General features: G+C 39.0%; 1 protein-coding gene and 1 pseudogene across 1 annotated transcript; one reads left to right on the forward strand and one right to left on the reverse strand.

Annotated features, from left to right (window-relative positions):
• Positions 1–22,673: 22,673 nt before the first annotated feature.
• LOC127655372 (SCAN domain-containing protein 3-like) lies at positions 22,674–24,520 on the reverse strand (annotated as a pseudogene).
• Positions 24,521–26,223: 1,703 nt separating this feature from the next.
• Positions 26,224–118,132, forward strand: adamts18 (ADAM metallopeptidase with thrombospondin type 1 motif, 18). The gene is made up of 25 exons (XM_052143170.1): positions 26,224–26,274; positions 26,781–26,865; positions 33,571–33,688; positions 49,916–50,001; positions 51,521–51,840; positions 67,918–68,197; positions 68,797–68,996; positions 69,990–70,073; positions 70,299–70,458; positions 71,783–71,888; positions 72,607–72,744; positions 73,504–73,657; positions 75,013–75,108; positions 75,802–75,950; positions 83,092–83,264; positions 86,168–86,298; positions 86,475–86,598; positions 96,411–96,658; positions 99,124–99,244; positions 99,863–99,989; positions 106,335–106,539; positions 112,844–113,038; positions 114,151–114,396; positions 114,580–114,751; positions 115,337–118,132. Exons 1-25 carry the CDS (start codon positions 26,224–26,226, stop codon positions 115,453–115,455), a joined length of 3,888 nt encoding a protein of 1,295 aa, XP_051999130.1. The 3' UTR covers positions 115,456–118,132.
• The last annotated feature ends 26,047 nt before the right edge of the window (positions 118,133–144,179 follow it).

The following is a 144,179-nucleotide window of genomic DNA, read 5'->3' on the forward strand; positions in this document are numbered from 1 at the left end:
AGCGGCATTACAAAAAAAGAAATAAGATGTGAAGCAAAGTGAAGCAAAACAGCAGCGTCCTAAAGACAGGGAGTTCCCCCGTAACCCCGGCAATGGGACCCTCTTTGACAGAGAATGTACTCAGTTCGCCAGGAGTGCGAGGAAGCGTCAAACACAGATCAACACAGAGCAAATCGGAAATATGCAATGTGAATGGGCAACGATCAAACCTGCCAATGGCCAGAAAACAAAGGCTATCCAAACTCCACTACAAACAAGCAGGCTAGCGTTAGACAGCGTACACCATACACAAGCGTTCATAAGCCAAGTAGCCGTTAGCTATACCTCTCTGACAATGATGTCTAACACCGGAAAAGCGGCGATTACTCATTGACACAATTCTTGGTGGAAGAACGTGATCTATATATACTCTTTCCCCACCACTATTAAGCCATTGGAAGATCAGACAATGCTGCCCGACTGACTAATCATCAGGAAGGGGAGGTGGAGTTACCACCTACCCTGCCACATATACATCTGCTCCTCAACGGCATCAAAAAAGAATCCCCAAAGGCATTGATCAACGTCTTCCTCACACTCTCTCTTATTCAAAACATTGTGCTTAAATTAAGACAAGGGTGTTTCAATTCCTATGTGGACTCACTTTTGGAGGCTGTTTTTCTCTGTGCCTTTTATGGTTTTCTAAGAGTTGGGAAATCCACAACAAGTAATTATAACTTTGATCCTTCATATGACTTCACTGTTTCTGATATCTCTTTTAATAAAGAATATTTTACTATTCTCCTTAAAACATTCCAAATGTGACAGGGAACGTAAAGCCATTTCTGTCATCCTTGCACAAACAAATTCTGTTTTCTGTCCTTTTGATTCCATGTCCCGTTACCTGAAATTACGCCTTCATGCACGCACTGACGAGCCTCTATTCATCACTGAGGAGAGGAAAACCATGTCCAGATCCTGGTTTGCTGCCCATCTTCGCTTGGCCTGTCAATACTGTGGCCTCTCCCCTGAGTCGTATACTGCTCACTCTTTTTGAATCGGGGTGGCAATGACAGCAGCTTCCATCACAATGACCCCAACCTTAAAAGCTATGGGACGGTATTCTGCCATCGCCTACAAACGTTACGGTCATCCAGGAGTCAAGGTAAATCTCATCAAACAAAAAGCTATGGGATCTCTCTAAATATGAAATATCCACAAAGATAACATCTCATTGTATAGTTTTGTTGCTTTGTGGTGTTTTTCATTGTTTTTTTTTTCTATTTTAATATTATTGTCATTTGTTAATTTCCTTTCAGTTATTAATGATTCAACCTTGTATGACTACATCATAGCTGTATCCGTTAAGATTATAATCATGTCCTCTTGCTCCCAACTTTAGTCACTTTGCTACTCTCCTTAGGCACTACTGGTATGCTCAATCCCTTCTAGCTTAGAGTCTCTCCGCTTATCTGGCAATGGCAACACGCTTGTTGCTTAATGCTCACCCGAGTCTGGCAACATGCTTGTTGCTTTCATGCTCCCAGCAACATACAGCTTCAACACTCATCACTGCGAATCGGAATTTGATTTCCTTGTCTTTATTGACTTGGCAACTCTGCATTCATTTGATGTTGGGGGAGAACTGGCATGTGGTTTTGTTTTTGGGGGTTATAGTCATTGCTCTCTGCAGCTGAGAATGAATGAATGAATGAATGAATGAATGAATTAATGAGCGACCTTTAAATGGAATTGCCTGATGTCTGATCAGCTGAGCATCTGTTGACTACAAACTGACTAATGTAATCTGACTGAACTGACACTGCATTTGATTCTTAAGCTGAACTGAAGTGATGATTTTTATAAAATCTCTGCAAGGCTGCATGGATGGGTGGGGAGTATTTTTCCCAGAAAAGAACCATACCGCCAACATAAACAGATTTGCTCAAATTGTCAATAAAATATATAATTAACGGAAGTGGTCCTGAATGAAATCAAATGCAGTGTCAGTTCAGTCAGGTCACATTAGTCAGCGCGCAGTCAGCTGATGCTCAGCTGATCACTACGTCTACCAATGTGATTCAGTTACGCATCAGGCATTTTCATTTAAATGTCGCCCATTCATTCATTCAATCTCAGCTACTTTTGTTGCATCGCCACATTAGCGTAACACCCTCCATCCCCAGCTCCACTTCTTGTATGCCAGTCACCTCTCCCTCTCACTCTCTCTCTCTATCGCTCTCTCTCTCTCTCTCTCTCTGTACCCTGTTTATTTACACTCATATTCAACATCTAATGTTCAGCTATTTACTGTACAGTGTTACTATGTTATAATTTAATTCTGCTGGATCTGTTCTGTTACCATGGGGGGATATATTCGCTGCTCTATCCATGCAAGGATGCATGGATGGGTGGGGAGTATTTTTTCCCAGAACAGAACCATACCGCCAACATATACAGATTTGCTCAAATTGTCAATAAATCATATATGTGATGGAAGTGGTCCTGATTGAAAGGAAAGTTATACACATCTGGGATGGCTTAAAGGTAAGTAAATCATGAGAGAATTTTCATTTTTGGGTGAACTCACTCTTTAAGAATGAATTGCACCCGGTAAAAGTGCTGTGTATTTGCACACAATTTGCTGTAATCCCTGACCCTGTGGATGATTCTGAGCATTTCATATTGAAGGATTCAGCAGACCACCACGATCTGGCTCACTCTGCCAGGACTGTACAACATCACCCCTTCACTTTGATTCAGACACCTGCATCATTTCTTGAACATGCAGAAAGCACGCTTGACTACACCACGCATCTAGATATGTGCCAGGTTATAGCACTTTTCTCCATCATTTGATCATTATTTGATGAAATCCTATTGCATGATCATTGGAAAATGTACACAAACATCACATTTATACAAAATTAAGGTTACCACCTGCTTTCCTTAGGCAGTAATTGTGAGACGTTTATTGTGCCTGGCAAACAGCTCTGAGTTTTGTGAATTAAGTGCAATCAATGATGAGCAGAATTTACATAGATAAGAGGTATGTTTGCGGAAGAAAATGACCTAATTTAAGTACTCAAGACCCAGTGCTATTTTAGTGATTACTGTGCCTGCTTAAACTGGCTTGAAAATGGTAAGTGAATAAGAAGAATGTTTTACAATGAGCAAAAGTAGTGCAACTGTTTAGTGAATTTGCCCCTACATATATTATAAAATTAATATTATCCCATTGTCTTGTCATTGTTAAGCCAACAAATGCTTAATGCAGGAGAGATAATGGAATGCGATTATATGATCTTTTAAAGTTCTCTAACACACAAGCAGTGCCTGCATTTGTTGTCTTTGGTTTAGATGCTTACTTACATTACAATGGTGTCTCACTGAGGCCAATAACCTGCTTTAATATTGGAATCAGATGTCTGGCGCATTCTCCCAAAAGCTCGAAAAGTATTGTAAAAAAATAAAAAATCCCAACAACTGTAAAATCCATCTTTCCCTACTTTCTCAAAACATAATTCAGAGTGTGCTGTCTAGAAAACAAATGCTTGATTAGCTCAGCTGTGGTTTTGCTTAGTTTCAGACAGAAAATGGGTATTTATTTACTGTAGACAAACATGTCCGGGAGTGCGGCTATACAGTATTATGCCCCTGCAGTGGACATGTTTTAACGAGGAACAAGTTGTCTGTGGATTTCTTAATTGATGACTCACATGTACTTCAATGTATATTTCCACTGCTCTTTTATCTCAGGGTAACTTGATTTATATGTGTAAATGCCATCTGAGATGTAAAAAGTAAGGTTAGGGTTTAAGATCTTTTGAGGGTGGAGAGTTTTCACAACACAGAAGTGCATTTTCAAAGGTCCGCTTCAACTCTTCTGTTTAGACAAGAGTGATAAAGGCTTTCAGCGAGAGAAATTAAGCTGATGACAGAGTAATTTACAGTGTGTGAGCCAGGGACCTTAATCCGCAATGAGAAGGTGGTTTTATCGTTGATCTCTTTTGCAATTGCGTTCGAAACACCCGGAACACTACAAGACAAAAAAATATACCAGGTGAGGCACCTTTATACCAAAAGCCCCAGCAAAAACTAAATAAACATGCTTGATTTATCGCCCGAGTGTAAAGATCTCAGAAACTCCACACCGTAGAACAAAGCTGCACACGACAAAGCCAAATTGCTCTTGATGTTTATCACCCTGGTGCTTTCGTGAGTGTTTTGATCTGTTTAAATCATTACGTGAATCCCAGAAGCAACACACCCTGTAGATCAAAAGATTGTAGCGTGAATCGACTATTGTGCGAAACTGTGCTATTGTACTGTTTACAGTTGGGTCCAACAATCCACATTGAGTCCAAAATTGAATTTTAAACTGGAAATAAACAAAAGATTTTAATAAACTTTATGACATGAAATATTTCTACATTATTTCTAAGTCACTAATAAGCAAATTAAACAAGTTTGTTACCATTTTAACTTCTTTGTACAAAAGGTCCTTGCTTCCATTGTAACAGACAAGATGCTCTTTGGAACATTCTTATATCATGCTGGCATAACATGGATCACCAGGCTTTGCACAGATTTGTGGAGTCAGTGCTAGTTTGAGTGAATGCTAACATTCAAGCAGTCGATGGACATATTGTAACAAATACTACAAAATGTAAATTTTTACTCAAATTGTAATGCTGATAATATGATTTGTAATGTAAAAACTTTGATTAAAGGAATGTTCTGGGTTCAAAACTAGTTAAGCTCAATCAACAGCATTTGTGGCATAAAGTTTATTACCACTAAAAATTATTTTTACAATTTGTGGATAATTTTGTTTATTTAAAAATTATTTTTTTAAATTTAAAAATAAAATCTGTGTATATATTTGTATGTTTTACTTTTTATATATCAAAGAGAAAATGCAACAAATCAAGACAAATCTAGAACAGGATTCACTACTTCCACACGTAATGTGGAAGATTTAGTAAGCACTTACAACCGAGGATAAAATGGCAATATACTGTATCACATCATCCTATTAAGTCCCTCTTCATTTCATATCCTTGAGATAATTACAAAATATCCTTCCATTTACTCTTTCAAATTTCACACGGAAAACAGGCTCAAATTGGGTCTCATATTCAGCAATTGAACCTGTTGTAGATTTAAAGACACCAGCAAAGTGTATCCGTGCATTGTGCAATGAAGACCCACAATGAATTGTTCTGTCAGACCTAAAGGTTTTTGTTCTCCTTGAAAGAGTGCAGAGAGGATGTTCACACCTCAAATCAAGGCCTCCTTCACACCAGTTTTGGCAAACTAAATCCCAGCCTTATGGGAAGTGAACAAACGACCTTTGTTTCCAATACATGGTTGAGTGTTAACAGGGAGAAGGAAGACTGTGTGTGTGTGTGTGTGTTTGTGTGTAGTTGGGAGGAGGTTGGCAGGGACCATCAGAAACATGAGGAAAATTCGAGAGGAGAAAAAAAAACTGACAAAAAGACAGCTCAGACAGAGCAAAGTAGGTATGCAGGTGCTGTAGTCTTCTGAAACATTATCTCTTCAAAAGACTGCACCTGAAATCTCTAGCTCTCTTCGAGTAATCATCGAGTAATCACGTAGCGCCCTCTCTCCAGTGAGTATTGTGGTCAGAAACACTTCATCCTCCAACCTGTAGATGTTAGACAATAATGTTTCCTGTTTCAACATGGAGCGCTGGCCCATAACAGAACAAATTCCCCCATTTTCAAAGAGCTAAATTCGAAGTAAGAGACAAAGGCTACAAATGAATCTAAATTCAACAGAACACCTGAAAATAAAGGGGAAAAAAAACAGACTATTATTAGATGTCAGGATTCCTATCCTCCTATTGTGCTCAATTCACTGGACCTCAGCCCAATAACACTCTTAATTAATAATATAATTAAGCACGTTTCTTAAAGTAAATAATTATAACTTATATCCCAAATATCATGTTTTCTCTGTGTATTGGGACAGATAATGTGCGTTGTACTGATTTTTTTGTCCATTATACCACGTCTGTCGTGTGTATGGGTTGTCCAATCACCGTCCCCCTGGGGAGTGTATAAAATAGGGCTTTGGGGTAACGTCTGGTGTGCACCATTGCCTGAGGATCCCCTATTCCGGTTTCACTCCCTTCCACTTCCCGGAACGTATGTGTTTTTATGGCTATCCGGGCGATGGTAAGAATCAGAATCAACTTTATAGCCAAGTATGCTTGCATACACATACAAGGAATTTGTCTTGGTGACAGGAGTTTCCCGTGTACAAACAATACATCAACAAGACAGAGATAATAATAAATAATAGAATCAAAATAAAAAGTTAATAGAAAATAATGTATATATAGAAATACGCAATAGGACAATATAAAGAAATATATATGTATATGCAATATACAAATACAATCAGAAGCAAGGGAATGTAATGGCAGAAGAGGTATGGTATTTTGGATAAATATAAACAGACTAAGCTGTGTATTGCACATTAATTACTGCTCAATGTGGCAATTTGAACTCTTCATGAGATGGATTGCCTGAGGGAAAAAAAACTGTTCCTCAGTGCTCTGTAGCACCTGCCAGAAGGCAACAGTTCAAAAAGGTGGGGATGGTGAGTGGGGTCCAGAGGGATTTTTCCAGCCTTTTTCCTAACTCCGGAAGTGTACCATCCAGGAGGATGACAGAGCTGTTCTTGGCGGTGCAGTCATTTGTATACATGGAGAAGAGCAGTGGGGAGAGCACACATCCCTGGGGGCCACCAGTGCTGATTGTACAGGTGCTGGAAGTGAATTTCCCCTGTATCACTAGCTGCTGCCTGTCCATCAGAAAGCTGGTGATCCACCGACAGATAGACATGGGAGCAGAGAATTGGTGTAATTTAGTCTGGAGAATAGCTAGGATGATGGTGTTGAAAGCCGAACTGAAGTCCACAAAGAGGATCCTTGTATATGTCCCTGGTCTGTCCAGATATTGCAGGATATGATGCAATACCATGTTGACTGCATTCTCCACAGACCTGTTTGCACGATAAGCAAATTGAAGGGGATCTAGAAAGGGCCCAGTGATGTCCTTCAGGTGGGCCAACACCAGTCTTTCAAATTATTCCATGACCACTGACGTCAGAGTGATGGGTCTGTAGTCATTAAGTCCTGTGGTTTTGGGTTTCATTGGACAGGAATGATGATTGAGCGTTTGAAGCAGCATGTGACTTCACATTGCTCCAGTGATCTATTGAAGATCAGTGTGAAGATAGGGGACAGCTGGTTAGTACAAAATTGTATACAAGTAGTTGAAACACCATCTGGGCCCTGTGCTTTCCTTGGCTTTTGTTTTTGGAAGACACGGCACACCTCTTCTTCACAGATCTTAAATGCCGGTTGAGTAGCTGGAGGGGGTAGGAGGGGGATTGTGTTGATGTTTGTGTGAAGTGAAGGTTAGAGTGGGTGTGGGGAGTGAGATTGGGCCTTTCAAATCCACAGTAGAACATATTCAAGTTGTCAGCCAGTTGTTGGTTCCCTACAATGTTGGGGGAAGGTCTCTTGAAGTTATACTCAAAAAAAATATTTCAGCCTATTTTCAAGATGTATCCATTTCAATTGAATAACACATGTCCATCTAATTGAATTGCCTAATCTTTAACTAAATACAATGTACAAATCTTACAAAATGCAAGTTTTATTAATGACATTTTCTTCAAGACTATTCAATTCAATTAGATTGAAATGTGTCATTCAATTGAAATGGATACATCTTAAAAATAGGCTAAAATATGTTTGGGATTGTAGTAATGTCTCTCAGGCCACTCCACACTGATTCAGGGTCATTAGCTGAAAATGTTCTTTTAGCCACTCTAATATCTTTATTATGTGTGTTTCTAGCCTGATTGTACAAGACTTTATCCCCAGCTCTGCAAGCATCCTCTTTGGCCTGACGAGTTCTGCAGTAAACCACGGTTCATTGTTGTATGTTAAATAAGTCCTAGTAGGAATGCACATATCCTTACAGAATCTGATATATGATGGTAGAATATCTGTGAGCTCATCCAGATTGGTGTCTGCAGCCTAAAAAAACACTCAATTTACAGTCTTTTCTACAGGTTTAGCTGATTTTAGTTTCTGCCTTTAGGTTGGAAGAAGATGAATGAGACAGAGAGTCCCAAAGCTGTTCTAGGGACAGAGTGATATGCACCCTTTATTGTTTTGTAACAATGATCCAGTATATTTCTGTCTCTGGTTGGGCATGTGATGTGCTGTTTGTAATTGGGCAGTTCACGTGTGAGGGTATTGTTGTTGATCATATCTGTGATATGATCAGCCAGCTGTTGCAGCACTGCATTCACGCACACATGTGGCAGGTAGGGCTGAAACGATTAGTCGACATTATCGACAACGCCAACAATAAAACATTGTTGACAAAATTTTCATTGTCGAATAGTCATTTGATCTAATTTAATTTAACATGAGATCACTTTAAACTCTAATTATGAGAGCAGCACTGCAGCTCACACTTGATTGAGGAGAGGAAGAATTGCACAGCTCACAGTCCAGATGCACTCTAAACCTTCCAAACAGCTTAAGGTGATGTAAATCGCAAAGTATGAGGGAATTATAATGCAAAAATACAAAGTAAGTAAATACAGAAATGGTCTTGTTGTGGAATAAGTGGAGCCGCTCCACTGAAGCAAAACTTGCGCATCTTGTGACTTTAAAGGAAACATCCAGATGTTACATCTTAAATGCAGTTATATTTAATGCGTTATAGCTTTATTAAAGTTCAAATAATATGGAAGCAGATCATGTAAATAACTAAAAACTCAGAAACTGGCATTTTTCTGTGCAGTCAGTGAGTAGCGTGAATGTCCCTATCTAAGGGCTGATGCACACTCTGTCACGGTACGCTCATCCCTCTAGCGTGCAAGCTTAATGCAGCTAGATTATAATGTATTGGCTTGCGACTTATTGAATCATAATATATGTCACTGTGCATTTCTTATTGTGAAGAAAATTGGCAATACACAGCTTTATTAATACAAGAGAGTTTGTTTTTTTGTGAGTTAAAGATGGATTGAATTAAACAGAAAGGTGAGAGAGGGTAGTCTTCACCCCATTATACACTACAACAAAATATGTTTTTGATTTGTTTTGGCTTGTTTTCCAATATAAATATGTAAAAATAAGCATGTGGGGCTAATTCTTGTTTTTTTATTTTTCATTATTATTATTATTCATCCTTATTCTGAGTATTGCTGTTATACTATTTATTTGTCAATGGTATTTGTAGTTATGAACTGTCTTGTCTTGTATTGTTTGTTTATTTTCTTTTGTATTTGTAGAGTGGAGGAGGGCGGGGCCAGGCTGGATAGAGGGATAAAGGTGGCCGGTGACGAGAGAGAATTATAGGCAGCTGCCCTGTATGTGTTTATGTTTTTGTTTAAGTTTATCATTAAACGCCTCCTCCTTGCCAATGTTAACCCCTTTACATTTACATTTATGCATTTGGCAGATGCTTTTATCCAAAGCGACTGACAGTGCACTTATTACAGGGTCAACCCCCGGAGCAGCCTGTAGTTAGGTGCCTTGCTCAAAGACAAAATGGTGGTAGATGTGGGGATCAAACTGGCAACCTTCTGATTACCAGTTATGTGCTTTAGCCCACTGCGCCACCACCACTCCACACCTTTACATTGGTGCCGAAACCCGGGAAGGAGGAGGGATGCCTGTCGCAAAGCCCTGGATACTGCCTTCCACCCAGGGGAGCGCAGCTGCCATCCGCCGGGGATGGAGGGAAGATACTCCCCGACTGCCTGGAGCGGAGGAGTGCGCCCCCCCCCAACATCGCCGTAAATGCGGAGGGACGTTCTGTCCACTGGGGGTCGGAGGTTTGATACCGGTCCGCCCGGGGAGGAGCGGCTGCCGTCCGACTGAGAGGGTAGAGGAGTGATCAAGGACCATGCGATGGTACATCAGAGAACTGGTGAGTGAGTATCTTTTTCTCTCTCTTTTTCCACCCCCCTGGAGAGGAGGGCGGGATGTAGGTCATGCCGGGGGTCTGAGGCAATGCCGGTCTGAGGCAATGCCAGAAGGAGTGTATAGGAGGGTGTGGCTGGGCTGGAACGACGCACACCCTGTCCCTAATCAGCCTGATGGGGCGCGAGAGGGATAAAGGTGGACGGTGACGATTGTTCACAAGAAAGAGAGAATTACTGGCAGCTGCCCTGTATATGTTTATGTTTTTGTTTAAGTTTATCATTAAACTTTATTTATATTGTCAAGCCGGTTCTCGCCTCATCCTTGCCCATATTAACCCCTTTACAGTATTATTTTTTAAACTTTGTTGCTCAACATTACAGCTGTCAACCCAAGTGCATTTGAAACTCCTCTGTGAACATTACTGCTTGGAGTTGGTGTACAGGACGGGTTTGTGACTCGATTCTTTTTGTGGTTTTATTTTAATCTGTTTTCTGTGAATTTATTTAATTTTGTGTCTGGAGGGGGGATGAAAACATTTTGCTAGGGCATATTGTTTAGTCTCCCTGCCTATTGACGACTATTTCTGTGTACCATCAAATTATTAACTATATATTTGTCATCAAATGGTGTCTTTCTGTGTATGTGATTGTGCCTGTTCATTGTTTTGTTGTTAATTTTTAATTGTCTGTTGTTCTAAGAGTTGAGGACCCAGGGCAGGCGGCTAGCCCCTTTTCTCCTTCTGAGATGGTGTTGCCTTGGTTATGAAGTGTGGTGCATCTATGCTTAACTTCACTTGTGTGCGTGAGACTGATTCGTGCATGTGGCGGTGAAAGATTATTATAAAGGAGATTGTGACCCTTTATCTAGCCGGCCTGCCACTGGTAAGCCTCGTATAGTGTCTGTTCTTCTTTTTTTGTGCCTCTTATTCCTGTGTTTTGATCTGAGGGTTATGTGGGGTCATATAAATTCATATTAAATGATTTTTAAGTATTGCTTGTGATCATGTAATGTTTAATAAAGATTATTATTTTATTGTTTTTATCCACGTCGCCGTGCTTCATCTATTACTCCACTAATTCTGAATGATTGGGACAATTTTCCCTGAGTTTTCCCTTTTAACAGGGTGGCGTAGTTAGCTGCTCGCCACATCTTTTTTGTGGTCTATTTAAAAAACATGAATAATCAAAACGTTTAAAAAAACTTTAAAAGCAATTACTCCACCCATGGACAAGGCACACCACAAAGTAGAATAATTAGCCATCTCGCCATAATCAGGGATGAAAAGTTTCCTAAGGAAAGATTCTAAAAATACCTCATGTCATCTCCTTTTTCATTTTACCTCTCCATCTGCTTCTAGAAGTTCTTCCCTGCAGTTTATTTTCTTCATAAGTGTGTTTAACGTCTAACTTTGGAAATACTGACATTTTGAGCCTAGACGTTGGCCAGCAACTTAACCCAGAGGGAGAGAGAGATTATATGAGTATGTCTTGTCATGGCTGTGTATGGAAGAGTTTGTTTCTGAGACTTCTGAGGAACCCAGGGGTTTGTCACATCTTCCTGGGTGCCCAGAGTGGCACAGTGGCCTCACTGGTTTGTTCGCCAACAGCCTCTCATTAACCCATTTACTCTGAAGTGACTTAAACAAAAATAAAGACATGTCTAACAAGCTTGTGAGTGAGTATGTTCATCACTGCCACATGTGGTTTTGCTTATATTGTAAAATTATATAGTCAAATAATCTTTTGTGGCTGAATCTGCCAATTACAATTCAAGAAAGCTTGACTAATTAGATTTGTTGTAGATGAGCATTAAGATTTGGCAAATGCACCTAAGGTTTTACTATAACTGTAATATTCATAATCTAAAGTCTGTATAGTCTATATACTTTTTCAGTATAATGAATAATTGACATTATTACATTGTACTGTGTAATGCTTAAATCTAAAGTGTGTCATTTCTGTGCCACTAATGCCACCAAAATTTTAAAAACCATTGTTTTCAAACAGATTCCAGAAACGAAACCCTGATTGTCCCACCCCAAAGTCACACCATAAGTCGATCTAATGTTGCTGTGTCGGGGCTTAAACAAACAGAGGAATATTTTGATCGCTCCACAGATCAGTGTTAAAATTATATGTGACATCAACCTATCATTTTTATTCCAAAATTCCTACAGTAGTTCAATTTCAGTTGTAAAATCGAAATGATGCTGATTAAATAAACACAAGAAATTTTGCAAGCTAAGACTGTGCAGGATTTATTCTATTCTTTCAACAATTTCTGCACACCAACCTGTATGCAAAGATGGTGAAATCTTAAGATATCATAAAATTTCAAATCAATACAATATCAAATTTTAGCTAGCCTCCTATCCAACACTTTATTATAAGAAAGGAAACATCAATGAACAAGTTTGATTGCTCATTTCATATTTATTTATGCAATACAAATGACAGTCACATTTTATTTTAAAGTGTCTTAGTTACTGTGTATTTACATACTTGTATGTAAGTACTAAGTAATATTTAAGCAATATTTGAGCAAGAGTGCGAAATGGCCCTACATCAGCACTGCTGTGATTCGGCCATAGGCTGAGTGCCGTAGGTAATCACAGCAGTGCTGATTTAGGGCCATATAGCACGATTACAGGTGTACGGTCATAAAAAGAGCATTTGTGCATGGAACTACTTTCTTATGTGACCGATCAGAATCTGCCATTGCTGGTTCAAAACAAATGATCCGTCCAAACCTCCATTAGTAATTAAAAAATGTCATTTCAGAAATAGTATCATGGCTTGTGCTGTCGAACAAGTTATTGGATAAACAAGGATGAACAAGGATGGATGTGAGTGAGTGAGTGTGTGTGTGTGTGAGGGAGAGAGAGACAGAGAGATGGAGCATGTGTGATTATCTGTTGCCACACCCAAGCAGAGATGCTGTCAGCTTTCTGGAGATCAGCTTTCTCAGTGGAAAAATAGCCGTCCAAGCGGGGGTAATTCTCCCTATTTCGCGGTAGCCGGTGAAAGAGAATTTCACTATAGAAACCACAATGTCCTCCGCCATTTTGAACAATACTTTTTCTCCTATGTGGAAACTCCAATGAGAGGTAAGTAATGAGTTGTGTAATTAATCTGTCAGTTGTGTCTCTCAACTCTGATGAGCCATAATGCTGAAGTTGTTTGTTTAAAGCTGTTTAAAGCTATTTTCTAGCTGTAGTTGTGTAGTAGTAGTAATACAAGCGATCACAGAGTGCTGTTGTATGTAAACAATGACTGAGGGATTCACTTCACGTCACCAACCGCTCATATTACACACAAAAGTTATCTTTTGCCACCACCTGCTGGCTAACATATGTGATGTCAAAAAATTTAATAAAACATACATGTAAGAGACCCTTATAAAGTAACTCTTAACAGATCTGCACAGCTCTTACACTTTAGTTTAGAATGGCAGGAACACAAGCGGAGTGGTACACACACAGTGAAGCTTCCGGGTACTGATGGTGTCAGACCATTAGTGCTCATGGAACATCTCTCGTCCAATCAGATTCGAGGACCGGAACGAACGGTTGAATATTAATTATTAACATGTACATACAGTGTAATTGTTTTGAGCAACGGCATGTAAATACATGTTGTTATATTTATTACTATAGTATATTAGTGACATGTACTAGAGTATGTGTTTCATAGGTACTAAAATAAAGTGTAACCCTAAAGTGTAACCCTAATGACTGATGTATTTCAATAACCTGTAACACATTCCCCTAATCTTGTTACAAAACCTGGTGTTTTCTTTCTTCCCTGGTACATAAAAGTTTATTTCTTATTAAAATCATGGTTAGGTTTAAGGTTTGAGTAAGGTCACCCCACCACCTGCTCCCTTGACCCCATTCCTTCCCACCTTCTCCAGGCCATCTCTCCATCCATCCTACCCACAATCATGCATAATTAACACATCTCTACTTTGTCACTTTTGCCACTACATTTAAGCAAGCTTGAGTAACCCCGCTGTTGAAAAAACCTGCATTTAACCCCACATGTAGAACACTACAGACCAGTCTCTCTCATCCCATTCATGGCAAAAACATTTGAAAGTGCAGTTTTCAATCATATCTCTGCCTATTTCTCACAGAACAAGCTGATGGATGACAATCAGTCAGGCTTCAAAAGTAGACACTCCACCAAGACTGCCCTGCTGTCTGTTACTGAGTTGCTGAGACAGGTGAAAGCATCCTGATACTGCTGGATCTTTCTGCAACCTTTGACACAGACAACCATCAGATCCTACACTCCACCCTCCCTGGGCATCACAGGAACTGTGCTTGACTGGTTTAATTCCTATCTCTCAGGTAGGTCCTTCAAGGTAGCCTGGAGAGGTGAGGTGTCCAAGTCACATCAACTACTTTCTGGGGTACCTCAGGGCTCAGTGCTTGGGCCACTTCACTTTTCTATATACACCACATCACTGGGACCCATCATTCAGGCACATGTTTTCTCTTACCACTGCTACGCTGATGACGCACAGCTCTACTTGTCTTTCAAGCCCAAGGTCTCTACAGTGACTGCTCGAATCTCTGCTATTTTGGCAGATATCTCGGCCTGAATGAAGGAACACCACCTACAACTTTACCCAGCCAAGACCGAACTCCTTGACTGTCCAGCCAATCCTGCTGTTGAACACAACATCGCCATGCAACTGGGTTCAACAACAGTAATGCCTTCCAAAACGGTCAGAAATCTAGTGGAAACCATCGATAACCATCTAAATTTCACAGACCACATCTCAAAGACAGCACAATCATGTAGATTTACACTCTACAATATTAGTAAGATAAGAGCCTTCCTCTCTGAACATGCCACACAACTTCTTGTTCAGTCACTTGTCATAACTAGAGTGGACAACTGTAATGATCTCATTGCAGGCCTCGCTTCATGCACAATTATACACCTGCAAATGATCCAGAATGCAGCAGCACGTCTGGTCTTCAATGAACCAAATAGAGCGCATGTTACACCACTCCTTGTCTCTCTTAACTTGCTGTCGGTTGCTGCACATATCAAATTAAAGGCTCTGATGCTGGCATACAGAACAGTCACTGGGTCTGCTCCAGCATACCTCAAATCATTTGTGCAGAGCTACGTTTCTACCAGAAGCCTGTGGTTGGCTATGGAATGTCGCCTTGTTGTACCAGCACAAAGAGACACCAAAGCACTTTCCTGCAATTTTGGCTTCATCATACCACGTTGGTGGAATGACCTTCCCAACTCCATCCGTGAAGCTGACTCACATCTTTTCCATGAGCATATAACCAGTTACTAAAAAAATTTAAACTTTAACTTTAATCTGTCTTGAATACTATTCTGATGCTAGTGAAACCTGTCATGTGGCAATTTTCGCACCACTATCTCCTTAAGATGATTTGCTTATAATGTTTTAATTTGCTCTTTTGTAAGTTGATTTTAATAAAAGCATCTGCCAAATGAATAAATGTAAATGTATGGTTAAGGTTTGGGTAAGGGGTCAAACTGAAGACTAATCATAATAACATGTTCGTTGACTCATTTTTAACCACTTGCGCATGTGCATACACCATTCTATGTTATATGCCCTATTTGTTTTAGTTTTTGTTTTCTTACCTTGTATTATATTCTGTGTATCACTGTAATATTCTGGGTGCACTTGCTTGTTTCTGCTATCACCAAAAAAATACAAAAATAAAAATAATTCCTTGTGTAAGTGAGCACATTTGGCAATAAAGCTCATTCTGATTCTGATTTATTTTTCTGAGAGGTAGTTGTATGTCATGGAACAAATTATTTGCATTATTTCATATTCATTTTAAATGTATATGAAGTACGGTGCTTATCTGTTAAACATTATATAATGTTTGTTAATGACTTGAAACTTATATTTATTATAAAATGTTATTCACAATTTAAACCTCCAGCTACTCATGCACATGTTTCTCATTTATATTGTTGATTTGAAAGTTTGCATGTGTCTTACACACTGTGGTTATTGCCAAACACACAAGTAAGTATGTATTATTGGGTAAAGCTGATTTGGGTGTGTGCATATTAATCAAATCTATCTGGGAGGTGAGGCTGAGCTCTGCTTATCCTCTTTAATACATAAATCCGAATTCATTTGAGTAATCCCTGGCAAATTTTCCCCACAGACCTCATGATATTCATCAAAGCTTCCGTGTTGATTTTTGAGAGAAAGCTGGCGCTTTTGATCTACTGATAGACAAAATTCTCCCCAGGGGGAAAAGGTAATACATCAAATGTATTTACACAATCAAACACAGGGTGAAAGTGAGCTCATTCTATTGCCAATTTCAATGGGAAGACTTTCTCCACACGCACCTTTGTTGTGTGTGTGTGTTTATACAGAGGTGTGGGATGTAAATTATCCTGTCTCCTGTTGTCATCTGTAGTGTGTGTGTTTGCTTTGCTTTGTTAAGCTTTACAGCCCATAAACCTACAATTCCTTAGGAGTGCTGGGCTTTGATGATGTGTTGTTGATTTTCCCTGCTCTCCCTCACAGTCTGAGCAGGACTGTGAAAAATGGCTATGATGACTGGGTTAGGACCTCTCCAATAAAAGCCATTAAGTGCCTTGTGAGAACCAGCACCTTGATTTACTCTCGGGTCACTTATTTGTTTGCATCCCCCATTTCGCCCCATTCCCGTATGCATGGCTGTCTGTTCAGGGTGCAAATATTCTGTTATGTGACATGTACCATAGTTATTTCAGGCGAAGATCAGAAGAAATAAAAACACAACAAACTAAAGTGAGTCTGTTTGGATTGCAGGGTGGTAATTTATGGCTTCATAAATATAGCAGCAGATCGTGATGTGGTCCAAAGGGCACTGTGGAGTCGAGCTGTTGACAGTAAGCAATTGGACATTTTCTACCCTCCCATTATTCAAAAATGTAGTCTCACACAGTGGCTGCTCTATCCGATTGGACTGTAACCACTGATGTGGTATGACTTTGTTATCCACTAAAAGTTGCACTTTTTGCTGGTGCATATAAGAGAGGGCTACTAGAGAGATTAGGGTGTTTATTTGTGTTCCATTTGAAATGGAGTGTTCTCATTTAAGTCTTAAGAGGTGTTTTATTGAACAGAACAGCAAAGGCTGTGTCAAGCTTGCAATAGAATGCAACTTAATGCAGTCCTACAGTATTTGTATAAGATTTAAAAAACATGATAAATAAATGTAATTAAAGAAATAAAAGCTTTATCACCTCTGACCTTTTAAAGAAATAGTTCTGTCTTGAAAATTCTGTCATTATTTACTCACCTTCATGCCGTTGTTTCTTCTGTGGAACACAAACGACATACAGTATATTCTTCAACATATTGTAAATATAATACAAGCTCCAAAAAAGACATACAGGTGGTTTTATCCTTCTGGTTTAATTTCAGAAGATCAGGTTAGGTGAGAAACCCAAAACATTTTGTTTTATTATTTATTTTTTATTTTGGCTTCAGAAGACATGGATTAAACCACCAAGTTCATATGGATTACCTTTATGCTGGCTTAATGTCCTTTTTGGAGCTTGACATTTTTGAACACCATTGATTTTCATTGCATGCAGTACAACAACAGCTGAGATATACTTCAAATTATCGTCTTTTTTGTTCTTGTTCTTGGAAATGGCAAGCTCTGCATCTTTATGATTAGAGTAAGCTCAACAACTCTGAAGTTGGATAATGTGCACCTATCACATAAAGACCCTGATGTCATTGAGAGGCTTTATGAGTTTTATGACAGTCAGTAACCGTTGGCAGAGACTATAGAAATGAATATGTAGTGCTGTCACAAAATGTTCTTTTACAAAACAACTCATGTTTCTTAGCAGACTCCAAATATAGCTTACTCCAAAGTAAATAGGCCCACGTCATGGCAAACATATTGAAGACCAGGCATTCTATTAAGTGATTGTTTGCATACAAAAGAATGTCTTAAAAAAGTAGCATGCTGACGAAAAATAATCACTGGATTTGCCATGTCCAGTCTTCAAATCTTTGAAAGATATTCACAGTTTTGTTTAAGGCACTTAGTAGCAACCAATTGATAAGCAGAACTGTATATTTTGCATAGATTTCTGTCTGAACTTATTACTTTTGGATGAACAGATATTCTAATCACCAAGTCTACAAACTTTTCAGGTAATGTCTTCAGTGTTTCCTCCACAACCATTCACGGTGACTGCCACCCCATATTTTGAGTATTTTTCCATGTCAGTCTATTATTGTGCTATAATTTATTAAAGTTTTATTCACCCCCTTAATTGATAATAAAATGAACTGTGGTTGGTAGTTTTAGACATTGGTCAATCAGTGTCTTCCTGTATAATCCAGTAGCACTTGGCCACACAAAGCTGCAATGTGGACTAGGCTTTCTGCCAGAAAGTCAAACGTCTGGCTAAATAACATAAGTACAATAGTATAATGTGTTCTGTGCAATCATAGAAATGTTCAGAGTATATACAGTATTGCATACTACAGTTCCATGTTTGTGTATGTAAGTGAATTGTTTTAATATATAATTTTAATTAATCTAACTAATAACTGTGCCCATGCTATTTACCAAGTAGAATTTCTCTCGTTCAGTTTGTACATGCTTATTAATATTCTGTATGTTTGAATTTCAGAACCACAAACATGTATAGTAAATAAATGCAAATTAATTGGAACTTTGTGAGACATTGATACAGTTCTGAGACCCTGTAGCTGTTTAGCAACCCCAAATCAGCTGTAAAATAAATATCCCAAATAATTTACAATTAATATATAATTGATGTATTCATTTCTGATTAAATCCACCTCAACCTGGATCAGCTGACAGCCCAACACAGCTGACTGGTTCAGCACTTTTTCTGACCCCAAAATATATGATCAAGTGATAGTCACTGAGGAGCATGAGTCACTCTTGTCCACCTAGGGCAAGAATGAGCTAATACTCATTTATTCACTAATAAACAGGCACTCAAAATGAAGAAAAAGGAAGAGGAAAAATAGGTCATAAACTCTCATTGTAGGATTGGTAATTGGAGCTCTTTACAAAGTCACTGCCAACTTCTCTTTTCACCAAAAAAGAAAAGAAAAAATATTGAATGGCTTATTGTGGTTAGCAGTGGTAGCTTTGCTATTGATGGAGCCCAGCAAGCTGTCTCCCGTTCACAAGTAAGACCATGTCACAGCGTGTCCCGTCACACCTGTCTAGCACCTCCGAACATCAATGTAAAAGTTGAATATTTATCTGCCAAGTCTCTGCTTAAAAGAGCCAGAATAACTTATAACTTTTGCTTCTCATCCGCATAAAAGCACAGAGTGGTGGTTTTAGTCTCTGTATTGTGATGGGCATGGTTATTTCTTTGTGATACAGATAAAATTGCATTCATCCTTTGTGGTGGTAAGCATTGTGTCAAAGCAGACCCTGCATGACAAGTGGAAGCTTGAAAGAGAGGTTAGGTGTCTTCACAAGGGAGGATGTTCTACAATGGATCTTATCCTCTGTGTTTACCCTACTGAAGAAGAAGAAAATCTTTAACCAACATAAGCTGGTTTGCTGGTTTTAACTGATTTAAGCTGCTCTAGCTGGTCTTCAGCATTGCTAAGATGGATTTTAGCTGGTTGGCCAGTTGATTTTCCAGCCTGACCAGCAGATAAAGCAAACATATATACACTGAATCAACTTTGAACCCCATTATTCCCTTTCTGCCTCCAAACCCCCAACTCCATCCTGACCCTCAACAAATATCCCTGTTGTCCAACTTGAGAATACACACAACACAAAACAACAACATAAAAAAAAATTATATATACAGTGTGTGTGTGTGTATATATATATATATATATATAGTTATCTTTAACATAGTTATCTTTAAATATTGAAAAAATTATATATATATATAACAGATATTCAGATAATTAAAATGCATTACATTCTTGTGGCAGAAGAGTCAATCATTGATTAGACAATACAAAAGCTGCTTTAGAATACAATGTATTGTTTACTAACATATTATTGGACATACGCCAATCATTGGAATACAGTTCACAGCAATCCATTTCACAAGTCAATTTGTCAATCAGTTGGAGATTTATTATGAGGGCTTGTTTAAGGACCCATCAATGTACACCTGCGTCAGACATGCTTGTGTAGCCTGTTGTTCTGTCTGCTGGATGGTTGTTTTCTTCACTGTATAAACTGCTACACTGTTGAAAGTTCAATTACTGCCCTCTGGAGTAAACAGGTGGTACTACAAGTTTGAATTTCTCAGTAATCTTTCTTATTATGGTCCGGGGGCATTGCGATTAATTACGTAATTTTTTTTAACGCGTTATTTTTTATAAAATGAATCACACTGAATTAAAGTATTAAATTGACAGCCCTAATATATATATATAATAAAATAAAATAAAAATCACACATTTAAAACCACACATCTCTCTCCACTTCCCCTCTCCGAGAGCCTTCCAAAAATGATCAAATAAATCCAAGTTTCTATGCCTTTTCTATGACATTTCTAAGAATGCCGCCACCCTACCCATCTCTATTCGCCACCCCTGAAATGAGGGTGCTTCAGCTGACTTCTATCCCCCAAGGAAGACCTGTCTGCTGATCGTAACACTGTTTGTGTACATCACTGTGATGATCAAATGTGAGATAACGGGGTGTAACTTAACTTCTCTGTTTAGTTTGATAGAAAGGTTTCGCAATGGCGAAATAGGGGCAAAAGATTCCTGTTCAATACAAAACCAGGGAGGGGCTCTCTCAGGTGGAAGCGACGAATGAGCCAAATGTCTGAGACCAAATGCATAATAATAACACAAAATCTTGGGAAGGCCTAGCCTATCTTTGTCAATCGGCCTATGCAATTTATTGAAATGTAATCTGGGATGTTTACCATTCCAAATGAAGGAATCACTATGCTATCAAATTGCTTGAAATAAGAGAGAGGGACATCTACAGGGAGAGATTGTAGCATGTTTTTGAATTTTGGAATTCATTTGAATTACATTAACCTTCCCAATCATAGATAAATGTAATGAATTCCACCTGCCCACATCACTCTCAATGAACTCTAACTAAATCACACAAATTTGCTGGGAATAAAATACCCAAATACTTAATGCCCTGTTTGAGCCACTGGAAGGTGCCCGGCTGAAAAGCTGTTACTGGGCAGTATGCTGCCAGAGACAAAGCTTCAGATTTAGACCAATTTACTCTGTGTCCTAAGAACTTAGAAAAGGAATTAACAATTCTGTGGAGGCAAGGCATAGATCTAGTAGAGTCGAAGACAAATAATAAAATACCATCTGCGTAAAGCAAATGCTTATGCACCACACCTCCCGCCACCACCCCTGGAAAATCCTCCTCCTTTCTTATCATGGCTGCTAATGGTTCCAGGGCAAGACAGAACAATAATGGAGAAAGAGGGCAACCCTGCCCCTATCCAGAGTAAAATAATCAGAAATTAATACATTTGTTTGTACTGCCACTACCGGGTGTCTATAAAGTAACTTCATCCATCCAATAATCGCTTGGAAAGATTGCTTGGATCTTTGTCGTTTTTAAGAATCAGACTGATCCGGACTTGTGTCATGGTTGGTGGAAGCTTTCCATTCTTTAATAGTTCCAAATAATCTTCTGGAAAATTTTGGAGCCAGTTCTGTACATAAGATCAAAAATGTTCTGTGGCAAAGCCATCTGGCCCTGGAGCCTTGCCTGTAGGCAAGGCCTTAATTACCTCGCCAAGCTCTTCCAAGTTTATCTCAGAATCAAGAGAATTTTTTTGCTCAGTCATCAGTTTAGGAAGTTCTAATGGTTTCACAAATTAGAAAATACTTCCATCAGTAGATGAAGACATGGAACTATAGAGATGCATTGTCAATGCAATATCAATGGCTGAGTTAAATATTTCACCACCAGCAGATTTCACTGAAGGAATGGTAGAAAAAGACTCTCTCTGTTTAAATATCTAGCCAGAAGTTTCCCTGCCTTGTCCCCTGACTCAAAGTATGACAATTTGCCCTGAATAACCAAAACCCCACCTTCCGCAACAAAATAGTATTATATCTGTATTCCAATTGTGTCAATTCTCTGAGGCTATTAGACGACATTTAGCACTTGAGCTCTGCTTCGGCACTTTTAGTCTTCCCTTCCAATTCCACAAGTTCTTTTGCTTTGGATTATTTAGTAAATGAGTCTTAAATACTATCTAAACACTCCCACAGATGATAATGAGGACCAGTTAGTCTCCATATAGACACTGATTTCAGCATTTAGCATTTGTTGGAATTCAGGATTTTGCAAAAGGGATACATTAAAGCAGCGGTCCCCAACCTTTTTTGCGCCGCGGACCGGTTTAATATCAGACAATTTTTTCACGGACCGGCCTTTAAGGTGTGGTGGATAAATACAACAAAATAAAATGATACGATCGGCATAAAAACTGGGGTATTAATATAAATATAATAATAAACGTGAATCCAATGTGTAGATACTCGCAACTTTATTAGCAGCGTCTTCGTAACATCGCGCCAACAACATAACATGAATAACATCCTCTCTGCCCCCTAACGCACTCTGGTCGCTATGGTAACATTTAAACATGCCTTCAAAATAAGATACACAAAAACAAATATAAAGGGCATGAAAAATACAACTCACCATAACGCTCAATCAGTGGGAGCCCTGAGCCTGTTTCTCTGTAACGAGACGGTCCCATCTAGGGCTAATAGGAAACAAGGACACCCGAAGTGTGTTGCTTATGTCCAGTCTACTCCGTAGTTTTGTTTTGGTTGCTGTCACTGCCGAAAACCCCGCTTCACACAGATAGGATGTCGGAAATGGCAACAGTGTTTTCAGTGCTGTTGTGGCGATCTCAGGGTATTCTGCCATGACTTTTATCCAGAAATCCGGCAGAGTTGTTGTCTCGAACACACTTTAAGGCCGCCATCACTTGCAATCTCCAGCAGTTGATCTTCATCTTGCACAGACATGCTGGATTCACCTGGTTTGTTGACATATGGGTCGCGAATCCATTCCTTGGCAGTTCGTGGGTCTTTTGTGGTTGGGAAGTAGCGCTCAAACTCTTTTAAAAGCAAAGACAGGTGATCGTGCACCAGCTGGGAGAATGAAGGCTCGGGCTCAGTCTCTTTTAAAATCCCCACCAATGTTGGAAACATGTCAAATATACCTCTGTTCACGCGCCGTCCCCACAAATCCAGTTTGGCTTTAAATGCAGCTACTTTATCTGCCAACTTGAAGACTGTTGTCATTTTCGAGTTCATTGAGCAGGTTGAATATGTCGCATAAGTAAGCGAGTTTTACGACCCATTCCTCGTCACTGAAATGTGCTGCCAGCGGTGACATTTTTCTGAGAGAAATCTCTGCAGCTGCTCTCGTAATTCAAACACTCTGGCCAGCGATCTCCCTTGGGATAACCATCTTATTTCTGTGTATAAGAGAAGGCGCCTGTGCTCCGCGTCCATCTCCTCACAAAGCTGCTCGAACAGACGCGAGTTAAGGGCGTGTGCTTTGATGTGGTTAATAACTTTAACAACATCATTCAATACACTGTTAAGTTCCGGTGGCATTTTTCGGCTAGCCAGCATTTCCCTGTGAATGACACAATGCATAGACTCACATTCAGGTGCAACCTCTTTAATCCGAGCAGTTAAACCAGACAGCCGTCCAGTCATGGCAGCAGCTCCGTCTGTGCATATGCCAACACAAAAGGACCATTTCAGTTTTCCTGATATATAGTCATCCAGCGACTTGAATAGTTCTGCGGCTGTGGTTTTGGTTGGCAACGATAGTGCACATAACATATCCTCATGCACATCCTCCTGATAAAGATATCGCACATAAACAAGTAGTATTGCCTTGTTGTCAATATCTGTAGACTCGTCAACCTGGAGTGCGTACCACGGTGATGTATTTATCCTCTCCAACAATTGTGTTTCAATGTCCTCTGCTATTTCGTCAATGCGCCGAGTGACGTTGCTAGCCGAAAGAGGCACCTGTGCTATCTTTTTAACCGCAGCGTCTCCTAGAAGTTCACGGCAAATGTCTTTTGTGGCGGGAAGGATCAATTCTTCACCAATAGTGAATGGTTTCTTAGCCTTAGCAATACGGTAAGCCACCAAGTATGATGCTCTCAGTGCACTCGCATTTATTGATGTGGTGGCCCTCAGCAATTGCTTCTGGCATTCTTGTTAAAACTTTTTTCTTTCAAAATACTCAAAAGGCTTGTCTTTTAATGCGGGGTGCTTGGTCTCCAAGTGGCGAAGCAGTTTTGAAGGCTTCATTGCCTCAGAGAGCTGGTTGCCACATATTATGCAGAGCGGGCTTGGTGCGTGTAAATCACCTGTTGCGATAAATCCATATTTCAAGTAGGACTCCTGGTATTGTCTGTTAAATGCAGCTTTCTTTTTCTTGGAAGTCATAGGCTCTTCTTCAGTCTCCTCACTGAGCCGTTTACCCTTCGCAAAGAAACTTTCCAGAGACGTTTGTTTTTTACTCATTTTGCTAGATTGTGGGTTTATTTTTAGCGGTACCGTATCACGTGACCGAGACAAGCGTTGCTATGCGACAAGAGTGAGTCATAGACGGATGTAACGGAGAGATTTTATTATTTTAAAATGTATTATTTTTCAAAATAAAACATCGTTCAGACTCAGATAATAAATAAAATAAATTAAAAATAATTAAAAAAAAATTTTTTTTTGGAAATAATGTGAGTTATTTATTCTTTCTGTGCGGCCCGGTACCAAATGACCCACTGAACGGTACCGGTCCACGGCCCGAGGGTTGGGGGCCGTTGCATTAAAGTACAAACTATATGATTTATTTTTCTCTGTATGTGGCAACACCTCTAAACACACCAGGGCATGATCTGAGACTAATATATTTATATACATATATATGTATATGTAACAAAGAAAGACAACTGCAGCTGGATTCTTCTAACACAGGTAGATTTTAATTGACCACTTTCCTGGTTAACAGTTTCACAGGCACGTAGTCACTAAAACACGTTAGTTTCACATTAACATCTCAGCTTCACAGTAAGGCTCTTGACCCAGTCTCTCTCTCTTGCTGCTGGTGGCGTGGCTGCTTACATATCACTCTCCCGTGCTCACTGGAATTATAAACAGGTGTTAAACATAATTTAGCTCAGGTGCAAGCACCCTTACCAATTTCTCTCTATCCGGATGGACGCTTGACCATGCCCCCGCAGCCAAATACCTCCACCGCCTGACTCAGGCCAGGGTGGCATCCGGCCTGTCTACCACTCCCCCTCCATTTCTGGAAAGGAAGTCGGTGGCAGCCATCTGTGGTCCCGGTCTGTGGACCACCTTGAACTTAAACGGCTGAAGCGCCAGATACCAACGGGCAATCTGCGTGTTGATATCCTTTATGTGGTGGAGCCACTGGAGTGGAGCGTGATCTGAGCAGAGGGTGAAGGCCCGCCTAAGCAGATAGTACCGGAGTGTGAGGACCGCCCATTTGATGGTGAGACAATCCTTTTCCATGGTGCTGTACTTAGTATTCCCTCAGGGAGAGCTTGCGGTCTTGGGCAGGACACAACCACCACAGTGTTGTCAATTTGGGGACGCACCTGCCCGAGGCCCAAGTGGAACCCCAGATACCGTACCTCCACCCGCCCAATCGCGCACTTCTTGGGGTTAGCTGTGAGCCCTGCCCGCCGCAGCGATCTCAGGACCGCCCTCAGAGGCTGCATGTGCTGCTGCCAATGATTGCTGTAAATTATTATGTCATCTAAATAGGCAGCGGTGTAAGCTGAATATGGTCTGAAGATTTGGTCCATGAGATGCTGAAATGTAGCCGGGGCCCCAAACAAACCTAACGGAGGAGTCACAAATTGGTGTAATCCAAACGTTGTGGAGAACACTGTTTTTTCACGGGAAATTGGTGTCAAGGGGATCTGCCAATAACCCTTTGTCAAATCCAATGTCGAATAAAATAGAGCAGTGCCCAACCGATTGAGCAACTCATCAACGCGAGGCATTGGGTATGCGTCAAATTTACACAACGTTTTGACTTTTCTATAATCCACACAGAACCGTACAGACCTGTTGCTCTTAGGAACCAGAACAACTGGGCTGGACCAATCACTGTGGGATTCCTCTATTACCCCCATATCGAGCATTGCATCTAATTGTTCCCAGACAATTTTCTTTTTGTGCTCGGGCAATCGGTAGGGATGGCTATGTACCACTACCCCCGGCTTGGTCTCGATGTGGTGCTGGATGAGGTTTGAACGACCCACTAGATGGGAAAACACATCTGAAAATACCTGTTGCAACCTGGCAACCTCTGCGAGTTGAAACAGTGAGAAGTGGTCTCTGCAAGTGAAATGATTGAGTTTTGTATTCACCTCATGCCCGAGCTCCATCCTCTCCGGAACTACCATAGCCAACATCACAGGGACCGCCTCCCTCCACAACTTCAGGAGGTTGAGGTCATATATTTGATGTGCGCCCCCTCTATCGGTTCGCTTTACCTCATAATCGAGATCCCCCACTCGTCGTGTGACCTCAAAGGGTCCTTGCCTCTTGGAGAGTAATTTGAAGCTCGATGTGGGGAGTAATACGAGTACCTTATCTCATGGTACAAATTCCCTTTGCTGAATTCCCCTGTTATACAGTCGGCTCAGTCGTTCTTGAACCTGGAACAAATTCTCCTGTGTTAGTCATCCCAGGGTGTGGAGTTTTGCTCTAAGATCAAGAACTTATTGAATCTCATTCTTACTGTTTGAAGGACCCTCCTCCCAAGCTCCTCACGGATGACGTGAAGCACCCAATGCAGGCGCCACCCATGCAGCAGCTCGAATGGAGAAAAGCCGGTAGAGGCTTGCAGGACCTCTCGTACTGCCAATAACATGGGATCGAGCCATTTGTCCCAATTTCTAGCATCCTCATGCTCAAACTTATGAATCATGTTCTTAAGGGTTTTATTAAATCGCTCCACCAGGCCATCTGTTTGGTGATGGTAAACGCTGGTGCGGATTTATTTAATGGCCAATAAATTGCAAAGCTCCTGTAGTGTCCGTGACATTAAGGTTGTGCCCTTTCGAATCCCCACCCGGGAGATTATTTTGAAGAGTGCCTCAGCAACACTACGTGCTGAGATGTTCACAGGCACTGCTTCCGGATATCGCGTTGCATAATCCACTAGGACTAATACAAAGTGATGTTCATGTGCTGACTGCTCTAATGGCCCGAAGAGGTCCATGCCAATTCTCTCAAAGGGGACCTTGATGACCAGGAGTTAGAAAAACTGCCATAAAATTAATTAAACGAGATTGTAGGTGTCATGTAAGCAGTTCTATAAGGAAGAATGTTACAAAATTCCTTCTGAATGTTGTGCAGGTCTAATCTGCAGCTAACGGAAACACTTGGTTGAGGTTACTGCAGCCAAAGGAGGATCGACAAGTTATTAAATCTAAGGGTTCATTTACTTTTTCCACAACACATTCAATAAAGACATGAAAGATTATAATTGTTTGTGTTTTGTAAGCTTAAGCACATTGTGTTGATACTGTGAAAAAGTATTCTGTTTTATTCGTTTTATTTGCTTGAGTTTGATTTAATTTATTATTAATGTTTCACCAGTTCTAAAGAGGGTGAAGGAAAAGTGTTCTCTGCATGAAAGGAAAAACTTAGTGGCTGTTTGAGCTGGGTTTCTTTGAGTAGAGGTTAGGCAGTCACTACTGTGAATGGGTCAGAGTGAATTGGCCTCCTGTTGGTGCCCGGAGACATCTCTTTAGCCTTTCTACAGGAGAAGAAAGCCAAACTGCCACTCAGCCCAGAGCTAATACTGCTGGCAGCTATGTGCAGGACCCTGTGTGAATGTAAGAAAGCCAGAGGTGGAGGGGGGCTAATTTGACAAAGTGAAAGCAAATCATCTTAGAGAGTGAAAGGAGCGAGTAAGAGAACAATGTGTGTGTTTTCATGTATTTTTTAACCTTTGTCTGACTGGCCTGAAGGGGGTTACATTGGGAATTTTTTAAGCATGCTAAAACGTATCCCTTATGCATGCTCTCCTCACATTCCACAGCATTTCACCAGTTCTAAAGAAAGATTTTCTCTGCATAAAGGGAAAAACGTCATGTTTGCGTTGATCATGGTATAAGCAGGGTTGGAGAGTAACGAAATACATGTAAAGGGATTACGTTTGTAAAATACAAAATATAAGTAACTGTATTCCACTACAGTTACAATTTAAAGAATTGGTATTTAGAATACAGTCACATTCAACTATTTTGATTACTTTGTATTTTATTGTCATTTGTTTCATTTAATACTTAGTCCTTTCAGATGGAAAACTTTATACATATAAATGATGCAATCCAAAGTGCATTTGAACAGTGGTGAAATACTTTCTTTACGAGCAGACAGATTATGTGTGGAGTAGCAGAAACAGAAATAAACCTTGTGTAAATTGTCAGCTTTATGCTAAGCTAAAATGCTATTTCACGTTGGATCATAATTCCTTTTTTTTCTAGTAAGACCTTAGAAATGAGGGCAAAAATCGTATTCTTGATAATAATTGTTTTATTGTTTTCATGTAAAAGTATCTAAAAATCCTTAAAACAAGATCAGTTTGATTTATCTAGTTTTAGAAACAACACTGCGTAATATATTTAGGTTTTACAGAGAATGTATTTTTAACGTGTATTTTGTCTTACTGTACTGTTTTTATATTCAAAACAAGTGAAAAAAATCTAAAAGCATGAATTCTGTTATCTGTAGTGGAATACATTTCAAAAGTAACCCTCCCAACCCTGGGGGTTGTTGTACTTGCATCCTCCCTGGTGTGTATGCCCCTGCACTAACCCATGCTTTGCTTGTAAAATTACATTGTCAGACTTTATTGGTTTCCGTTTAGCCTCATCTAATGAAAAGAATAAAAAAATAAATATAATGTCATCACTTCCTAAATCTAAGATATTCACTGTCAAACATGGATACTTTGTTTTTACAGGTTTTACACAGTTTAACCTTGTACATAGAGCACAGATCTGTTAATAAGCTAAAGTATATGAGGCCTCTCTGGCCTAATCTAAAAATAACAGAAAAGAATGCCTTTCAGAAAACGTGTGTTGTGATTTGTGTGACCACTGCAGGACATTACACCCACACCACTCTCATAAAAAGGCAGAGAAGATTAAATTTGGCATTAAGAGACGAGATCAGTCACTGACCCTGTTTACATGCACTTAAGAATACTTTTTATTTCAGGGTTTTTGCAGAAAGCGACATTCTGAAATGCCATGTGAATGAGAACATGGGTTTCCTTATGTCATATAAGGGATTAAGAGAAAGTGGTTTAACACACCTTGGTTTCTCCCAGAGAACGCGGCTTATCTGGCCATGAAAATAAATAAGTGGCAAATAAGAAGAGTGCACATGTGCGTGAACAGTCCGGGGTAACACACGTCATTGAGTTGTAAAGGTGGTAGCGCCTGTACTAAATTTAAATTAATAATTTAAAGTAAGATTCGGGTGCCAGACAGGTTTAAGCCTGTCAAAATGAATACCTTTAACCCAGATAGCTCTTAAAAGCCACCAATTACATGCAATAAAATTTCACAAAAATAAGAGTGTATCAAATTTCGAAGCATAAGTGTATTATTCAAATAGCATAAAGAAAACAGTAAACAAAGGGCAAGGAGTCCAAGACTCACAAACAAAATACCAGAAATAATCATAAATACATAAATCTCAACAGAACAAAACACCCCACAATAATTATTAAAGTGTGTGTGCGCGTGTGTCTGTGCGTGTGTGTGTGCGTTTGTGTGTAAATGTATGAGAGTTCAGGCAGTAGGAGAGTTTGTGAATGGTTTACGCTGGTTCACGGAGAGTTTGCATGTACCTATATGACGTCTGTGGACAATACTGCAGGACATTGCAGTGAGAGTCCAACCAAAGGGAATAAAATGTAGGTCAGAAGAATCAAGGAATCACCTGGCGCTTCATTTAGACCTTTAATTTACCATCACACCTTGACCATGGAGCTCTTCTGAGCTTGAAGATCAAATTAACTCATGCCACTCCACTTTCACTCAAGAAATGCAATCAATGAAGGAAATATAATATATATATATATATATATATATATATATATATATATATATATAAAAAAATATATATATATATATATATATATATATATATATATATATATATATATATATATATACACTGTATATATTTATACCTCAGGTCTTTTGAATGCTTGATTCTGATTGGTTCACAGACGTTCTAAGGTGTGCAAATATTTTTTAAGTGAACACACGGCTATAAAGTAGTTCCAGGTCTTGACCGCATAACGATTTTATATCACTTTGCCAAATTATTTCAGTTATTTCAAAGAGACCTACAAGCAACCAACACAAAATAACAATATAAACAAAGTCAGTGGTTCAAGTGTATTGCTTAAGAACGTGAAAATATCTAAAATATCCAACATTTTTTTCTATTTAGTTTCAAAAGAGCTCTCGTGCTCAATCGTCTCCCCACACACACACACACACACACACACACACACACACACACACACACACACACACACACACACACACACACAGAGACTTGAGTCACACCGAAAAATAGAGCCGCACCCCCACAACTTGATCAATACAACAATTTCTATTTTCCTAAATAACTTTTAATGTTTCAAAATATTTCGCCCTAATCAGCCTCACATAGCTGTAGTGTAAAACACAGTGCCACCCCCCCACCCCCGTTTCACTTACACACACACAGAGAGAGAGAGAGAGCGAGAGAGAGAGAGAGAGAGAGAGAGAGAGAGAGAGAGAGAGAGAGAGAGAGAGAGAGCAGCGCAAGCCTCAGTTGCTAGTTCTAACATGACGTTTTCGAATTAGCAACAAAGACTTGAGCTGTATTAAAGCAAGATGCACTTGGAAAATACAACAGTTTCTATATTATCTGAGATATCTGTGGGAAAAACACTCGAGGACACACATTATTGTACCCATAACACACACACTTGAGGCCAAAACAGAGTCGCCATATCATGTTAGCGCACTCCTGCATCTCAGTAGGGATGAAAAAAAGTTGTTAGTGTTTATAACAGGAATATACCGATTTTGAAGCGATGTTACTTCTGATGAGAGCTGCAACAAAAAAGGTAATCCCAGAAGCGATCTCTCTCATTTTATGAGTTTCTCGCTTTCGATCCGTCAAATGCGAACTCTCACACTCATGCACAAAAGCACTAAATTGTTCCTCCAGTAAGTCCTTGAGTAAAGCAGCGCAAGCATCTGTTGCTAGTTCTAACGTGACGTTTTTCGAATTAGCAAAGAAGGCTCCGACTGTATTAAAGCAAGCTGCTGAATATGTGGCGGAAGAAAGTAGTTCCACTCACTAGAGCGTTTTAGGGACAAACCAGAAAATGTTTTGAGATAAAACCCTGAACGATGTTTTAAGGTGTGGTAACCGTGCAAAAATAATGCACACCCGAGGTGTTATTACATATAACACATTCACTGAAAGTAAATGTGACCAAGGCTAACATTCTGCCTAAAATCTCCTTATTGTGTTGCATGGAAGAAAGAAAGTCATATGGTTTGGAACAACATGATGATGAATGATGACAGAATTTCCATTAATAATAATAATAAATATAATAATTCTGTAATTCAGTACATGTTAAATGTGTATTATGCAATGGAATGTAGGGAGTTAAAGTCCATTATGTCATTTGTGAAAGTAACGAGTTACTCATTACTTGAGTACTCTTTTAATTGGATACTTTCTTACTCTTACTCAAGTAAATATTTATGTTAGTACTTTTACTTCTACTTGAATAATTATTTTTTAAAGTAATTGTACTTTTACTTGTATACAGTTTTTGGCTACTCTACCCACCTCTTTCGGTAGGTGTGACCTGAATCTCCACCTACATTGTTTTTGTTGTTCAGTCAGTTAAGATCAGACAACATGAACACACTGGCATGCAGAGTTATTAGCGAGTTGCTGTAAATTTACCTACATCTGTATGATCATGCAATTTTTTAACCCTTTCGCATGTGAGTTTCTCCTGTACTGATGGATCCCCCAGTGTGATTTCTTTTATGCGTACTGTAATAAAGAAAACAAAATTCACCATGTACACTTCACATCAGATGCACTGGAGGACATACAATATATTATCAAACATATAATGTGGGTTTTAGATGTTTATAATTATTGATTATGATCGATAAGATGCAATCGCAAATGTGCCATATTTGTTTGCATTGCAGTGCAGTATGGTATTCTGAGTTCATGATAGCATAGAAGCATAGAAGGTTCTAAAAACCTAGCCCATCCACTTTCTCAGCTCCTGAAGTGGTGTGTGACTGAGGGAATGGGAGAGGGCTCAAGTGGACTGACTAGTTTATATATTCTTTTTTTGATGTCAGAAAACATGGCCGCATTGCTGCATCAAAATGACGGTAACAGCTTTATACTTTTGTTTGGTGATTATTTGAATGTTTGTAATATAAAAAAGAAAGATATTATGATGTTGAAGAGACTATTTGAGCAGCTGGTTCGTTATGACAACCGCTTCAGTCACTCTTTGCTGGTAAACTGCAGCATGAATGTAGATTGCAGTGGTTTGATCATATGCTTATGATCCCAGCCTAGTGTAATCAGACAGGTTTGATCACACATGTGAAAAGTTTAATGTGTAATGAGTCTACAAAAGGAATCAAATCTACTCAAATACTCTCAAGTGCACAATCACTCATGTGCCACATGCAGTGAAAGCAATTCACACGTCTGTCCAAAGTAAGATATTTACATTTACATTTATGCATTTGGCAGATGCTTTTATCCAAAGCGACTTACAGTGCTCTTATTACAGGCACATTCCCCCCAGAGCAACCTGGAGTTAAGTGTCTTGCTCAAGGACACAACGGTGGTGGCTGTGGGGCTCGAAACAGCGACCTTCTGATGAACAGATATGTGCTTTAGCCCGCTACACCACCACCACTCCGGTGTTGCTGGAGAGATATGCCTCTCTTATCATCATTCTTTTGTCTATGTTCTTCCCATTATACACTCATGTTTGCAGTTGTGTCAGTGTCATCATAATATTACAATAACGGAGTGTAATTGGCACATATTATGGCCATGAATAGTGTGTTAGCGCATTAGCGTCATGAATTCAGAACGTAAACCAAATATTTTTTTTTACACATATATTACTTTCAATAATTATCGAGTAGTTAAAACAGCTTCTTTTACTGACCTAATATAAATTCTACTCATAGAATTAGGCATAAAGTAATAGATAACATGTTTTAATATCACATTGACATTAGTTAAGGTTTTACATGTAGCACCCTCATATTTAATTGCTCCTCTAAATGCCTCCCACAGCTGTATGGCGGATGTCTGAATGTTCGGTATACAGTATACAGTTGCTCGGCAGTTTCAAACTTCTTTTTACCACTAAACAAAGAATGAAGGGGAACTTTTCCGGAAGTAAACTGGGGCCTTAAGTGTCTGTATCCCACTGTTTATTTGTCCAGTAATTTTAATGGCCAGCTCAGTCACCCCTCTTAATCTTAAAGTTCAGAATGGCTCCATCAGCATTCTACTCAGGCCTGCTCCTGGTGTGATCAAAGGCAAGCTTTATCCTCCAGAGAGGTATATGTTACAGTGCCATTCACTTTATGGGTGGTCAAAGGGTCAGATGTACATGTAACTGCATAGGAGATAAATCCTTAACAGCAGCAATCCCAGGTTCAGCAGATAGTCCATGATGTATGAGGCGAGTGGGGAGGATACATCCACTGCTTTGACGGACCACCATAATTCAGCCACTCAAATCAATTGCCACTTATCAAAAATGTGCATGTGGTGCCCTGAAATCAGAGCTCAGTGATAGAACCCAAAACAAAGGGAACTATTGGATCAATATACAGGTGTTGTAAAGACCCAGATACTAGAAACTCTTTTTTTGGTTGAAAACACATTGATTTTGCCTTGTTTACACCTCTCATCCATAGAACGGGTTCTTTTTCTCCACCAAAAATTGAGACTTTCTAAAACGGCATGCTTTGAAAAATGATGACGTTAGGAAACTTGAACCAGAGATTTCAACCGAAAATCTTACACCAATTATGCTCAATAAGACGGCAACTTGTAAAGTCATGTAAAAGCAAAACCGGGTTGATCAAGTTTTTAGCAAAAACCTTGGTTTTATATGCTGTACAAAACTTTCTCAACTCTCTACAACATGTACATATATAGTAAATTTGCCGAATACACTTGTCAGGCTGTTTGACACTGAGTAAAATGAGCCGCAGGCACTGTATATTTATCTTGATTATTGTATTTGGAGTGTCAGTGTTGCCATTCCTTATCCCTAGGCTCTCTCTGGTCATTGCGGTAAGTCAAGAAAGAGGCTTCTGAACAAATTACGGCCTGTTCATCCAACCTCTCCTCTCTTTTTTATTTTTCCACACATGGGGAAAAATATAACCGAAACAACAATATTTAGGGTGCAATTTAGGGAGACCAAAATTCTATGTTTCACAGTGGATAAAGGATGATGTCTCATATGGTCAAACACACCACTCAGAGGATTCTTCATCCGCAGACCGCTACACTAAAAATAAAGTAAGCCCGGTTTGTTTGCTCACTGCAAACAAGAACACAATGGAAGCTCACTGTGAGGTCTGGGCTAATGCTCTTCAACATGGACAAGTCAGATGTTAATAGGATGTGGAGTGTTTACTGCTTAAATTAATTTGAGAGCTTTCATGTACAACAATAAATAAACACTTGACATTTAAAGTAGGGAGTACAGGAACAAAATAAACAAAAGTTTATACTGTAGATATGCTTAGTAGGTCTGTGTGATAAATGTGTGTGTGTGTGTGTGTGTGTGTGTGTGTGGCAGATATAAGTGGTTTACGAGGACATTTCTAGTGTCCCCATAATTCAAATTGCTTTAAAACAAATATATACTAAACTATGTTTTATTGAAAATTTTAAAATGCAGAAAGTTTTTTGTGAGGGTTAGGTTTAGGGGTTGTGTTAGGTTTAGGGGATAGAATCTATAGTTTGTACAGTATTAAAACAATTATGTCTATGAAGATTCCTCATAATGATAGCTGCACCACCTTGTGTGTGTGGTGTGTGTGTGTGTGTGTGTGTCAGGGTTCCCACTCTTTTCAACCAATGAATTTTCATGATTTTTCCATTACATTTCTGTGACTTGAAAGCTAATTTTCAAGCCCAAACATTTAGCTTTTCATGCTGAAAATGGGACCGATATCACAATTCCAAATAAATTAAATAAAAAACACAACACTGTTTGATAAAAGTTAAACTGAAAACATTTTGTTTTATATTTAATCCATATGAACACATTACATTAATCTTAAAATGGGTGGAAATTAGCAACCCATCATTGCCTCTAATTGGTCAGGTATTCTAAATAACATTATATAATTTTAAACTCTTCACTGTGTTTTTTTTATTCCAGTGCAACGAAACACCCATATTAAATATAATAGGATAGAGCATAGTAAATAAAAATACATTAACTATAAAAAAAGAATCATGATTTTTCCATGACTTTGAACATTTTAATAATTTCAAGGAGTTTTCCAGGCCTGGAAATCACAATTGTAAAATTCCCTGATATTTCCAGGTTTTCCATGGCCGTGGGAACCCTGGTGTGTGTGTGTAACTAATAGATCAGAGTGAGAATCCTTTAGAGGAAACCGGCAGACTTCCAGATGCCTCCTCCCCCACAAATGATCTTCCTCTTATCTAAAGCCTGCAGGGATCATGCCCACCTACCTTACACAGGTAGCCTACTCTTTTTCCAGACAGAAACAGCATGGCGTCAAAGTCCTTGTCTCTACATAAAAACCACAAGATTTCCATTCTCTCTACATTTCGTTTCTTTTCATCTGTTACATCACTTGTGCTGTACATTCATATTATATGATATGTGGAATAAGAGCTTAATGACATTTTTGTAATTGTGGAGCAAAGAGAATGAATGTCTTTGATGAGCCGCTGTCTAAAATCATATTCATGTTTTTGTAAATTAAAAGAGAATGGGGGATTCCCAGATTGAACCATGTATTTGGGCATCAAATAGTTATTTAGTTGTTGTTGCTGTTAAAAAAAGGAGTTGTGCATGCTTGCGACATATAAAGATATAGAGCTGTTATGTTACGCTCACAAGATGTTGACTTGAATTGAATCCAAATCGCATTCTCTCCACTTCCAATAAAGAAAAAACTAAACAAATAAAAAAAATTAAAAAAAAAACCCCACACAAAACACAATGGGTTAGTACCTTATGTTGTACTGTAAGACGGTGACTTTGATGTGAACATTATAATAATGCAAAGCATTCATGATGTCTTTTAGACCACCATACTGGATGTATTCAATAATGCCTTTGACTTTGCGAATTCAACAAGTGTGAAACATGATCGATGCAAGGTATGCAAGAATCTTTTACATCAACTGAAGTTTGGTTTTGCACTGATGTTCCTGGCAAAATTGAGAATAGATGCTAAGGATGGCTGCAAAGTATTTACATGTCCCCAACAAGCATTGTCCTTCATAAAGTCAATGGAGTAAGACATTGCACATTCTTTGTGCTTATGCCTCATATTGGTTTGAGATTGTTTTGTGGAGAATTCTTGCAGGACATTGGAGCGATTGGGTCATTGTTGCACTCGTAACAGTCGAATGAGTTGGTTCACTGAACAATCGTTTGACTGCCTGAGGAAACTGAACAGCTTTTTTTTGTGGGTGCTTCTTCCGCTAGCGGCTGAAGCTTGTTTTGTGGAGGAACACACCTTCGGGACAGTTATGTGGATGAATCTACACGTTCTTTGAGATTTTCCCACCTATTGGCTGGAGTTTGTTTTATAGATTTTCATCTGTTATGAACTTCTGTCTCACAAGATTTGTATATAAAAAATGTACTTGAGCAATCCGAAGGCAAAGTAGTCGCATGGGCTCTCTTAGGCATACAGGTTAATGTGCACGTTCTTCTTTTTTCTGTTTGTTTGGTTCTGGGGGAAGTTCAGGGTTTGATTGTTGCACTAATGTTGGAATCTAGTCTTTATAATTTTGTTTTTGACATACAATCTATATTTTCTAATACGTCAAAATGTAAAATTTTAGTATTAGTGGATTGTCTCTCTCCACGTGGAATGTGAATGGGTTGGGGCTCCCCATAAAAATAAGGAAGGTTATTTATTTTCTTAAACGTAAGAAATATGATGGTGCTTCTTCAAGAAACCCATCTTTCCCATCAGGAAGCTGAAAAATAATTATAAAAAAAAAAGATATGGGGTGGACATGTTTAATTTAGTGCTGGCTCAAGTTAGAGCAGGAGACATGCGGCGAAAAATAAATCATATAGTTGGCACTTTGATCTATTCTTTTAAATAAATCCTGCATTCCAACAAATGTTAAAGGATGAAATTAATATTTATATGTAGACCAACTGGTACTCAGTATCCTCTCTAGGCATGGTTTGAGAGGTACTTAAGGCAGTTCTTATGGGTCGGATCATACAGTATGCCTCATACATCAAAAAATCCTAACACAAGAACTCGTGGAATTGGAAAGGACTATTAAAAGTGCCGAGGTAGAGCTGAAGTGCCAAATGCCATTTGATGGCCACAGAGAATTGACCTGATTGAAATACAAAAATAATACTATTTTGCTGCGGAAGGTGGAGTCATACTTGGAGTTCGGTGTCATAATTGGAGTTGGGGGACAAAGCAGGGAAGCTTTTCGCTTGATATATAAAGCAGAGAGAGTCTTTTTCTACCATTCCCTCAGTAAAATCTTTACCTTGGCCATTGATATTAATAAAGCTTTTAAAGAATTCTATCGTGATCTTTATAATTCCACAACTTCGTCTACTGATAAAGATATTAGAAACTTTGTGGAACCATTAGAACTTCTTAAAATGAAGAGCAATACAATCCTCTTGATTCTCAGATAAACTTGGAAGAGCGTGGCGAGGTAATTAAGCGGCCAGATGGCTTTGCTGCTGAATTTTTTAGATCTTATGCTAAAGAACTGGCTCCACTTATGTTAGAAGTTTATACAGAATCGTTAAAGAATGGAAAGCTTCCATGATACAAGCCCGGATCAGTCAGATTCTTAAAAAGGAAAAAGATCTAAGCGAGTGTAAGAGTTACAGTCCAATTTCCCTGATCCAGCTAGACATAAAAATATTGTCATAAATTCTGGCTAACCAATTAATTAAAGTTCTGACATCTCTTATACATATAGATCAGGTGGGGATTATTCAGAGGCCACAGCTCTTCTGATAACATTAGGCATTTCATCAATATCATGTGGTCAGTGGCGAATGATCAGACTCCAGTCACTGCCATCTCACTTGATGCTGAAAAGGCATTTGATGTGGAAGAAAGAAATGTTACATTTATATAGCATTTTCTACACTCAAAACACTTTACACAGTGAACAGGGGAGTCTCCTCAACCACCACCAGAGTGGAATTATCTTTTTAAGATTTTGGAAATATACTGCAATGACACACCAACTCAGGAGCTGAGATGAACACAGATGCGGGAGTTTATATTTATACTCTGAACACAGGGAAAGCAGATAAGCAATGTGAGGTGAGTATTCAGGTAAGGTACAAAGTCTTTGAAGACGGTCTTTAGTCATACAGTGGACTAAGGCTGTAGGCACAGATCCACCAATGGTTAATTCCAAACCAACATGTGCTCAAACAGGTAACTTTCAGACAGGGTCAAAAGCTGAGTCACTTTCATAAACTGAGGAGCAGGTTTGTATATCAAGACATGAAGTAGATTCAGAGTTCTCAAATTCACGTTCCCAGCACTTTCAGAGAAGTTGGTTGTATAACAAGCAAGTTTCAAACATGTGAGTAGATATACAGTAAACTCAGGTTTCACAAAGTCACTTATCTTGTATATCCAGTACAGATCGTTGACAATCAGGTAAGTAATAAACAGAAAAGCCGTATTCCACTGTGGCAGAGTGAAAGGAAAGTCCAAGGTACCTACAATAAGGCCAGGCACTGAGTGTGAGTGTGGGGTTTAAGTGCAAGTCCAAACAGGATGATTAACACTCAGGCGAGTGAGAGCGGTTGACTGACAGTGAGGGAGAGCCCAGTGCGCTTGTCACATATATGGGTTCGGGAATGTTTTTATTGGATGGATTAAGTTACTTTATTGACACCCAGTAGTGGCGGTACAAACATTTTAGAGTATTTTTCTCTGGATAGTGGCACCCGGCAGGGTTGCCCTCTTTCCCCATTATTGTTCTGTCTTGCCCTGGAACCATTAGCAGCTGCGATAAGAAGGGAAGATGATTTTCTAGGGGTGGTGGCAGGAGGTCTGGCGGATAAGCTTTTTGCTTTATGCAAATTATATTTTATTATTTGCCTCTGACCCCATTCGATCTATAAGAAGAAATTCTGCCTCTTCTCAGAATACAGAGTTATTGGTCTAAATCCGAAGCTTTGGCTCTGACAACGTACTGCCCAGTAACAGCTTTCCAGCTGGGTGCCTTCCAGTGGCCCAAACAGGGCATTAAGTATTTGGGTATTTTATTCCCAGAAAATGTGTCTGACTTAGTTAGAGTTAATTTTTACCTCCTAAGAAAAAGTTTTTCGAGTGAGGTGGGCAGGTGGGCTCCATTACATTTATCTATGATTGGGAAGGATGATGTTACTAAAACTAATTGTATTCCGAAATGTAACTACCTGCTTCAATCTCTCCCTGTAGATGTCCCCCTCTCTTATTTCAAGCAATTTGATAGCATAGCAAAGTCCTTCATTTGGAATGGCAATCGTCCTAGATTACATTTTAATAAGTTACATAGGCTGACTGACAAAGGTTGGCTAGGCCTACCCAAGATTTTGTTTTATTATTATGTATTATGTCTCAGATATTTGGCTCATTTGTCACTTCCACCTGAGAGAGTCCCTACCTGGTTTTGTATTGAACAGGAAGTTCTTGCCCCTATTTCACCATTGCAAAGTCTTTCTATCAAATCAGAGAAGTTAAGCTACACCCCGTTATCTCACATTTGCACTCAATTGTCCAGAGTGTTTAATTCTGACATTAATTTAAATGTTGCCTCAAGCATATGGCTGAACCCTATATGATGTATTAATAAGTACCATTTCTGCTGGTCAGAGTGGATAGTGAGGGGGGTTACTACACTTGGTGACCTATATGAGAGTGGAGGATTCCCAGATGTCAGTTCTATTGGTATTTACAGCTGCTCTGTATTGTTTTTAGGAGTAGCACACCCCCTAAATCAGTAGATCATCTGGGAGAAGTGATTACTGCTTTTGGAAAAGGTCAAGAGGCATCAGTGTATTACTCCCTGCTAATTCAGAGTCTGGGGGTCGGTGCTTTAATTTCTATTAAGATATTATGGGAGAAAGATTTAAACTTGGTATTGGAAGAGGGCTAGGATTCTAAAAAAAATGTCAAGTCTGCATCTAGAGATGCAAGGGTTCCCCTTATACAATTCAAGATTTTACATAGATGTTATTGGACCCCCTCTAGATTGTATACGGTAGGCTTGGTCTTAAAAACACACCCACCTGCTGGTGAAGCCAATCAGAAGACGGAGAAACAACCCATGCATTTTGGGGATGTGTTAAGATCCAAGAATTTTATTTGAAAGTACAGAGTTTTATATGTGAAGTTTTAGGCACTCAAATTTCATTTTGCCCCAGACTCTGTATTTTGGGCGGTCATAAATTTAGGGGGTAAACACATAAAAAAATTAGGTTCTGACCAGTATTATGACAGACAGACTATTTTAAGGGGATAGAAGTCAGATGGAGCCCCCTCATTTCCGGAGTGGTGTGCGGAGATGGGGAGGTGGCAGCTTTCGAGGAGGTGTTCGGGATTTGTTTGATAGGAAATGGGGCAATTTTTTCATGTTTCTGGGGGAGGGGCTGTGGAGAGAGACGTTTTATTTGAATTATATATATATATATATATATATATATATATATATATATATATATATATATATATATATATATTTGTGTGTATTCTTATTTGCGACCACAGGGGTGTTTGTTGGGGTTCAGGGTGGGTTGGTGATTGGGGAGGTGTAATAGTGGGGGTTAAATGTTAATTTAATTCATATATGTTGTATTTATTGTTTGTTATATGTCTACGAATCAATACAGAATGTTAACTGAAAAAATAAAGAAAATAATGTATTTACATTATCATTGTTGATATTGATAATATTGCAATTATTTATTTTCTTTGCCCTGAGCTTCAAGGAGCTTAACTGACATTGTTAAGCCATACTTCTAAAACTGGGATGCATTTCAATGCTGCCATTATGAAATTTGCTTAATCATTTGGGCTGTGCTGATACTGTTTTGAAGTCTGTATTGTAAAGCCAAGTGAACAACAAACAGATGGCAAAACACCACAACAGCACCCATTCATGCATTAGACAACATCACATATGTGAGTGTAAGTACTCAAAACACCCTCCCCCTTCTCTCTCTCTCTCTCTCTATCGTTAATCTTTTAAAACACAAATAAATACTGATTCTTATAGGAATTTTAATGTAGCCATATTTGCCATGAAGTCTGTGAGAATTCAAGTTGTAAAATTCCTGTGGCCTTCAAGTCCTAAGATGAAAGATATCAAGGATTTTCTCCAGTGTATGGGGTGAAGACAAGAGGTCAGTCTTGAAAGGCAATTTCACAATTTCCTAGACTGTTTGGGGTTTCAGTGACAGTCAAATAAATATTGGGTGCAACTGCCACTCAAATGTGTATTGATTCACGTCATGGATTATGATTTATGACTTCTCTAGTCAACATCCTGTTCTCAATACCACCAAATGCTGTCATAGACTCTTTTATGGATAACACACAATAGCATAACATCTTTATGGACAATTGGCCTTGTTAACAGATCATGACTTTTATTTTATTCAATCTAAAAAGATGTCTTTGTCTAAAAAGATAACTTCCTGCAGAAAATAAATTGGAGTTTACAAACCTGATGGTATAGTATATGATGCCTTGAAAAATTACTCTGCCCCCAACCATTATTTCACACAAATTATTGCTCAACCTAAGATTGCGTAATTCAACTGATTGTTTTAGATGTGAATCACTGAACACCGCAACAGTGAAGCCCCCAAAAATAAATAAATAAAATTAAGCAATAAACAATAATAATAATGAAACAAAAACAATCACAGAAATGTCAAGAATTAATAAGTATACACCCCCCTATTTTAATACTTGGTTGAACCACCTTTTGCAGCTATTGTATCCATCAGTCTTTTCGGATAAGTCAACTTTACACAATGTAATGGAGCAATATTATCCCATTCCTCCTTGCAAAATTGCTAAAGCTGTACCAAGTTAGTTGCAGATCAGTGATGGACAACAATTTTGAAGTCTCACCACAGATCAGAGGTCAAGACTCTGACTGGGTCACTCAAGGACATACATTTTCTTAATTTAAAGCCACTCCAGTGTTGCTCTGGCATTGTGCTTTGGGGCACTGTCCTGCTGAAACACAAACTTCCTCCCAATTTTGAACTTTTTGGCAGAGGGGAGTCGGATATTATCCAATATCTCTGTGTATTTCGCAGCATTAATTATCCCATCAGTTTTCACAGATCGTCAGTCCTTGCTACTAAAAAGCACCCTTATAACATGATGCTACCACCAATGTGTTTGACTGTGGGGATGGTTTTATGTGGCTGATGTGCAGTTTTGGCTTTGTGCCACACATAGCATTTAGTGTTTAAGCCAAAAAGTTACACTTTAGTCTCATCAGACCACAAGACCTTCTGCCACATCTTTGCAGTATCTTCCAAGTGATATTTTGCAAAGTCTTTATGGGCAAGTGTGTGCTTTTTTCCAGCAAAGGCATCTTCCTAGCCACTCTCCCGTACAGCCCCTTTTTGTGCAGTAGTTTTGCAATTGTTAAGCCATGGACATTATTTCCAGTCCCAGCCACTGACTTGGCTTTATAGCTCAGTCAGAGTGATGGTTGGTTTTGCAGTAATCTTACTGACAAGTGCCATTCTTGGTCGCTGACTAAGTTTGAGGGGTGGCCTGCCCTAGGCAGAGTGGCTATAGTTCCATATTTATTCCACTTCTGTTTGATGGACTGCACTAAGCTCAGAGGTATGTTCATTGCCTTTAAATGGCCTTGTATCCTTCCCCAGATTTGTGCTTATACAAAATATAGCACTCACTTGTTTTGAATTCATTTTTGATTTTTCAAAGTAAAATCCAACCATACAGTTTGGTCTTATAGAGATGGAAGTTATTTATGCACACAAAGTAATTGGAAGCATATGATCCACTAATTTGCAACACTAGTGGAGACTAGAACAACAAATTGGATGTTTTTAAGACAATATTTTGATTTTTTTTTATTTGTCATGATATACAATACTCTGTACTAGCTGGGGGAAAAAGTCATACTTTGTATATTCTAAAATTGGAATCTGACACAAAACAATTTTTGAAAACTGAACTGGGGGCTGAGTACTTTTTCAAGGCATTCATTGTACATGAGCTATGTTGTGTTTTTTCTCATAAATAAATTGAAACTAGCAGCCTGAAGTTGACATCTATCGCTATTTGTGATGTGCTTTGACACACATGATGGTTTGAGTGCTGCTCTCTGCTCTTAATGCCCAATCTTAATGCTTAAATTAGGATCAGATACTGGCAACCCTGGCAAAATAATCCTCATCTGGCACTGCTGCTGGAAAAGCCACTGTTCCACAACATGCAAACAAATATAAAACAAATGGTTCACAGCCATGTAAAGGAAGGGCAAACAAATGTTAGCAAATATGATGTCATTGGATGAGGTATGACCTCACCGACTTTTGTATTATTTTGATTGAATTGTGAAATTCAAAGCTGGTTTCAATGGTCACCCATGCCAACTTTTTGCACAATGCAAATCTGAATTGATGAAGAATGAAGATCAATTGCCATAGACTTTTTTTTTTATTGCATCTTTGATGAGAAGTCAGAAATGGATTGCTGGTGATGTGGCTGGCACTGTACATCTGCCACATCCATGCTACATATATTTATTAGTTGGTTGTGTGCGTACACAGCTTGATGTTTGTATAGACATCAATGATTGTACTTCTTGACTTTTTTCATACTCAATTTAAACATACCATATACAATGTAGACACATACAGTATGTCAGGAAGGCATGGCTTTATGATATGGTGTTGAACCACATGGAGCCATACGTGCCCACTTCATCCAGTGCAGTTAGGGCACAGTAGTTTTAGAAACAGAGAGAGAGAGAGAGAGAGAGAGAGAGAGAGAGAGAGAGAGAGAGAGAGAACTTGCACACAGTATATAAAAGCATTGTATTCAAAGTAAAATTATGCAGCCCATCTTCCAATTGTGCAAAGGTCTCCAGCACAGTAGGGGTTTGCTGTGGTTGGCTTTGACAAGCTGAGCCTCCAGCCAACATTGACTAAAACATCTGACAACACTCTTTCTGAGGACTTGTTTATAAATGAGACTAGAAACAAATGGATTGTAAAGGCACAATTAAACTTGCTAAATGATCTAATCACATAGAGACTTCCTTTGAGCTACTTGTCATATGGTGGACATAGTAGAGAGCATGGTAAACTTGGCCACCATTATTAATTAAAGGCAGACACCAAGAAAAAACTAAATAAATATTACATTTAATTAATACCAAAAAGCTCTTATGACATCTTAAATTGATCCTTTATGCTTTGGCTGAACTGTGACCATTACTTTTATGTGATTCATAAACATTTAAGTCTGAAAAATCAGGTAGTTTTATGAGATAAATAAACCAGCATGCAGGGAAAACAATAAAAAAAATTAGTAATGTTCACATTTACACAAAAGTAGACAGAGGTTTTCTTTGAACAAGACTTTGAAGCCGGTGTGTAGTGGTCACTAACAGCTGTCCTCGCTGTTGTTATCCCATCTCAGGGAGAGGGGTCAGGAGCTCTTGCTGGGATAATGTTGAAACAAAGGAATTAAAAGAGTCAGGCTTCTGAATAGATGTAGTAGGTGACCAATGGCATGTTATTTAGACTGAGAAAACATCTCCGGTCACACATGTAACCATGGTTCCCGGAGATGAAGGGAATGAGACATTGCTGTAAGCACTATGGAGAATCTTTCTTAGATGACCTTGTTGAAGCCCTTATTCAGTCATGCCAATCATGTGATTGGCAATGGTTTCTGAGCCCCGCCCCTTCGGGCATGCAGTTGGCTTATATAAACGGGTGCTCAGTCACCATTTCTTCAGAATTTTCTGACTGAGGGACAAGAGTGAGTCACTGTATTTTGAAACTCTAAAGTAGTAGTGCGGCCAGCTTTCGCAATGACTCTTTCTCTTCATCTCAGGGAACCGAGGTTACATGTGAAAATGGAGACGTTCCCTTTTGATTCAGTTCTCTCGACATCGCTGTAAGCACTATGGGGAATGATATCCCATTAAGCCGCACTACGTGACATTTAGTTATAACACTAAATAGATACAGTATGTATCATAGGAGACACAGGAGTCACTTTTCCAGTGTTGGGTTATTCAAAAAGTAATACATTACAAATGACTTATAACCTAAATCTAAAATTGCAATCAGATTACTTTACTGTTTACTTCTTTTATCACATTAATAATTAGGCCTTCCTTGCTTTAGAAAGTTGCTTTTTAAAACACTATTAATAGAAATGTTTTTGTTTTTCCACTTAACGAATTGAAAATGTCTATAGTTCCTACCTTTTCATTGTCATACACCCCTCAGCTGCCACAGAAACACAAGCAGATTTACATATAAATTCACAATTTAAATTTACTCTACATAAATGATATTAATTGAGAAATATATGTAACCAAAGTAATGTACTTAAAAGTAAATACATTAACTGACCCTACGGTAAGAAACGTCTTATCCAATTTTCGTGAGAGCGGTAATTATAAGTGCAATTTTGGTGCCAGCACAAAGTCAGAAGAATCTCTGAATAAAGTTGCACTTGACACGGCCCATTAGCACTTTGCGCACGTAATTTAGCCAAACGCCTAAACTTAGCACATGCTTGCATGAAAATACCAAAACTTCCTGGCCATACCCAGTGACTATGCGTGCATGACTTATGGCATTGCCCTTAGCGCTAGCACTCTTAAAATAGGGCCCTTAATGTCATGTTATTAGCTTTACACCTATATAATTATATACCTTGGAGCAAATGTAGGTGTCCTTACTGATGTTATAAATGTTAAATTGGGAATGAGGGCTGACACAGTTTAATCCATAGCTTGTTCTTCTCGAGATTCATTTAAAGATTAAAAAAAACTAAGAAAAAACACTGCATATATCCTCTCTGCATACCTCGTGACACTACTGCAAATGACCCGGCACAATTCTTTTTTAGGATAATTTCTATAGAATTTCACTTAAAACTACCCAAACACACATTACTCCCTTAGGCTCTCATTGGAAAAAAGCAATGTCGTGAAAATTCCCACCACAGTGTTATTTCTACCACATCTCAAATTCTGTATTGTGTTTAATACAGATGGTGGAAATAATGCCAAATCATTTTCACACGAAAGGCATTATTTATGGGTGGGACATGTCCCTACCACTTTTTGAAATAGGTTGTGCCAGGTAAGTGTAAAATGCAGAATAAACATTTCCTGTTCATGAGCAGGAGTTTTCATTTTGTTTGTGTGTTATAATAAGTGGAAATCCAGCACTGAAGTGTTTTACTTTTAATGTTATGATGAGTGCATGTTGCGGCTGTAATCAGTGGCTGTAACGTTGTCTCTGTAAAGTCTGTAACGTTGCTGACGCTGGCAATGACAAAAACGATGATGATGATGTGTGATGAACCCAAGTGCAGTTTATTATAAACCGTGATATCCAGAAACCCTAACTCTAAACGTGAAAAAAACAAAACATAAACATAAACATCACTTGACTTGACTTGACCATAGAACCGACAACGATACACTCACAAACAATACCTGACAGTGGACCATGGAAAAAATGAGGGTTAAATACATAACATGGGAGAACACATGACAAAGATAACCAATAAACAAAAAGAACTCTAAACAAGATAACAAGATAATCAACTAATGAAAACCAGACACATGAACATGGAGGGACTCGTGAAATCACATGACAAGGGAACCACATGACATGACACAGGAACTAGAAATTTCTAAATAAAAGACATGAAATACATGAACAAACAAAATACACATGACAGTGGCGTTGAGTGACAGTGGGCTGCGATGTTCTCTCGGGCACAGGGGTGTCGGGCCGTGGGTAATGATGGACCTGAGTAACAGGGGCCCTCACTGGAGGAGGGCCCACAGAAAGGCTTCATTGATATTCCATTATATTGGAATTACATTTGTTTATATATATATATATATACAGTATATATACACTCACCTAAAGGATTATTAGGAACACCATACTAATACTGTGTTTGACCCCCTTTTGCCTTCAGAACTGCCTTAATTCTACATGGCATTGATTCAACAAGGTGCTGAAAGCATTCTTTAGAAATGTTGGCCCATATTGATAGGATAGCATCTTGCAGTTGATGGAGATTTGTGGGATGCACATCCAGGGCACGAAGCTCCCGTTCCACCACATCCCAAAGATGCTCTGTTGGGTTGAGATCTGGTGACTCTGGGGGCCATTTTAGTACAGTGAACTCATTGTCATGTTCAAGAAACCAATTTGAAATGATTCGAGCTTTGTGACATGGTTCATTATCCTGCTGGAAGTAGCCATCAGAGGATGGGTACATGGTGGCCATAAAGGGATGGACATGGTCAGAAACAATGCTCAGGTAGGCATTTAAACGATGCCCAATTGGCACTAAGGGGCCTAAAGTGTGCCAAGAAAACATCCCCCACACCATTACACCACCACCACCAGCCTGCACAGTGGTAACAAGGCCAAATTCTGACTCTACCATCTGAATGTCTCAAAAGAAATCGAGACTCATCAGACCAGGCAACATTTTTCCAGTCTTCAACTGTCCAATTTTGGTGAGCTCTTGCAAATTGTAGCCTCTTTTTCCTATTTGTAGTGGAGATGAGTGGTACCCGGTGGGGTCTTCTGCTGTTGTAGCCCATCCGCCTGAAGGTTGTGCGTGTTGTGGCTTCACAAATGCTTTGCTGCATACCTCGGTTGTAACGAGTGGTTATTTCAGGCAAAGTTGCTCTTCTATCAGCTTGAATCAGTCGGCCCATTCTCCTCTGACCTCTAGCATCAACAAGGCATTTTCAGCCCACAGGACTGCCGCATACTGGATGTTTTTCCTTTTCACACCATTCTTTGTAAACCCTAGAAATGGTTGTGCGTGAAAATCCCAGTAACTGAGCAGATTGTGAAATACTTAGACCGGCCCGTCTGGCACCAACTACCATGCCACGCTCAAAATTGCTTAAATCACCTTTCTTTCCCATTCTGACATTCAGTTTGGAGTTCAGGAGATTGTCTTGACCAGGACCACACCCCTAAATGCATTGAAGCAACTGCCATGTGATTGGTTGATTAGTTAATTGCATTAATGAGAAATTGAACAGGTGTTCCTAATAATCCTTTAGGTGAGTGTATATATATATATATATATATATATATATATATATATATATATATATATATATATATATATATATATATATAATAACATGCTATTGGTTGGAATAGTTTAAGAAACACCCTTCTACTACACCCTTCTACTACTACCGTAATGGTGACATCACACAAAACAACTATTTGCAACAAACCTAAATAATACTACAAAAGAGCTAAAACCTCTATATATTCTTAATTACAACTATTTAAATGCTCCCATAACCTGAATTTGATATCCCCCCACCGAAATGTCCCCACCGCTTTTTAAAACTAATGACGCCCCTGTTTTCACAAAGTCAATATTGAGATGGTTTATTTCACTCTTTTGTTTACATTATCATAGTTTTAAACAATTTACAATTTTATAAAGGATTTTTGTAGTTTAATTTTGAAAGTCTGGATCTCGGACAAGGTAGAAGGCATTTGAAAAGGTGAAGAAACAAGACCTGAAGTGAAAGCGCATCATACAGTGTCATAAATCCTCCAATTCAGTTTCAGATTGAACCGATAAAATGTTTCGTCGGCGTGTGTTTACTTGCACTGACCATTCATTTAGAGAGTGTTGCAAACTTGTTTCTCATTTCAATGAACCCTATGATCTGCCTGCGCTCATCTGTTTGTAGAGCGTCGGACAGTGAGAAGCGCTAATACACTTTAAATCGCCCGCAGATGCTCGTAACTGATTGGTGGAAATGTATCCCCCACCCTTTGCCCATCAGCCGGTGCCACTATAGTCGTAAAGTGTATACACACACGCACTCGCCGCCCGTCACTGCCCAGCAGTCAGATAGTGCTCTGTTTCGTTACCTGTATTGGAAAAAGGAGGCTGCGCGCATTACGCAAATGGACCCTGTGGATTTTACCTGATGAGGGCAGAGACATGGCAATTTAAACAATAAGCAATGTCTATCTATTTTATTGCATGGATTTGCTGTTTGATAGTTTCTCGGCTTTTGAAAAGGTAACTGTAAAGGTGCATGCATGGATTGCCTTTTCCTATTGCTTTGGACTTTGCAAGTCCCCCTTGTGAACAGTACATCAATGAGATTGCTGGCGAGTGTGTCGTTTGGAAACTTTATAAAGGCAGGTGACATGCTAAAAATTCTTTGTTTATTGTATTGGTTTTTACTAAGTCTCATTTGACTATTATTCACAAGTTAATTGTGTTGTTTGTATGCGTTTTTGCAGGCTCTGCAGTTCTGTTGCTTCCACTCTGTGACATCAGTGTCAGTCTCATTTACCGGTGATACCGGCGGCCTCTATCACGGTCTGTGCCTTTACACACTGCAACAATGACATTATTTGTACTGAATGATGACAATTGATAGATTATGATAGACATGGACTTGCGCTCCTGTAAACCAAAGGTTGCGCTATAATTTGGCCAGTTGCAAGTTTACTTGTCCTACTTTTGGGCATATCTGCACACAGCCTTCATCAAATAGATTGTTATAGCATGCCACATTTGTGCAGTGAATAAGTTTGTATGTTGTAAATATTCTCCCGAGATGTGAGTCTCGTCCAGCCGTGGTTGCGCGCTGGCACGCATACTGTTTGCGCATTAGAGGGATTCCCTAAATATCGCGGATCTGCTGCGTAAAACGAAAGCTTCTCAAAAATATTTTATTTTATTTTTTAATAACATGATGCGTGGGTCGAAAGTCTGAGAACACGTGTGAAGGTGTTTCAAAATGTTCTATTTTTTTTTCTCTAGTTTAATACAAAATGTTTCATTACGAATTATATTATCAGATACAAATTTAAAAGACAACATGCACTCCAGCTGGCATGGAAGCCAATGATCCATATTTTCCCAGCATGATTTGAAAATATTCAAAACAGCTTCTTGTGTGCTTCAATAGAACAAGGAAAACTTTTGTTGGTTTAATTTTTCTAAGTATCAAAACTTTCTGTTTATTTCCATGTTTAAATGTTATAAATTCCCAATTTTCAGCATGGTCTCAGACTTTTGGACCTCAGTGTATATGTATGCATGCTCAGTGAGAGTTCCACATAACATGGTGACACAGTTGGCTTTAAAATTATAATTCACCCAAAAATGATCATCCCAGGCCCGGCTCCACAGGGGGGCTTGGGTGGGCCAGGCCCACCCAATAATGCATTTGGCCCACCTTGAGAACTACACCTACACTCACCCCTCCAACTCCTATGTCCTATGGCCCACCTTACATCTTAGAGCTGGAGCCAGGCCTGTGTCATCCCATGTGTGACTTACTTTCTTCTGCTGAACCCCCCCCAAGATTTGTTGAAGAATATCTCATATCTGTAGTTCCTAACAATGCAAGTGAATGGGTACCACATTTTTTAATGGTCCAAAAAGAATAACACTTACTAGGCAGGGAGGACAATTTATAGTAAATAAAAAAAACATTTCTCATCTACACCTATCATATCGCTTCCAAAAATATGGATTTTACCTCTGGAGTCGTAAGATGCCTTTATTTTAATTTTGGTAACAATTCACTTACATTGTAAAGACCAACAGAGCTGAGATATTTTTTCCAAAAAATCTTTCTTTGTGTTAAGCAGAAGAAAGAAAGTCAAACACATCTGGAATAGCATAAAGGTGAGTAAATGATGAGGGAATTTTCGTTTTTGGGTGAACTATTTCTTTAACATGACCTCACTGACCTAATTCCTGATAGTAAGTTTGAGACTTAATAACACTGAATCTCTGTCATTGACTCACATTACATTATGTGAGACTAATGCATTAATGAACAGGTGAAAAACTATGATTTAAACTGTGTTTGCCCACTTTCCAGATTACGATTTTGTTACGCCAGTGGAAGTGGACTCACTTGGAGGATACATTTCCCATGATGTGTCAAGGCATAGACGGAGCAGGAGGTCTCTGTCAGAAGCTGGTGGTCTTGTGCACTATCATGTCTCTGCATTTGGCAAGGAATTACACCTCGACCTACAGCCATCCCATGTGCTGGCAGAGGGGTTTACCATACAAACACTGGGTGCAAATGACATCAGCACAGCAACCCTGAACCCTGCCATTCATAACTGTCTCTACCAGGGTTCCATACGCAACCATTCTGAATCCTCTGTGGCTATATCCACCTGCACAGGTCTGGTAAGTATCTTCTTTTACTCTTACTCAAGGATAAGTCTTCTTGTACTCATTACATGGACATGTCTGAAGCAGAGGTGGGTAGATTAGCCAAAAACTGTACTCAAGTAAAAGTACTAAGTCTTTTAAGTAGAATTACTAATGTTAATAAGTACTAGGTTTGGAACAATGAGAGTGAATCTAAATGAATATTTAGAATATGGGGTGGAGCGTTGTGCTCTGCATGACAAATCTTGGTCTCTCTGTTTTCCTTCAGAGAGGATCACATGTCTCACCTTGGATGCTGGACTACTGTAAAACCATATCCAGATTTCTGCGCAGTCTCTGCTTTGGCTCCCGGCTCTTTTGTTTCTTGTATGCCCTGCTTTCCAGCCTCCCTTGTTCTCTACAATTAAAGCCAGAGTTATGTTTCAATCGCTTGGCTGACAGCGCTAATCTTTGCATTGTCCTTTTCATTAGTGCTAGCTTCTCCATAATAAAACAGCAGTGACCCATTCTTTAAAAACTGGGTGACAACACAATGTGATTTGAGAGCAATTGCATTTGAATAGACTGCGAGAACTCTTTGATCTACTCCCCTACTTCTTTTGAAGCTAGTTTTTTGTAGGATGGACCGAGCTGTAGGTGACTCTCTCAACAGTATATAAAGGTGCCAGTTCCATATAGAGGACACCAAACAAGACCTGTGTGTCCCTTCAGATATTGTGCTTAGAAGAAAAAGGAAAAAAGGGGTCTCTCACACTTTCTCTTTCATTCTCACTTTCTCTCGCCGTTTCTTTGTTGGAATGAGAAAGAACGAGTCACAGATGACTTTAACCCTTCCATGTCCCCTTGATGAGGAGCTTTGGATTAAGTACAAATGAGAACCCATTCATCCCTCTGCTGATCCGCAGCAACCACTTGTTCTGTAAAAGGAGAGGAGGCAGTTGCTTTGAGAGAGAAAGAGAGAGAGCGAGAGAGAGAGAGAGAGAGAGAGAGAGAGAGAGAGAGAGAGAGAGAGAGAGAGAGAGAGAGAGGTTTTGTGTGGTGAGATTGCCAGAGCAGAAGTGAAATAAGTGCTTCTATGGATAAGAACCCCTACTGGCAGTACATTCAGAAGTAGTCCTGTCCATTGGTTTACTGAGTTAACGAAAGCCAGATTTTCTTGTTTGAGTGCTCTTGCTATCTGTTAAACAGTGCATAATATCCCAGATGGAGAGGGATTTTGTTGTTGACAAACAGGTGGTGTTGTCCTTTAAATAAAAAAAACATGGGATTTACTCTCTAAATCCTGCATAATTTAAAGTATTTAATTACTTTGCACTGCACCCTTCAGTTGCTGCTATCACTTACTTCGGATGGATTGCAAGATTTAACCTCAGATTTTACAGCCTGATCAAATAAAGACTTTGTTCCTATTTAACTATGGAGCTATGTTTTTAGTTGTAGAGCATAGGGCTGGGTGATAAAACGATATCGATATTTATCAGAAAATCTTTTGAGTCATTTTTGATATTAAACTGATGTTCTACAATCAGACGATCGGATCAGGTACATGTAGCTAAAAATGCAAGCAGTTCAGCAAAGTTACACACACAAATATCTAACTGAATCACAGTCATAAAATCAGCCTCTTAGGAAGTATTAGCAGGCTAGTGGCTCAGGTACATGTCACTAAAAATGCAAGCAGTTGGGCAAAGATACACACACAACTTACTAACTGAATCACATTCATAAAATCATCCTCTTAGGAAGTACTAGCAGGCTAGTTGCTACATAGCCCTGCTGTCATGGAAAGTGTAAATTATGTTTGGTAGCCACTAGCTAGCTATCCAGCTAATATGATATTGTTGTGTACAGGACAAGGCAGCACTGACAATGCAATACTGCTATCGACTGAACACAACAGCAACTCCGACATCAACACCATTTTTGTTTATTTATGTACTGTTTAGTTAAAAAAAAACATTTTTAATGATCTATAGTGCTGTAATAGGAAAGACAGTGTTTCTTCTTCTTGTTATGTTTAAAGGTGATTGGCAATCCAGCTTATGGTGCATTACTGCCACCTACTGAGCTAGTGTGTGGAGTATCACAAGAAGGTCTTTCAGTGGAGTCAAATGTCTACTAAAGCAACATTTCATTGAAAAGATGTCACACACAACTTATGTAGTATTAAATCCTAAACAGAGTATGCTTACCCTAAAGGTATCTTACCCTCTAAAGTTTACTTGTAAAAAAAAAAAAAAAAAGTTACGTTTACATTCATTCTTGAGGTCTAACAGACATGTGGAATGCATTTCCTCCCCCATTAATGGTATGAGAAAAAAGTTTTTTGGCCATGTCGCCCAGCCCTAGTAAAGCATCTTCTATCCAACCCTGAAACAACACACCTGATGGTAGAAATATAATGCTAGTTGATTTGTTTATTAGTTGAGTGATATATATATATATATATTATTTCTGGGTTGTAAAGTTATTCCATTCCCCTTTGAATTGGCTGATCCTGCTGCCAGATGTGTTAGTACTGCAATGAAAGATCTTAAGATCTTTAATAATGCAACAGCGATTATTGACTGTATTCTAGTTTTTTTTCCATATTTAGTTCTTTACACTGTTAAAAATAACCATTATGTTTGACACACTCATGTCTAATTGACAAGCTCTAACTCATTCCCAGACCTGGCAACAGATCAAGCAGGTACTGTAATGTGGTAGACTTGGGAAAGGGAGGAGGCGGGAACTGGCTGAACAGTCCAAATTATATTTAATAAAACAAAAAGACACACAACACAAACACTCATGGCAGCTGCATGTGGCTCTCTCTCTCTCCCAAACTGCTGCGTTCCGCCACATTTATCCCTCTCCTTGGCTGATTAGCCCAATTGGGGGCAGGGCTTGCTGCCCTCCTCCTCATCACAGTCAGTTTATGTTAACATACACCATTGTTTGTTTACAATCAGCATGTTTGCAAATGCTGCTAGTTAACCTCACAAAAGGTTGACTAAATTGCCTTAGGTTATAAATGTTGACATTAGCCCCTTTCATACATGCAACCTGGTAAATTGCAGTCAAATTGTTGGATTACTTTTACTGGTAAATGTACCACATCAGCTATTCACACATGCAACAGTTTCCGTGTTTTTTCCATTTGCAACCATTCACATATCAGGAGGCTGGATTACACTACACCACTTCTGAAATATGAACAGAATCTAAAAATACAAGGATCACACACTTACCTACTATATAATGCAAAGAGACAAAAACTGGTCATCACATAACTTCATAACACATTGCAATGTGTTGAATTGTGATGTGACATATGTATTGTGATCTTATAACTTCTGAGTAGTTTGACCTAAAATTTTGAAGCTGGTCTCTAGGTTCCTTAGGGCATACTGAGTTGAATGTTACCCAATTTTGGGCTTCAGCCATTTAGAATGTTGCCAAAAAATTGTATTTTAAAAAAGTTGTATTTTAAAAACTCCTTGGCGTACCATTATGAATCTTGGTATACATCATTGGCACTATGCCCTAAGTGTACCTATCCTGGTTTCTAAAGATTCCTTCAGTCATGCCGAACACGCTGATATCAAATTTGCCATAGTTGGCCATACTTCCTGTCCACCCTTTGGAATTTTATTGAAAACCTACTTTTTCAAACTCCTCCTAGGCTGTAAGACCGATTTGTACGAAATTTGTTGTGTGTCATCTTGGGTCACTCATGACAAAATACTATCAAAAGCTTTTCGATAGACAAAACAGTTCTCGAATTGTGCACCAACAAATTTGATTGCTGTTCACCAAAAGCTTTTATCTCTACAATGCTTTGCTGTATTTTAGTGAAACTTTGAGTGTGTCATAATGACCACACCTTGACCTCATGATGAAAAAATGTGCCACCTATTGGTCAAAATTGATAATTTATTGAATTAATTTGTAAAGGGATCAATGGAAAGGAGGAGGCGGGAACCAGCTTTACGATATAAATAATATTTTTTATATAAAACTTAAACAGACACAAACACATACATGACGGACATGTCCGTAAACGATCTCTCTCTCCCGCACCACCATCTGTCATCGGCCTTTATCCCTCTCTGAGGCTTAATTAGCCTGATAAGGGACCAGGTGTGTATAATCGCCCTCCACCCTGCCACATAATTCTACCAGTTTTTTATGCTGTTTTTCGTAGTCATAATCAGTGATGTCCATTGACACTTTCGTACATGCCACACGTTGGAGCGCTTGGCCCCACAATTGCTGCTTGCAGCTATATTTATTATTATTATTATTATAATACAGTACCATATTTATGTAATATTTTCTTAACCTGTATGTGGCATTGCTATGTGGGCCTTTATTTTGGCATAAGCTTTTATTTTGGCAGTATACTTATGGAAGACATGAAGGTAGAGAAATACTCTCATACATATTCTGTCCACAAAAACACAGAGTTATGAGATAACTTTAGATTTGGATAGTAACTTTTAGCGGCCAAGCATACTTGGAATTATTTGTGAATCTAGAGTACTGTAAATACAGTATAAAGCACTCACTCATTAGCCACACATGTGCTTTGAGTATTTGTAACACAACAGAGAACAGAGCTGCACAAATACAGTAAGTGCAGCACATGCAGACTATTTTTGTATTTAATTCAATTGCAGCTTTCGCGGTTTGATATCATATCACAGTTTAAGTAAGGAGTAATTGATGACGGCCATTATGACGAACATTATGTACACCCGAGGTGGTAATGCGGTCACGACGTGCACCTCAGGTGTGCATTATTTTTTAATAATTCAATGGGCCGGAGTCAATTATTCCACTTATTCAGGCTTGGGAGGGTTACTTTTGAAATGTATTCCACTACAGTTTACAGAATACATGCTGTAAAATTTATTTTTTTATGTATTCCGTTAGATTACTCAAAGTCAGTAACGTATTCTAATTACTTTGGATTACTTCTTCAGCACTGGTAGATTTTTTTCACATGTTTTGACTAAAAACTCTGCCAGTACAGTAAGACAAAATACACATGTTAAAAATAAATTCTCTGAAAAACCTAAATATCTTATGCAGTGTTGTTTCTAAAACAAGATAATTCAAATTGATCTTGTTTTAAGGATTTGTTTTTTTTTATATATTTTTTACAGGAAAACAACATAAACTAGAAAAAATGAATTATGATGCAATGTGAATTTTCTTGAAAAAATAAAATCGTGTCAGGTGACATGTGAATGTAAAATGGCTATAAATAGCATTTTAGCTTAGCGTAAAGCTGATAATTTATACAAGGTTTATTTCTATTTCTTCTGCTCCAAACTTACTTCAAACTTACTTCTCTGTCTGCTCGTATGAATGTAATACATCATAAGAAAATGTTCCACTGCTGTTCAAATGCACATTGGATCGCATCATTTGTGTAAATGTTTTCCATCTGAAAGGACTATATATTAAATGAAACAAATGACAATAAAATGCAAAGTAATCTCTTCAGTAATCAAAATATTTTTTGAATGTAACTGCAATGTATTTAAATTGTAACTGTAGTGGAATACAGTTACTTATATTTTGTATTTTAAATACGTAATCCTGTTACATTTATTCTGTTACTCCCTAACGCTGACCACGGTTACCACACCTTAACATTCAGGGTTTTATCTCAAGACATTTCCTGGTTTTCGTCCCTAAAACTCTCTTGTGTGTGGAACTACTTTCTTCCACTATGGATTCTGCATCTTGAGAGCAAAAGAGAGGGAGGGAGCCCAAGGACTCTTTTCAATCGAAAGTTAAATAAATTGGAATGTACTTCATTTTCTTTCCACGTAATTTCAGCTCTTTCCAAACATGTCCAATTATACTGAACTCTGACATGACCTTTCCTAAGCTCCCCAAATGAGCTCTTCTTTTCAAGGCCAGACTATAACTTTTATTTTGACATAGTTACTATTTACATGACAGGACACAGGAAATACATCCTTTACACCCAAGCACACACATTTAAACACATTAAACACATTTAAATTGATCTATTACTCATTTCAAATTAATCAAATTAATGTTATGCCTAGTGATTGATCACATTATGTAAGATATTTTTGAAGACATATACATTGTAAATTCATGTAAATCACACACCTCAAGATCCATTGTGTAAGCTGTGTAAACAGACAGAGAGAGAAAACAAAACTTATAATTAGATCAATTATGTACTACACACAGAGGTGTTAGTCACTTTTGCTGAACAGGTTTTCCACAGACACCCTCTGTCTGGTAGAGGCTTTAGGTTTGGGGGAGTGGTTTGGTTTATGAAATCTTTTTGGGTGACAAAGTGCTCTTTTATCTTTTATGGACCGCCTTGTGGGTGCTAGACTGTCTGTGAATGTGTGAGTTGCAGTTAGAGGTGTGTATGTGAATGTGTGTGTAAATTGCAGTTGAAGCACTTCAGCTGTGTTTATTCTGCACCAGACCTGCTGGTTCAGACTGATGCGCTAATGTGTGGGATTGCACTTAGGGACAGATGTGATGCTAATTCACTCCGACTGGAAAGGAGGAAAGCTGTCAGTGCACTCAAAGCTTGTATGGATAAACGGCAGTGAGTGTAGCACAAGGGGCCTTTCAAACATCAATGGAAGAAAATGGCCAGAATTTACCATATGCAGACTCCAAGAACAAATCTTCAGGGTTTGGGTGACTTTGGAAATTGTGAGATAATCAGGCATGTTTGTTGATATGATAGCAATCGAACATTGTGATACATTGCAATGTGTTGAATTGTGATGTGACATATGTATTGTGATTGTATTGTGATGTATTTAATGAGTAACGATACCAAGTCCTACAGGGACATGCCTGGGTCTAGTTTGGCATCCTTCCTGCCACCCTTGTTTTATTCAAGCTGCTTGAACAAACTCAGTCTTTTGAATTAACCACTCTGTGTCTACTAGCAGAGACTCAAATAAGGGGCACCATGGGAGACAGGAAACAATGCTCAGGTGATGTGGTGGAAATTTATACTTGTCTTAGTTTTGGGAGGACAGATAGACCATTTAAAACCAGAGTGAATATATGTTGGGCTCCTTTGTAGTTACAAATGTTCCACACTCCCCGGTTCATAATTTACAGGGTGTTATGCCATGTTAGCACAGTAGAAGTTGCCATGGGCTATTCCCTGGTGGTCTCCATGGTGACAGTGATGTAGAAGCTGCCTGGGGATGCCACAGAAAGGGCCTGTAAAAGAGAGAGCGACAAAGTGGAAATGCAGGCTGGGCCCTCTCTGTTCCTGTAATTCCTGTTGTCCTCACTCTCTTAAAGACTAATAACGACTGGGCAGTGATGTAGTGGCTGTCACACTGGTGCTGTGAAGCCATACATAGGATAAGACATCACTTATCTAGTGCCATTAATGATTTGGGATTGGCATTTTAAAATGCTAATTTTCTTTGGTGGTTAATTATGTTAGCCAAGCGTATGCATCTTTCTGATAGTAATATAAGGTTATAAAAGGACACTTTTGGCATTGACAAACAAAACAAACTAAAGCAACACAATTCTAGAACATTTTGTCAAAACTTAATTTCATTGTGTTCTATCCATTTAAATGTGTAAAACTTAAGTTTTTCTTAATCCATGAGTTGGGACTACATGAAAACTTTTTGTGGTGTTAATGTAGCATTAATGAAACTTGGCAGGGGATATCCATTTTCTAGCATGTATTGCAAGGGACTCGATAGGGAGAGTAATTTAATTGTTTGTGTTTTTTGTGTAATATGAATATAAAGGGGGATGCTTGTTAGTGTTTAATATTTAGTTATGTAGAGATTTGGGGGTTGACATTATGATGAAGAGTTAAGCTTAAGCTAACGACGAGAACAGGTAGATGTTGCACATTAAAATTGTTGCTCGCTTCGTGGTGAGATTATATTGTAATTTTAAGTTAAGAAAAATAATTTCAAACATCTGGAAACACTGTCCACAATCAAGATCAGCCAATCAAGTTCAGCCAAAGAGCAATTATTTTTGTTTGTACAGGTGGCTGGACATACTAAAGCTCTGTTCCAAAAATCTAGTGTTCTACCTACATAGACAACATTTTTAGGCATCTTAAGCATGCTGTTGACACAACAGATGTTCCAAACGTAAACCAGAAAATGACATTGCCTTCTAGGTTATTATGTTGAAGGCAAAAAGGTGATAAAAATAACCATTTAAAGGACCAAATAAATACACTTTTGTCTATACATACATATAAATTGTACAACCAATAAATGAGTTCCATGCAACCTATTTCCCGAATTTGTCTGTGGAAATAGAGCTCAGACCCTTTCTCTCCCCTGCAGTCTCTTTAATTGATGCTTTGGTCAAAAGCAACTCATGCAGTGTTGGAATGCAGATGTGTTTTAAAGCTAGGTAATAAGCAGCTTTGGGTTTCTCACTGTTCCCTTCCAGCATTTAACAGCATGTAAGCACTTACTCATCCAGATTATAATACCATGGCTGGGCACTTTAAAAGCACTCAAAATTTACACAAAAAAATGTTAATTGTGTCGCATAGATTTACAGAGACAGGCAATAAATTATTTCCCATACTTGAATTGAAGACTTTCGAGTGATTTAGTCAAAGAAAGATCATATAGAATGTACATAAAAGAGAGCAGTGCTTAGAGAGCTATGGTTTATTAGTTAATACCTAATATCTTATATTCCTTTGAAAATGTGAAGACTCTCTGACTCTAAACCTCACAATCTCAGTGAGAGGAGTGAGAGTTTAAACACCTCTAGTGGTTTTTGTGTTTGCTTTGAAAATGAAACTTGTTTATCCTGCAGACGGTGGCCCACAAATCTACATTTCTTACAAGTGTTTCTTAAAGGAGATAACTAGATGTCTGACACACGAATGTGAAAGCAGAAGAGACTGTGGTTGAATTCTTCCCATCTTTTCCTTCAGTGTAAATGACTTTAAGCAGTCATTCAGGTTTTGAAGAAGTTTGTATTTAAGTACTTGTGTAATTAGCCGATCACATGCTACATATTATGACATATCTTGCTTTTCAATGAATACTCAAACAGAGCTGATCTCAAGTGAGTATTGCGGTGTCTGATTTTTTTTTGCCTTTTGCAGAATGACTTTGAAATTGTGCTACTTTAAAAAAAATTGTTGACCCTTATTGCTTACGTCAAATACACAAATCGATGTTGTGATAATAGGATCACCAAAGTTCAACAGAACTTTGTCCTTGCCAGTTAGTTATCTCTCATGTCTTTAGCCAGCTCCTATCTCTCCTCATCCCCTTCAGACATGCTGCCAAAAAAAAAAGTGGAACCTGGTCCAGATGGAATCCATTTACCCCCTTTATCGAAGCAAGGCACCCCCATCTGGTAACTGCTGGACAAAGTTGTTAGATATTTGACAGTAAAGTTTGGTATGTCTCTAAAACAAATGGAATACATGTGTTATGAGTGTGCGAGGTGGACTGTGGGGAACTTGCAGTGGCCCTCCAGTATGTTGGTTAAACACATGCTTGTTTTGGAAGGGCTTCACTGCAGGAAGCTCATCTTGGGTAATGTGCTAACATGTTTTGCTCAGTAAAGGGCCAGTCAGTCAGTTTTCTGAATCAGCCAAGGCTGCATATTGTCTTGCATCTCAGTGATCTTGGGGCAGACACTTAACACAAGCAACTATAAATGGAACAATAACTTAACGATTACTAAAAATTAATGTATTGACAATGCACAATGTACAATCCACAGGCAAAATATACAGATATGCAGTTGAGATATGCATCAAATGATCACATAACCCCACATACTTGTACAACAATACTGTGCACTATATTTTGCAAATGCAACTAGGTGATTTTAAAAACACCCGTAATACTTGATAATGTTTACCGGAGGGAACAAAGTGAATTATAATGAAGAGAAATTATTCATTTTATCTGTCAGTGTGGTTTTTAAATGTAAAGATGTGCGCAAACCCACATCACAGTATTGGGAGTTGTCAAGCTATTTTTGAAAGTAGTGTTTCATCGTTGGTTTTCTGGTTGTAAGTAAAGTTTTAATGCAAAACTACACTGTAATTCCAATATGCTAATAATAGGGCGATTCAGCGCTATTATCATCAAAAAAGAAAGTTAACCCTGTTATTTAAATAAAGTAAATTACACACTGCTCTTCTTTGGTAGATTTGTATGTGGCAGAGTTAGCTTGTTTTGTGTATAGTCTGTAAATGTGTGTGTGTGTGTGTGTGTGTGTGTGTGTGTGTGTTTGCTTGTGTGTTTGATGTTATTAATGCCTGAGTGCAGATTTCACATTTTACAGTGGAACATACAATGACTACTGCATAAATCAAATGAAACCCACTCCCACATACACACGCAAGCTTCTGTACACACTAAAGCCTGAAGTATCAATAATATTTTTTTTAAAATTATGACAGTAGTTTAGATTAGACTTTTTATTGTTCAAAGTGAAAAGTACTGTAAAGTGTAGGGCACTGTTCAGACTGAACATGTTCTTCTGCTAAAAAAGCTTGATGCAGCACAATGAATAGTACAGAAAACAGGGCTTTCGAGACATGTTTTCAAAAGATAATGTTCTTTGAACATGCTCTATGTAAATGACCCCTAATTTCTGCATGACTTGCAACACAAACAGAATTACAAAAATAATTACTGTTTTCATACAAGGTTCTCAAACATTCCAATTGCCCCCATTCTCCTTGATCACTATTGAGCTCCCCATCTATTCTGGGATCAGGGTTATAGGTGCTGGCAAATTCTAACATATTACCTCAGTTGTCTCAGTTTTTCTATTTACTTCAGTTAGTGGAAAGAAATGCAACATAACTGTCTCTTATTATGATTGTATTACTCATACTCAGCCTGCTGGATCTTTAAATCATACAAAGCCATACATTCTCATCATTGTTCCCATCCAATTTGAATCAGCAATGGTTGTAACTTTAGGCTTTGTCTGGAGCTTACAGAGCTCCTGGCTTGGGACACTTTTATGCCGTAAGAGGAGAGGCCAGTATGGGTCTGGAGAGGCACTAGTGGCCCTGTTGCCCTGTGTGTAATGGTGGAAGCAGATGTCCCAGATCATTGCAGCAGCCTGCCATGGTTTACCACTGCATGCATGCACATCACAGCATGCACTTTTGCGGGTACCACCTCAGTCCTGGGAGTGCCCTGTGTTTATTTTGCCACCTGTGAGGGGGAAGGGGTTGGGGCAGGAGGGATCAAACAGACAGTGGCGTAAAGAACAGAAGGGGGGCTAAATCAATGACTGAATGCACAACTATTCTACAAGGACTTGGCTGTAATTTGAGGATGGTATTAAGTAGAATTCCAAAGCCAGATGGAATGTGTGAGGTTCAGCATTCTGGGAGAAGGAGGTTAAAATCTTGTCTTAAAGCAGGAGGATGACCTCAGTTCGGGGAAGTAAAGGTTAAGAGAGAGGCTGAAGCTAATCAGGAAGGTGCACTGTATCATGACACTCTCTAGTGTGGTATGGTAATGGCACTGGTCTCTTAATATTATGTTCAAATATGTCATGTTGCCAATGTTTATGCAAACTTCATATCTTAACATTATTATTTCATTTCAATGCCAGACTGAATAGGGGATGACATTTTTTTTTTCATCTTCATCCATGACAGAGTTGCTCATCTTCAGTGCTGTATGTTTATTATAGTTTTGGGATTATGCAGATACTATATTAATCTCACTTATCTCAATAACCCTAGAATGGTAAGGTAGAGAGAGTGGGGTACCCTCTCAGAGGTTTCTTGGATAGTTCACCTAAAATTGAAAATTCTGAAATAATTGATTCAACCACATATTGTTTGAAAGCCTTTTGGCTTTCTTTCTTTCTTATGTGAAACACAAAAGGAGAATGTAGAATCTAAACCTCAGACACCATTCACTTTCATTGTATCTTTGTCTCATACAAGGAAAATGAATAATGACTGAGGCTAATGTTCTGCCTATCATCTCATTTTGCGTTCCACATAAGAAAGAAAGGCATACGGGGGTTTATTTTTACAGAACAGAATTTTAAATTTTGTCCTATCATTTTAACATATGCATTATGTGTGTATATGGCCATAATGACTCTGCCAGGATACATTTTTGTGCTGTCACTGTTGGCTGGGGTAATATGACACATTTTACAGCAAACATAAACACATCCCACTTAGCAAAGCCAGGTCTGTCAGGAGTTAATTACCTTAAGAACGTAATGTAGATTTAGCCTAATATACAATGCAAATAATCATAATATAAACCTAAAGAACCTTATGCAAATCTAACCTTATGCAAAATGCAAAAAATCATAATGCAGTCTTAAAGAAACTATTGCAAAATCCAAAGAATCATCATGTAACCTAATGTATCTTAAAGAAAGGACACAACTTAAATGCACGTTTGCTTATTCAAGCAGACACATATTGCTTTTGAATTACAAGTCTCAGAATTGCTAGAACTGCAAGTTTGTCCTTAAAAGGGGTTAATGCTGAAATGTTGTTACATTTGCTGGAAACTAGGCCCTTTGGCTGTTTCTTTCTGGACTAGCAAATTTGAGACTGCATCGTAGAAATACTGACCCAAACCAAATAAATGGTGGAATAAATGTGGAAACACATCTGTATAACTTATAATGAAGCAATTAAGGTCTGACATGTTTTATTAGTTATGGCTGGATGTGCGCATGTGTTGGCTTGCTGTGGATGTGTCCCACGGCACCAATGCTTGTCACTATCATAGCAGACGATAAGGTTTGGGCTCGCCTTTGACCCCACACCTCATTAATCATCTGCTCATGAATATCTGACCTCCTCCACTTACCTCTCAAACATGCCATCTAATTCTATTCTGAAAGACATATAAAAAAACATTCCAATGCACACTCGCACACACACACACTCTCCATAGACATAATGATTTTTATTCTGTACGAACTATAGATTCTATCCCCTAACCCTCACAAAAATGTCCTCATAAACCACATTTTTGTTTAGCATAATACCCTTGTAATTACCAGTTTGTAACACACACACACACATTCCACGCACAAATTAAAATCACGTTATGTCCTAGTGATATTATTTAAAAGCAAAAGCTGTGATTTATTTAGATAAATATATAGCATGTGCAGTGCTTTTGAGTGCTTATGAATGTGTGGAGCTGGTGTTGTGCTGTCACAAAGACACAAATTCTCATGCCTTTTTAGAGATCCTTGGCTCATACAGGGAACATACAATCATGAGCATCGCACGCTCTGTTTGTAGCAGATGACAGCAGGCAGAGTGCTAATTCACTTTTTTGGCAGTCTACATATTTATTTAATTAAATAGCAGCCTTTTGCAGTTTAATTGTGGGAAGCTACCATCATAATGTCACAGTGTCTTGGTCATAACAACACGCAGGACCACTTTAAAATAAAAGCTCTGCCAAAATAAAAGCTACATTTAATTTAGGGAAAAAGTATGACAGCAATTGATCACTACTGTATAGTTATGTAATATTCACTGAAATACCACAAATAATAATGATAATTATAAATGTTATTATATTAAACAGTAGATCACATTTGAGATGCTCTGTTTTGCAGCAACTCCAATGTTTTATTTTAGATTTTGCTTTGAGGTTCTCTATAAAATCACTTCATTTAATAAAAATAATACAATATCATGTTGAAAATAATTTTTTTATACTTTCATTTGATAAAATTTTTAATGAATACATTTATTTTAACACTATTTTGATGATACAAGTGAAATAAATGGTTAATATGGAATTCAGAAAAAAAATAAATAAATCAAGTATCAGTCTTAGTATTGGCAAAAATGTTTTCTTGAGACATCCCTACTAAATACAGTTTAAAAATGTTGGAGCGCTTAATCCCGTTCTCTACACACACAGTTCGGTAATTTACGGGAGTGACTGCCGCATTCTACTACTGAATTAACTCAGGGTAGTGAAAAACATTTGTATAAATTTCATATTGTGTGTATGGAGTTAACTGTTTAACTAGTTGTTAATGACGTGATCAATTGCTTCTGTGAGAAGGCTCTGTCTTCACATTGTGTAAATCACACATGTGTCTTAATTCATTCATAATGTATATTACAGTCTGTCCCTCTCCACTTTAGTTTCTCTCATCAGCCTTGCGGTCTTCGGGTAGCTCATACATTACAGTCCAGAGAGACCGTTCTCTGTTTAACAGCAGCCGCTTAAATGCTCATAAGAAACACAGTGTCTCTGTCGATGGCAGCAAACTAAACATTTCTGGATGATAATACATCTCTGGTGGATAATCTCTTTGCTCAAAAACAGCAAAAATGGGTTAAAGTGGTGGCATTCATGTTTCTTCTTCACAGGCGTGAGACATTTCAGTACTGCTATGGTTATCTCTTGTCAATCATCAAATCTGAGGGAGTAACTTCTGTATTCCATATACACATGTAATGAAAAATCAAGGGATTCACTCATGCATTTGAATCCGGTTGTCACTCCTGAAACTTTAGCGTAAATGTGACCATTATGTTGCACAGTGTACTACTGCTTTTACCTAAGATCTCACTGGGATCATATCATATAGTCTTGACAAGTAACAATCATAAAGGACCATAAAAATCTTAAAGTGTGCACCCAGCGTGAACCAGTCAAAAAGCCATGTTGGAACTTTATCAGCATCCTGTGTTGTGGACTGTATTTGAAAAGCTGATTTAGGCTTCCTCATAGTTTATCCTCAATGAGAGGGAGTATCCTGCTCATGCAGTTAATTAGATATTTTCTAGGGCTGAGAGTTGTTGAGAGGGGATGCAGAAACGTGAGGTTCTCCTCTCTTGAGTGTCAGAGTTAGTCATGCCTGTCATGCCTGGATTGTGGCCATGCTAATCGTCACTGTAAAACAAGCTGTTGAATGCTTATTCTGCAAATGAACTTTTCTCTACTTTATGTACTAAAACATTTGAGCTCCTGAAGATGCCTTCAGAAGCCCCAGGCTGCTCTACATCCCTGCCATGTTATCGTTTGTTTGTTGTGTACTGACAGCTGTAACTATGGTGATGCCCATTTTTTGTGACTTGGGAACAGCTGTTTTTTAACCACTGAAGTTTCAGCTGGAGGGACTACGAATCCCCCACCACTAGGAATGTGCACTGATGGTCTCCTGGAGGGCTTTTCTCCCATTACATCAAACACACCTAAATTCCTGCATGACTTTGAGAGGTCTACTTCTAGGATTTGATATATTTTCAGCCCCAGATCTGCATGCTTTGATTTTAACTTGATCTGAAGAGTTCTAGTCTAGGCTAAAGTGTCTCTTTCTTAAAGGAATATTCCAGGTTAAATTCTATCGACAGCATCATGTAGTTTCATATTGTACAACGATTGCATCATAATCGACATTTAACCAAAAAAAGTTAATTCTGTTATATATACTCACCCTCATGTTGATCCAACCCATATGACTTTCTTATGCGGAGCACAATAGGAAACATTTTAATGCATATTGCAAGTCATCTTTTCAATACAATGACAGTGGATAGAGCCTCACTTTAAAGTCTAAAAAGGACCCAAAAGTATCATAAAAGTAGTCTATGCTACTCTTGCATCATCCAAGTCTTCTGAAGGAATTGACTGAGAATTGGTTTTGATGAGAAACAAACTGAAATGTTAGTAATTTTTCACCAAATTGTTGATGTCCGTTGTACTATTGTTCCCCACTTTAAAGCTTAAAAAGGGATCCAAAAGTATCATAAAATAGTCCTCAACTCATACACCATATTCCAAGTCTTCTGAAGACTTGCAATAGGTTTTGGTGTGATACAACCCAACATTTTTCAGCAATATCGGTTTCACGTTCATGAGTGGTATGAAATAAGGTCGTTCACAATATCTTATGTTTTCGCTCGATAACTTGCTTTGTTTTTAGCGATGAACAATGAATGTTACACCGGGAACATGTTCATTTAATCTTTTTTATTGATGGTGCATACTGTACAATATATCTGATATGCAGTCCAACCCCATTTGCCCTGTTATATGGTGAATCACTAATAGCCTGCCCTTCCTCTGTATTCTGCAGTCAGGTCTGATCCGCTTCTCAGACAAGGAGCTTTTCATCACTCCACTACCGCAGCATTTAGCTTTAAGACACAACTACAGTGCCCCCTCTGGACATCACCCACATATCATCTACAAGCGATCAGCTGAACGCAGAGTCCATGCTGAAAAGTATGACTGGACCAGCAGCTTTCAATCAAACAACCCCTATGAGGACCATCATCATCGCCGTCACCATCATCACCATGACTACCAGCATGGAAAACTTCAGAGACAACATTTCTGTGGACGCCGCAAGCAATGTATGTAAGGGAATTTCTTTTTAGCTATTTGTAGATGGAATGTTCTTTACACATTATATACTTATAGGACTTGACAGCAGTAGTAGTTGTAGTAGTTTACTCAGGGGCCATTCAGACCAAACACATGTATCTTGTGATGTGTTTTAAAGTTCAAGTTCTTTTAACATGACATGGCTTCTGAAAAAGTGTCTTGTGCACGGCAGAAGATGCTGAAAATAATGGAGACGTGTCACAATGGTCAAAGGTAAAAAATGGCAAAGATTAAGGCGAAAATGTGTTTGTGTGAATGGCCCCTCACTGTAACAGCCAAGCCCCCTGAGATTTAAACTAATTCCAAAAGCAAAACTGCTATATAATTTTCATCTGTTTTACTGAATGAATTGAATGAATGCTCGGAAACAGCAAGTGAAGTGAATGACTGTGAATTTCCTGGTCTGTCAACACCTCCCTGGCGCTTTTTCAGGGAGCTGGCTTGGAAAAAAGGAAAACCAGTTATTTGAGGCAATTTCCATTGTGTTTTGCTTTCTCTAACTCTCTTTCATGATCTTCCATTCTTTCTTTCTTTCTTTCTTTCTCTCCACAACTCATCCTAACTATAGATACACCCAAGCCTCCTACGGAGGATCACTTTGTCATGCCTGATGAGTTTGAACAGCAAAGACGGGTGAAGCGCTCACAGTTTACATCTAACAAAGAGAGGGGCCTGAATGTGGAAACTCTGGTGGTGGCAGACAGGAAGATGCTGGAGAAACACGGCAGAGAGAATGTCACTACCTATGTCCTGACTGTCATGAATATGGTGAGCAGAGCTATCAGGGTTGAGAGAATATTAAAGCCAACAGTGGCATTGAGAGTATATTAAAGACTCCATGAAATCAAAATTGGAATTTTGTGGCTTTTAGTCCATGTTTATAGAGCATAACAGTCCCCACCCATTTTTTCAGACGTCTCGGTTCTGGAAGTATTTTTCTCAAAATATTCAGAACAATATTCAAGTAGTTTGAGAGTGTAGGGTGACAGATTAGATTGTGTCATTCACAATGTGTCATGGAATTGGGTGGCCACAGCAGAGCTTATTTGGTGTGCTTGTTCACTGCGATTCTCTGATTGGTGGATAGTTGTCCTGCAGGATCATGGGTAGTGTAGATATTCATCAGAATTTGTCTATTAAACATGATGAAATAACATGGACCAATGGCTCCAGCAGCAGCATCTGGACCAATGGAGAAACTGAAATGTATTTTTACTTCTGGTGGCGCTCTTTAACTTTAAAGCCAGTTAAATACTAGTATACTCTTTAAAGTTGACAAAATTAACTTTTTACAGATGTACACATTGAAAAAAAAAACCATTTTGGCCATTGTATGCCTTGTTTTTGACAGTGCAAGTGGAGAGAGACAGGAAACATGGGGAAAGAGAGTAGGGGAATGACATGCAGCAAATGGTCCGGCCAGCCGGGAATCGAATCGGGGACTCTATCGGGGGCTATCGAGTCACCCACAGATATATATATTTAAAATTTACAGTCTTTGTTGAGGAATACTGACCAAAAATATTGATGACTCATCTCGCACTACACAGATTTTTTGCCAGTTAAGCAAGAAGGTTCATAGATGTGGCGTAACTAGTTTAGTTTTAAGTTCTTTTAAAAACACATTCGATATGCCCAGCCCAAATTTCATCTTCCAATGTTCATGTTTAATAGAAAATGTATTTAGAGGATACTTATTCCTGCATTTTAATTAACCATTTACTTCTTGGTAAATATGATAATTTGTGTTGTTTTAACCAGGTTTCCAGTCTTTTCAAAGATGGAACTATTGGAACTGATATCAACATTGTTGTGGTCAGCCTCCTTCTACTTGAGAAAGATCCGGTAGGACACGCTAAGCTATAATATATTTATTGTTCTCATTAAACGTAAATTTGATTTGACTTATCGCTTTCATTTTTCAAAGAATCACGGATCCTTTTCATCCTTTCATACGTTACAGATGCCTGATCATTCATTACTCTCTTCTCTCTCTCTCTTGCTCTCTCTCTCTCTTTCTCACAACCCCTTTGAACACTTTTGATTCTTGCTCTGTATTGCTGGTATCAGCTGGGCCTGTCTATCAACCACCATGCAGACCAATCACTCAACAGCTTCTGCCAGTGGCAATCAGGCCTTATAGGAAAAAATGGCAAGCGTCACGATCATGCTATACTTTTGACGGGGCTGGACATCTGCTCTTGGAAGAATGAACCGTGTGACACCTTGGGTAAGGAAGGCACTTGTCACTCCATCTAGCCCCAGAAGTGGGTCATGTGTTTTTAGTATTCAAGATGCTTCAGGTCGAATTACACAATGCCAAGGTTAGAAAGAGCTCATGTTTGGTGATATGTGTCCTAGTGTGCCCTTAGGCGAGAACTTCACCTGAATGAGTCCAAGAAAACTCAAATCCACTTTGCAGTCACTTTGGCAGCTTCTCTTGTCTTTGCTAAGTTCTGTATAGAAGCGTCAGCCAAATGTAATGAATTCAGCTCTAAAGCTCCAAACCACAAGTATGCACTTCTTTGAATGTATGGCAAAGGGAAAATGACTGTTTTTTAATTGCCTGTGTATGATGTGTAACTCAAACCAAAGCTTTTTCTTTGTCCATACAGTCAGTGTGTGTCTGAAAGTGTGTTTATGTGTACAGGGATCCTGTTTCAAACTCTGTAGCTTGGAAAACATTGTGGTGTGTTTAGTGACACTTAAATCTAAATGTTAATGTTTTCATTAATTCCGTGGAGATTTTAAGGTCTCTTTAAGCAATGAATTTGTTTCACGTTCCCAACATGCATTAACCCACTGGAAAGGAAATTCACAAATAAAATATATCTCAATTGTTTCTACTGGGCAACAATGAGATTAAATGTAAAGCAAATGGGGACTTTTGATTATGTCTCCTCTTTTTCAAATGTTTCTTATGAGAAACTTGCAAGTAATCTTGCAAGTGTCTTCTCTAAAGTTTCAGATGAGACCTCAACAGGTCTCTGACAGGTCACCCTGATGAAGGCTTTTTAAGCCGCAATATGTCAGTTTGTGGTATGTTTTAATCCAACAGCCATTACTTAATAAAGTTTTTTTTTATTTAAACCCTATTCTGAGTGCCTTAGACCACTAGAGCATCTGAACAGACTATCCCTTATCCAAAGAGCACCAGTGGGAAGTATTATACACCCAAGTAGCACTCCTTTCATTCTGTGATTGACTGAGACCTCAACAATGTTTAAACTGTGCTCAGATTTGCCAAGATACCAAAGTCTGCAATTAACTTCAGAGATTTCAAAACTAACTCAAACATTTCTCATCAAATTCTTATGCATCCACATTAATTTGACAATGCTACGCTTAATGGATGACAACAATTGTCTTCTAATTTATTACACATAATTTATTACACATAATTTAATTCTCCTCAGTTATAAAAGAGAACATCTAAGCAATATAATTTTCCTCTGGGAATGTGTCTTCATTTTTCACCCATATGTTTTGCCATTATACCTCCCTTCCTGGTTCTGTCCTATTCCAATCTGTCTTCTCTGACTTTCTGTATGTAGGTTTTGCTCCGATTAGTGGGATGTGTAGCAAATACCGTAGCTGCACAATAAATGAAGACACAGGGCTGGGCCTCGCTTTCACCATCGCTCATGAGTCAGGACACAAGTATGTATCACGCCTGCTTTTAGGTCTCACTCCATTTTAGTTTGGGAAGCCATATGCTGTGCAATGGGCAAACATTTTATTTGTGTTTTCTGGTTTCTACTGAGATAAGGGTAAGTTTATATTGTACGGTTGAAATCTCGATTTATGACAAAGCTGCTTTTTTTGTCTTAATGTTGGCGTATTCTCAACATAAACTGGAACTAAATTTGCCCTGGAAAAGCACCAGGCTGATAACATGTTTTGGGATTTGTTATTTTTAATGGTTTATATATTTTGGTCAAATGAAAAGGACACTTGCCCAGAATGTATGCAATGTTTGGGGCAAAATCTTCCCCAGCTAAGAGCTATTAGTCAGTGATTTATTGAGGAGTGGTCATTTCTAAACACATGGCATATCTCGCCAAGACTGCTTATGTCTTAACCATGATGTGTGTGTTCATTTTGATGCATTAAATAGTTTGGTTCTTGCAGGGCTCACAAAAGTGAGCTTATACATTTTTTGTATTTAGTAGAGTAGGGAGATTATCAGAGGGTTTTATGGGATGAAAGCTCTGCTAGGTTATGGAGGTAATGTCCCACCTGACTCAGGGTGTGGCTTCTGTCCTGGGGCTGTACATTAATAGTCTCAATGGGTAAAACTCACATTTTCTCTCTCTCTCCCTCTCTCTCTCTTTCCTTTATTCCTTCCTTTATTCACTCTGTTTTCAAATGATTCCAGTTTTGGAATGATCCATGACGGAGAGGGGAATCCCTGTCGGAAGACCGAAGGGAACATAATGTCTCCTACACTGGCCGGCAATAATGGTGTTTTCTCCTGGTCTGACTGTAGTCGACAATACCTCAACCGATTTTTGGGGTAAAATCTAACCTTCACTTAAACACATTATTATTTAATTTTCATATTTGAAATTACAGCTGAACTAACCAGGGATGTGTTTCCCGTATAACGACGTAACTCACTGCGTAACCACCATATTTAGATGCATCATTGTAGAAATTAACTAGCAAGTCATGACTGTTTCCCGAGACCACAGCAACTATGTCACACATCCATTGTTCATACCACTTTGGTTGAACTATCGTTAATGATGTTACTCAAGGGGTGGAGTAATAACTTGTTGGTAATGATGGAACTTGCATTTTTCAAGGTTTTATTGTTGAAAAAGTTACTATGTTTTGCCTATGTTGGCCAGTATAGCCTTGCGCTAAGATTTCAGTTTTACATCTTATTTAAAGGGATAGTTCATGCAAAAATGTAATTGTTGTTCTAAACCTGTATGACTTCTTTCTTCCTTGGAACAAAGCAGGCGATATTAGGCAAAATCGTAAAAATCATACGCACTACATATAATCTCCATTAGTGTTCTACAGAAGAAATAAAGTCAGCAGATTTGAAACATGATGATGATTAAATGATGACAGAATTTTCATTTTTGTGTGAACTTTGCCTTTAAAGCGATACAATAAACAATAACGAAAAAAATATTTTGGCTTAATTTTTATCTGCATTGCTTGGCTTGTGTCCCATTTGAAAAACAACAAAATGTTATGATAAATGTCTTTTTTAATGATTGTTTCTATGATGATCTATCTTTACGTGCATATGTGTTCACAGTACAGCTCAGGCTTCATGTCTAGTGGATGAGCCCAAACAAATAGGTCAGTACAAGTACCCTGAGCAGCTTCCAGGTCAGCTGTATGATGCGGACATACAGTGCAAATGGCAGTTCGGCTCCAATGCCAAACTCTGCAGCCTGGACATTGTAAAGGTAACCTAAAGTGTTTAAAATGTGTAATTATGCTTCATATTGGAGCATTTCAATGTATCTTTATACTAAATGTGTTTGACATGTAAGAAATAACTATTGTTAAAAAATTAAACTTCAGTCAAACCTTTGGACAAAACACAATGCAGACAGACTCACAATAAGTCAAAGAGATTTAGTTGCTGGTCTCAGATATTTAATTGTACTTAAACCTGTAATGTTTTTGTGGAGTCGTCATGGTCAACACAAACACACATCTGAGCTTTGGAAAGAAAACAATCTACCAAGAGGAAGCCCATTGCCTCACAATCTACTTTAAGTCTTCATTCACAGCCCATGGACAAAAGTTCAACAAAGATGGACTAGGCCCCATTTGGCATCCAATATAGCCTTTAGAGTTTAACGCACACATTGATATGCAAATAGAAAAACAGTGAAGACTAAGGCCTGGAAGAAAGAGGTTATGCTTGGGAAATGAACATTGCGAGAGTCCATCTGTGGGATTAGCTCTCATGCTATGGACTTCCTCTTTTAAAGATTTCTCTTGCCTTTGTGTGTTTCTGAAAACGTCTACATCCACTGAATAGAGTCTTGAACATCGACCTTGATGGAAGGCAGCTGTACATCTTAATTAAGAAGGATTGTGGTGATAATACCCAATGTTTTTGTTTTCTGCCCCCCGATGCAATCCTGTTCTTGTCACAAAGTCGTTGAGATGTAATTAGCCATGGGAGCTTGCTTGCAGAGTTAGGAGCCATTCGATTGTTTGTATGTCCATCTGCACTGCTTGTAAAAAAATATATATTTTCATGTTAATTTGATTCATGTTTTTGACAATGTGCTATGTAGGAGCACCATGTTTTTATGACTCTGAGTCAAGTTAAAATAACTTGAAATTATTAGCACTTTAACTTAATCTCAAGACACCTGCATTTGTTCTATTCGCTGTGCAGCATCTAGATTTTTTTTGTGTGAGAAAGCTTTTTGTCTGAATGGCCCCCTTATCTACTCGTTGATCCAGAGTCCAGTTTTACTAGCTTTTGTAAGCCATGTCTCTCTCTCAGTGTTTGCCAGATGCAATCGGGCAGTCTGCCAAAAGTGGACGTCTCCCAACCCCTCATCACCCATTATTATCGCTTTATTGTGGGAAGAAACAAAATGCACCGATAATAGCATGTTTCTTTTGGGTAGAACAGTGATTGATTTTGACAGGGTTTTTTATTTGTTGGAAGAGTTGATTGGCCTTTGCTGTAGGAACACAGGTCAGCGTGGCGAGGTGAAAGGCAGGGAGGTTAAAGGGTTCCCAGTGTGTGTGTCTTTCTTTGAATGTGTTTGTTCTGTGTGTTTGTGCCCACCAGGAGATCTGTAAATCATTGTGGTGCCACAGGACAGGGCACCGGTGTGAGACCAAGTTCATGCCTGCTGCCGAGGGCACCATCTGCGGACCAGACATGGTGAGTGAGTGGTTGTCTGTTCAGAGTCTCCTTGTCTAAACTCATTGAACTTCATTTTACTAAGGAAGAACAGACCACACAGGAAGAAGTCTAATGAAAAGACCAGCATCGCCAACATGAGATGCATGTTTCCACTTCTGGCGCATTTCCAGCAAGACTTTCTTGGTCAACCATGATCTGCAACCAAGTCTGCTGCTGCTGGTGATCACAGGGTTCCCACAGTCATGGAAAACCTGGAAATATCAGGGAATTTCAGCAGGGAACACAGATTGACACCTAACCACATAAATTCATACAAGTTTCTCTAACTTTCACTTCTATCTTTCTTCACACACCTGCGGTATAATTTGCGTTCGTGGGACGGTTGGCCCTATGAGTCCACTATTGCAGTTGATGGGGATAAGGGTGAGAGGTGCTGATGTGTGGGACTGTGTGGCTTGGCTGGGCTGAGTCCGGCTCTTCAGGTGAAGCACTGGGCTCTAAACCAAACCAGCAGGCTCAGAGATCTCAATAGCAGATTTACTCTCTGCTTTACCTCACATCCGCTCTCACTCTCTCTCATGTCTCTTCTGTCTGACATGAAATAAATCAATCCTGCTATCTTCTCATCTACCACACAAAGACACTTATTTTGATAACCACAACCCATAAATTTATGGTCAATGTGAAATAAATATTCTTTTCATTTTGCAGTGGTGCCGGAGAGGACAGTGTGTTAAGTATGGTGACAATGGTCCTAGAGCCGTGCATGGCCAGTGGTCTGGCTGGTCAGAGTGGTCTGACTGTTCACGTACCTGTGGTGGAGGGGTCATGCATCGAGAGCGATCCTGCAACAGCCCCAGGTAACAATGAATCATCTGATATTTAAGGGAACAGGGATATTGTGCAGTCACCTGGTCTTTATCACAAAATAAACTCAAACAGGGTGATCAGGACTTGTATCACCCTTAAACGGTTTATTTTGCACTAATGACGGCTCAATTTACACTATACAACTTATTACATGCTACTTATCAAATAAATAAAAAATCGACATAAACTTGATTTGTTGAAATTATGTTAATAAAGAGACTTCAGAGTCTCCAGAAATACTGAATTCAACCTCCAGTATGCATCAGAGTTCTGATAAACAACTTGCGGTGTTTATTTCGCAAGAATAACCTTCTGACTGCACATTGTCACACTTATTACATGACTGTCTGCCAAATAAATAAATCGATATAAAATATTAGAAATAGGAATGATTACCGCAATACCCAGATGACTGGTGAAATATCACTTATATAAATCCTGAATCTGTGGCCATTATTCAGAAATATTAGACTGTTGAATGCCGCGACTGACAAATCAGAATCAAGTATTCCCGAGAGCCATGTAATAAGCCTTTGTATAATATGGTGTTACTTAAAATTCAGTCTGTGTTGTGTTTGTGAGCATCTGGCATCAGTCCAAAGGCTCTCTACATGTCAGTCCACTGAGCATCTTTCCATCTTCAAGATTTGTTGAGCAGCCACAAAGTCTCCTTATTAAAACTGGTCTTCCTCCAGTTCCAAATGGTGGAAGCACATGTTTCCTGACTAACTGACCCACTGCCACTGCCCCTAGATTACTGCTGAATTTTGACACATTGAGTAATCTAGGATTATGTGTCTTCTGGTGTGTCAGTTCTCACTTACTGAGTTCATGCTCTACTGACGGCACAGACTGCGTATGGTCAGCGTCTCTACAGATCTTGATATTTAAAATAGCTGTTTCTGAACATGGACAATCACTTCTCCTCCTTGAATAAAAGTGATTGCTGAATATTTGAGTGTCTTTCTAATGGTAGAAGTAATTTTTGTGAATTTACATCCAGGTGCTTCCTCTGTGTATGTAATGGCTGGTTGATATGAGACTGGGCTTTTGTGGACTGCAAGTGGCTTGACATTTGGTTTGGTTAAGCTGATGGAACTTGGGATAGTTCTTCATCAACATTTGGCAGTCTAGAGTATTGTAACATATTTCTGTTGGAAGAGGAAATACTCTTAGTGCCTCAGACAACCAGGCCAACATGTCTGACATGACCAGTTCCAGTAAAAGCAAAAAAATAACACAAAGAAAGAAAGAATAGACTTAGATGGAGGACTTCATTGGAGCCCTGGAAATACTGGCCATTGTAACCTGAAATTATTCATGAAAGACTATTTAAGAACTATTAAATTGGGTACAAACAGTATAATCTCATAGGATGTATTTAGGTGGAATTCTGCATTTCATTTAGAGCTTTTCACAGATGCACACATTTTGGAATGATGCTGCAAATTAATGTTTTTGGAAAGTGCAGCACATTGCATTGAAATGTTTTTTTTTCCTGTGCTATAGCTAGAGGGTTATTTTTAATTCATGAACTGCACTATGCTGTCTAGAAACCTTTAAAAAGATCTAAATATGTTACAATACAATTCTTCTTTGAGAGCAGATAGTGCAGTGTGAGCAGTTTAACGATGTTTTCTTCTGCTCCCTGATTCTGATTGATGGTAGAGAGGCTTAGGGTGCAGTGTAATCCGTCAGATGGGCTTGCTTTTGAGGCAGAATTTGTTTACACTATAATCTGGGATTTTGGGGTAGGATTAGCCTCCATTCCCACTTTTTTGCCTATCAGTGTCCTCCTGCATGGTTAAAAATAAGAAGATTTAGCTGCTTTTTTACCCTATTATAGATACACTGGTATACTGTCATTGTTACTCACTCCTCTTCAAGTTTTAAGCGTTTATTTATGCATATTAATGAGGTTCACATCATAAACATCTACAGTACCTAAAATTTTTATGAAAATCAGAGTTGATGTTGATCAGAACGTTTTGTCTGTATCATTTCACTCTGTATGGCAGGAAGTTCTTGAAACATGAAATTATTAAGCATTTTGATGGATATTCTTCCATTATGGCTCACAGATATCACCTGTAGCAGAATAGTTGTCTAAACACAACAATAGTTTTCAACTCAGCACAGATTTGGTATGTGTTCTGTTTCTGTGTGTGAGATTCAAAGGGAATCCCCAGATTCAACACTTCATTCAGTATGAGGTTCTTAGAAACCAGCTGGTTGAAGCCAGCAACAAGAGATATAATTTCACTGAAATAACATTTATCAATAAATGTGATCTGTTGAATATACTCCCTTGACTGTATCCATACTCAACCGGCAGATTTACAGGTTGATGTATCTTTGATATTTATGTTAGAGAAATATGTGTCTTGGCAACAGTCTAGTGGAATGAACAGGGAGATTGTGGTTGATCGTATTGGCTTTTTAAACAAGCCTATGAAGTTTGTTTACTGTTCAGGAGGTGATGTTAACTAGCAGAGTTTGGGTATAATTACATTAATACACTATTACCACAGGTCAGAGATGTGAAGGTGTGATGCAAGGGCAAAGCATGTTTGATCACCCTCAGGACTTTGTTAAATCCATAAACCCTCTAATGAACATATGATTTTCATGTAAGCAATTACATCATTGTTTGGATCTCAGTTTATTTATATACGGAGGGCTTGGTTTTAATGGCCTGACTGTAAATGCGATGCAGAATGGCTAAAACTGTGGGCATAATAGGAGGTTTGATTAGAGAGGGGGGACTTAATATATTGAGAGAGTGGGTAGATAAAGATGTAGGTCATGGGGGTGGGGTCATTTTGTGGTGATTCAGGCAAGCAGACAGATAGTGTGACCCTGTTCTCTGTGAAGTTAGGACTCATTGATGCTGGTCTGCGATTTATTTTCAGTGGGACAACAATGCTACGAATTCTGCTGATAGAGAGAAAATGGATTGAATAGAATGGAGACATAATGTTCACTTAGACAACAACTCTTGGGAAGTTCAGTTTGCCACACAAGATTAATTTAGGTACCATTATTTTATAAACAGCTTCTAATCAGAAAAAACATATAACTTGTCTTTTGCCCTGTTCTCTCTCTCTCTGTGCTCTGTGTTGTTGTAAGCACTCTACCATATGGGCCCATACTACACTGTCCCTTAAGCCCTAATAGGATCAGCCTGAAAACCTACTCCAAAAACAAAAGCAGCCTTGCAGATCTCTGTCAGCACTATTACAATATTGTTGATGTCCAGGGTTGGGGGGTAACGGATACATGTAACAGGATTACATATTTAAAATACAAAATATAAGTAACTGCACTACAGTTGCAATTTAAATAATTGTTAATCAGAATACAGTTACATTCAAAAATTATTTTGATTACTGAAGAGATTAGTTTGCATTTTATTTTCATTTATTTCATTTAATATTTAGTCCTTTCAGATGGAAAGCATTTATGTATATATGTATAAAGTGAGGTGTAACGCAGTTCAACTGGCAGGTCATTTCGGTGAGGTCTATCGTAGTTCAGGCAGTGGCATATGAAGTATCCCATGTCTTATGGTTGGAGTTGGCATAAGTTCCTCCTCTGAAGTCCATCGTAATTATCTGAAGTGATGTCTGGCTGGCACCAGCTGCATTTAGTCATCATTACTCAGAGACAGGTAGCAGAGGAGTCCGACACCAAGCAGGAACGGAGCTGGATCTGTCAGGCTCTGGTAACTTCAGGATATGAATCCTTAGGTTGAGACAGGGAAACAAATAGAATAATATTAGGGTAGATGTCATTCATTCAATTTATGCAGAGTTATAGATCATGATAAATGTTTCTGGTTCCAGCAGACCTAACTAAAGCAGCCTAATTGTGAGTTGATGGATAAATTAGGTGTATGCCTGGCTAAATAGAAGAGTCTTTAGTCTAGACTTAAACTAAACAAAAACAAACAGTGTTAGGGAGTCTATTTCATAGCTTAGGAGCCAAATAGGATTTTGATAGTAGGAACTATTAACAGGCCTCATGGTGATTAGGAACCACATGGTGTAGATAATGCAACAGTTCACAGTGACCACGTCCGTCAAGCTCCAAAGGGACAAAAAAGTCCATAAAAGTAGTCCATATGTGTCGTGCACTATATTCAGTATGCAAGTCTCAAATTAAATATGTTAGACTGGATAGCAATAACATAAGCATCAATCAGTACATTTACATGCACAGCAAATGTCTTCATCTGTCGGTCGCATGTTACCTCTGAGCAATTCCAGTGTTATGGACAGGACATTAGCATTCTAAATGACTCATTACCTGTATATCAAAAAAATGTGTATGTATAATTATAAATCCTCTTCACATAGACATCAAAAATGTTTTTTGCTTTTTATGGAAGATTAGGAAATGAGCTTGCATGACTAACCTAACAATAATTGACATGAAAAATAAAAAAACAAACCTTCAAATCGCCTCTGATATATGTTATCTATTAAGGTTGCACAACTAATTGAATTAAGATTGAAATTGTACTGACAGACGCCTCCGTGTGAGTTCTTTAAAGCAAATTAAAATTAAATTTTACCTTACACTTTACAGCAGATGCACTGTAGGACAGATTATATCACAGCAGGTACACTGAAGGTTAGATTATATATGATCAAACATATAATGTGGTTTTTAGATGTTTATAATGATTGATTATGATAGACAAGATGCAGTCGCGAAAGTGCTTGCCAACTTTGTGCACCGCCATATTGTATACATGCAATGCAGCGTGGGACACTGATTTTGCCATAGAAGCATAGAAGGTTATATAAACCTAGCCCTTCCACTTTCCTAGTAATGGAAGTGGTTAGAATGAGTGGCGGATGGAATGGGAGAAGGATCGAGTGGACTGAATAGTTTATTATCACTTTTATTTAGTGATTGTTTGAATGTTTGCAGCATAAAAAATAAAGATATTGTGATGCTGAAAAGACTATTTGAGCAGCTGGTTCATCATGACAACTGATTCAGTCCTTTTTTACTTGTAAACAGAAGCATGAATGCAGATCATACCAGTTTGATTTTATGTCTCTGAGCCTAGCCTAGTGTAATCACACAGGTTTGATCATACATCCGAATGGGTTAATGTGTATACATCCTGGAAGAAGCCGAGCTACAATCACAAGATCTAGGTCTGTTAGTCCAACTACTCAAAATTTGGACTGGTGTGATTTCAGTATAAAGTGTTTACATGAAATCTTATAAAGACGAATTATTGTTTAAGTACAACTAAAATAAATGTTTTAAAGTGCATGTAAAGATACTGATTTGTTCTTGCATGTCATGTTTGATATGAGTGCTGCATTCTAAATTTCAGTGGACAATGCTTTAAATTTCGGTCTATTCGTCATTAATTTGTCTTCATACTTGGAATATAGTGCAATATAGAGCACATTTTTAGTGGTTTTTTCCTGCTTTCAGTACCCCTTTGGAGCATGACAGAGCCGGAAATTGTAAAACATTTTGGACCCACTTTATATTAGGTGTATTTAACTACTATGTAATTAAGTATTTGATACAATTTACTTATTATGTACATACATGTAAAGTACCTGCATGTAATCACTTCTGTACTTTACACATAACACTAAACCCTAACCCCTACCATTACCCCTACCCCGACTCTTAAACCTACATGTACCTTAACCTCAGGAGCAGCAAATATTAAATATTTTGTTACAAAATAAATACAGTGTATTGTATGTATTTTAATATTAGTACATATTAGTTAAAGACACCTAATATAAAGTGGGACCAAAATTTATCCTTTTAAGTTCTCTGAAAAAAGGAATTGCAACAACTTGAGGGTGAGTAAATTACAACATTTTCAGTTCTGGTTGATCTATCATTTAACTTTGAGAGTGAGGCACATTTTCCATCTGTTTGTACACACCTGTCCAAAATTTAACCATCTTGACAGTTTTTAGATTAACCGTAATTTATTTCTGTTGTGTAACTGTGTGTGTGCTTCCCCATTGAATGCTTACTTTGTTTGATCGCTGTAGATGCATAACGGTGTTGAGTGACTTTTAAGTGCACGAGGAAGGTTCACCTGCCCTTTCTGTGTGCAGTTTCCTAAACTCAAGTGTGAACATGCAATAAAAGCTAAAAGCCAGAGACAAAACGAACATGCACAGACACACACATAAACACACAAATTGACACCAATTGCCCCAACAAGACAGGCCCAAGGCGCAGTCACTTGCTTTGAGGTTAGGCTACAAGAGGGTACCCAAGAGTCCTCCACTTTAAAACATGCAGCAATGCCGCAAGCATGCCTCAGCCCTGGTTAGAGGAGCTGCTGGGCTGCTTTTCCCTGAGGATATATGTTGATATATGTGCATCATGTGGCACTCTGGGGCATTCCTGTGGCATTGGGAGGAGGTTACTGCTCTTCTTCAGCCTCAAGCTGCCTCTGTAAGGCAGGGTGAATGTTTAAACACTCTGTCCAGAGCCTGAGAGCTCAACTTTTATGATATTCAGCCCTGTGGGCCAGAGGATGCATGCAGTAACATTGGTTTCAAAGACGATTTTGTTTTCTTGCACCAACATTTTTTCTGAGGAAACTGATGATGCATTGGCCACATGTATGGTGCTGGTATACTGGTGTCCCTACCAAGCTTTTTAAATACCTTAACCAGCAATCTTCCTTTGGAAAAGCTTGATCAGTAAGACTATGCTGGTTGACCTGCGTACAGGTCAACCAGATAACAGTCTGTAAAGCACATCGGCACAGCTGCGTATTGTCTTATTCTCTCTAAAGTGTAATATTCAGAAATAATACCTGTTGAAAACACAGACAAATCCAAGCCATGAATGAATTGCATCCCGGACACTTTTAAAGCTCTCTGTTAGCTTGTGATTCAGTCAGGCATATCACAGTTAACACAAAAATAAATGCTACTTTGGTGTAGATGCTAATGCACATTATATAAAAAGGCATCTTACTGGCCCCCCTTCCCAAAATGCAGAATGACTGTCATTCCTCTCGCATGCTGAATGCTTGCTGAGGCACATCTGTTTCTTCTCTTCTTGCTCTCTCTCTCCCTGCTTCCATGTTAGCTGTGCTAATTGCTGGTTGTTTCACCCAAGCCCACAGCACAATGGCAAATTCTGCCAAGGCCCCAGTCGACTGCACCAGCTGTGTAACACCAAGCCATGCCAGCCCAATGGATTGGACTTCCGAACTCAGCAGTGCGCCGAGTACAACAGCAAACCCTTCAGGGGATGGTACTACAAATGGAAGCCATACACCAAAGTGGAAGGTATGGGAGATATTTTTGCCATAATGCATTAATTGTAAACCTAGAGCAAATGTCTCATTAACAGTTAGAGAGCTCTAAAAATGTACTGGATGTTTTTTTATTGACGTTTTTAAAAGAAGGAAAAAAATGATATATAACACATATTTGATGTAAGGTGTTCGAAGCCATTGAAAACATTTCTATAAACACACACCTGCAATGGCACATTCTATATTATAGGGATTGTTTACCCACAAATTTAATTCTGTCATAATTCACTCACCCTCATGCTTCCAAACACATTTGACTTACTTTCTTCCAAATGAGATGAAAATGAGACACTCAGTCACCACTGAATTTCATTGTATGTATAAAAGTTGCAATGAAAGTGAATGATGACTGAGGCTAACATCATCATTCATTTGGAAGAAAGTAAGACCCTGTTTCCACCTGGTATTAAGATCCTTTTAAGATTAAGATCCTCGGGTGATCCTATCACATGTGGTCACACATCGCTGTTTATACCTAGTCACTTAAAAGCATATCCTGTGATCACTTCTGTTTGAATTTGGAGGGGAGGGTCTCTGTATCATGATGACATACATCAGTCACTATGTCAGTGTGTTACTGCATTATAATAAAGTGCAACAAAGTCAGAAAAGACAAAGAAAGCATTACTCCCAGATGCGGTTAAAATTTTATTTAAGCACAAACGCAGCATGTCAAGCAAAATGATCTGTTATTTTAGTGGATTACCTTTATTAAAGTAACTTCAGATGTTCGTGCATGTCATCTGTGTTGATATCAAAAGTTTCAACTCTTGTTTTAGCGCAGCGGTTGATTGACATGTGAGGGGCGGTGCTTCACTGCTGCCAGGATGCATAAAGGATAGATTAGCCTTTACACCTCAAATGTGATGTGGTCACATGCCTTTTTGATCACATTCATATCTGGTTTTTCACCTAAAATGCATCTTAATATCAGGTGGAAATGTTTTCTGTGTCAGATGTGTTTGGAACAACTTGTAGTAAAGTTGTGATACTTGATGCTCAGTTAGAATAATGAAGTGTATTACTTTATTATTATAATAATTAAGAATAAATGTAACTGTTTATTGAACATTTGTCTTTTATTGCATCTTGCGAAAAGAACACCCATTACCGCAGTATAAGATCACTGTAATGCACAGCCTCTCACGGCTTATTGCTTTAATAAAATATAATGTAAATATGTACACTTGTCTGAAAAAGAACTAACAGCAAACCTCTAAAAATGCATTCATCTGGGACCTTGCACGCTCACTTTCTAGTACCCTAGGAATCTGACTCAGCAAGAACAGGTGTGTTTTTGAAAATGTAATCATTCCCATTTGTTTCTGACAAAATGTATTCATTGAGATTGTTACATGGGCCAAATGTATTCATCTCATACAATTTGTGTTGACTGAGCCATGGAGGGATTTTCTGTGGAAACATGTAGCCACTCGTTCCTTGAGTGCAGTGCACTGATAAACTCTAGTCAGGTTTATATCTGAATAAGACCCATTGAGTCTATATATATATATATATATATATATATATATATATATATATATATATATATATATATATAAACTGTATATATGAGCTTCCCTACGAGTTAGGGAACTAGGGGTTGGAAAAATTTGCACAAGCAATGGAAGAGTGATAAGGTAAGAAGGTTTGGGTACCGCTCCGTCAGTTTCTTTTACACTAATGAGAAAGAACAGATGAGATGCTGAGCCGTCTCCTTGGGCTTGGAGTGAAAGACCTTTGTCAGTGTAACTAGCAGTGCCAATGAGGTGAAAGAAACTCCAAGCTCTAATCAGCAGATCATGACAGGCCTCAGGATACTTTCAATGGCCCGTAAAGGTGCTATAAAGCACTTACCCCTGTATGACTGGGTTTTTGGAGTTACATCAAATTGGATTAAGCCCTGACATCTTTAAGCTTTACACATACCCCCCTGCTTGGCATTACACAGAATTAAACTTTTCTCATTAAAAATTTTACTATGGTTTATTTTCCCTTTCCATTGTTTAGTACCCTCTTGCTTTCCAACATTTATGGGCACATTTGTAACAGTGTTTTAAATGTTAGTGTAACATGTGTTAGGTGTGCATGTTCAGCATGGTCTTCCAGTTACTCCAGGACCTGCCACACACAACTCTCACCTAGTCAGAAAATATTATTTTACATGTGACAGTATAAGGATGGGTAAGGAGGAGGCGGGAATCGGCTGAACAGTAAACATAAATTTGAATAAGAAACTCAACATAAAACAAACATAAACAAACACTGACACACATGCAATGTGGCTGCATGTGTCTCTCTCTCTCTCTCTCTCTCTCTCTCTCTCTCTCTCTCTCTCACTCTCTCTCTCTCACTGGAACTGGCATCTCCGGCTCCCCTTTATCTCGCTCTCCTGATGATCAGCTGATTCAGTGCATCATTATGGTCCGGCCACCCCCTCCTCCTCGTCACACTACGTTAGCAAACATTTGCATTGTGATGCCTGATGGAAAGTAAAGTTCTGTAGTTTTTGCTGTTACAACACCTAGACATAATGCACGTTATAGGGGAAGTGGAGCAGCCATGGCTACACTTTACTACTTGAATTCAAATATATAATTCACAAACTAAGATACTAAAACTATTTGTGCTACTATAATTGTTCTATTTAGAACTACAGAAATGTGTTGATAGAGCAATCCCATGCTCAAGCTTAAACTACCTTAAATGTTTGAAATGTGACTTTCAAACGGTTTGATTTATCATTAGTTTGGGTTTGTGCATGTCTCTCAAACTCACATAATTTGGTTTTCATTTTAATTAAACGTTCACATGCATTTTGTCTGAAAAATGTAGAGCTATAACCTCTGATGACCACATTCATCTCCTATCTAGAAGAGGACATCTGCAAGCTGTACTGCATTGCTGAGGACTTTGATTTTTTCTTCGCTCTGTCCAGCAAAGTCAAGGATGGGACATCTTGCTCTGATTTCCAAGGAGGCGTGTGCATCGATGGAATATGTAAGGTATATGAGGATTCTGAGATGGTAATATTTTTGGCCTCACATTTACCACTGGTTTTGCAATAATTTTCTGCATTGAAATTGATTGACATAGCCGGTTTGTTACATTTGACAGGCCAAGTGTGCAAATCTGAGTGTGTCAGATTGATAATTTCACTTAACTCACTTTTCCTGTGTAGCTGGTGGGCTGTGACCAGGTGTTGGGTTCAAAGGCCACTCTGGATGCATGTGGGGTGTGTAAAGGAGACAACACTACCTGCAAATTCTACACTGGCCAGTACATCCTCCAGCACAGAGCCAATGGTAAGCCCTTTACGCTCACATGTTCATTGGGGATGTGCAAAACTACATATTTTCAAAATTCACTAGTCGGTGACTGCCTGAACGACAGGTGAACTAACCTGTCTGAAGGAAGGTCTTTATGATTAGGCAGGTTTTGAGTTGACAAGGGGTGTGTTTCCCATATGGTGTAACTCAATTCTGAACCACAATAGTACGATGCATCGTTAGAGAAACTAACTAGCTTGTCAAGACTGTTTCCCGAAACCCTAGTAACTATGCACAGTCTATCGTTCAAACCACGTTAGTTCAACAATGTAGAGCTGTCGATAACGGTGTTACTGAGGGGGTGGAGTAAAAACTTCTGCATAGATCGAATGGATATCATATTATAACAGCTCATTTACATGGACAGAAATGATAGAATTATTGTGAAAAAAACTACTTTAGACACGAAATAGACGTTTACGTTTATATGCACTTTGTAAGTGGCAAGCGTTTCGGTCAGTAAGCAGCTCAACAGCAACATTATTTCCTTGTGACGCTGCTGTAAATAAAAAACATGGCATCTGAGGACTACTTTGCTATTTTCTGTCTGTTCTCCATTGTTTTGCTTTATATCCACATGCCTCTCTGTTGCTGGTTTACTTGTTTTCATTGCGATCTGTCACAGCATTGAGCTGCAATAGTGTGGTTTCCCTCTTACCTCACTCTGGGGTTCCCCAGGGCACTTGAGCACATACATATGTGCACTTTTTAAAAACAAATAAAAACAACACTTTTATTCTTGACACAATGAACGATATAGAATGACATATATATGGAGTGAAAGATAAAGATGTATAAACAAATGTCTGGCAAATGGGGCTCTGGTGAAGCTGTGTTGTGCTGCATGGCAACACATACAATTTTAAACTTGCTTTTCAGAGACAGTTAAAACCTTTCACCATCTGAATTTTAATACAAAGATAATATCCCATTTGATGACCAAAAATACTCATTTGCAGTCATTTTCTAAAATGTGTTTTGAGTTAGTCCTTTTCTAATACACTGGTAATTCATCCAGCAGTTTAATATGTGAAATAATGAACTCATAATAGGTGATACTTGTGATTTGGTGCATCACAGTAGCATTGGAATGCCAGATCAAAATGTAAGCAATTATTGCGTGAATCATGTCATGCAATGTCATTACTTCATTATCAACTAAGCCTACCAGAATAAAGTAATTAATAAAATAAATTACTTCTTATTTTCTCCAAGCCACAGCATGAACACAGCCTATTTATATATACAGTATATAAAAAATACACTAACAGATGAATACAATAATTTGATAATTGAATTAAGCTCTAACCTATTACTGTCACAAATCATTGATGAATCACTCACATTTAGCTATAGTTAATTTAGATGATTATTAGCCACCAAGGTTTTTCTATCCATTCCTCAGGTGCATCAGTTGCAGGTGTATTAATGACTCTCCTAATAAATACAGTATCCATGTGTCTATCAACCAAGGCTTTACAAAGAATCCTACAGCTTGAGCAAAGAAGGCGACACAAAGGTCAGGCAGTTTTTATAAATGCTTGCATAAGGTCAAATTTCACCCCACTTTAACATCTGATGACGAGATCATAAGAAAATTCTGGGTTCCAAGGACCAAGATCCTTGAATTGCTGCAGTTTGTGAAACCACACCTTCACAGGTCCACAAGAAGAAACTACACCTTAAGTCCAGCAGTGCAGTTGTTATCCACAACATTGCAGTCATGGAAATTTGTTCAAATTCCTGAGGAGAAAGGGGGGGGGGGGGTGCTGGTGCTGCTGATGATGATGCTGCTACTGATGATGATCCTCTGAACCCACATCAAGTCAGAATGCATGCTGAAGTCAGAGAACATTGTTTGTTTTTTAAATACAGTTTGGTTACATAACGTCTAGGATTACTTAACTGTAACCCCTGTTCCCTGATAAAAGCGGAACGAGATGCTGCGCTGACTTAGCGCTTTGGGAACAACTTTAGGTGTGACTAGCTGTGAACATGTGTGCAACACGTCAATGAAATTGACCAGAATTTATAGCATCTGCTGGTGACATCATTGGATGCAACTGTAGCAGGGCTATAAATAGATGCATCACAGGTGCATCGTCAGGTATTTTGTCTGAAGAACAGTCCTGGGGCATCCCAGTGCGGCAATGAAATGCAGCATCTTGTTCCGCTTTTATCAGGGAACAGGGGTTACAGTTAAGTAACCCGAGACGTTCCCTGTCAAAAAGATACACTTTGATGCTGTGCTGACTTAGCGCTTTGGGAACGAGAATACCCACGCCACCACACTGTGGATGTCCGGACCCTTTACGGTTGTGCTCAAAAGAGTGCGAGAAGTCTCAGACATGAGCGGAGAGGACCAGCCTGCCACATCACAAACATGCTGCAGAGGGATACCTCTAGCCAAGGCTTTAGAGGAGGCGACCCCTTGGGTAGAGTGAGCCCTTATACCTCGCCTCATAGGCCAGGGCAATATCATCCCTCACCCAATGCGACATAGTCTGCTTGGTGGCTGCGGCCCCCCCAGTTGCAGCCCCATGGCAAACGAATAGTTGCCCTGACTTACGCCACTGGCTAGTGTGGTGGATTTAAGTCTGAAGGGCACGGACTGGACAAAGTCTGTGAAGTCTTTTCTGCTACGGCGTTGTAAACGGCAGGGAGCAGAAGGCTTCGAGAGTTACCGGATGTACCCCCGACAAAGGAACCTAAGGCAGGTAGTCAGGATGAGGGTGCAAAATTGCTTTAGCCATTTCTGGGGCAAAATCTAAGTAGGCTGGCAAGACAGACAAATCCTGTAGATCCCCAATTCTTTTTAGAGAAGTAATTGCCATAAGAAAAACCATCTTAAGTGTCAGAAGTATATCAGATGCTGACTCTAGAGGTTCGAAGGGGGTCTCAACCAGACCCTCAAGGACTATTGCTAAGGGGATCCTGGTCCTAGCGAACGAAGCGAGCGAGCAGAGGATGTCCCCCCAATGGCACCCTGTGAATCAAGGCGTGGCAAGCCGATAGAGCGGCCACGTAAACCCTGAGAGTGGTGGGGCATGTGCCTGCTGATAATTTTTCCTGCAGAAAGTCCAGAACTGAAGCAATCTGTCAGTTTACTGGATCTGTATCATGTGCACTGCGTCATCTTTCAAAGACACCCCATTTATTGGCGTAACTTCTTCTAGTAGAGGGAGCCCAACACTTAGAATGATCTCGATAACTTCAGGCAAAAGCCCAGAGTCCCTCAGTTGGTACCCTTCAGGGGCCAAACATGAAGGTTCCACAGCTCGGGCCGGGGATGAAATATTGTCTCAACAGCAAGGTCCCTCCTGTCCGGAATCACCCAAGGTGAGCCGTCGAGGAGAGATATTATCTCCGAGAACCATACCCTATTTGGCCAACGCGGCGTTATCAGTAAGAGGCAGGACCTTTGCTGTCGAACTCTGGCCAAGATTCCCGGGAGCAGAGAAACAGGGGGAAATACATACAGGTGCATTCTGGGCCATGTATGCGCCATCGCATCCAAACCCAGGGGGTTGGGTGACTCAGAGAGAAGTAGAGGGGACATTGCGCTGTCTGTTGAGAGGCGAAGAGGTCCACTTCTGCCCGGTAAAATCTCACACAGATGTGTTCCACTACCTTGGGGTGGAGTTTCCACTCCCCCGTCAGTATTTTTTTGTCTGGACAGTACATCTGCTCCCACATTCAGGGAGTCTGTCATTAGCAACTTGCGATGGCAAGACGCACCTAGAGTCGGACCCAAAGTAAGGAACTGGGGTCTGAACCACATAGAAAGGGAACGAAGCACGTGGCGCGTAACCCTTATTAGCCTTAGGGGACTGGCCCTTGGATGAAATCCGCTGGCTTTGAGCCACAACTGAAATGGTCTCATGTGCAGAAGGCCCAAAGGGCTCACCGAGGACGCAGATGCCATGAGACCTAGTATTCGTTGATACTGACAAACAGTGCAACCTTGGCCTAGCCTTACTTTGCTCAGGGTGTTCTGAATGGACACGATTCGAGCGGGAGACAATTGTGCCCGCATCGTGATCGAATTCCATACAACGCCCAAATAGGTAATTCCCTGAGTGGGAGAGAGAACACTCATTTTGACATTGAGTCTCAGACCCAGAGAAACCAGATGAGGTAAGACGATATCCTTGTGCTGAACTGCCAGTTCTTGAGACTGTGCTAGTATCAGCCAGTCGTCTATGTAATTCAGAATGCAGATGCCCCAGAGTCCCAAAGGAGCCAGTTCTGCATTTAGCTGCATTTAGTGAATGTGCGGGGTGATAGGGATAGTGCGGGGTGATAGGGCTAGGCCGAATGGAAGAACCCGATATTGGAAGGCTTCGCCCCCAAAAGCGAACCTCAGGAACTTCCTTAGCTGTAGCAGAATTTCTATATGAAAGTATGCATCCGGTCTGTTCGATTGGGACGTTGGATTTGGGATACGACTACCTTGATAGTTAGCATCTTGAACTTGAGCGCCCTGTCCTAGTGATTAAAGCCTCGAAGATCTAAGATTGGTCGCAACCCCCTACCCTTCTTGGGAACCAGGAAGTATCTGCTGCAATAACCTGACTCTTTCTCTGGAAGGGGAACATGTTCTATGGCCCCTTTGACCAAGAGATTTTGCAGTTCTTTCCACGTAGGCATGCTTCCTCCGGTTTCACGGTAGTGGAAACCACGGCATTGAAATGTGCAGGACGGCAAGCGGAAAAAAAGAGAAAGGTTTCTGCGCACTGCTTAACAAAATCTAACTCCTAACAGAGGAAAGTAGAACGTTTGTGACAGGCTCATGAAACACACACAGTGATCTGAAGACAAAAGATCTGACGATGCACCTGTGACGCATCTATTTATAGCCCTACTACAGGTGCATCCAATGATGTCACCAGCAGAGGCTATAAATTCTGGTCAATTTCATTGACGTGTTGCACACATATTCACAGCTGGTCACACCTAAAGTTGTTCCCAAAGTGCTAAGTCAGCGCAGCATCAAAGTGTAGATTTTTGACAGGGAACTTGTGTTAATAAATATTTTGTGTAAATGCCAATCTTGGTCTGTTTTTTCCCCCTGCAAACATCAATTGAAAGACTACTGCATACAAGAAGCATACATTTGTTTTCTATAACAATGCCTATTGAGAATATTCCATATTCTTTTATATTGTACTTCTGTAAACACAACACAAAAACAAACAAACCAACAAAACAAACAAACAAAAAAACACTTACACAGACATGCAGTCCTATACAGAAATCAGATATATGGTTATACATGTATATTTCAACCATTATTGCTCATTAATTTGGGCATATATCAGTGGCAGCTGGTGTTGATTTGTTTTTAAAATAAAAAAAAAAAAAAAAAAAAAAAAAAAGGAAAATTAAACACAATGTAATGTTGCCTAAACACTGGCCAGTAGCACTACTTGAATATAAATTTGGCCCTCCTTTCCTTCTAGCCTGCAGATTTATCATTGACTTTCTGGTTCAAGTCAGTCAACTCAGTCACCAGTCTCTTTTCCATTGACAGTCTTGCCAGTGCATTCAGCCACTCCTGGGTCATGTTGTTTCTTAGAAAACTCCAGCTTAATTATTTTCAAGGTTGAGAAGCACTTCTTAGCTTTTGCTGTGGTCATGGGTGTGGTGATAAGGATCTTTAGGAGGGTGACAGTCTCTGAAAATACTTCTTCAATATTGTTCTCCATAAACTGCTGGAGAAGGTGCACAGCACAACAACATGCTCTGAACTCTTCCTTGCTGTAGATAAGACGAAGATCTGTCTTCATCTGACATCCATTGAGCACTGGATAGACCTTCAAGGTGCTGCTCCGTGCATCTTCATGAAATGCCATCTTGTAATGTTCAAACCGTCACCTTGAAAGAGGGTGGCACTAACAAGGTGGTTTATGAAGGAGAACCATTCCCTGGTGTGTCCCACATTGCTATCGCAGACCTAAAGAAAGGAAAAAAATACAAATTATGCAGTGACGACAAAATTGAAATTTCCCCTGCAAGATCTAAAATTACCAACCAACATGTATTCTTTTAAAATATGGAACAACTAAAGTTATTTTTACTGTCACTGTTACGGTCTATTAAGTCATGAAAAGAGTGGGAAGAAATTTAAATAATTTGCCAACTCTGAGGGCATTTACAGAGCCTTTGCTGCCATCATCAGAACTAAATGTTTTAGAGCATTTATGGATGTTTTTGGGACAAACTTATACACATTTTAGAAAAAATATTTATTCCCCATCTTCACACCTATAAAGTGCAGTGCAACCAGAATAATAAAAATACCTTGCTGAAGAACAGATGAAGAGAACAATGCTACATAAAAAAAACAAAAAAAAACAATGAGGTTGTTATTTCTGATGAAAATGCCTCCAGTTAATCTGCATTGTCTTATTTTACCTTCTATAGGCATTTGTACATTTCTTCTCATGTGATTTAAAAATATTATTGCTTAAGAATAGATCCTGAAGTTAAAGACACAGACATACATATATATATATATACACACATGTATAAAATAATAATACAATTAAATCACTCTCTTCATGGCCATGCAAAGCCAGCTCAAAGGTGGCACAAAATTTCACTCAGTCAATTATTCTAGACAGGATGTGTAAATTATTTTGTCACCTCTTCATTGTGCCTTCTAATGCCAATCCTTTAGCCTTCATCAAGCTGTTCAGCAATGCCAAGCTTCCCAAAAAAACGGTAGCCTCATAGCATAGTCTAGATGGCTACGGCTACTTTCATGACATTTGCATTTTTCAGAAACCATAACTCTGTTTGCCATAACACGAGCTGGAGAAAGCACGTGTGTAAGTTCGTCCTCGATCGCTTGATGACTGCTGAATTTGTAAATTAGGCCAATCCAGTCCAATCTCCTTTCTCCTTTTTTTTCCTTCAGGGGAACACCTTGTGAAAGGTTTTTTTTTTTTGTTGTTGTAAAGATAAAACTGAATTTTCTTTCATGTGGAAGAAATGCTGTGCCAACCTTAAACTTGGCAGTTCAACTTCAACGGTGTTAACAATCTCAACTAACAATCAGTCAACTAATAATCTGAACTAACAATTTAGCAATCTGAACTAACAATCTAACAATTAGTCAACTAACAATCAATCAACTAATAATCTCAACTAATAATCTCGACAAACAATCTAACAATTAGTCAACTAACAATCTAATAATCAGTCAACTAATAATCTGAACTAACAATCTAACAATTAGTCAACTAACAATCAATCAACTAATAATCTCGACAAACAATCTAACAATCTCATCTAACAATCTAACAATTAGTGAACTAACAATCAATCAACTAATAATCTCTACAAACAATCTAGCAATCTCAACTAACAATCAGTCAACTAATAATCTCAACTGACACTATGAATATTAATCAACTAACAATTTTAACAAAGATTTTTAGTTGACTAATTGTTAGATTGTTTGTCGAGATTATTAGTTGACAGATTGTTAGATTTGTTAGTTGACTAATTGTTAGATTAGTGCAGATTGCTAGATTGTTAGTTGAGACTGTTCGTTGAGACTGTTAGTTGAGACTGTTAGTTGACCGATTGTTAGATTGAACATTTAGTATGCATATTTCGACCTCATTTTATTTAATAATTATTTTGCAATATATAATTATCTTATGTTTAACATGTTTTAGTAGCCTTCTTCTCTTGATAACTTGAAGGGGGAGGCTCCCCAGCTCCATTGACCAGCCGCCACTGTTGGCTATATAAAATTACACTGTGAATTGGGAAATTATGTTTCACATATATGAAAAGTGTAATATTTTGAAATATATGAATGAATTAATTTTACACTTACATAGCACTTTTCCAACACTACACTGCAGATATGTTCCATATACCTCGATGTACAGTACAGATAACTTTTTATATCAGTGAAAACCATTAACATGCATATTGTGTTTTACATATATTGCCATATGTAAAAGTTCTCCTTGGAAAATGTTGTAACAAAGATATTCGCTTGTAAATTATAAAACAACTCACCTTTTCTACATGGAAAAGAAACCAATCCTGCATTCCAAACAGACATTCATGCTGGAAGATATCAAAATAACAAAGTTGTGGTGCTCAAATATCACTTAATTCACGTTTTAAGCCTTCCAAAGTCCTCAAAGTGGATGGTTAAGACTTTGAAAGGAGTAGGGAATAGAGGTGATAACTCTGAATAGAACACACACCAGTGTAATGATGATTGAGAATCAAGGTGAGAGAAAGTGGATCTAAATACAGGCTATTCAATAAAAACTTAAATGAAACACAAAAATACTAGAACACTGGAAATCTTAGAAACTCAAAACTTTGGAGAGCAAAACAACCAAAACATTACAGCCAAGCATGGAAAAGAACTGTCAAAGACATGGCAATAAATACACAGGGACTAACAAGGATAACAAGAAACACCTGGGAAACAATTAGAGGGTAACAATGAATAGAGACAATAGGCTTGTTTTAGATGAGCAAGATCTGTGCAGAACCGATTACCGTGCTGCGTCCGAAACAGCGAACTGTCACATTATGTACTGTATTTGATGACGGATGCAATTATCTACCGGCAAAACAGTACGTTCTATTAGGAATGCATGCGAGTAGTATGAATAGATTTCGGACATACTTCATCTGGGTACATTGTCTCATGACCTGAATGTACAGTTGAAGTCAGAAGTTTACATACACTTAGGTTGAAGTCATTAAAACTATTTTATTTTTTTACCACTCCGCAGATTTCATATTAGCAAACTATACATTTGGCAAGCCGTTTAGGACATCTACTTTGGGCATGACACAAGTAATTTCTGGAAAATTCCAGAAAATGATGTCAAGCCTTTAGGCAATTAGCCAATTAGCTTTCGATAGGCTAATTGTCTAATCGGAGTCAACTGGATGTGTACCTGTGGATGTATTTTAAGGCCTTCCTTCAAACTCAGTGCCTCTTTGCTTGACATCAAATGCCTAAAGATACCACGTTCATCTGTATAAACAATAGTACTCAAGTATAAACACCATGGTACCACGCAGCCATCATACCGCTCAGGAAGGAGATGCATTCTGCCTCCTAGAGATGAACATAATTTGGTGCAAAAGGTGCAAATCAATCCCAGTTTGCAAGTGCACATGAGGACAAAGATCTTAATTTTTGGAGAAATGTACTCTAGTAACACAATTTTTACTGTTTGGCCATAATTACTTATTATGTTTGGAGGAAAAAGGGTGAGGCTTGCAAGCCGAAGAACATCATCCCAACCGTGAAGCATGGGGGTGGCAGCATCATGCTGTGGGGTTTTTTTGCTACAGGAAGCTTTCGAAGAACTTGCACTGCACTTTTAAGACAACTTATCATTTTCCTCCGACTAATGGAGGTGATAATCCTTGAGCTCAAAGATGCCCATTCCCGCTGGGCTTAAAAGGATAGTTCACCCAAAAATGAAAATTTTGCCATCATTCTGTCAAGTATTTTATTTCTTATTAATTTCTTTCTTCTCCAGAACACAAAAGGAGAAGTCAGGCAGAATATTTGCCTCAGACACTGTTGACTTTAATTACATACATTGAAAGTAAATCGTGACTGAGGATAACCTTCTGCATAACATCTTTATCTTTCCATGTAAGAAAGAAATTCATATGGGTTTAAACCCTCAACACGAGGATGAGTAAATGACAATGCTTTATGTTTGGGTGAACTTAAGATACTGCAAAAATTAGCAGACATGATGGAAAATCTCTTTCTTTTCCAGAGTATTACCCTGTTGTTCTGATTCCTGCTGGAGCAAGGAGCATCAGGGTACAGGAAATGGAGATCTCTACCAGTTACCTAGCTGTCCGCAGCCTGAAACGGGGCACCTACTACCTGACGGGAGATTGGACGGTGGACTGGCCAGGCATTTTCCAGTTCGCCGGCACCACCTTTAACTATCAGCACTCTTTCAACCGGCCTGAGAGTCTGTACGCCGTCGGCCCCACTAATGAGACCCTGCTCTTTGAAGTGAGTCACCCCGTCCCCGTCCGACCTGACACCTGTTAGCGAATTAGCCATGACAGGGCCTTGGCAAGAATGCTGTGGCTATTCGGTAAGATGAAAACAAGGCAGAGAGACAGTGGGTGGGCAAGAGAGATGAGAAACAAATGAGGGAAAGAGGGGAGAGAGTGAGTGAGAGAGAGAGAGACCGAAGGAAGGAACACAAATGAGTTGAATGTGCAAACTACCGCCTCTGTTTGGGATTAATTGCAGGCCAGAGCTGACGTGGTCATTGCGACTTTAATCTCTAGTATGTAGAGATTCAAGATCAAATAGAGCGACAATGTGAATGGCATTAAGCTTTGAACTCTTTGCACTGCATGCTCTTGCTAATGGGCAGCACAGGGCAATTCTTTTATGGAAGAACCTTCCACTGTAGGTTGATGAGTATGGTTTCAGATGACCTGTGAGATAAAGTCATAATATGGACTCTTCATATATTTGTACACATCTGAAAAGTTGAAAGAAAACGGGAGATTCTTAGATTTCAGAAAAATATGATTGAAGCTTTTATGTAATTTTTACACTCAGATAAATTGTATGGACATTTATGCAATAATCTACTTGTTCCTGGAAAGAGAGATCTGCTCTAATTGTTTAAATCTATTATAGACTCCTCACACCTAAAGGGTGACTTTTGGTAAGGGAGTCAGAACAATCCTGGCCTATTTATGCTAAATATTTTATTTTTGATGAGTTCATCATTTGAACTCTATGGCAGATCAACAGAGAAGGCAAACATTTATTTAGTAATTCAATAATTATGTCTTTGCAGGGATGTATTCCGGAGGGAATTTTCCTGCAGTTCTGTTGATCGAATCAGTCTTCCTGTATATGCCTGGACTTGGGCCACGTCCACACTAATATGTTTTTGTTTGAAAATGCATTGATTTTGTTAACTTTATGCCTCTTATCCACACTGGAACAGTGTTTTCTTCTACTGAAAATGAAGAATTCTGAAAACACTCTAGTTCCGGGGACTTTGGAAAAAGATGTTATGAAACTGAAAACTTTAGGGTTTGCTTTAGGGTTGGTTGCTCAGTCTCACATTCACTACTCATTCCATTAAGCATAAAACATGAATGCACACAAATGTATATACTGTACAGTATATCGTTCAAGCTTGATTGGGAACTACTGAATACAAATGTCAAACATATAGTCATAACACTAAACCAATCCTAGGTTTGGTCAGTGAAAGCATTGCTAGATTTTGGTTAACCCGAAAGTCTGACAGAACATCTTTACTGGTTCAACAGTATTTATTAGGCCTATTGTGACTGATTTAAGGATAACCTGCCCACTACACCAGTAGTCTGCTGCACACTTTCTGTTTATAACATTAACCCCTGAGTTCTTATGGTAAATCCATAGTAATTAGAGCATGGGTGGTGTATACCTAATACACTAATTCAGTTCGCTCTTTGACCAGAAATTTTGGCTGCCTTGCAATTACTGTTGGCTGAAACTCTCCAGTAAGTGTGATGACCCACAGGATTGAATCCTTGTTTAGCTGATAGTGGTTTCAGCAGATGCAGAGCTGTCCCTGTGGTTTACTGTTTGCAGTGTATTTGGTGTCATTGCATTTTTGGTTTTAAATATTTGGAGGAAAATCCCCATGTGGCAAAGCCAGAGTAAAAACAAAGGCCTTCTTTTAAGAGGACTTTTCCACTCCATTAGAGTCATCCTCAAGGAGTGGCACAGATTTAGTGAGGAGCTGGCTGAACTTCCTCTGTGGTATGTCTCAAATGAATGACTAAAAGACCTTGTCCAGTACCAGCCACCCAAAGCATACAGCCTTACAGAAACATAAACATCAATAATGTAAACACGATCAATAATGTAAAACAAACCGGAAAAAAATGTCACAAAGTATACCACCATATAAAAACTGGATTTACACAAACCAAATCTCGGACCACTTGCTTCAGATTCAAGCTTCAGTTCCGACACATACACAATCTAATTAAAACATCTCTCCACAGGAGCGGTCTGGCCTTAGCTGACAGTGCTGTGTGTAGGAACATTGGTGTGTCATCTCTCAGTCCTAACAGAGCTAAAGCCACAAAATGGGTCACAGACACTCGGGCACCTTTTCCCTCGGTGGAAAATTAGAGCGTTTTAGCGTTTTGTAATACTTACATATTCATAGTTAAACCTTAGAATATAATGCATTATAACTCAAGCAACATCCAATTTTATCTGCAGAAGTTAAAATGTATTTTATATATATATTTGTAATATATAATAGGTATACTTTAAGTAAAGTGCAAAAGCAATGTCTTATAAACAGCCATAATGCATGTAATATAATGCCTTTACAATGCATTATAAATATGGGCTTCATAGAAAGTGTTACCGATGTTGTTTTTACCAATGGCTCCTCTGTCTCTCTCTTTTCCTCTGTCCTGCTTGCTTGATCTCCTTTGCAGATTCTTCTTCAGGGGAAAAATCCTGGTGTATCATGGGAATATACTTTACCCCATCCACAGACGAAGCACAACTACACCTGGTCTGTAGTGCGTTCTGATTGTTCGGCACCTTGTGCTGGGGGTGAGTGTAGGTTTGTGCATGCCATATGTAAATGTTTGCTTTTGCATATACACTTGTTTGTGTAGTGCTTTTGTGTGTGAGTGTTTCTTGTATGTGTGTGCTTGTCCAGGGCCATCAAAAGCACCTTTGTGAAAAAGAGAGAAAGAAATAAGCCCCCCCCCCACTTCTCCAATCTAAATCACTCATCTGTGTGGTTGTGGCTCCTCCATTCTCTGTCAGTTGTCTGAGTGTTAGTGGCAGGCAGACAGCACTATGACATGCCCAGAGCACAGATCTCTATCTGCGCTCTCACACAGTTTCATTCATGCTTTTCTTTAGAGCAGATCTGTGGTCCACCCCTCCTGGCCTCTCACACTGACAGAGGCCCATCTTTGTTTGCCACAACATAATCCACACTACAGTACTGCCATTCATCCTGAGCTCCCATACTCCCCAGAAAGACCATTCACGGACAGCATGCTCCAAACTCTCCTGTTCATAAGATTGCTCAGAGAATGCATTAGATTACCAAATAGTAAAAAAGTATGATATGCAATTTTTTTTAAAATATCTAAAGAGAGTGCATGTGAAGTGTTAGTCCTCACTATCTCTCTGTATCTCTTTCTGACTCTTTCTTAGGTCGTGTCTCGACGAAGACCATTTGTCTGCAGGATCAACAAACGCAGGTCAACTCTTCACTCTGTAACCCTCAGACCAGACCTGTGGTGGGCTCCCACCTGTGTAACACACAGTCCTGCCCTGCCTAGTAAGAATATCTCTGTGTATATGTGTGTTTGTGTGCGTGTTCCCTGGTAAAAGACCAATATTGTTGGTTACAAGCAAATATTTTGGATGCTAGTCTCATGCATGGGATGTGTCAATATCAGGTTCCTTAAAAGGGCCTTGAGTCATGACTTGCCTTTTTAATATTTTTATATGTTCCTCGAAGTTCATATATTTAAAAAAATATATATAATTTTCCACCTTCTTTCTGAATCTGTCAGAAACGCTCAGTTTTTCTGCTTCTCCTTTAAGACTTGACAGTAAATGCCCACTGTTATGATTGGCTTTCTCCTCTTGACTGGCCTGCCTTCTCTTTGCCATCTCAATTCTCACAGCTACTGGGTGGGCTATGAAAGTGATTAAAGGTAAAGTAGGCATTGATGTGTTGTTGTGAGCGGTCAGCTTGGTTTCAACAAAGGATTTCTATGCAGTGAGGGAAAAGAGTTCTGAAACTTACAGTATGGCTTTATAGTACATAAATTCTTATATGTAAAAGGATCAAGAAATATTTGATTCCTCATGTCATGACCCCTTTAAATAAATTGTTCACCCTAAAATGAAAATCAAAGTCATAATTAAATCACACTTATATTGTTCCAAACCCATATTACTTTCTTTCATATGCTGAACCCAAAAGATGTTTTAATAAATATTTTAATCAGTTTTTTTCATTACAATAGCAGTGGATAGTGTGACTCACTTTAAAAAAAGGACCCAAAAGTATCATAAATTTAGTCTATGAGATTTGTGCAGATTTATTTATCGTATGCCTTAAAAAAAACTTTGAATATGATGTAAGAATCCAGCTAGGCTAGCCCCTCAACTAGACCAGTACCAAACCAGCACTTACCAGCATGAACCAGCCAGGGCCTGCATTGAAGTTCATGCTGGTCTAAGCTGGTCTTTTCTGCAAGGTTATTCTGTCCATCTGAATTTTTGTGTGGTCAACACAGGCTTTCTTGATTTTTGCTTGCCTATCTCCAGTGGTATTGGTGGTCACAGTGCCCTGGTATTGTTGCCTGAAATCAGCTGTGGTGGCTTCAGCGTGGGCATGTTCTTTCTCAATTTATCCACTCTCCTCCATTCTTTAGAGAAACAGGATTGACATAGCTTCCAGACAGAGTCTGATGGAACCCTCACTGACCAAACTCCAAGCCACAACTTTATACACACACACACACACACACACACACACACACACACACACACACACACACACACACACACACTGGTACTCTTATCAATATGAGGACTATCCATAGACATATTTTTTTTTATACTGTACACACTATATATTCTATCCCCTAACCATATACCTACCCCTAAACTTAACCATCACAGAAACCATATGGCATTTTTACATAAAAACTAAAAACATAGTTTATTATGTTTGAAATTCATAAACCACATTTATAGCATAATACCCTTGTAATTACTAGTGTGTAACCTAAAAAGAATGTCCTTGTAAACCACAAAAACCAACACACACAAAGACACAGGAGTACTGTCTCTCATTTGGTCTCGTCTCTGTTGACTAAAAGGGAAATATGTTGAAGGATAGAGTGAATTACTATACAAATATTTCAGGACTTGTAGCCATATTTATTAAAGACTCCCACATATATTTATAGTGAAGGGAATGAACGGAAAGTATCAATGTTATTTTTGGAAATAAGCAGTATAAATTAAAGAAAAGCTATGCAGTAGGTGATGAATGAATTGGACAGAGACATTGCACTCTGTGTAAAACATGGTAAATTATATGTTTCATGGAATGGAGAAATTACTTAAACCAGCCCATCTGGCACCAATAATCATGCCACAGTCGAAATCTCTTAGATTACTCCAAATCAGATGGTTGATGTGAACATTAATTGAAGCTCTTGTCCCGTATCTGCATGAATTTATTCATTGCTCTGGTGCCACATGATTGGCTGATTAGATAATCGCATGAACCTGCCACAAGCACTATTGATACAGTTATACTCAGCAGTCATTGAATCTGTCCTCTGCACTTCAATAACTGCCTGGTTTGGTGCAGCTACGAAATCAGACATCAGAAGACTGCAGAGGACAGTTCGGATTGCTGAGTGGATTGTTGGTTGCCCCCTGCCCCCCCTTCAAGAACTGTACACTTCCAGAGTGAGGAAAAAGGCTGTAAAAATCACTCTGGATCCCACTCACCCAGTCCACTACCTTTTTGTTTCCTTCTGGCCGACGCTACTGAGCACTGAGAACCAGAACTGAACCAGAACTGTCCATCAGAAGCTCTTGTTACCAAGACAAATTCCTTGTATGTGTAAGCATACTTGGCAATAAAGCTGATTCTGAATGAATAGGTTTACAGGTGTTCCTAATAAATTGAATATATAAAGTGAATATATATATATATCCCTTACTTACCATGGTGAAAGGCATTGACTCTGTTCTGGCACTCTGATCATTACCAACACCACCCACCCACCCCCGGCTTTCCTCCTCCTATCCATCCCTCCATCTCTCTCTGGCATTAAATCTTATGCCTGCATTTGAAATGCTGGCTGCAACCAAATGCTATAGCGAGGTGATGCTAAAAAGGGAAATCAGGACCATATGATCTATTTCTTAGAGCAACAAACTCTAACCGATTTGGCTTGCTCCATTCTAAGTCTGACAAATAGTCCAATAACAGAGTGTAATTAAAACAACGGTGGGGTGCAGCAGTGCTGGATGTGCAATCACAGACTGCACAGGTTCCTTTCACTCACCACTGATATGGGCCTGTAACCCTATAACACTTTAACTTTCACTGTGCTGTAGTGAGCAGAGGGGGCTTTGATTACCAGTAGAGATTACCGGCAATCCCAGTCTCCCTCCAGCTGACGTCACACATCAGTGACATAAGCATCCTTCCTACTGCTGGCTCATACAATAGAGTTAGTAAAGAGCTTTTCAATTTTCACATGTAGGTACGATGGGGGTATTATGTTCAAATCTTAAATGGCCCTGTGTTTTGTCTTCTCTGGAGGTTCTCTCTCCATGTGGTTGCCACCATTCAAGATGGATTTTCTTCTCTCAGTATAGGTCATAAGTGTGTTTAGTGTTCAGACAGACAAGGTCCTAAATCCTACAGTTGCTAATTATCTCCCCCACTGTTGAATGTCCACTCAAAATTACTCACCCTCATCTATTTTCAAACCCTTATGACTTTCTTTCTTCCACTTGATACAAAGGGAGATGTTAGGCAGAATGTTAGAATGTTTCTTTCATTTAATCCTTTTTTCTGTATATACACAGTTAAGCCCTACTTTAAAGACCAGCTCATGCTGCAATTCTTATGCTGGTCTTGGCTGGTTTATGCTTGCTAGTGCTGGTTTGGTGCTGGTCTAGCTGGTTGACCAGCATGGTCTTTCTGATGAAACTGGTTAAGCTAGTTTAAAAGCCTGGTGCAGACACCAGTGAACCAGCATCCCATGCTGGGGGACCAGCACCCAAAACACAAAATAAAATGTTGAACAGCTGTGTATTCAGCAGGAAAGTGAATGGTAACGTGTGTAAGATTATGTCTTTCATCACCTGTTGTGGTCCATGGAAGAAAGAAAGTCATGAGGGGGAGGAAATGATGACAGAATTTTCTTTTTTGGGTGAACTTTAAATGAATTATATTGACTTCAGACTCCTGAAACATTGTTTTTTTTGAGACATTATGTGCTTTAATTTGTGAAAGCTGAGGAAAACTGAAAAAATAAATAGGCCTTTAGAAACTCTTCCAGAAAATGTATGTGCATGTGTTCAAGTGAGAAGAGAAAGAGAGAGAAAAGCTTCAGCTTATCTTTCCAACAAATATCTTCAGTGTTGAAAGGCCTGCCCATGTTTTATTATAGGGCAAGAGACTGCATCCCCATGGGGATTGAGCACGTCTAGCCAGCCAGCAATCAAACACTAAGCTCCGGACTACAGCCTGCAGTCTCAGGCTGCTTCTGTGAAGCTTGGTGCACGGTCACTTGAAACATGGGCCAAGTTGTTTGTTCTCCTAAAATGTCATATAAAAAGATAAATGCCCATGCTTTAAAGAGGTTTACAGTGCCCTCAGTATTTCCCACTTTCCTTTTCTTTCTTGACTATGTAGCATGATTATATGTTTGTTTTTGTTTCCAACTGGCACTCTTCAAATTGCTGACAGTTCTAGAGTTGCTTACAAGCTTCAGATACACACTACAAAGACATTGTAATGAATCACAATGAAGACAATTTACAATATCGTGAAACCAAATGTATACTCAATGAGCATTTTATTAGGAACATCTGTAAACCTACTTATTCATGCTATTATCTAATTAGCCAATCATGTGGCGGCAGTGCAATACATACAGTATATAGGTGAGGAGTTTCAGTTAATTTTCACATCAATCATCAGAATGTGGAAAAAAATAATTTTAGTAATTTGGTCCAAATTACGGGCTGGTTTGAGTATTTCTGTAACTGCTGATCTCCTGGTATTTTCATGCACAACAGTCTCTAGAGTTTACTTAGAATGCTGCCAAAAATAAAAAACATCCAGTGAGTGGCTGTTCTGCGGACGGAAACGTCTTGTTGATGAGAGAGGTAAACAGATAATGGCCAGACTGGTTGGAACTGACAGAAAAGCTACGGTAACTAAGATAATTCCTCTGTACAATTGTAGTGAGCAGAATAACAACCCAGAATGCACAACGTCAAACCTTGAGGCGGATGAGCTACAACAGCAGAAGACACATTGGGCACATTAATAAGACTATAGAGTTCCTAATATAGAGCACAGTGAGTTAAGCTACAAATTTGTTTTTAAAAACATGCACATGCCTTTTGGTTAATGCACATGCTCTGGTCAATTTAAAATGATATTTTTAGCAAGAAAATGCAAAAGGTCAAGTGGGTTTAGGAAAATAGATTGCTCTTTCAGTGCTCTTAAACTGACAAAAGGTTCCAAACCAAGCCTTCCCCAGAGAACGCTTAAAATTCAGCCTTTATCCCACCGTACAACCAACTGTAGCTTAAATTTCATAGAGAGACTTGGAACGTTCAAGAAATATGCATTATGTTCTAGGATGCATCATTTTGGGCAGACAATGCCAGCAAAACAAGATTGTATCAGAAAATGCATGGCAGTCCGCAGTTGCGTCCCCAAAGATATTTCTAATTTAATTGCATGGCTTGAAATATTCAAGGTATTGAAAGACTTCAGAAATACAAAATTAAATCAAGAGCCAGCATTGGTTTGCAGTGAGGCAAGGCAAGTTTGCGTTCTTACCAGTGACACATTGTCATTTATGTGGCAGGGAGAGCAAAAAGTGGGAGTGAAATGGCACATTGTGCAATGGATCTTGTTTCTCCCCTCAAAGAAAATTGTAGTTTAGTCTTCTCCCTTCAATTTGTCAAATGGTTGGAGAGAAAATAAAAGGATGTTTCTCTGCTCCATGGCACAAGTCTGAGTGCAGGGCAGAAGGAGTGGCTGGGTGGAACCGGGTCTTCTAAGAACTTGACCAAGGGCGTCTGTCCGGTGTGGTGGCCACGGATCTTGTCAGAGCTGTCATTTACTCTAATCTTTCCCTGGCATGCTCAGCTCTATTTTAAATCTTTTCATCCATGGCCAAGAGAGGCAGGAACAGTATTGCTATCTGACCAATTGAGGAGAGCTTCACAGCTTGGATTTTAGCAGGAAGTCAGTGTTTTTTGTGAATTATTGGCTATAGTGGGCACTGTTACACTAAATATCACAAATGTGTTAAGTGTCCAAATCCAAACATGACAGATTGTGAGTATTCAGAAGAAAGCTGTTGATTCATCCCAGCTGTTGCTCATCATATTGCTGCAATAAAACAAATTATATTACAGAATCTTGGAATGCTCAAAGTTGTCTGCTTTACTTACCACCAGTTTATATGTTTTGAAATATTTTGTAATGTGTTATTTAAGAACTCTGGATATTTCACAGTGTTTCTAGATCTTGATGATGTTACAATTCCTAGGCTAGAAACTTGAGCATGTAAAGAATAAGTGCATATGTGTGTGTGTGCCCATCAAAGCCACAGGGAAAGGGTGGGGTGGATGCAGACAGACGTATGTGGTTTCTTGATTAGTCCTTTCCATCATGTGGTTTACAGACTAATGAGGTTGGTCATGATCTAATGATCATCACATTAAGTCAAATTTGTTTAAAGAAGGCCTTGTATGTGTGTGTGTGTATGTGGGTATGTGCCTCACGTGTCTGTGCCATATGGTGTGTAAAGGGTCCTCTTCCATGTTAAAGTTTGCTCAGATGTTTAAACACAAGGTTCGCCATTAAAGGTCAAATCTTTTGTTGTGATAGCTGGATGGCAGGTAAATGGGGAGTTTGCAGCAGAACATGTGGTGGTGGAAAGCAGACACGAAACATCCGCTGCATGAGAAAGGTGACGTACCAGCGCGAGGAGGTGGCTGCTCACTCCTTATGTCCGGTAATCGCTCTGGCCCAGCTTCAGCCCTGCAACACACAGCCATGTCCTCCAGAGTGGAGCACTGGCTCCTGGTCACAGGTATGTTTAGATAAACATGCAACCTACATTGTTTTTGTTTTTGTTTGTTTCTTTATCTAAGTCTCCAAGTTTAACCCTTGTGTTGTGTTGTGTTCGTTTGTGCTAACACCCTTTGTGTTCCCAGTAAAAAATGACTAATACATCTCTCATATTGCATATATCATCCCAAGATAGTGTATTAGATCTTTTTGTCAACTTCTTTTTTTAGGAATTATGAAAGGTTTTGTACTTATACTTGATAGAAGGATTCTAAATAATAATGGGGAAGGATTTAAAAAATAATAATTATGTAATAAATTAATAACCACTTCTTTGATCTAAAAATAATAGGTGTAATTTCAACGTGTAGAATTTGGATAATGCATATAGCTGATTCTTCTAATTCCAATTATTTAATAATTGATTTTAATTTGCTAACACATTAGAACTGTTTTGTTCTTCTAATTTGCAAATTTGTTATCCCAACAATTATATTCAGAGTTGGTAAAAACATAAAAAGATAACAGCCATGTGTTATATATCATCTCAATTAGGTCTCAATTAGTATAATGCAATAAGCTAATTTGATACACTCAGAGGCCAAACTGCAGTGAGAATTAGTGTATGCAATTCCCACTGACACATAATATAATAAACAGGAATTTTTTTTTCACTTTTTTTATTACTTCCCGAAACATACATATAACATAGACGATGACATATCGTAACTTACAGCAGACTATCCTGATTCAAATGAACTCAAACACAAGATAATGCGATAAGTAGTTCTTGAAACAGTCCTCAAAGAGTGTACATGGAAAGACGATGGACAAAAGGGCACTCAACACATGTTGTGTGTGTGTGTGTGCACATGTCCGAGGATTTTGTTTGTGCGAACACACATGCACATGCACCGATGAGCCAAAACATTATGACCACTTACAGGTGATACGAATAACGTTGATCATCTTTTAAAATCGCAACATGTCAATGTCTGGGTAGATTAGATTGTAAGTGAACAATCAGTTCTCATAGTCAATGTTTTGAATGCAGGAGAAATGGGCAGGAGTTAAGGCCTGATCGACTTTGAAAAGGGCCAAATTGTTATGGCCAGATGACTGGGTCAGAACATTTCTGAAACGGCAAAGCTTGTAGGGTGCTCCCAGTCAGCAGTGGTGAGTGCCTACCGAAAGTGAATCAAGGAGGGAAAAAACACAAACTGCGACAGAGTGTTGGACACCCAAGGCACATCGATGTGCTTGGGCAAAGAAGGTTATTTCGTATGGTCCGAACCGACAGAAGGTTTACTGTGGCACAAGTCACAGAAAATTGTAATGATTGTTACAGGAGGAATGTGTCACAACATGCTGCATATGGGGTTGTATAGCCACAGACCAGTCAGAGACCCCTGTCCACCGTCAAATGGAGCAGTGGAAGAAGGTTGTCTGGTCTGATGATTACTGTTTTCTTTTACATCATGTGGGTGGCTGTGTAGGTGTGCACTGTTTACCTGGGGAAGTGTTGGCACCAAGATGCACTGTGGGAAGATGACAAGCTGGTGGAGGGAGTGTGATGCTCTGGGCAATGTTCTGCTAAAAAACCCTGGGTCCGGCCATGTGGATGTTAATATCACACGTGCCACCTACTTAAACATCATTGCACACCAGGTACACCCTTTCATGGCAGTGGTATTCCCGGATGGCAGTGGCCTCTTTCAGCAGGATAATGCGCCCTGCCACACTGCACACATTGTTCGGGAATGGCTTGACAAACATAATGAAGAGTTCAAGGTGTTGCCCTGTCCTCTAATTTCCCTAGATCTCAATTCGATTGAGCATCTGTGGGATGTGCTGGACCAGCAAATCCGATCCACGGTGGCTCCACCTTGCAATTTACAGGACTTGAAGGATCTGCTGCTAATGTCTTGGTGCCAGATACCACAGAACACCTTCAGGTGTCTTGTAGAGTCCTTACCTCGGTGGGTTGGCGCTGTTTTGGCGACACGTGGAGGACCAAGTGCATATTAGGCAGGTGGTCATAATTTTTGGCTCATTAGTGTCTGTGCTCATCTAAAGGATTGGGATGCACCTAAACACTTAATATTTCTGTATTTTGTTGTCTAATCCATTCATTTCAACACAACAGGTGTAACAAAGTGAAATAAAAGCAATAAAGAAAAGAAACAGTTTCCACATTGGTTTATTTTGTGTATGTATGTTTTAAGATACCATATATGAACAAAGTCAAGGAATTTTATTCCAGTTGGATTAATGAAAATTGTCATAATTTACTCGCCATCATGTTCTTCTAAACCTGTAGGACTTTATTTCTTCTGTGGAAAAGTAGAATGTTAGTCTCAGTCACCGTTCACTTTCATTGTATGCAATAAGATGAAATGAAAGTGAAGCGTGACTTAGGCTTACATTCAACTTTATGTATATGTTCCATGGAAGAAAATAAGTCTTATAGGTTTGGAGCAACATGAGAGTGTGATGCTATCCCTTTAGTTGCTTTTGATACAATTCAATATCAAACTGTCAAATACAAGTAAGGTGGTGCTTTTAGCTGCTAAGTGCAAAATAACAGAGTAATGCTGCGTATGAATATAACATGTACAGTATGTGTTTGCTGAAACGTTACTGCCCTCTGCTGTTGTAGGTTGGGGTGTGCAGTGGAGTCATTATCAGTATTTGTATCTGTATCTGTTTATATGACAAAATTATCTATATCTGTCTCTGTATTCGAATATGAAACACCCATTTTTAAGTGTTACTCTTACATTTATAGCTTCTATTAATAAAATATGCCTTGCATGTATGCCTTTCCATAACAATAGCCTACTACTAATACTACTACTATAGTACCTGGATATATATATATATATATATATATATATATATATATATATATATATATATATATATTAAATCAGTGGCGGGCCATGCATTTAAAGTCTATGCCTTCAGTGTGATTCATGCCATTAAGAAAACACAATTTTACAATGCACACTATGCCTTTGGGCATCTTATATTATGACACAGTTAACTAATCATACCAATTGACATTTTAAAACACTTCCCGCTTTATCCACACTGGCTTTCGTCAGAACTTGAAACGACACTTAATGCTCAAACAAGCCTAATTTTAACTGCAGCATGACTGTTTTGTGATATGAACGTCTCCCGAACATTCAAAAATCATAATCTTTCATATGAATCTACCAATGAGGTCTATAATACCTGGAAAAATCGATCTAATAATATTTGCGATTTAAATGTTGCTTGCAATAATTTCATTTTGTCAGGGTACACGGTTAGTCAGGGCACATGCTGCATTCCATTCAAGTTGGATGTGGGATATTCCTACTTCCATTCCCCGAAATTCGGAACTGCAATGCTCCCGTTAGCTTAGCAGGGGTTTGACTCTCATTAGAGATGTCTCCTAGCAACCCAACTGATAAACAATGCTGCAGCACTAGAATTTGTGCTTTAGGTGTAGGATTATCAAAAGAGATTATAATGTTTTATACACCTGTTTCTGCAGGCATTTGTTAAACAAGCTTTAATATCATGCAATATTTATCGATAGTACGTAATGAAGTGAATGTTTATCTCTTACTTTGTATATCTCCCTAAGTGTGGACATGTTTGTGTGACATCATGCATCTGCATCTCGGTGAAATCGGAGTTGAGAATTTCTGCACAGGAAAACAAATTGTAATTCTGACTTAAAGATGCATTTCATTGCACTTTTCCTAATAGGATGTTGTAAAATCTGATTTTCCGAGTTGAATGGAACGCAGCACTACTTTTCAAAACTTGATTCGACACTGAATGCTCAAGCAGCCTAACTTACACTTAGAAAACTCCTGATGTTGCTATAACAATGCAAAAAGCTCTTACCAAATAGCTTGAAGTGAAAATCAGTCCTCCTTTCCTGATTAATAAATTAAGCAATCACACGGTCATGCAGAACATCTTGTGTTTTTAAATCCATAAGGATCTCTTTCTCAAAGGCGATAGCGTCAGTTATGGCAATCTCGCGCTCTTCGCTTTCAAATTACATCATTTAAAGCTTGATTGCGTCACTCAAGGCCAGCTAGAAGGCCTCGACTGGGACATATCCTAGAGACCACACCCACCAAGAACAAATAAATCAATCTGATTGGCTGATGACTCTGACAATCTGACTTTACTTGCTCATTCATTTGCACTGTTGAGGGATTCTGTGGAAATTCTGAAGGCCTGATGGGGTGGAGCTCAAACTCACACGCTGCTTTGTGCATGCGATTTGTGAAACAGTTGTCACACTTCGCTTGTAAGCATCAAGGAATAAATTCCGACTTGATAAACCTTCGTTTTCTCTATTTGTTTGTAGATTAATTAAGTGTGGAAAGCGATTACAAATACATAGGCAGAAAGGTGATTGAGAATGAAAGGATGCAAAATATTTATTTGGCATGTTATGACAGCAGAGATTTTTTTTGTTTTTTTAATCTTACTAGATGAAGCTGAATTTATAGGTTATATTAACTGTGGAATATTTGGTGGTTTCTCCTGGTATTTCAGATATTAATATCTGCATAAAACAGAATTTTTGTTTGTCTATGCATGTATAAAAACATTATTCTGAAGGCAAGAGGTACCAAGCAAAATGTGAAATGTCAAGCACACATTTTGTTGTGAATAATAAATAAATATTCAAACATTTAATACATTTAAATAAAATCTATAGCCAATAAACAGGTGAAAGTCCTGCAAGTCTATCAGAAAATTTTATGACAAGACAGCATTATTCAGTTAAATAATAATAATAATAATATAACAAGGTTCTATATATGTTGCCAAGGAGGAAGCGGAGGACAGAAACTTCAACTCAAATGATAGGTTTTATTTTAACACTCAGTAGATAAATACTGCTTTTCAGCAAAGTATTCCAAACATTAACACGCAGACACACAGAGAACATGCGTTCCAGACTCTCTCTCTCTCTCTGTCTCTCTCTGCCTCTGATGTTTTCTCCCTATTTATAGCTCTCCCCAGCATTTCTGCAACGAGATACAGCTGTTAGTCATCAAGAGTGCATTCAGGTGTGAACCCTTACCGCGCGCTCTCTCTCTCCCCGGATGAACGTTCAACCACGCCCCCACCTCCACAAATAATAATAATAATAATAATAGTAATAATGTTACATTTATATAGTGCCTTACCAGAGTTCAACAACACTTAACAATTTAAAATTTTGCATAGTTTAAAGAAGGAAAAAGAAAAAAAAAGACACTACACAAGTATTTTTCAGTTTATTCATTTTACATATACTAATAGATGAATACTCTATTGAGCATTTAAACCTTTATGGAGACTTAAAAACTTTCGGGGAATAAAGTCTAAACCAGTTAATTACCTTAATCGCTGATATGGACATAAGTGTAGTCAACTGTAAGAGACGTATAGATGACCTCAGACGTTAAATCACTTTAGGTCAGAATTTAACATCGCACTTAGGTTTAGGCTATAAATAAATATATGAGAATCACATGTGAATAGAGGGATATATAAACATAAACATTTCAAGAAGAGGAAACTAAGTGTATACAATGTTGTATCTTAGTTAATGTTACACTTAATAAGCTCCAGACACGCACAATTAACAGAGACTGCAAACAGAGTTAAAATCACGTCCATCTGATCTGAAATCACAACGTGCACATTTTCATTCATATGGTGTAAACTTTAGAAATATTGGCTGCACAGATTCATAAATTTGTTGTCGTTTTGGATGCTTGGATCCTTGTGCTTTTTGGATAATCAGTCATCAAATATTTTTTATATTATTCAGATGAATCCATTATTAGTTTTTAAGTCATTATTCTTGCCTTTCCGAATAATGTATTTGGCTTCGGGCACATCCCTAGTTGTAGGACATGAGTAGCAAATTGTATTCCATCATTTCAGTTATTGATTTACTCAAGGTTCAGTTCGTCATATCCTGTATCCAGTGTTTTTTCTGTTTGTAGAATACTTTAACATTTTTTAATCTGATCATAATATGTGAAATCATTAATCTGTGTTTTGTGTAAACAGTGTGAGATCTTTGAGAAGATTTGGCTCTAGTAGTTGATTTTGACTAAATTCCTCATAAAGGTCAGGGTGAGTTCACTTTCAGAGAGTTCATATAAACTGTTGTTGGAGGTGAACTGGATGCCAATCTGACCTTTACAATGTTTAAACTAGCATCACTCAAAGACTGCAGAAGGGCAACATTCTCTCTCTCTCTCTCTCTCTCTCTCTCTCTCTCTCTCTCTCTCTCTCTCGCTCTCTCTCAGTGCTCTAAGACCTGTGGGCGTGGGCTGAAGAAGCGCAGTGTTTTCTGCAGGAGCACTGATCCAGGTGACAGGGCTGTGGTGGTGCCTGACAGCATGTGTAAATTACACCTGAAGCCCAAAGCCCAAGAGACCTGTGTGCTCAGCCGCTGCCCCAAGAATGAGCATCTTCAGTGGATAACTACTGCCTGGGGAGAGGTAGGGCCTCTCATAGGAATATTAAAGGCTACCTAGAACAACACACACAAACGTTATCATGTATCGCGCACACAAACACTTTCACCCACCCTTATGCAGAATTATTAATGTTTACAAAGAGACACTGTCATGCAAATCTTACAAGGGCAAGAAACAAATCAAGTAAGCATACTGTACATGTCATTGCTGCTTGACATTTCATATTGCATCTAAGATACACATTGTAATATGTGTGCACATGGTTGGAGCAACATCTGTGCACGTATATCTAAACATGTAGCTCTCTAGTTCTCCAGAGTGCTTTGACAGCTGTGCGGTTTCCATTCTCAGCTCTCTTCCCGTTCTGCATTTGTACTTCACTGTCTCTCCATCCTCCAAAATAACAGCTTTGTTAACTCGTTGCTATTGAGGCATAAGATGACCAGCAAATGGAATTTAAGAAATTCAGAATTCAAGAATTTACTCTTTTTCAGTTCATGAGCTGAAATGAATTGGATTTCACAACAAAAATGGGCAAGAATGGGCCATTTTAAAGGCTTCATGTAATTAGTTAAATGAATGTACACATGGTTAGAGCATTCAGTAGAATTAATTTCAATTGAAGGCACATTTCCATAGGTGGCATTTCAAACAATGATTATTAGTATAGTATAGTATGATAACATGTTTATAGGTAATTCATGCTTAAAAAAAGGTATGACATTTTTGTCGCTTTTTGTCCAAAATCATGTCTCTTAGGCTATGATCTGGCCCAGATGGAGTATGAAAAATGCAGTAAATGAAAAATCCACTCTAGAACCAATTCAATTTGAAGTGATTTTTTTCATGTGGCATTGTTGCCATAGTTACTGTTTTGCATTTGTATGACAGAGCAGTTATAGTATACTGTATTCATTTCTATGAATCTTAATTCCATTTTAATTCTACTTCCTTAAATTTAAATTTGAATTACAATTCTGAATATGCATGTTTGCTACCTCAATTCAAATTCTATTCAAATTCAGGAATTAAATTAGAACTGAAAAAGCATTCTCAATTAAATTCTGACTGATGCTCAAACCTCTGTATGTACATTGTTATCTGATTGCACTTCCATTGGTTGTTTTACACAGTGTTCCACCTCCTGTGGGGCAGGAGTAAGAAGAAGGGAGCTGCACTGTGGGGAGAAAGACTCCCAAGGAGGCTACACAGAATTCCCCATGAGGAGGTGCAGGAACCTACACAAACCCCAAACAGACCTTGAGCAAGCTTGTAATAACAGCCCATGCCCAGAACCTAAACCACAGCTCATCCAGCCAAGCCCAGACAAGAGCGGCTCCTCTGTGACTCTGGGCTGGTACTCATCTCCTTGGTTGCAGGTATGCACCGCTAATCAGGGTCTCTCTGTTTGACTGTACACATTTTATATCTGTCCTGCGTCCTTTTTCATTCACTCCCAGACTCTTCAGTCAATCTACTAATGATTGAAAAGACCTGATAATTGTATCATTTGATAAGCTGCCAGACATGTAATCTTCCTGTCTTGTCTCTCTATCCTTCAGTGCACGGTATCTTGTGGTGGAGGAGTGCAGACACGTAGCATTCAGTGTCTGAGACAAGGCCGTCAGTCAGTAGGCTGTTTAAATAACCAGAGACCCATAAGCTCACGAGCATGCAATACACACTTCTGTCCTGCTCCAGCCCCAGTAGCTCCTCCTTCACCCACACATAAAGGTACAAATTAGCTTTTTGCATTTACTCTCCTTAATTGTCTCTCCCTTCTTTACAGTTGTAGAATAGTGCAAGACTGTTGTCTGTGGATCTAATTTATAGCACCATGACAGTACCATGAGTATATTAAAGACAAAAAGTTAAGTGTCTTGCTCAATGGCAAGATGGCTCACCTCTTTATGGGAATCGAACCAGCAACATTCTGGTTACCAGTCCAGAGCATGTTCCACAGTGTAAATCTGTTATTGTAGCTCTGATTACATAATCATAACATATCTATTATGTAGTTATCAAGCTTGAGAAATCATAGTGGTGTTTTCACATAAAGATTTCTTTCTGTGGTAATACATAATCACATACCACAACTATCGTACTTGTATAGAAGTGTGCAAAGTTCTTTATTCTAAGGTACAATGCATGGAAATTAAGATATCACATTAGGTCAGGTTTCTAGGTGGTTTACAACATGTCGCCATTGTGTCTCTTTTCAGAGTAAACAGTCCTTAAACTTTAGCATTGAGTGTTAGTGTGCACAGGTTTTGAGGCTAAAATTCATAATGGTCATTATATGCTGCTTTCCACCAACAGAAGACCAGCCTTGCATCGACTTCTTCAGCTGGTGTCAACTGGTGCCTCAGCATGGTGTTTGCAATCACAAATTCTACGGTCAACAATGCTGCAAGTCCTGTTACACCAAAAGACAATAAAGTAGAACATTTTCACTTTGCATGAGCCTCCCCACTGACTAAGAGGTTTGTAATAATAATGATAAAAATGACCACTATGGACAAAATAGATTTTTTGCGAGATGTGGCAAAGAGGCGTTCCACAGGACCATGTTCCTAGACTGATGAGAGACTATAATTATGAGAGACTGGAATCAGAGGAACTTAAGCTTTGTTCATTGGAAAGCTACTCCTGAATCTGGATTCTTCAGTGGCGTACCATAACTGGAACTGCAGAACATTCATATTGTAAATATATTTCTTTCATTTGATGCAACCATCAGCCTAAGCCATTAAGAACTCCAGGAATTTGTTTATAAGTTCATATATGAAGAGAACCAGATTAACATTGGAGTTACTCTGGTTAATGTTTTGAGTCTGAAGTACTGTAGAATTAGTGTTTGCTTTTTGAGCTCCAATAAACCCAAGAAACTTTATCTTTACACGCAGATCTGGACATTTCTGCAGCATGAAACTGAAACACCACATCCTCAACTTGTAATAATTAAAAGGGATAGTTCATCCCAAAATTAAAATTATGTATTTATTTACTCACCAACATGTTCTTTCAAACTCATATGACTTAATTTATTCTGTGAACAAACATATATGTAGAACAGCAAGGCCTCTGCATACTTCTGCAAACGAACGGGTGTGACATAATTTAGAACAAACTGGCCAAAAGGTGTTTTGAGATTGTTTTAGTGGTATTTTGCCCATTAACACTTTTTTATGCACTCATATTTGCAGTGGTATCTATGTAATCATAAATGACAATAACAGAGTGTAATAGGTGCATATTATGGCCATGTATTGCGCGTTAGCTCAACAGGTCCATGAATTCAGAATGTAAACAAGGCCAATTAAACATTATCGACTGAATATATATTACTTTAAATCATCATTGAGTGGATAGAACAGCTTTTTTACTGATATATTGTGAATTCTACTCAGAATGATGCATATAGTCATTGATAACACATTTTAATGTCACATTATTGAAGGTTTTACTGAGTGTCTTCATATTTAATTGTACATCTTAATGCCTCCCACAGCGGTGTGGCAGGTGTCTGAATGGTTACAAACAGTATACCATTTCTCGGCTGTTTTTAAATTCTTTTTACCCTTGAATGAAGAACTTTTCTGTAAGTGTGCTGAGGTCACTATTCACTGTCATTGCATCTTTTTTCCACACAATGAAAGTGAATGAGACTTATATTCTGCCTACTTTTGTGTTTCAACGTGAACAACATGATGGTGAGTAAATTATGACAATTGTAATTTTTGGGCGAACTAGCACTTTAATATAGTACTAATTGCTATACATGACTTAAACAGTGAATCTGTGTTTTTGGTATAATAATAAGTGCATTGCACATTTTCATTCCAAACTGATCAGTGGTGTGACCTTGTGTTTTTCCCCAAACCACTTACGAAACCACACAATTGTACATATTTAGAGTTGTCTTTAGTAAAAATTTTTTTTTAATGTTTACAAACTCTACTACAGTAGAGCATCGTTTCCACATCTTCACCAGGATACCGATTTGAAAAGACATTAACATGCTCATTTTATCTCAGTGAAACTTGTCCAACCTGGTATACTCTACTGTAAGGAGTCACTACCCCATCTGCTCATCACAGAAGACTAAAAGAGACAAGATGGATTTATGTTTAATGAAGATCAGTACTTCTGCTGAAATATGTAGTGGAGCCATTGTGTGTGTGTGAGTGCCTGTATGCGTTCGCGTATGTGTGTGTAATGTTTGTGCAGTTCATGCAGTGCTATCTCCCATGTGTAAGTGTGAGGGCTGAGCTTGTCCTAGATGTGTGTCAGTGAGAGTCGAGTAGATTGCTCTCAGTTACTTTTGGGGGACCAATTAGTGTGCAGGAGTGAGTGTCATGTTCAGGACGAGGAGCGGCTAACAAACCCAAACCCCTTTGGACTTGGGACCTCATCTCTGTTTACTTTTTAGTGCTCTGTGTCTCGTTGTTTCACTCTGTCTTTCTCTCCCTCCCTACCTCTGCTGTTTTATACATGCCCAGGGCTTGTGCTTGGCAGAAAAGTAGATCTACACCTACTCATGTCTCACCTTTGTAAGCTTTGCACAGAGTTCAGGTAGGCTGGGGCAGAGCCCTTCTCAGGCTAGCAGTGCTCTAACAGTAAACATTGGAGCAGATGGCACATGAAGTATAGCACCAGTTCTAATACTGTCTAAGTTTCATTTTACACACTTCATTACCAATCCTCTATCCCTTTGAAGAGGTATTTGCATGTAATAATGAGTTCAAAAGGTCAAAGTAGATGTTGCACTGCAAGATGCTCTATTCTCATTTGTTTACCTGTAACATTTTAAAGGGTACATTTAAAGTTTATTTCTAGTCATATAACTTTATTTTCCAAACCTCTGGATCTCTGAAAAATGAACTCTTGGTTCCCTGTGTTACATTGGTTCCTTTCGCAACTTTGAAAGTGTTCCTAAGTTGACTATGTGTATGTTGTTCAAATAATGAGTCATTTTGCAATGTCTTTCATAATTGCCTGAACTGAAAATGTGTGTAATTTATTACAATGTCACAATAGTTCCTGGGCTACAGTCTCTTTGGGGGGAGCTACCTGTATAATAGCACACTATAAGTGTATTATTTAATATTTTCACTGAAAGTTTTATAATAAAAAAGTATTTGATTTGCTGTTGTCCTTTAGTGATGCTTTCTTTCTACTAGTACAGTTAAGGGAGAGTGTGATGAGGAAGAGGGCATGGCCAGGCCATGAGGATGCATGCCTGGTGCTGAGTTGCCCCAATCAGAGAGAGAAAGAAAGGTGTGTGTGTGTGTCGTCACAAAGAGGTTTTGCTTTAAAAGGAAATAAAAAAGCCCTTGAATCATGGATAAAATAATTGAAAACTGATATGCTGATAACACAACAACAGAAACTGTAAGATTACTTTGAACATCAAGCCAGAAACAAAATACCCCTAGCATATTCTTGGGAAAACATATTCTTGTTTTTCATGCAAATATACAAAGTTATGTCCCACAAAGGGACAGACAGTATAGTAATAATGAGCATTAGACACATATGAAAAACAAAACAAATTCCCAAACAAATCATAATGTTTTCAAACCAACCTGAACATGTTAAATACCCCAGACATTCATATGCATTCATGCTCATTTTGTGCCAGGAGATAGCTTCCTGTGTGTATTAAATGCCCCAGTAAATCATGCAGAGTTTGCTTAAGTCCTCCCTTGATGCTCTTGAAAATCTTTTCCCCCTCATAATATGCACACATTCGTCATTTTTGTCATATTTCTTAATTTCCTGTGTGTACAATTATTTGTGATAATTTCTGACAGCGTTAAGAGACTTGTAAAAGAAAAGAGCAAAATTGCTCATGCGTGTCACTTGCTGCACAGACACTGATTATGAAGACAGAATACCAAGCACGTCTGTGGCATTTCTATATCCTCTTGAGCATGGTGAAAATTCTCTCTTTGTTTCTCCTCTCTCTCTCTCTCTCCCCCTTGCCACACACACACACACACACACACACACACTTTAGAGGACGTGCCTTAGACGCAGTATTTTTTATGGAGATCATGATATTTACTAAACCCTTCCCTAATACTAACCCTACCAGAAATCTGCTAATGGAATAGTTCACCCAAAATTACATTGTAATTTTTCAATGAAAATCTTAGATGTCCAATGCACATTCATGTTCATTATAATGAAAGCTAATTTACAGTGGCATGCATATTCACACGTTGTGTTGTTTAGCACCGAACACGGGATTCTCACATGAACATTTGTGGTGATGGGGAGTAATGGATTACATGTAATCTGTATTACATGATTACAAATTGAGCTGTTGGTATTTGCACCCTGCATCAAAAATAAACCTAAATTCACTTTTGCATTTGTGATAGTTAGTTTTTGATTCCACAATGTCATTTTGAAAATAAGAGTGTCAGGCCACATCCACACGAATACATTTTCAAATTTATACAGAGCGTTTTTAAAACGCTTGGATTTTGGTGGAAGAAAACGCTGCTCTGGTGTAGATGAGAGCTGTAAACATAGCACAATTAAGGCATTTTCAAACTAAATGGATAAGTCTGGACGTGACCTTGGCGTTTCAAATGAGCCCTTGTCCACCTGTCCAGAATTATAGACACTCTTCTGTAAAAATGCCTGCTGTATGTAAACAATTCAGAGGTGTTGGTCACATTACCCATCCCTACATACTTTGGGATGGCAGAAAAAAAGTGCCTGTCATAGGTTAAGGCCACCTATAATCTTCTCATGAATAATTATGAGGGGGCACAAATTAAAATCTCAACAATATATCTTTAGACATTCATTTATTGATACATTATTAATTTCAAAGCTGAGAAAAAAAAAAAAATCCAATCCCTATTCCTAAATACAATCACACTCTTAATATAAAATATATGTATGTTATCATTTTCATCTATCTTGGATAACATGCACGTTGCTGTTTGATTTCCTGAATAAGAATGTTTATTGATAATAGCTAGGCTATTTGTTATAATTATATTTTTTTTATTATATTTTCATCAAAACATGCAATAAGCAATAAAAAGTAACCAGATTAAATTACCTAAATGTGATATTTAAAAGATTACATTATTGATTACATTTTAATTTTGAAAAATATTAGTTTTTAAATTTTCAGTACCAGATTACATTTCAGACATAATCTACCCAACACTGATCATATGGCACTGTGAATGTGCTTATCTCATGAACTAATGAACATGCAATGGATATAAAGATTTTCACCTGAACAATTTTTTAAATTAATAATTTGGCATTTTTATGACTTTATAACTAGTGAGGACCACTTCAAATGTCCTCTATGTTTAGTAAAAACATTTTTTTTTTTAAATTCCGCAGTCAAACCTACACACACACACACACAAACACACTACTAGTTACTACTAATTTACTACTAGAATTCACTCTATCACTTCAGCTCTGGCAGCATGGTACTTCTTTGCAATATGCCTCACTTTTCTAATCGCATCTTAACAGGACGATGGCCATGAGCACTCTCTCTTTCACTCTGACATTCTCTCTTTTCCAGCGCTCAGATGAAGTGAGAGACATCTCTTGCAGACATATCTCCTATCATCAGCTGAGGGGTATCATCCAGCACTCACTCTGTGCCCTTGCGGACAATAGATCATGTACAGGATCATATAGAATCAAAATTAAATACATGGAGGCATGTTCACACAAGCATTCTTAATTTTCAATGTCTGCCCCACACCCCTTCCCATTTCTCTCTGTTTTACACACTCACACACCTTGTCTCATTGCTTCTGTGAGAGAATTTCAGTGTAGGTTATTTTGGGAGGATTAAAACTTCATGTGGGTTTAGATGGTTGTGATTGTGTCTGGGCTCTGGAGCGGGGCTCATTTGTAGCTGTCAGTCGGCATTGGCCTTTTCTCAGAAAATGTAAAAGATGGCAGTCTCCATGGCCCCGTTTGTTGCGGCAAGAGCAATCTTGCAGATTATCATCTCAAAGGGACTGATAGCGGCTCGCGCCACCTTTGTGCGGCTGCTTCTCCGGCAGAGCGGAAGACCCCCAACCCCCATAGCCTTGACACCAGGAAGCCCTGTGACTTTGAAAAGTTTTACTGATGGCATTAAACCCCTGTCAGAAAGTCTACAGGGCTTTAAAATAGTATATGCCCCATCCTGATTTCTTCTGTTTTTGTGTATCTCATACTAAATTGTTTCAAAAATTCACAAAACAAAACACAAAACAAAGGCAATCTGAGTAAACCCAAAATACAGTTTTTAAATGATAATGTTATTTATTGAAGCAAAAAAGTATGCAGGTGAGTAATATGAATACATTCTTGACATTCTTCATCTGGGAACGTGGGCATTGACCAATGACCCGAATATATGATGTAATAACATCAACCACAAAAATAATTTACAAGCAGCATACAAGTTTGCAACAAGGAACAACTTTCTTAGCATATATAGGACTTTTAGTTGAAAAGAGCCTCCCATTTTGCTGTTCTCCATTGTTTGTTTTTTTGTTAGTTTTTTTAAATCCAGTGTTTTGAACATAAAATCTCCTCAGTTCCCGTGGTATTATGATATAGGACAGTGTCCACTGGATGTGCACTTCAGAACCTCGCTGAGAAATAGTAGGTCATCTGGTTATTAATTATTTACTGTTTTATTAATATTGAGGATTCAGGCATACTGTTTAGTTTTCCACTGGCATTCTACATATAATAAGGAAGTATGCATATTCAGATGCAGTAAAATAAATAAATAAAACCTTGCTTTGTCTGTGTGTGAATGTTCGCTCCAGATGTGAAAGGCTATAGGAATCCATTGTTCTATTTAAATTTATTCTTAATTTCAGCGAGAATTAGTGGACAAAATTCACGTTTGGTGTGAAAGGGCCTTAAGACTACGTCCACACTAATCTAATTTAGTTTCTTAAGTTATCATTTTCCAAAGTATATGGATAGCGGTTTTGAAAGTTTCTGTTTAGGAAAATTATGTTCTAGTGTGTATGAGAGGCATAAATGTAGTGAAATGTATGCATCTTTAAACAAAGCCCTAGTCTCTCTCTTTCACATCCGTCCACACACACACACACACACAAACGTACACATAAATAAATAATGAGTGTTGTGAAACAGCAATATTGGCACTTCAAACATCGAATTCAACATACACCCTCTTCCCTCTCTTTTCTGAATAATTTTCGCAATGGTTAAGGGCAAATTTACTGCAGCATGCCTCTGTACATCTCCTGTACAGATCATTGATTAAAACTTAGATTTATTGCGTTTTTTTTCTGTATACTATGAATGTTATTGATCTACGTGTTTGTGGTGGTGCTCTCTCATCTATCTTCCTTTGAGCGACTTGTTCAGAATTTGCTACCCTTGAAATGTAAGAATTGATTACAATTCCTATACCGCCAGACAGCCGCAGCCTCCTCTTCAGCCCCGCTGACCTTGGCACGAAGGAAAAGATGCTAGCACAACTAGAGAAGCATTCTGTCCTCCTATTCTCTCTCTCTCTCTTTCTTTCTCTATCTCACTCTTCACTGTAACCTCTCAACCTCAAGGCTGTTTCGATGCATTTCATGACTCTTAAACTGTCGTAATGCATTACCTTAAAGACCACCGGCAATCTGAAATTCTTCCTTTTGACCCACCTGACTTAATCAATTAACTGCCAAAAACAGATCCATTTCTTGTCAGTGTATTTCAAGGCACGGATGTGACTGAGATTGTAAAACAGCCTCGCACCAGCACACACACACACATACACACACATAACCCCACTTACCCAGCACCCTTCCCTCTTCCCCAGAGATGTTGTGTGTTAGAGGACATCAATTTATTTTACATAGTAATACAAACAGTGGGAGGGAACAGGTCACCTCAGCTATTGCCACCTATGCGTCAGTATGAAGCACATGGCACAGGTCAGTGAAGCCCTTTCTGCTTGAGTGGCTGCTGCATATTTCATAGTAAGCGTGAAGAATGCCAGCTGTCCCCTTGAAAAGGCACACTGAGGACTGGAGAAGCCAATATCATTCGAGTAAAAGCAGTGTTTGTCATGCAGAAACTGAACCCAGCACTGTTCCACTTGACTCCAGTAGAGGGGAGTGCATACCTGCTTTTGAGCTGTGGGTTTTGTAGCTGCTTTTTGTCTGAGGACAATAACCTCAAGAGTTTGTGAATTCCTTTAGGGATACAGATCAGAATTGATCACAAGAGCATTTATGGAGGATCTGCTGCACATTGAAATATGTAGATGCAGTTTAATGAAAAGCAACACATTTTTTAAATATATTTTTATATGTTGCAAGATCTGTGGACTGAAGTATTACTATTTCATCACTATGTTTGCTTAAACTAATTTGGATAAATTCCTTTTATTTCAGATCTTGATGTACTCAGGGTTTCACAATCATTCAAAAGTTGTTGAATTGAGAAAAATATGAAAGAGGCATTAAATAAGAGAGAGAGAACTCACAAGGTTAGACCTCCCGCATTTGCAAACAAAAGCAACAGAGTTTTATCACATGGCCCAAATATTTTTGCAACTGTAGCAAATTAGTACATTTGAGCATTATTGGACATCATAAAAAATTTTGAAATAAGTTCTTGTATCTCATTTTAATATGCAGAGACAACTGTAAGTCATTCGTAGATTTATTATTGCAAAAAGTATAAAAATTATGGCTTTATGGTACTATCAAAACATTGCTCTGCTGTTTGAACATCCCGACCAGCACGACATATGATGCCTTCAAGTGTACCTCCTACATACGCATTCATTGTTATGACCTCTCATGCATTCAAGTAGAAAACAAAAGAAGTCAAACTAAAACAAATAATAAATGACAGCAAAAGCATATTTTTCAGTTATACCAGTGGATGAGCATAAATGAATACATGTGCATCACTGTATTTGGTTTATTAATGCATGTTATCTCACATACTAAAAAATTTGCTTGAAACAAACAGATTGTTAGTCATTAGCTTTAAAGTAGTTGACAATAAAATAATGTTTTGTATATCAAATTAATATTATTAAAATAATCTTGTTCCAACATCTTTCATGTCAACACCCCTTCAAACGCCACAACTCAGCAACTCGGGTATTGACTACAATTCCAAATTTCCTACTGGTAAATATGACTTTGCTTGATCATGCATGTGCTGGAAACACATAATGAAGAGATTTCTTGCTCCACCTGAAAGCTGAGATAGCAACACTGCCTCAACCAATAGTGTGACTTTGGGGCAGGACTATTGGCAAATGGGCGAATGTTTCTGTTCAATGTATGTAAGTATGTATCTTGGCAGAAAACCTGTTCAAAAACAGTCATTGTTTTTGCAATTCCATTTGGTGATGCTGGTGTCACAGAAAAGACACCCCTCACCTTTAAAACACAACGTTTCATAACATGACATTTCATAACAATTTGAAGCAACTGTTGTGTAAGGCTGTCAAATTAATAATAAAATGAATTTAAGATATAAATGCACATTTGAATATTAAAATGAGCATTCAAATTTTGAATGTGTGCCAAGCACTACCTGAAATAATGTCTTTTAAATTTGAATATAATTAGCATTTTTATAGTGAAAAATTCTAAATTAGTTTCTCAGCCCTGTTGACAGCCCCACTGCTGTGTATCTTTGTTTAAGTGTCTGTTTGCTGGAGCTGATGTCATGCATAGTTTTTATTAAAAAGAAAAGACATTTTGTAGAGATGCTGTTCGGCACACTAAAGGCAAGCTATTTTTACATGGCTGTCTCTGAAGATGCGTCAAAAAGACAAGTGACAGGCAGGTATAACTCAAAACTGGCCTGCCATCTCTAAAGATAACGCCACTATCTCAGTTACCTGGAACTGTTTTGCTTCTGAGCTGTCAAATTTGTCAGCAGGAGACAGGGGAGTGTTGATGACAGTTACAGCTCGCACTTAAGTCGAATTTTTCCCGTTGCCTCTGGTAAAGTGAGCATGAAAGTGGTAAGTTGTGGAAGCGTTGCTACCCGTTGTCATTATTAAAGCACAAAACAAGCTGTCAATGAAAGCCAAGCCATGCTCCTGACAGGCTCGAGAGCCTTTGTGTGTTGCTGTGAAATGCAAAACAAATAAAGCGTGAGCGCCTCTAATAACCTTTGAATAAATAAATCATATTTACAAATCACTCCATTATTAAGGGGAGTGACGGAGAGCACCACGAGCGCACTCGCCTTCTCAGCATGTCGCCCAAAGCCCAAGGCACAGCTGTCAAACATGGTAACAATTACAATAGATATCACTGCAAATGAAGCAAATCAATCACCTTTCCCCCCACCCTATCCCCCTCCACCACCTTTGAAATGAAAGAATAAACAATAATGAATATTCTCCAGCTAGTGCCAATAAGGACTGTTTTGCTCTGGGAGGCTCACGTTCTCATTTGGGATCCGCAATCAGGGGTGGAGAGAGGAATGAGTGCAGTCCCATAAGCCCTTGCTCTGGGAAGTTTACTCTCTTCTCTGCAGTCCATGTTCCCCATAAGAGCCCACCATATACCTGTGCACATCCCCGGCATCACATCAATTAACGCAGATTTAAAGAATAATTTCACTGGAACCTATTCAGGGGGTTAGGCGGCTTAATTAGCCCAGAACATTGCATGCTGTTTAGCAAGAGATTACCGGACCAACCCTCAGAAAAAGAGCTGTGAAAAGTAGTTTTGGAAAACAGTGGGACAGAACGATTAGTTACACCACAGATGCAACGAGAGGAGAAACAGAGACAGTTGTTTTGACTCTTTAATACCTTCCCACTGTTCCAGGCTGGAGTTGGAACAAGGCACACTCAATAAAGAGCTATTCTATGGTACACCACAAGTATTGCTATCAGTACACACAAATTCCATTTGTGAAAAATCTGAAATGTTATTCCTCTATCTATCTATCTATCTATCTATCTATCTATCTATCTATCTATCTATCTATCTATCTATCTATCTATCTATCTATCTATCTATCTATCTATCTATCTATCTATCTATCTATCTATCCATCCATCCATCCATCCATCCATCCATCCATCCATCCATCCATCCATCCATCCATCTACTGTAATATGTGCAATATGTGTCTTTGTCTCTTCTTTTCATGTAAAAATATGTAAAACATTCTTAAACCAAATTCACTTGATAAGCACAGATACATTATATTGTTTTCAGAGAATATATGTGAATGTAAGAGAGTTTATTTGTGGCACTTGTTTAAAGCATTAGCAAGTGGGAAAATCAACCAGTGTCACACTATAAAGAATGCTTACATTCAAGTCACATTCTTTGAAAACAATCCTTAGATATTTCTACTGGAAAACAAGACAAATACATTACTTTGATGAGGGATGAGCTCTTCAGAGCACAAACAAACCTAAAGTACTACTCAGCTTATTTTCATCCCCACTTTTAGCTTGGAAGTGCTGAATATTGCCGCAGAGTGTCTGCTACCTGAATACCCGAGAGCGTCTGAAGCCACTGCAGTCCTCTCACCCAGCATTATTTATGTCTTTGCTGTGAGAGGGTCAGTGCACAGCATAGGCCAAAGCTGTACGAGTGTGGTTTAGCCAAAAACAGAAGCCTTCTCATTCCCTACTGACTGTAAGATGACAGGTGAGGCTGATTTCTGCAGTGGAGTTTAATTTGTCAAAGACATCTCTGCATCTAAGCTGTGTGTGTATGTGTGTATGTAGCATGTGTAGGTGAGGAGGGTGTTCTTTGAATGGTGGTGCAGCTATCATTATGAGGACTCTCCATAGACATAATGATTTTTATACTGTACGAACTATAGATTCTATCCCCTAACCCTCACAGAAGACTTTCTGCATTTTAAAATTTTCAATAAAACATCGTTTAGTATGTATTTTTTAAGTGATTTGAATTATGGGGACGCTAGAAAAGTCCTCATAAACCACATTTATAGCATAATACCATTGTAATTACCAGTTTGTAACCTTAAATAAAATTCCTCGTAAACCACGCAAACCAGCCCACACACACACACACACACACACACACACACACACACACACACACACACACACACACACTCATAAAGGGTGGAAGTATATCAAAGCCAGTCTGATCCATCTCCAGCTGTCTGTTTCTAGGCACCTCAGGGATGGCAGTCCCTTCTCTATCTCTACACTATTGTACTCTGATATTGCAGCAAATTGCAGCTGTGGAATTAATAGTATGTTCTATTACATCTCTCTGTCTCCTTCTCTCCTTCTTTCTTTCTCTTGTTTTTTAGAACACTTCCTGCATATACATGTGCCTAATTTCCTCAGAAATGATGGAAAAGCTCCACAGCAGGTAGCTGGAAAGGCAAATAATGGGGGTAAAGAGAGTGACAGAGAATGAGAGCAGGAGCTGTTTTTTGTTTATGATGTGGTGTAATGGCTTTAGGGGTCTGGTGAGCTGCTAGAGTTGTGTTTTCCATGCATGATGTGTCCCTGTCTCCACGTCCGCCCTCCCACTGGACGAGTGGGATTTGGAAAAGCACTGTGTTGAGGGCTCATCAGCTGGTAGGCATTTGATCAATTCTCAGGTCCCTTTGTGCAAGTAACCACCAGATAAAAGACATTGTTATCAGCAGAGGATCGCAGGGACTAAAGAGAATGAAAAGGAGAGAGTGGTAGAAAGAGGTGGTGGGGGCATAGGTGGAGACAAGGAGAGATCGGTTAACGAAAGAAGGATGATGGGGGGGAGTGAAACATTGGAGGTCAACACCTTGATATGAGCCTTTACAGCTGTCAGCGGTTTGAGAGTGAACAGAGAGGACAAGAGAGTGGTAGATAGAGATAAAAATGCTCCAATGGAGTAGCAAGTAGGTAAGTAGTAATACTAGTCATACAGGAAATCTAATTATTAATGCTTTTGACCTGTTTGGCAGGTGTAAAAAAGCATACGGTTTCCCATATAATGTTGTATTCAAATGGACTCTGTCTGCACACCTGAGAGTTTTTTTCCCTTTTATTTTCCTTTTTTTGTGTTGCTATTAATCTTTCTTTATTTTTGACTTTTTACATTTTACATTTTATACATTTTACACACCATATAATGAATATTTTAAAATGAGGCTGGAACTATTTTCTCATTTCAAACGCCTGAATTCTGCTCTAATAACATTCTGCAATGGTGTTAATGAAAAACTGTCCTCAGCCTAATTAAGAATTAATTACTCTAATGGAATTTCACAGTTCTTTCGATTTGAAATAAAAAATGATGCTCTTTAGAAAATGTACAAATGAAAAAAAAAAAACACACACACAATAAAATCAATGGCATGCATTGATGTTCCAAAAAAAAAGAAAAGCAAAGTTCCATAGAGATAGATGAACACAAGACCAGAGCTAAAGGAAAAACAAATAAGACTATGATAAATAGCATAATGACATGACATACACCATGCTTCATTTGATCCGCGTTACGAAGTGTCAAAGAAAACAGGAAAACAAAAAGCATGAGAATGAGCTGTATTGTGAAACATTAAACAATGGCAAACTCAAAAGAAGAAAATGCACACCCAGCTTTGTGTGTTATCACTACAATACATTCTCTGATAACACACGTACAGTGGCACGACAATTTATGTGAACCCTTTGAAATTAGTTGGTTTTCTGCATGAAGGGTTCATGTGCTTAATCTAACAACACAAAAACAATTATACTATTTCATTACTTTATTGAAAACATCCTGTTAAACATTCACAGTGCTGTGGAAAAAGTAAGTGAACCCTTGGATTTAATAACTGGTCAATCCTCATTTGGCAGCAATAAATTCAACCAGGCTTTTTCGGTAGCTGCGGATTAGACATACAGTGTTCAGAAGGAATTTTGTACCACTCTTCCTTACAGAACTGCTTGAGCGATGTTTAGGGTCATTGTCCTGCTGCAGGATCATTTTAGGGTCATTTTTTCCTCGATAATGGCTAGTGGTCCAGCCCCAAATCATCCCACATAGCAGACGAACTTGGCCCGAATGTGACCTCAAGCTGGCACTGATGGCCTCATGTTAGCAACGGCATGCATCCTGTCAGCCTAAGATGGGCCATGTCTGGCAATGGTGGCACTGCATATGTGATGGCAAACAACATGAGGGCCAATTGTTGGTGGGAGGTGTGTGGCTTTTTATATTATTTCTTAGAAATAATAATTTGAATTACTGTTAGAATAATTGATAATCAAAAAATCAAGACATTGTTAATTGTTATAATATTCATAAGCCACCTGCATGACCCATGTTTGTATATATTTATTTTTTCAATCACATTTGTTAAATATTGAAAATGTTTGATATTTATTCAAAATAGGTCAAGGTTGGTCAAGATTACATTCAAAGAACACATTTAAATTCAGCAGTAATATCTGACTACAAAGTTATCATCAATTGTGCTTCTTTAGCTCAGATAACATGCAGGAAATGTCTGAATCTAAAATATGATTGGATCTTTTACCTTTAAGACAGATTTTCTTTTCTATATTTGTATATTGGCCGTTGGGTGTTCAAATTTAACCTGCTGTTGTGCTGTATTTCTGCCCAACGTGACTCAAAACCACATCTATGATAATGCTGCATTGCACTGGTGTCTTCTTGTAAGTTGTTAATTCTGTAGTCTAAGTAAATGAGGAACGAGACCACAAGGCCAACCAAACAAATGAATTAGCTACTAATTTATTGCGGTTCCTGATATGTAATGTAATCAATATGTAATCCTAATGAAACAGTAATCGATTGTATTATTCAGATGTAGTCTGCTGCACCCAACACTGACCATAAGTAACTTTATCTCACATCTCCAGTGATGTAATCTGTTATAATTTACAGTGCTTTATTGTTCAGTTGCTTATTTTTGCATAAACTTATTTTTAAGTTGCTTGAAAACCTTATTTTTACCAGGTTCTGATAATGCAGCATGATTAAAAACATAATGTGCAGAAATGTATATATGTTTTAGTATGCATCTATATAGTACAACAGACATGATTGTCATTATAATGATGATTCATAAGGATCAGTATCTTAAAACAAAACAGTTTAGTGATTTTTAATGCATATCTTTCATTTTCCTTCCCTGCAGGGGCTGTTTTTGGGGTCAATCAAAATTGCAATAGAGACTAACTGATTAATCACTTAATAACAGGAGCAACATGAGATGTTAAGCATTTAACAAAGTTTAATGTAATATACAAATGGATGTATGTGTCCACCAAACAAAATATATGTCATCAAGGCAATAAAAAATCAGGAAGAATCTAGAGAGGTATAGACCCCACACCATGCTAGAATATTCACATCAGGTTAATGCAGTCTTGTAGATTCTGATTATGTTGAGCAAATCAAGCAATATATCTGTGTATTCATTAGTAAACATGTCATGTCCCACACATGCAGAATAATATATTACCTTGACATATCATAAAGCCATACAGTATAAATGTACTTGTTATGTCAGAGTTCTGTCAAGTTGATTAATCACAAATGTTGCCTGTGTAAAACAATGGACTGTATGGGGACAGTACTTTTTTGTAGATAATTACAATCAAGCGAGGTTAAAGCTACCAGAAGATGTTGAACACACAGATCCTGGGACAGAAAATTCCCAAATAGAAGTCAAATTAAGAAGAATTTAAGTCATCTTTATGTGAGAAAATATATGATATCCAACCAAGATTTTATAAAGTGCTTCATTATACAGAAGAACATCCTTTATTTCCTGGGGAAGATGAAGTTGAAAAATTACTTTTCAAAAGCAAATCAAGATAAAATGTAGGTTTCTGTAACTTTTCTGGGTAAAATTTTCTGTAAACAATATAAAAACATTTAAATTATATTTGCTTATCTCTATCTGTGTACAGATCACAAGAACTGCCTAGTGCACCACACATCTTTTACTCATTTGTTCCTGACTCCCAAGGGTATTTGTTCACCCTTGAAGGCTGTCTTGGCAAAAATGAAGCCAAAGAAAATGTAAGTTTCTGTTGTGTTAGACTTTCTTTTTCTTCCTATAAACAATTTATGAAATGTCAATTATATTAGCCTTTCACTCTCTTTCTTTTCAGACCAGACAACCTGTATAGTGCAACGAAGATCTTACACACATTGGTTCCTGACTTCTAAGGTGGTTTCTTTGCTAAGAAGAAACCTAAGCAGACGAACACATACATTTCAGTTGCTGTAAGTTTGTTTTTCTATAATCAGTTCATAAACTGTCAATTCGATTTCTCTCTCTCTCTCATTTAGTGTGCAGACCTGAAGACTGTCTCCTCTCTTTCAGTCAGTCAGCAGATCCTGATCTTTGCTCATCCTGGTCTCGACCCTGCTGAAGCATCCCTAAATAGTATCTAGCAATGCTTTTGTTTTAATGAAGAGAAACATGCAGCTATTAGGGTGGTGCAATACAATTTGTGTAAAGGACCTGATTTTTTTAGATACAAAAATCAAAAAATGTCATGCAATAGTTGTTTTGTGGTTTAATCTACATGTATATGATTTGGGATATTATGGCTGAAAAGAGATTCTGTGCAGAAATTGGGTTAGATGAGGCTTGGGTGTGGCAGTTATGGGGTTTCTGGTTCAAGGCTGGTGTTGATATGGTATACATAAGGCTGAGATTCGGTACTAATATTATACATGTTCTGGTCCAGTGCAGGGCCAGATATGGGCTACTGATCGGCTGAGATTTGGGCCAGTTATTGCTCATGCATGGCACTTGTCTGAAAATCCGGATCTGGGCCACTGCAGGGTGCAATTCATTGCTGTATGTGGGCCAAGGGAAAAGATTATGTGGACCGGAGCTGGGCCAGACAAAAATTGCTTTGTTAGATGCTCCTTCCACCATATTTCACCATTGGGATAATTTTTTCATGTTAGTGCACAATGCCCTTTCTACACCATATATAGTGCTGCGTGATCTTCCCAATCAATTCAACCTTAGTTTCATCAGTCCTCAAAACATTTTCCCAGTAGTGTTGTGTAGTGTCAATGTGGTCTTTGGCAAAATTCAGGCAGGCAGCAATGGTTTTTTTCTTAAAGCAGAGTCCACCTTTGTGGTGTCCTTCCATGGACACCATACCTCTTCATTGTTTTCCATATAGTAGACTCATGAACAAATGAACAGGGGTGTAAACCTGTTCCAATGATTCCTTCAAGTCTTTAGCTGTCACTCTAAGGATCTGTTATGATGGTAAGTGAGGACCCAAAAGCGATGTAGCAAAACAGAGTCTTTTAATGAAGCTCAGGGAACAATGTCAAACACAAAGTCTTCTCCTTGAGAGAAATACAAACAAACAGCCTGCAGAGAGGGCGATAAAAAACTGAACAAAACAAGTGCTTCCTGAGATCCCGAGCAAGTCCATGGGCAACAGACAGGGTAAGCGGAGAGTAACACTTAGTGAGAATCCGACAAAGAATGCAGCGAGAGCAAGGGGAGAAATAGAGAGCTTAATCAGAGGAGAGAGGGAACAGGTGGGAAGAGGATTAACGAGGAATACAGGGGAGATGAGAAACAGCTGGAAGAGGAGGGAAGGAGAGGGAAGGTAACATATAACGATCAACAGAGGGCGGCAGAGTAGAGGGAAAGAACAGAAGTGAGACATACCAAGATAAGACATGACAGTACCCCTCCCTCAACGAGCGCCTCCTGGAGCTTCCGAGGAGGGAACCTGGCGGCTACGGAGGAAATCATCGATAAGCGAACGGTCCAACACATCCCGAGAGGGGACCCAACTTCTCTCCTCGGGTCCGTAACCCTCCCAATCAACCAGAAACTGATGACCACGACCCCGAGCGCGCATGTCCAGAATCTTGCGGACCCTGTAGATGGGAGCGCCTTCAATGCGAACAGGGAGGGAAGAGGGACAAGTGGGAGCGCGAAGAGCGGGCTTAACACAGGAGACGTGGAAAACTGGGTGGACGCGGCGCAGATAGCGGGGGAGAAGAAGTCGCACCGCGACGGGACTAATAACCTGCGAGATGTGGAACGGACCGATGAAGCGCGGAGTCAATTTACGAGAGACAGACTTAAGGGGAAGGTTGAGAGTGGATAACCAAACCTTCTGGCTGCGACAATATATGGGGCTCTTAGTTCTACGCTTGTTAGCAGCCCTCACAGTCTGGTTCCTATAATGGCAGTGTGCTGATCTAACACCCCTCCAGGTGCGCTCGCAATGTTGGACAAAAGCTTGAGCGGAAGGGACGCTGGAGTCGGCGATTTGCGACGAGAACAGCGGAGGTTGGTACCCGAGGCTGCTCTGAAAAGGAGACAGGCCGGTAGCAGACGACGGAAGCGAATTAAGGGCGTATTCTGCCCAGGGAAGGTGTTCGGACCAGGACATGGGATTACGGAAAGAAAGGCTGCGCAAGATGCGGCCGACAGTCTGATTGGCCCGTTCGGCTTGACCGTTAGATTGAGGGTGGAAGCCGGACGAGAGACTGACGGAAGACCCAATCAAGCGACAAAGGTGCCCGGCGAGAGAGTGAGAGCGAGCGCTCGTTTAACCTGCCTCTCTATTCCCCAGACAGTTGACCCAACGATACGGGCCGTAGGGAGAATCCCCTCAGGGTCCGTGGAGACTTCGGGGGAATAGAGACGTGACAAGGCATCGGGCTTGGTGTTCTTGGAACCAGGGCGGTAGGAAATAATGAAATCAAATCGGGCGAAAAACAGAGCCCAACGAGCCTGGCGCGCGTTGAGTCGTTTGGCAGAACGAATGTACTCTAGGTTCCGATGGTCAGTCCAAACGACAAAATGAACGGTCGCCCCCTCCAACCACTGTCACCATTCGCCTAGAGCTAGGCGGATGGCGAGCAGCTCGCGGTTACCCACGTCGTAGTTACGTTCAGACGGCGACAGGCGATGAGAAAAGTACGCGCACGGATGGACCTTGTTGTCCGAGGGAGAGCGTTGGGAAAGGATGGCTCCCACGCCCACCTCTGATGCGTCAACCTCAACCACGAACTGTTTGGACAAATCAGGTGTAACAAGGATGGGCGCGGACGTAAAGCGGTTCTTGAGGAGATCAAAAGCCCCCTGGGCGGAAACGGACCATCTTAAGCACGATTTGACAGACATAAGGGCAGTCAGGGGGGCGGCCACCTGACTGAAATTACGGATGAAGCGTCGATAAAAATTGGCGAAACCGAGAAAGCGCTGCAGCTCAACGCGTGACTTAGGTACGGGCCAGTCTAAAACGGCTTGGACCTTTGCAGAATCCATTCTAATACCCTCTGCAGAAATGACAGAGCCGAGAAAACTAACGGAGGCGGCATGGAAAGTGCATTTCTCAGCCTTCACGTAAAGACGGTTCTCTAATAGGCGCTGGAGGACGCGACGCACATGCTGGACATGAATTTGGAGAGACAGAGAGATAATCAGGATGTCGTCGAGATAAACGAAAACAAAGATGTTTAGCATGTCTCTCAGGACGTCATTAATTAGTGCCTGAAAAACGGCAGGGGCGTTAACGAGGCCGAACGGAAGAACCCGGATATTCAAAGTGCCCTAACGGAGTGTTAAACGCTGTCTTCCACTCGTCCCCCTCCCTAATGCGAACGAGATGGTAAGTGTTACGCAGATCCAATTTGGTGAAAAACTTAGCTCCGTGCAAGATCTCGAAAGCTGATGACATAAGAGGGAGCGGGTAACGATTCTTAACTGTTATGTCATTCAACCCTCGATAATTAATGCAGGGGCGCAAGGAACCGTCCTTCTTCTGAACAAAAAAAAACCCTGCCCCGGCGGGAGAAGAGGAGGGGACAATAGTACCAGCATCGAGAGCTATGGATAAATAATCCTCGAGAGCCTGACGTTCGGGAGCCGACAACGAGTAAAGTCTTCCCCGGGGGGGAGTGGTTCCAGGGCGAAGTTCGATACTACAATCATAAGAACAATAGGGGGAGGGAAGTGGCCCGGGAATGACAGAACACCGTCCGCAGATCGTGATACTCCTCCGGTACCCCCGACAAATCACCAGGCTCCTCCTGAAAAACAGAGACAGAGGATACAGGGGGAACAGCAGACATTAAACATTTAACATGACAAGAGACATTCCATGAAAGGATAGTATTCTTAGCCCAATTAATAGAGGGATTATGTTGAACTAACCAGGGATGGCCTAAAACAATAGGGGCGAAAGGGGACTGAAAAATAAAAAAAGAAATGGTCTCGCTGTGATTACCGGAGACAGTGAGGGTCAAAGGTAACGTCTCACGCTGAATCTTGGGAAGGGAACTGCCGTCCAAGGCAAACGGGGCCGTGGGCTTACATAAGTCAATGAGGGGGATACCATGTTCCCGAGCCCAGGTGTCATCCATGAAACAGCCCTCCGCGCCAGAGTCAATCAACGCCCTGCAGGTGGCAGCAGAGCCAGTCCAGCGGAGATGGACAGGAAGAGTGGTGCAAGACCTCGAAGGAGAGACCAGAGTAGTAGCGCTCACCAGTAGCTCTCCTCTTACTGGCGAGCACTGGCCTCTTACCGGGCAGGAGGTCACGAAGTGTGAGGCAGAACCGCAGTAGAGGCAGAGATGGTGGGTGATTCTCCACTCCTCTTCCTTAGCCGAAATGCGGATGGCCCCCAGTTTCATGGGCTCAGGAACCAAGGTGGTGGCGGAGGGTGGTAGTGCTGCGGAGAGGGGAGCAAAGGAAAATGTGGACTCCTGGTCGCGAGCTCGGCGACGGCGATCAAAACGTCTCTCTAGGCGAATAGCAAGCTCGATCAAGGCATCCATGCGGGAGGGAACCTCTCGGGAAAGAATCTCCTCCTGAATCTCCGTGCAGAGACCATCCAAAAAACAAGCGAGCAGCGAGAAGAATCTGCCTCGAAAGTTCGGAGACTTGAGCAGCCAGGCCCTCAACGGCGTGTCGTGCCGCAGACAGCTCTGCCTCATGTCTGCCCAACATTGCTCCCTGGTGCTTGACGGCTGAGAGGAGTGAGACCGGTGTCGCTGGGTCCATCTTGGTCGGATTCTTCTGTTATGATGGTAAGTGAGGACCCAAAAGCGATGTAGCAAAACAGAGTCTTTTAATGAAGCTCAGGGAATAATGTCAAACACAAAGTCTTCTCCTTGAGAGAAATACAAACAAACAGCCCGCAGAGAGGGCGATAAAAAACTGAACAAAACAAGTGCTTCCTGAGATCCCGAGCAAGTCCATGGGCAACAGACAGGGTAAGCGGAGAGTCACACTTAGTGAGAATCCGACAAAGAATGCAGCGAGAGCAAGGGGAGAAATAGAGAGCTTAATCAGAGGAGAGAGGGAACAGGTGGGAAGAGGATTAACGAGGAATACAGGGGAGATGAGAAACAGCTGGAAGAGGAGGGAAGGAGAGGGAAGGTAACATATAATGATCAACAGAGGGCGGCAGAGTAGAGGGAAAGAACAGAAGTGAGACATACCAAGATAAGACATGACAGGATCTTTTTACCTCATTGAGAATTCTACGGTGTGCCCTTTGAGTCATCTTGGCTGGATAGCCTCTTCTAGGGAAAGTAGACACACTACTAAATCATATTATAGACAATTTGTCTAAATGTGGACAGATTTAATCTCTTTAAGATAACTTTGTAACCCTTTCCATCTTTATGCAAAGCAACAATTTCTGATCGTATTTCTTCCAAGATCTCTTTTTTTGGGAGGCATGGTTCACATCAGTAGATGCTTCTTGAGAGTAGCAAACTCCAAATGTTTGATTGCTTTTTGTAATTCAAAGTAGATCTAACCCACACCTCCAATCTCGTTTCATTAATTGGATGCCAGGGTTGCAAACTCATCACTCTTATTAGCTTTTCTTGATTTCATTAGCCTAGGGGGTCACATGCTTTTTCCAATCTACACTGTGAATATTTGAATGATTCAATACGTACAAGAACAATAAAATAATTAGTGTGTTATTAGTTAAAACAGATTGTGTTTGTTCATTATTGTAACTTAAATGAAGTTCAAATCGGATTTTGAGACAAATTTATATATAAATGTAGGTCATTCCAAAGGGTTCACATACATTTTCGAAAAGTCAAAAAGTACATTTTGGATGTCAATAAGACATTCAGCAGATGTCTTTGTGATGTTTATGATTTAGAATGTTTGTAAATCTGATCTTTTTTTAGATGTTTAGCAGATGTTAATTTGATTGTGAGGCTTTCTGTACATGTGCTAACTCTGTTCTATTCTGCTCTCTAGTCTCCCCTTTTTCCTTGAACTAACGTAACGGGGGAAATGGAACAAAGGACATTAAGGAAAACCAGCAGTTAATATCAAACCTTTTATTTTGCTACTTAAAGTTGCTATAAGCGATATCAAGCTATATTTTAGCCATTCTGGAACTTCCAGGAGACTGAGCCCCATTAAATTAGACACGCCACCTGTTTCCAAAACACTGAAACACCCAAACTTCATCCGAAGATGATTGCCAGTGAACTGACATGCTAGGAAGAATTTGGTGATGTTCATAAATGTTACCAGGGTAACCAGAACTAGGAATACCTACCACTGACCAACCAGGACAGCGACTGGTGATCATGCATTTCTTTATAGTGTCTGTCAAAATAAGCTCATCTGGCATGATGATTCACTATATGATTTAATGGACATAAACTTGCTCGGCTCAATATGTGACAATATCTAATTTGCGTTAGGAACAGTTTAATAATGTGTATTAAAAAAAAAAATAAAAAAAAACGTTGATACATGCCTAGGCTCAAAGCTCAGCATTTTCAATTTATATACAATATTTACACCAGAATGCAAATTTTAGTGGAATCAATACTAATTGTGTGTCAACATGGAATTACATTTTATTGGTGTTGACATCAGAGACTATTTAGCAGAGACAGCTATTAAAATTAATGGGAGAAATTGGAACGCCCAACGATCAACAGATGTAAAAAGGAAGCCCCGAATTACAGGTAAAAAGCCAATCAACTGTAGATACAGACATTTTGATGACATTCTTAAACGTCAATAGGGCAACCAGAGGAACGCCTAACGGTGACCTACTAGAACAGCGACTGGCGATCATGCATTCACTATCGCTGGCAGTGTGAACGGGGATTTATGCGTAACAGGAAAGAGCTAACAGAATTCTTCCTCTTTGCTCGATCACACCCTCAATCTGGCAGTGATGATGTGTGAAAATGGCTTCTGATATGAGAGAGTAAGAGATACAAAGAGACAGAAGCCTCCAAGCAGGGAGAGGTTGCCCAGGCAGTTGTGCTCTAATTGGAGACACACTTTTTGCCTTATTGCATCATGGCTGAATCCCCAGACACTAAGCTCCACAGCAAAAATCCACTATGAGTTGGGTCCCCACGTAAAATCCAGATATCAGTTGGAGACATTAAGCTGCAAGCACTTTTTCTTTCTTTCTTTCTTTCTTTCTTATTTTTGTATCTGTGCTTACATTGAAATATGTTCGTAAACTGTGTGTGGTTCGTCTACGTGGCTATTTAGGGCACAGTGACAGGGCCATCAGCTCAGCAGGACACATCCGGATTTGCAGGAGTCCTCCACACAGTCAAAACTATTACCCGTGACCTTTAACTGTGGCAGAGACAACCCCCACACCAACAGAGACACACAGACAGGTAAGCACAGCAAGCACACACTACCTAAATGCTCTGTGTTCAGATTCACCACATATCAACTGCAAAGCAATGTTCAGGATTGCTTTTATGGCCAGAGGAGGTGTTGGTTTATCAGGCTAAACAGCTGTTGGTTACCATAGGCTCAGTGCAGGTGTAGGCTCTGAAATGGAAATGCATTTCATTAGATGCATTTCTCATCAGCGATGGAAGTTGGAAAAAGTGACAGAGTTTATCACCCCCTGCCCAACCCACACCCACCACACACTGGCTTTGTGACACCACCTGTCACAGCACTGTCCATCAAATGGGACCCACCACCTGTGCAGAGTTTCTGATTCCCAATCCCAGGAGGTTTAGAGGCAAAATATCTGCTGGATGATATATATCACTGCTACCACCCTGTCCCCTCTGGTGACACAGTCCTTTATTTAACCCCAAACACTTTGCTTTGTCACCTTTTTTGTACCACACTCAGATTTTCAGCAACAGCAAATTCACGTTTCCAGCAGGACAACTTTGTTCTGTGCTACATGTATATATATATATATATATATATATATATATATATATATATATATATATATATATATATATATATATATATCCAGGCTTCACGCAGAAATCATATGTTGTGGTCTCTTGTATTATCTCTCTAGATAAAATCTATAATCATAGCACTGTTTCACTGTTAGCGCACCATCCTGTGCTTCTCTGTCATCTGTTATCCTTTGCTTCTCTCCACGGAAAGAGAAGTGACTAATTTATTCTGAAGTGCACTGTGCTGTTGTTTAGTTGCGCATATTGTGGACTGTCGGCATGCTGGAGGATCATGTTAAGAGGCAGCGTTAAATGACTGGATGTTGATGCAAGATGGCGATGGATGAAGAGTGTGTTTACATAGGTGGACGGGAGTGAGATGAAAGAATGCTTAGAGTTTAAGTGTTTAAGGCTTAGAAGGTCGCCTTTGGCTTAACCTTTCCAACGTTTAAGATCGATTACAGAAAACACAGGAAAAGACTATGTTTTAGTTCAATGTCTTTTTTAGATGGTTGCATAGGTCAGTGGAATGTTATCTGCAGTAAATATGCTTTGAATAGAATATATTAAACATAAAGCTGATGCATACTACATGAGTGACAGACAAACAGTATTCATCTATATGCCAGAAAAACCAGTGCACAGCCATCTTGAAAATTATGTCTTTGATCTTTCAGTCTAGCGCATTCTATATAGATTTCTATGGTGTTGATGTCTAAGTTTAATTAGTTAGCAAAGTGGATTTACAGGTTGTAAAGCTGCCAAAAGTTAACATGAGTGTTTTAAAGTGTTCAGAGGATGTCATAACAACTGGAAACAGAGCGGGGAGATTTTAAAACATGAGTGCATAAATACACAAGATCCTACCTTCACGCTGTGGACGTACTGTTGTGCCTCTGTGCTCATGAAACTACAAGAGACAACACAAAGTCATGAAAAATATTTCTGCACAACACCTCTGACCATCTTCTCATGTCATTCACCCATCGATCGCATTATTGTTCTTGAGAGTAGATTTTTTTTGTGCTTCCTTGGGTAACACACACACACACACACTTAGCTGATCTCCTTGCCTTCTATCTGGTGCCGTTTTCCTTTCATTCTCTAAACTTTCACCTCAGCTCCCTTCCAATAGAGCTGAGCCATTCTATCCAGTCTCCTCTATGCTCCCGAACTTGGATCTAAAGTAAGCCATTACCCACCACCAACAAAATGAAGCAATATAAATGATAATTTTTAATATTTCAGAGGGGTCCGACTTCAGTCTCACTTATGTAGATGAATAAAACATAATTGTAGTGCTTATTGCCAATCTGAGGTGGCTATGAAATGAGAACCTTTTAAATCAGTGTTCTTTAAACTCTCCCTCAGTATGCACACTTTCTTCATTGCATTTACATATAGGCTTGCAAGGCAAATAGACTAAATTCTCCAGTCCACTTATTGCATCCTCCGCTGCTGTAGCTATATGATCAGTCAGTGTTTAAAGACACATTATGAAATGGATCATTTTCATAATTGTATTGTCTTATGCCTGGGCAGCTCGCTTTCCCACCCACAATCCTCAGCCTGCAGCATTCCGCACTGGACCATAAGCATCAATTTGCAAATCTGTCACACAAATGCTTATCAGCCAGTGGCTCGGCCTTGGCCTTCTCATCCCGCAACAATTACAGATAACAAGATGAACACTAGAAATGAAAAGGCAGCAGTGTCTTCTGAGCTGGGTGGGCCTAGATTGGAGCTCTGTATCACCAACTCATTTTCACATTAACCTTGAGTTTATGCTCTCGAAATGGTTGGTTCTTTCATGATGTGGAGAAAAAACAAGACAGCAACATTTGGGTGTACAATTTGGTTGAGCTGTAAAATATTTATTTACTACAAATTACACATTTTATAAAACTATGATCAGATTACTTTTCTGATTACTTTTTCAGAAAGTAATAACATTACTAATCACTTTATTTTAGTTACTGGTAACACTTTAAAATAAGGTTGTATTTGTCAACATTAGTTATCACAATAATTAACATAGACTAACAATGAACAAAAGCGTTAATAATATTAATCTTGGTTAATGTTGATTTCTACACATGCTAAGATTTCTTTTACATTAAAATGTGTATGTATTAACATTAATTAATGCAATATGAGCATGAACAAACAATGAAAAATAGTAACACAATATAGCGGTCACAGCAACACAAACAAATGTGTATATTATGAATTTACTCTCACGCCACCATTACCTCATGCCATCCCAGATGTGTATGACTTTCTTTCTTCTGCTGTACACAAATATTTAGAAGAATATTTCAGCTCTGTAGGTCCACTCAATGCAAGTGAATGAAGGTCCAAAAATATGAAGGTCCAAAAAGCAGATAAAAGCAGCATAAAATTTTATTTATAAGACTCCAGTGGTTAAATCTATATCTTTAAAAGTGATATGATAGTTGTGGGTGAGAAACAGATCAATTAGTCAAAAAAGTATTTTTTTCTGCTATATATCTAAAGGCATGAGGGTTAGATAATTTAAATTTTTTGGTGAATTATGCCTTGTAGTAATTAACTTAATTGAAAGACAGTAACTGTAATAGGATCACATGATTTTAAAATGTAATTTATTACACTACTTTTGAATAAAATTCTATTAGATTACAGTAACAGATGTCTTTGTAATCAGATTGTACCCAAAGTTAAAAGGTACATTCATCCCTATTCTGCAGAGTTCCACTTTGGTGAGAATCACCCTATTTTCGCCCTGTATGAGAGGACTCCTAATAGGTTTCTTCCCGTGCTGTGAGACATGCCGCCTGAGAGCGCTGTAAGCAAGTGGCGCTCCTTTTATAATGAATGGAGATATACTGTACATCGCTAGTGCTCATAGGCGGAGATAGCTCTGGTCTTTAAGGGCTAAATATCCTTGACGATTTTTTTTTCTATACCACTGAACACAATTTTATGCCCTTTCTCACTCAGTGTACTACAGGAGCCTATCTCTCCGGGGCGGGGTGGTTCTAATTCCATTTGAAGTTTTTCTCCCAGGAAAACACAATACATCTTACTTACCACCACACATAGACACTACAACATAATGGTTGTGAAACGCTGCCCCTGAGAAAAAGACAAACATAAGCGCCATGTAACCACAGGGTTAATGTAATGCTAGAGTGTAGAGTGTCTCTCCTTATCTTCTAATTTTATAGCCACTGCTATAACCATTCCTGCAAAATAGGACCAATTTCTGGTGTTTCTAAAATAAAAACCTCATAGCACTTTATCAAATCAAGGGGAGAGAATGGAAGAATGATAAGAAAAAATCCCAAAATGCTTGATGTCTCAAAGTGAGATAAAAATGAAACTGGCACTGCAAAGAATTCACAATGTTTGATGTTACAGCATAGCTCAGAATACTGTGAGGTTTCAGGATGCAGACGTTTAGAGGTGTTGGTACAGAAGTTGGGGAGTAAACTGCATGTTCTCACACAAGATGGCACTGTATCACCTTGGTGAAAGAGATGAGTGCTTCAGGCGCATGATCAGATTTCAGCAAGGGATCAGCTAAGGGGAAAGAGGCATACTTTGATGAATACAACTGCAATAAAAACACAATACTACCTTCAATCATTTTATGATGAATTTTCCAAAAATATCTTTCATTCGCAGCCATTACATGAATATTACAAATACAAGCATACCTGTAGCTCTAAATTAAGAATGTTCTTTAATATTACAAATTAAAGGAAAAGCCATGAGGGGTCATGTGTTAGTGATTTTACCACAGTTAAGGGGTGTTATTACATGAAATGAAATTAGATTTTTACTCCAATGACAGTTAGGTTTAGAGTTGGTGTTATGGTGTAGGGTTAATAAAATGTAAATTTTTGTTGACTGTATTATACAACTTAAAAATAAAAAATACAGCTCACATTTCAGGTCACACTTTTGACATTTGACCCAGAAACTGGAGCTGACACGTGCCAATATGCTTAACACTGCTAGCTTCAGCTACTGGAGGCAGTGGTTTAATTTTCGGTAAGCAGAGACTGATTTCATCAGAAAAATTTCAGCCTGCTTTTGCCAAATTTACAGCAGAATCAGTCTGGACATACTGTATTGAGCTAATATACCCCCAAATATTTTGCACCTAACATCTTTCTTTACTGTTTTCCACTGGTATAACAGTGTCTCTCTGTTGTTTGACTGAGTAAGTTGTTGATAGAAGTCACTCATTTTGGTTCAGTGTGTGACTGAGCAGTCTGAATTATTAAAAAAAGATTCAGATTTTGCAAATCCACTGGAATGACTAATTGAAAAGGACCAACTCCAAAGAGTGATTCATTCGTAAATCAGACATCACAATTTCTGATTCTAAACAGCCAATAAGAAATGTCAGGCACAACTTAAATGGTGACATTTTGAAAGGGAAAATGTGATGTTAGTGTACTTGTCAACTCTAATAAAATATCTTAATATAAATAAAATTGCTTCAGAAAAGCTACTTTATTACATAACTAGCTATGCTACTGTCTTGCTACTCAGAAAGGTTGTTAAACTAATAGTGTCAGATTTGTAGAGACATAACTTCCTAACCCTGATAGTAGTAATCATGTCAGGGTATTACAGTTAGTCTTGTTGACTTGCAAAGTCTTAACTGTTGCAGGTCTTGAAGAGCTCAGTAGTAAGGAGTAATTGGTGAAGTGCAACAATTACCTTATGTTTACCAATTCACTGAGCTTCCTCACCATAAGAGGTGCTTGAGAATTCTCAGCTACCATAATTCCCCAAAGACTTTTTGCCCCATAACTGATACATTGCTCATCGGATGTCATTTTGTATGTTAAAGGCATTCATTTTATCCTAGCGATGATGTAACTAATCATGTGTTTGTCTTTCTAAGCAAATGGGTCTTTTTAAACAAATCTCCCCAAAAATGTATCTTTCTTTTATAATCAAGTTTAATAAACACTGCTATATTTGAC

The sequence above is a fragment of the Xyrauchen texanus genome, chromosome 2 (assembly GCF_025860055.1).
Source record: "Xyrauchen texanus isolate HMW12.3.18 chromosome 2, RBS_HiC_50CHRs, whole genome shotgun sequence".
Taxonomy (NCBI): Eukaryota; Metazoa; Chordata; class Actinopteri; order Cypriniformes; family Catostomidae; genus Xyrauchen; species Xyrauchen texanus.

Bases quoted from the DNA above. Each gene is read 5' to 3' on its own strand.
- adamts18 (XM_052143170.1), top strand. From the start codon at position 26,224: ATGGCTATGTACCACTACCCCCGGCTTGGTCTCGATGTGGTGCTGGAT. The intron at 26,275-26,780 runs GTTTGAACGACC...TACTGTTTGAAG, and splicing joins TCGATGTGGTGCTGGATGAG to GACCCTCCTCCCAAGCTCCT. The intron at 106,540-112,843 runs GTATGTTTAGAT...GCTCTCTCTCAG, and splicing joins GCACTGGCTCCTGGTCACAG to TGCTCTAAGACCTGTGGGCG.